Source organism: Alexandromys fortis, unplaced genomic scaffold (genome assembly GCF_014885135.2).
Source record: "Alexandromys fortis isolate MF-2015 unplaced genomic scaffold, M_Fortis_MF-2015_v1.1 scaffold_137, whole genome shotgun sequence".
In the NCBI taxonomy this organism is placed as follows: Eukaryota; Metazoa; Chordata; class Mammalia; order Rodentia; family Cricetidae; genus Alexandromys; species Alexandromys fortis.
This window is the reverse complement of record NW_026068009.1, coordinates 4620224-4736268: the sequence shown is the minus strand read 5'-3', so window position 1 is coordinate 4736268 and position 116045 is coordinate 4620224. Positions and strand designations below refer to the sequence as shown.

At 36.5% G+C, this 116045-nt stretch overlaps 2 protein-coding genes across 6 annotated transcripts in view; one reads left to right on the top strand and one right to left on the bottom strand.

Moving 5' to 3' along the window:
- The first annotated feature begins 35659 nt into the window (after positions 1-35659).
- Positions 35660-92912, top strand: Anxa10 (annexin A10). Its single transcript, XM_050161837.1, has 12 exons — positions 35660-35802; positions 55873-55954; positions 60082-60176; positions 71966-72079; positions 74538-74628; positions 76307-76386; positions 82921-82974; positions 83068-83161; positions 84272-84367; positions 86438-86496; positions 90282-90404; positions 92670-92912. Exons 1-12 carry the CDS (start codon positions 35785-35787, stop codon positions 92736-92738), a joined length of 975 nt encoding a protein of 324 aa, XP_050017794.1. The 5' UTR covers positions 35660-35784; the 3' UTR covers positions 92739-92912.
- Positions 92913-102414: 9502 nt separating this feature from the next.
- The window catches only part of LOC126513430 (probable ATP-dependent RNA helicase DDX60), a 479040-nt gene continuing 465409 nt past the window's right edge, over positions 102415-116045 (bottom strand). For 2 of the 5 annotated variants that reach the window (XM_050161794.1, XM_050161793.1), the window contains exons 33-38: positions 115102-115223; positions 113570-113717; positions 112597-112739; positions 108758-108909; positions 107134-107196; positions 102415-105422 (exon numbers count right to left, since the gene is read on the bottom strand). In XM_050161794.1, coding sequence (XP_050017751.1) covers positions 105323-105422; positions 107134-107196; positions 108758-108909; positions 112597-112739; positions 113570-113717; positions 115102-115223 — 728 coding nt within the window. In that variant the 3' untranslated portion in view covers positions 102415-105322. The remainder of the gene's footprint in view (positions 105423-107133; positions 107197-108757; positions 108910-112596; positions 112740-113569; positions 113718-115101; positions 115224-116045) is intronic. The other 3 variants (XM_050161797.1, XM_050161798.1, XM_050161796.1) reach the window with 2 other exon arrangements.

The following is a 116045-nucleotide window of genomic DNA, read 5'->3' as shown; positions in this document are numbered from 1 at the left end:
GAGGGAGGGGGAGAGGAGCGGGGGGGGAGGGGGAGAGGAGAGGGAGGAGGGGGGAAAGGAAGACGGGGAGGGAAATGGGAGGCAGGGGAGGAGGCGGAAATCTTTTTTTTTCAATAAAAAATTATATTTAAAAAAAAAGTGATGTCACCCACCAGTGAACCCTGCAAGCTAAAATAATGACTGGTCTGACGAGATAAGCCCACCAGTGCAATAATGGCATTAATTTTTTTGCAGTACCAACCACCTTCCAATTGTTTCTTACAACCTATTCCATAAGGTAAAACCCATAAATGATACTGTTAATGTGGCCAAGAACCTGTGGCTAGGTGGGTCATGGGCTCTAGAAGAGAATTTTCTACCTTTATTCTGTCAAATGGACATAGCATTAAAATAATTACTGATATCTTGTGACTATATCCATAAATCAGGCCTTCTTTCCACCCTCTTCAGAGAAGCTTCTTTTAGAAAGAACTGAGTGTTGAGACTCCTATCTTGACAACATGCAGTAAACAAGTGGCAGTGAGATGTTGAGTCTGAAATGAGAAATCCATACCATATCCACCACCATCCCTTGGGGTTTAGAAGTCTTCAGAGAAAAGTGTAGAAGAATTTAAAATCCAGAGATGGTAGATGACTTCAAAAAAAAAAAAACAGTATCTTCTAGATTCAGCAGGGCAGTTGCACTTATTAACTCACAGCAATTGCAAGAGCATGCTCAAGATCTGCATAATCTCTATCAAGACTAAATCCCAACGTGGAGGTAGCAGTAAATTCCACTATTAGATAAAGAGATAGTGGTATCTGATAGTGTCTGGGAAAGGGAGAGTCAGGTTTCTCTAATGGTGTCAGCCCAGATAGGTCAACTACAGCCAGTGGACAGGCCTCACACCCAAGAGTAACTGAACAACAGAAATTGGACTTTATGGGTGGAAGAAGAGGAGGAAGAACCAGGAAGAAGAGGAGACAGAAGTATTTCAAGCACAGTATTTTGCATGGGTAAGGAATTGAGAGTTGCATGGGTTAGAAAGTGAGGGTAGATCTGGGAGGAGTTGGCGGAAGGGAGCAAATGTGATCAAAACACATATGAAATTAGCAAAGAAATAATATAATAAAGGCACCCAGATGCTAAATCTAGTGCAACTTCAGATCCCATCTTTTTCAGAGATGAGAAATCTGTTGCAACTGCAGAAGCCATCGTATTCAGAGATGAGAAATCTGGTGCAACTTCAGAACTCATATTATTCAGGTCTTTTCAGAGTTAAAAACAGAAGCTTCCTATATTTTTACCTACTTGTAAACATCTGTGATTTCCTCACCAGAAATATTCATAAGTTGGAAGGAAAATGCCAATAACACAAAAGGTACCTGGGAAGAAAAAATTACATTAGACATGACAATTCTAATTTTGTCAACAACAACTTCTGACTCCCAGGAGGAGAACTTTTGAGGCTGAAGCTTTGTTGGTAAGCAGGTTTATATCCAACAGAAGGCTTAGGAGGCTCCTCAGAAAGAACATATCTGCAGTGCTGGCAACAGAGTTAGCTTGCCATGCATAATCTATTGACGGAAAAGAGGCTGTTGGAATCTGAACAGTACTGTTTTTCTTAGGCTGAATATGTATGTTTTAAATGAGAATACTTTGAAACTATTCAAATTTTGAAGGTTGTCTTCATTAGCAAACATTTATGACAATTGCTGAAATATTTTCCCTTCAGTTGTACATCTCCATAAGGATTCTCATTCTGGCAGTAATTTCATTTGTCAGTTTTGCATGAAGCTAGGAAAGAAAATCTGCTTTCTTAACAGCTAAAATGTGTGTTCAAGCACCTAATTTGTGGTAATATTAAGAAAAGAAACTTAAATGTGAGTTACAGCATTCAGAGTAAAGACAGAAAGGAGCATGAGTTGAAATTCTTTTCCAAACAAATGTCTACTTCATCCCTGTCTCAGTGATCCATCAATACATACAGTAGGTGGGCATAAGTTCTCAGCTTCCAATGGAGTAAAAATCCCCAGTTAGAGGAACAAAGTTTGTGGTAAACACTAACTATGAAAAAAAAAAGTGCTTAACTAAACAAAAGCCATCTTAAAAACTGTAGCTTAAATGGTTGACAGTTACATTTAATAAAAAGAATGATAAAATCAAATTTCCTTGGAAAGTTTGAACAATTAAATTAATGCATGTGGGCATGGGTGATTTAGATAACAAGTTTCAGGAGGGCTCAGGAAGAGGAATCTAGAGGTGAAGTGAGAATAGGAAATGTAGCTGACTGGCAGGTTCACTGATGTGTAAGGCCACCCAAGTGGAGATCAGAGGATTCCATGCTTCAGAATCAGAGTGGAAGACCAAGGATAAAGAAGCATCTTTTCCTAAAAAGAAACACAACTTGCTTCCTTCAGTAGAGAATTTAGAGTTTTCTCTATCTACATCAAATGATACTTGTATGTGTCCAAATCTTCAATCAGTTACCGTTTCATTTTAAGTAAATTTGAAGATGATAAGCTAACTTTAGAACTCGTAATGGTGGTAGTTGGGATCCCAAAGAGTTGATAGTTATCAACATTTCCTTTAACATATGAAAGTAACTTGTGTGTGCTACTAGATGAAACTGATTGTCAATTTTCATTAAAATAATAAATTGTGGCAAAGGAAGTTTACTGCGCACATTGCTGTAAACTTGTCTTTTTAAAACCATACTAATAAAAAGACAGCACAGGCTCATCTGGCATCCTGTGGTCCTGCACTGCCACCCAGAGCCATAGCGATGTCTGGACAGGAGCTTCAGCCAAGGGTCATTCTGGGCCACCACCTGGGTCACAGTGGTGTCCAAGCACTTTTGCAGGCACCATACCTATCTGAGTGGCCTGCACTAACACCCAAGACCCTATGACACCCAGAGCGTGAACTGCAATTGAGGGCTGTATCTGGCTGGGTCCATGGTCCTACTACAGAGTCTGTGTTGATGTTCATGGCCCACGTTACCACATGGGGCCATGGGAGAGCTGACCCTCATGGCCTGAGCATCAGACAGCTGGTCTCACTCCTAACCAGCCACCTCAGGGGGAGAGCTGCTCCCATCCCTGGAGTGCTGGACCTTCATGTGAGGAAGAGCTGGACATACCCCTCAGCAGTTTCGAAAGAGATCTGGCCCAGCCTCTTGCTTGAGTAGGTGGTCCCAGTGGAGGCCTGGACTGACCAACTCAGTTACCACCATGTCCACTTCCAAGGTTTTCAGGTGGCCAACACCAACATATATACGACCTATGACTTCTAGAAAGCATGAAAGGACTATGGACTCTTCCTGACAAACCATGGCCACAGAATCTACATAACTTAGGGAAAGAGAAGGATATTCAAGAGAAATTTCAGTGAGGCTTCAGTATTGAGAAATTTCAGTGAGGCTTCTGGTTCCAAAAACCAGAAGCTTTGAACCAGACCAAGAGTTCACTGCAATGAACATCTCCAAGTGAAGCTGTTTCAACAAAAGGGTATACTTTTGTACAGCACAGCTCCCAAGGCCACTGTGCCAAATAGATATATGAAGGAGGGGTAGGAGTAAAGATGGAGGAGTGAAGTGAGTTTGTTGTTGCTACTGTTGCTGTGTGGGATCTTGTTGCTGTTGTTTTAATTATTTTTTTTATTTTATTATGGGGGACTACAATGGCTGAGGGCAGACATGGAAGGACTGAGACATGAGTGGGATGGGTATGTATGATGTGAAATTCTAAAGATTCAATAAAAATACATTGAAACTTCTTTTAAAATCATTTTATCTCAAAATAATTACATTGAACTTAGCAAAAAGAGTAAGCTCATTTAGGTTTGAAGACAGTTTGAACATAAACCTAAGGTCAAATATGTTGACCACTTTGCTTCCAAATCAACTTGAAGAGAGACATCCTAACTTTAATAGATGGAGAAATTTACAAAACAAAAATTGGCATAGTTTTTAAACCTTTTCCTGTAGTATTTCCATCTGTACTACTGTAACCACCATATTGCTGAGGGTTCCCTCAAGAAACAGCCAGTAGGGCATTATGTTCCAAATAGACAGCATGCAGCCTCGGTGTGAGTCTTAAGACCTTAAGTTCAGGAAATCTGATAGCATAAACTCCAGTCTGGAAGGCAACAAGTTCTAGGCCACCAAAGCAGTGCACTTTATGTGAGTCTAAAGCCAGATAAAACCAGTGTTAGACTGTTTCACACCAAGTGTTGCTTCTTCCTCAATTTTACACACAGCAGATTGCAATGAAAATAAGACCAGCCACTAGAGAAAGTAAAAGAGAGCTTCCTCCCAGAAATAAACATAGACCTATCATGTGACCCAAACACTCCACTTCAGTTATTAACTTAAGGACTTGAGGTCAATATATCATAGAGGTCCTGGTATAGTAATGTTAACTTCAGCATTAGTCACAATAACTAAATAACAAAATTAACATACATGTCTATCAACAGAGGAGCAGGCAAAGAAATTCTGTTTTATGTACACAATCAGCTAACAAGATAAGTAAAATTATATTATCTATAAGAAAAGTAGATATAACTGGAGAATAACTTGTTAAGTAAAGTAAGACTCAGAGAGACATATATCATGTTTCCCTTTGTTTTGGACCCTACACTTTATATAGACACATAAAACCATGCATGTATACATGCCATGAAAACAGAAACAAAACTCTAGGGGGAAGGGAAACTAAAGGGAAGGTCGATGGGAGATTGAGGAGAGATGGGAACAAGGCGGGGCATGTGGTCAAAGTACCTCACATGTTTGTATAAATAGCCGTGTGCTATTTGTCCTGAAATATACAACCACTTACAAAAGGAGGGGGAGATAATCTTTGATCAGTATTACAGGTGGTTAGAGAAGGCTCTCATAGTAAGGGGGATCATTGATATTTCTCAACTCCTCAATTCAAATGTTGCTCTTACCCAGAGTATCTTCACAGATAAGCCTAGAAAGCACTTGACTGCCTGCCTGGCACTCCATAGGGCAAAAGAGTTGACTAACAAAATTATCAAATTTATTTGGCCAAATATTTTTATAATACAACTCATATTTTTAGAGACAAACGTTATTGTCTAAGGCTATTTTATTCATTCTGTTTAATTGATTTGGGGAAATAGTAAATGGATCAATATTGAGATAATTTGATGAAGAAAATCTGAAGTGTATGACTAGATTTATGAACATGTACAGAGCCTGTCTGTGATAAACCTGTGCAAGTCCAAGACTGTCCTGAACAATCTGGAAAGTGTGATCACTGCTATAAGTGTCTCAAGTCTCCTAAATTTATTTATCCACTTCATATAATCCTAACACAGTTGGAATCTGTATATGTATAGACACCATTGACATCACACACACGCGCACACACTGAACTGATACACATAATCATTTTAGCTAAGTTGGAATTGACTATCTTTGTAAAGTTCCTCTTTGCATGTGGTTCAAGGTTAGAGTATCTCACACGTAATATTGGGAATGTCAAACTGGAATAACAGATATTTTCATGTGAACGTCAAAACTCTGGGACCAGAATTGCTGGAATTCTAATTCCAAATGGGTTTGATGACCTGAGACGGATGTGTAAAGTCGGGGCAGTGAAGTAACTATGACCACCTGTTTCAAACAAGTGCCCACGGATAACCTGGACTGTTTTTGTATATACAGTTTTAATAGTTTTGCCTGAGTAGTTTTACAATCAAATTTGTTTCCTTGTTTATCTAATAATGGTTACAGTCATTGTCAGTTTGATTTTGCCTCATTTCCCTTACGTCCTCCATGTTTCCCACCAGTAACCATTAACTACTTGATTCATAACTCTAATGGAAGAAGCATAAGTAGTGTTACAAGTAACAAAGGAAGCTTTTCTAACTGGTCATACCTATAGATAGAATGGTATGCCCAGCTGGCAGCATTTGCAGTTACAGAGACATGCAAAGAAAAGGAGTTTTGCCTCTAATGGTTAATGTTTACTCTTGGCAGGGTCTGAGTCCTCACAGGCAACTCACCTCACAGTCAAAGCTGGATCAATTCATTCTACAGTCAGCACTAGTCTATCTCCTATGGGGATATACCAGGCTTTTCCCCACCATCTTGTAAGCAACATAGCTTAAATGCTTACTCTTAATAGTTTGTCCCCTGTTCTCCTATCGCCTTTCTCTTAACTTCCTACAGTATTGTCACAACTCTTAGAAATGACAATGATTCTGCTTCATTCTCTGCTCCTGGACTGTTCCTATTAACTCCTGATAACATCTATTTATTAGCATTTCACCTAGACACTTGTGGTTAAAAACATTCTCTCCAGAACAGTTATATAAATATATAATATCATGAACTACTAAGACTCTTTCAGGCTAGTCACAGGGTGCATAGAAAAGCAAAATCTTGTTCTTAAGAAGACTGAATTCGCTGGTTGTGGTGGCACACGCCAGTAGGATTTACTGAAGGAGGCAGAGGCAGGAGGATCATGACTTTGAGGCCAGGATGGGCTATACATTTTTTAAAAGAAGAAGAAGCCTGAATTCATGGTGGCCACACTTGAAACATCAAAGGCTTTAGGGAATGAATTAGATCCACTGTATCCCTTCTAGCTGAACCAAAGGAGAGTCATCAGGTAGAAAGTTTCCATTTGTAATAGCTATTTCATCCATAGCTCTGAGAAATTAAAATGAGAGGCGACCAGCAATATGATTTGTATAAAGAAGGCAAGGAGAGCAGGTAGCACAAATGCCCCTGAGGTCATGCCCAGAGTTATACAGTGAACTATCCACTGGCCTTGCCAAAATGGGTCAGTCAGGGTCTTGCGACAAAGAGAACTTGCTTGTTCCTTTCTCAGGTCTTGTCCCCTTAAGAAGTCTCATGGCTCTTGGCAAAGGATGTCTTGTCAACAATCTGTCCATGGGAGGTGTTTCAGTGTGGGTATGGATCATCTCACTTCCACTATTCCCTCATTTAAAGAACGACATCATCTGAAGCTTCCTGAAGATGCAGTGTGATGCCACGGGGAGCCTAACAACCCAGAAACTCAGCTGTGACAGAGAAGATGGAGACAGAAAGTGATGCCCTGCTCCAGTTTGTCAGCGTGGATGTTATTTGACCCGGGTGTTCTTTTCAGTTTTTAATTTCAGTACATGAGAGTTACTGCAGCTCTTTCTTACCTGTGACTTACTTGGGTCAGAGGCACAAAGAAAATGCTCCCAAATCCCACATGGCACTTCACAAAGTGTGGTTATTTGTCGAATGAAGTCCTCATTTCGTGTTGTTCATAGTCTCACATGGTAGCTTGATAGTCAGATGCCAAGTATCACCATAACAACAACTAAAGTCTGTGATTGTATGATATGCTATATGGAAAATTCATCATACATTTCTGGCAAAAAAAAGTGTCTAACCTTGGTATAACACGAACCAACTCTCAGACAAACATACGTTAAAATATTCATGAATTAATAGGTCCATGTTACCAAAATGTCAAGGTCATACAGCAAAGGAATCTTAAGAAGTTTTTCAACTTAATGGAGAATTAAAAACACTGCAGCAGAAAGCAATTCAGGCTTCTTGATTAGATCTTAAGGAGAGAACAAAAATAGACATAAATGGCATTAATGGAACAACTGGGGAGATGAAGCATGGGATAAGGATCAGGTAAGAGCAAGGTGTGTTACATTTAATCATCCATAGTGCTGCACTAAGAGTCACAAAAATCTTGGTCCTTTGATAAATACAAAAGAAAATATCTGTGACTAAAGGTACCTACTTGTGCTCAATTTCTATGCATTAAATTGATACCAAATCCAGGTGTGTGCACTTGTGACAGTATGTGTACAGAAAAAATTTTTTAAAAAAAATATGAGAAATGGACAAGGAAAGAGACTTTTGAAGTGAGCATGTTACAACAAAGTCCCCAATAGAAAGGAAGTTGGTAAGTGATATAAGCAAACATGTATGGATATTCTTTTTATTTGTCTTCTTCATATAATTTTTCTGTAAGTTTGTAGTTATGGGAAATAATTTTTCCACACCAAAATTGCTTAAAATTATTTAAGAAACAGCTTGATATGTTCTAGTCTTTTCAGATGAGTGAACTATAAATGTGTGAGAGTGGATCATGTTGACAGGCATATAGATATTATAGGAAGCTAACCTTCCTCTGTACAGTTAAACTATGGTAATTACAAGCATACACATTCTTGACAGTTGTTTCATAGTGGACTTTTATAGTCGTTCTAAAAGCAAGCATTCAAGCTTAAAGTACAGTGCTTTGTTTAAAGATATTCAACCTAACCTTATGCCTTAAATTAATAAGATAGCCATCCCTATGTTACAAAGGTAAATTGTAAAATGAAAATATGCTGTTAGAATGCTAAATTCTAATTCATGAAATACAAGCTTCATGCAATTTTTTTTTAAATTCAGAATGATTCTTCTATAATAATATAAGAGCCCTCAGCAGATGTTATGTGTTTAATTATCTTAATCACTTTGAAATATAAGGTGAAGTGCTGAAATTACTGATTAAATATTGCATCATTCAGAAAGAGAAGCTTTTGATAATTATAGAATATAACTGTAGCAGTATTATTTGAGGAAAATTCACCAAATTTTTCCATCACTTTCCATCATGTCAGCTTTATGATATATTTAATATTTTATTCCACTCATATGCTTTTAACATTTAATGCAAAATACCTCCCCCAGAAGCTCTTGAGTTTAAACCCGTCGACCTAAACTAGTGAGGTTGCTTGGAAAGTAATGGAACCTTTAGGTGGTGGAGCCTCCCTAAAGGAAGGGGTAGGCCTTCCTGCCTTAGAGCCTGGCACTGCTTTCCATTCAGTCTGCTTCCTGAGTATGGATGCAATGTGTCCAGCCATCACCCTGGCTCCATGCCTTCTCTGTCAACTACATGATTTCTTAGTAGGTTTGCAATGATGTAAAGAACTCCTTTTACTGTAAACCAGTAAAATGTGTCTTGTCATATATTTGGTTATAGCAATAATAAAAGTACAATGATTTTTGATAGAATTCTAAAATAGTTGTTAAATATATATAAATGTGTATATAAATTGTTATATGTGTGTGTGTGTATAAAATTTAAAATCTCTTCTTATTGGGGCCAGCAAGATAGTTATGGACCTGAATTGGATCCCAGGACTTGATGATGGAAGGAGAGAACTCATTTCCTTGAATCGTCATTTGACCTACATGCACCATAGTATGTGTGCGGGTACAAATATTTTATACGAATTAATAATAAATAAAATGTAAATGTAAAAATGATCTTTTTCCTCATTGATGTCCAATCCGTTCCAAAGGAATAAATGTGTTAGTAAATCTTAAAGAATTAGCAGTGTTTTGTAGAAGAGAGAGAGAGAGAGAGAGAGAGAGAGAGAGAGAGAGAGAGAGAGAGAAAGACGGGGACTCACTTGTGGCTTATGGATATAGTTCTGAAGGACCTATTCCATGGACATGAGGATTGACTGACTGACTGACTCCAACATGGCCTAAAGGTAAGGAAGAGAGGAGAGCTTGTTTATAGCCATCAGACAAGTTTAAAACAGTGGCACAACACTAGATTATAAATGGTTTTCTTTCGTTTCTATCCCAAGGTCAAAAAATATGTTAACTGTTTTAAAGAAACTGAAGATGGAAGAAAGGTGTTATCTCAGATGAAGAGCCTTGTCATTGGATCTCTTGGGAAATTGCTATAAAAGATCAAGAAAGGGATGTCAGTACCTTTGGGTAAATTTTGTTTATGTGTGAGTGTACATGTGAGTTCATGTGCGCAAAGGTAAATGATAGATGTCCCTTTAAAATAGGATCTCTCACTGAACCTGGAACTCTATGCTTCAACCAGGCAAGCTGGCTCATCACCAAGTCCTACCATCCTATGTCCTCTCCCCAGTGCTACAATTACATGGAAACACTACAGTGTCTGATTTCATTCTGTGTCCACCTCCCCAGGGCTGTGATTATATGTACACACTACAGTTTCTGACTTCAGCTTTTGTGACTATATTGGATATTGTCTACATCTATCAAATTTTATGTTTGAAATACAAGTAAATAGAGGAGGCTACAATCTGACTTACGTGAAAAACCTGTAGCATGCATGGTTATGATGGTGGTTAAATACAGTAGATAATTAGAAATATTTAACACTCCTTAATCCTTTCTCTGGCAGAAGGCAAACCTGAAAATGTAATAGCTCATTTAGCTCAGTGTAGCCCACATGAACAAATTCAGTCAGACAAGGCTTTAGCTTATGATTGTGTTGAGGCCACATGCATACAATTCTACAAGGCTATTGAAGGGAGCTGAAAAATGTGGGGTGCTCCCTTCTGGACCCTAGAATAGGTACAGCCCACACCCAAATGCCAATTTCCAAGCACAAACCAATCACAAGAGATCCTCTATTAAGCAAGGCAGAGGCAAGGAGGCAGAATCTGAGTTGTGTAGAAACATCAGCAAATAGCCTTGCAGGTGTTAATTTTAAGAGGAAAGAGGAGAATGAGCTAGAATATGTTGGTAAGTTCTGATTGGGTATGTTAATTAGAGCCAATTGGGATTTATGATTGCTGTACCATGATGTTTTGAAAGGTTGACGTGGGTCGTCAGTCTTAGGAATGAGTCAGACATAAGAAAGTGGCCAAATAAGGAAATAAACCTTGGTAACTGACTTGAAGGATGTTATAATAATGCTGTCTTTTATTATTTGTGCAACTGGATGTAACAAATGGTTTAACAAGGAAGAAGGCAAAGGGAAAAACACAACCTGATGGCACCATCTTTGCCATGCTCCTGTCGGCTAAAGCCCTTCAGATGCATAGCATGCTTTGAAAACAGGACTTCTCACACAAAACTATACAGCAAGTTGCATCCAGAAACTTCAGTCTCTCTGAAAGTCAAGCCAACTTCGTCAAGGTAGAAATGACTTCTGATAAAACAGAATACAAAAAAAAAGCATTTTTAATTGCTCATAGGGAATTAAAGTTCAACTTTCATCATTATTTTGGGGAAAGAAACATGATTTTCTTTAATGCAATTAGACTGAGAAAGGAAAGCATAGACATGCCCTAGTTATTTTTAATTCAATGATCAAAACTTTTCTTTGAAATATATAGACAATATAGAGTGTCTAAATCAAGTTAATTAGCAAACATCTGTAAGTATTCCACATTCTTTGGTGTTTGTTTTGGTAACAGTTAACATCTACTATTGACTGACAGAATGGCTCAGTCCTTAAAGGTCCCAACTGCCAAGCATGAAACCTGAGATAGATTCCCAGATGCCACATAATTGAAGGAAATAACCAGTTCCTGCAAAGTTGTCATCTGACCTCTACACTGATGCCCCAACCCTCCCCCCAGTCTCTCTGTCACTAGATCTGTCTGTCTATCTCTGTCTGTCTCTGTCTCTCCTTGTCATTCTGTCTCTCACCCATTCTCCCTCTCTCTCTCTCCCTCCCTCTCTCTGGCTCTCTCTTTTCCACACACAGAATAAATATTAAATAAAAGTTAAATAGAAATAAAATCTATATTGAGCCATTTTCAGTTAACTAATCCCAGCAGAGACTGGCAAATCACTGAACTAGAGGCCAGCCTGATCTAACTGTCAGTTCCAGGCCAGCCCAGGCTACACAGTGAGACCAGATATCACAAAACAAACAAACAAAGGAAAACAGATTTTAACCAATATTATAGGTACATCAATAACTTTCTATTTATTCAGCAACTACTATCACCTTATTTCTATATAGTAAATCATTTGCATCAAATCCACACCAAATACGTTTCTGAAGCTCAGTGTTAATCCCTATGAATCAGTTCTATTTAAGAAAAATCTATAAATTATAGTGTGTGTGTGTGTTAAAATTAAATAAAAGAAGATTCCCTAGAGAATCTCTTTTATTTAACTATTCCAGATGTAATCTTCCTATTTGTCCTTTGGAAATTAATGAGTAACCTTGAGTTAGTGTGTAAGACTAGAACAAAAATAAACACTGCCTGCTCCCTCATTTACATGGAGAAGCAGCTATATGTTCTGTGTGTTGTTAAATCAAATGCTAGAATATTTTTTGAATCTCCCTACATTACTTGTGCAAGTAAAATGGCTTTGGTTTGTGAAGGTAAAAACAAAACACTTTTCTGTGTACTAAAATTATAATGGCTATCCATAAAACTCAAATTTAAATAAAAATTTTCAGTAGGGTTTCATTGCTCTTAAAGCACCAAGGAATTGTTATGTACATTAGTTATATACAATTTGACTTTTGTTATAAATAAAAACAAGATTAATATTCAAGTTACTTAAGATGAATCACTTATAGAGATCTACTTCCTAGTGTTATGACAACGGAAGTTTATTGAAAACTTCAAAGTTCTTTGAGAAGGCAGCTAGTGTGTTTGCATCTGCCTAAAATCCCAGCACTCAAAAGGCTGAACTGGAAGAATTTTGACTTTGAAGCTAGCCTGAGACTCACAGTGAGGTCATGTCTCAAAAAATTAAATGTTGAGGTTGGATCTCTTCTTAATTTATCTTATCTTTACTTCAGACAGACAAACAGACATGGAAGCATACACAGAAACACACACTTTAGTAAAGTTCAAATATACATATATACATAACCAAAAACTTAGAAAACAAATATACAAATTATAGAATTTAAAATGAAAACACAGGGTTAAATTAATGTTTGATATATCGCCAAAAACTCAGCACAAGAATACCCAGCATAAAACAACTACGTAGTATTACTTTGATTTGTGAAATATTTATGCTACTTAATTTTACAAATACACTTGGTTCTAGAAACCAATATAAAGTTTTAGAATCTTTGTGGGCACAAGCACTCTTTTTATTTAAAAAAAAAAAGTACATTAACTGTAACTAAATTGAGTTAATATTATCACTAGAACAAAATATGTTTAGAAAGAGATAAAATTGCTCTGTGCAGACAGTAAGGAACATCAGAAGATCACACAAAATATACATTTATACAATAAAAATCTGTTGTCCTGCATTCAGTGAGATGGCTTAGCTGGTACAAGCTTTTGCCATTCCACAAAGCCTGATGAACTCCATAGCACATCATGGCACACATGACCCCCAAATAAATAAATGCATACATATATGAATGCATACATGAATACATACTAAAGTACCATCATGTTAGTGCATTTAATGAAGTTATGTATTATATGCAACACAAAAAAATAACACAAATATAAATAGTATACATTCAGTCTTACATTTTTTTATCATCAATGAATGCATAATGTAAGGTGAAAAGTTACCGTGTTTACAGCTTTAAAAGGAAAAAACATCATATTTAAAGTTAAATATACATGGCCCAAAGAAATTGAACAATGTGCTAATGCAAGCTGTAAGCGCTGATCAATCTCTTTAACAATTACCTACATTTTTGTTTCAACTTATGAAGAATTTTTATCAGAGAAATCCCGTTAATCAAAGAGAAATTTCAGAAGGCTTTTTGTTTTGTTTTGGTTTGGTTTGGGTTTTGGTTTTAGAACAATCTATTTGCACAATCCTGGCTGTCCTGGAACTCCCTATGAAGAACAGGTTGGCTTCAAACTCAGAGAGATCTGCCTGCCTCTGACATTCAGACTGTTGTTAGCATGCCCAATTACAGAAGCATTTTTGAAAGTTTCTGCATAATGAGTGTGATTTTGTGTTTTCTGTGTGAATTTTTCTCACACTGAGTTTATGGTACTCATATAGGCAACAATCAAGAAAACCAATGAAAGAAAATGTACCAAAGCCTACATTTTAGGTGATTTTTCTCAAGAGGAGTAGTATGCTGGATTATTTATTTATTTAGTGAGATTATGGTCTGATTTTCACTTTTGCTACAAGCCATGACATTATACAGCAATTGCTCAGCCATCATTTGCACAGGTGATTTATCAAAACCAGGGGATCTGATACAGATTAAATCAAAAGGCAAGGCTTTTGGGGGGTGGTTATTGCTTTGTGAATAAGTGGCTATCCTTTGCTGTAGACTTTCATTGTAGTTAACTCCCTTTCTGTTACATATTTGGGAATTAATTGTCACAGTTCAGAACTGTTTTTCTCCTAGCTACATGTTAAAACAGTTTCACACTGCCAGATATTTATACCTTCCTTCTAAGTAAATACAGAGGTCTGCTTTCCTACAATTGTCTTTATCAGTGTCTTGTTTATTGTTTAGGGTTCAGGCTACAACATCCCATTTAAGATATTCACAGATATCCAAGGACTCTGAATCACTACTTGCCTAAAGCGGTTGAATCACAGTTGCTCAGATTCTTAGAAATATAAGCACGCCCTGGTGTTTCCTAGCTCAAAAGATTCCTAACACCTTAGTTCAGTTTACTGATGGTTTTAGTTCAGAAAATTTACGGCTTGTGTTTTATTCTCAAGTACAGCAGAAGAGATTATGAGTTACAACCCAGAGAAAGACCTACAACGCCCACAATCAGAACGACTGAAAACAGCATACCCGGAACTGATAATTTAGAGGCCTTAGTCTCCTCTTTGATTCTTAAACTCTAGACCTAGGCCCGGTAGAAATTGCTAATCAGATCAGGGGTCAACAGCTTTCCCCTGACTGTTTGTATAGGTTGCCTGGTTACCTGGTACCCTCTATGCATGCTGGGAGAAAAGAAGCAACTCGCTGATTTAAGCAATCTGTGCACTATTCATAATTTTACTGAAAATAAAGCTTTTAGCTCTTTTATCTTTCACCTAAATGTAGTGGAGTGCATTAACCTTCCCCCTATAGAATGGCCTGATGATTTAACTCCTTGGACTTGTGTGTGTGTGTGTGTGTGTGTGTGTGTGTGTGTGTAAGGAGAGAGATGGGGGAGGGAGAGAGAAAACTCTTATCTGATTTTTAAAGGGCAAAAGAAATCGACCCCTGGAAGCTCCTAAGGCTGGGCAATTGCTGGTGTTAGGGATATACATGACTGGTAATGCTTGTTACAGGGAGAACTGATAGAAATGAGAAAGAAGAAGAATAAAGAAATATGGATAGACCGAAGCTGCTGTGAGAAGACTTCTTAACCCTCGGATTTTTAACCCTCTTTTCGCTTATTGTGGATTATTTTCTTGAGCCCTGGGAGGGACCCCTAGAAGCTGGACTTTTAGATGCCCTAAAACACTTGGCCACAAACCCCTCCTTCCCCCACGGCAGTCATACACAACATGCACATGCACCACAGAGAGAATGATTGGATATTTCTTGTCAAGGGGATCCGTTAATGTCTAAGTCTGGCAATTTTTGTTAAACTTACTGTTGTATTTTAGCTCGTCATGTCAGTGGCTCATGTTATTTTATTGCTGTTCACTTCATAATGTATAAAACAATTGACTTTTTCACATAATCTTTATGTCCTGTGAACTTGCTAGACCTAGTGGTTTTAGAAGAAGTTGCAAATTGTCTAGATCATTCTACATGCTGTCATGCCATCTAAGAATAAAACACTGACTTCTCCTCTACCGTCTAGATAGCATTGGTACTATTTTTTTTTTTTTTTTTTTTTTTTTGGTTTTTCGAGACAGGGTTTCTCTGTGGCTTTGGAGCCTGTCCTGGAACTAGCTTTGTAGACGAGGCTGGTCTCGAACTCACAGAGATCCACCTACCTAGCATTGGCACTATTAACTTCCCTAATTAGGTAGTAAAAATCTTCAACTCAATGTTGAATCAGAGCAATGACAACAAGGGGCTCTTTTTTATCTCCATATGATATTAGGTATCATTAGATATAGCATTCTGATGGAGTGAAAATTCTCTTTCTATATTTTGTTTATTATCTTTTAACACAAATATGTGTCAGGTATTGACAAATAATGGTCATTTAACTAGTTTGCTAATGTAGCACATCAATTAATGCTTGTTTTCTAAGCCAGTCTTGAATGTTTATAACAAATCCTGCTTGATGGTAATATATAAGCTTTATAATGTATTTCTGGAATGATTCTCTTACATTTTCTTAAGAAAATCTGTATTCCATGGCCCTACTGTAGCCAGGGTTTGTGCTTATATCCAATGCTTCTGTTATCATCGAAGGCCAAACAGATACCCATGATCAAGGGCCAAGTTAGAGTCTCCGGGCCACACTGCCAGTAGGAACAGTGGTGACATCCAAACCCAATGGCAGCTAAGAACCATGTTGGAGTCCATAGTCCTACTGCTGCTGGGGGTCTGACCTAAAGTCCAGGTCCTGCACGACCACTAATGGTTACATAGAGGCCCAAGGTTAGGACCACAAGCTGAGGCCTTGGTGGTGTCCAACTGCCATACAACTGCAGGAACCATTCCCACCTGAGTGGCCATTCCCTCCACCCAGAGCCATAATTGCTATTCTTAACTAGTCACTGACATCTCAAAGTCCCAAATAACTAGTCTATGCAGGTTAAACAAAAGCCACCTAGTTGCATATAGAATCCGGGACCCACCAACAGCTTCTGTGTTTGCCACATAACTAATACCCCATATCTTATAACTCCAAAATATCTCTGCATCCTCATTCTATCTTCTCCTATGACAAAATCACTAGTTCACACTTGTGTTAAATTATTTGTTCAGTGGGGAATTTCGTTCTTGATTTCAAACCAATTTCAACTGTTTGAACCCAGAAAAGTAATATTCATAATCATTCATAATATTAGAGGTGACAATGTGAAGTGAAATCTTTCTTCGCTAGAGAACAGGGATCATCCACTGTCACTAATGCTCACAGCTGCATTCCAGGCAGAGTCATAGCATCAGTGACTCTAATAGTGTCTTTGTTTTCTTTTGTTTTTCTGACCTCGTGATAAAATAAAAGTTCTCTGCAGGGTTGGCACTGTCCTTTTCTCCAGTAATCTCATCTGGAGCTTGGGGATATAGCTCAAAAATGCAGGACTTGCCTAGATGCATAAAGACCTGTATTTAGTCCTGAGCACTGAAAATAAATACATCATTTCCTTAATTGTTTCCAAAAAAGAAGTTTACAGGGTTTAACTGTCCTTCAATAAAAGCAAAATACCATATCTACATTGATGTTAGATGCATCAACTACAAACCATATTTTATGATATAACTTTCCTGTTGAGTTTTTTAAAAAAAAATCTCAGTTTTTACTTGTTTCTATGTGTATGAATATTTTGCCTTCATGTATGCTGTGCACCACATACATGTTTGGTGCCTAAGGAGGCCAGAAGATGGAATCATATCCCCTGGGACTGGAATTACAGACAATTATTAGTTGCCATGTTCATATAAATGTGTGTGTGTGTGTTGTATAAAAATCAATGATAAAAATCAAGGAAAAAGAAGCAAGAAAAGTTAAAAGAATGGAAACTGCTTTTATATTCCCTTTCCTCAGAACATTAAGAGGATTACATTTGGTGATGAATGAATATTCAGTTAACATCATAAAAATCAATTACAATGCATTTTTCAGCCATCTGCATGTGCAGAACCCATTGTGCTGAGATGGTCACAGTTATACATTTAAACTAAGTGCTGTTAACAAAAGCGCCTGCTTAAAAAGAAAATCAGTTCACTTTACAAATGAAACTCGGGTTAATACCAATTACCAGTTGTCAAGGCAACAGCTGAATGCAGAAAGGTGGGCATTTTGCTCTTTCAGCTTATTCAGTCAGCTACCTACATGGGGCACAGGATATGAAGTTAAACATCTATAGAATTATAATGCTGGGGTCAGATCTTTCCCCCGTGGCCTTTGTACATTACCATTAAAGTTATCTTGCAACACTATTGATTAGGCTTGATTGTCTCCTTGTCTAGCTTTGAAAGCAAATGATTATAGAGTATTTATAGTCTACAACTTCCTGATATTGCTAGTTAGAAAATTATTCCAATATTGTGAGATTGTATTTTCAAGAAAAGTCAATCTATCCAGTGTTAAATCAAGGTTCATGCAGCCATTTGCCTTTCACATAAACTATATACAAAACTTAAAAACCCAAATTAATGTCATATAGGACACCTTCAAAGAATCTCTGTATTGTAACTTCATTGTTTTCTGATTTTTTGAACTTTAAAAACACACATAACAATTTACCAGAAAGCTATTTTTTTCATGCAATTATGCTTGCATAGTCTTAAATATTAATTTATAAATGCTAGATTTATATCTCTAGTGTAGCAAAAGATTTTTTCTTCACTTTTTTATATTAACTAAATATACTATGTAAAATGGCTGTTTAAGTCACTGTTTTAAAAATGTTTATTTTTGATTGTGAATCTTAGCCTTTTTAATAGCTGGCTTAGCTCTCCAGCCTTAAAAATGTTTAGTAGGTGTCAACTGGCAATTGTAGTATGCTTTTTATTTTATCTGTGTCAATCTTTCATAAAAATTTTAAGTGTTTCTCGCCCACTTGCTTGGAAATAATGTTGGAAGAATAAGCACACTCATGTGGAGGATATTTATGGTAAGGGTATTAGAAACTAGACTGGGTGTTTATTGAAGTATAGACCTGAAAAACATGCAAACAAATCTCCACCCCAGTCATAACTAAAGTATCAGATTACTAATTTTTAGGAAGTATCTAACAGTCTGATTGGATAAGTACTACTTGCTATGCAAATGTGTGTTAAGTTTGAGAATGAAAGACTTCTGCTTTCCCAACACCTGATTATACATGCATGCTGACTTAGGCAAATCATTTACTATTAAACTGGTGGGAATTGAAACTACAAGTGTTTTATGAGAAAATATTATACTTTAAGAAGAAGTTTTATCAGAATTTCTGGTATTAGTTTGTCTTCTTATAAATGATGGTAAATAATTCTTCCTCTGATTTATAACTCATTTGTACTCTTAATACTTTTTGCACCTGCCACACAGTACTAGTCCATGTAAACCTGCTGTAGAAATTTGTCACTCCTATTGGTTTAATAAAATGATGATTGGACAGAAGCCAGGTAGGAAGTATAGGCAGGGTAAATATCTAAGAGAATTCTGGAAAGAGGAAAGGCAGAGTGTCAGTCACCAGTCAGTTGCAGAGCAAATAAGATGAGAATGCCTCACTGAGAAAAGGTACCATGCCACACGACTAAACAGGCAAGAATTATGGGTTATTTAAGTTGTAAGAGCTAGTTAATAATAAGCCTTAGATGACAGGACAAACAGTTTATAGTTAAATATAAGCCTCTATGTGTTTCTTTGGGACTGAACAGCTGCAAGACCAGGCAGAACAGAAACTTTCCTCTACATAAATCCCTTTGTTCATTAGCAGAAACCCAACCAACTAGGTAGAAGAAGCTTCTCTAAGCCAAATAATTGTCTGTAGAGATCAACAAAAACCCAAATCTCTTTGTCTTGGAAGCCAGTGCTGTTTGAACATACTGCATCGTCTCTGAAGAAGGAGCAGATTGTATCTTAAGACCTGTGGGTTGACAGCAGCAGGAAGCACCAAGTATCTGAATGCAAAGAAAAGTGAAGGAAGATCATTTAATAGATTCACATGATTTCTCTTGCTCATACTTCTCATTCCTGTCCTATGAAATCATTGTACATGTAGCTAACTACAGGAGTTGTGTTTTACCCAATCACTTGCTAGTAAAAGGGTATGTACTGTCCATAAGAAATCTGTATTATATAGAACTCAAGGAACTAAGAGGATGACGTACAGACCTAAGTATGTTTGCTTTTGTTTCCAATAGGCAACGGAATGACAATTACTAGGGGTGATATTTACTTGTTAGTGGTTTGTATGCCTATGATACATATCTTTTAGCAAAATTTAAGTAAAAATTTAGGAAAATATACTAGACTAGAAAAAATATATTATTTATTTGTTTTTGCTTGGTTACTAAATGTTTTTCCTACATTCTCTTAAGAAACATGTTGAAAGCCGGAAATCATTAGGAAATTTTTCAGAAAAGCAATGTCATTGCAATGTGTGTATTTTATCATTTTAAAATTCCATAATGTCTGGACACGGAAGACTTTGTTTTAAAAATGTAAAAGATCCTTCCACCAAAATGAAACTCCTTTATATTTGGAAAATCTTTCAAACATTAATCATTTGTAATGACTAATAATAATCATATGCATCCATCTTCGTGTCATTGTACTGGGTGCGTGAGAAGATAATATTTTTGAGGAATAGTTGGCACCATTATACCACACAGGAAGAATATATACTTGCCTTACATTTTTCACAATGTTCAAAATTCTGCAATGACATACTCTATAGCTGAAAGCCAGGAATACCTTTCCTTCACAGAGCCCACCCACGCAGTGAAGCATTCTCACAGGATCCTATTAACAACTAGCTCCACCTTCCAAAAGGAATCGTTTCACTGGAATTCTTCACGGCTCACCTGGAATGCTGAGAATAGAACAGACCCCAGGGCCTAAATTGTTTGTCTGCCTCTTTGTTTATCCCCAATCAGTGAAAACCGACTGAAGCTCTCAAAGGTGTTCATAATAGAAAGTGGAAAGATAAGGTAGTAGACTTTGTTTATATTTCAATTAATTACAAAAACATGAGTTACTTATAATAGCCCAGACACTGCACTACTTTGGCATCTAAAGAAGATTAAGTTGTAGCTCTTGTTCACTATAAGTCTTGCTAATAGGTATGTACAGGCAATTCAAGTGATAGATTATTTCCTTTGGTATAACTAAGTGGCACTAGTTCATTTCATAAGGAAACGGTACTTTAGCAAATAAAAATGGCTGTGAGCAAGCACCAGGTGGTGTTTGTGCAAAAGAAATCTGCCAATTCAGCGATTTTGGTGTTGTGGAGATTATAAGTCTTTGAAAGTGACTGCAGGTTTTACAGAGAGGCTTGCAGAGACCTGGGGTCCACAGCAGGCTGAAAGTAGGACCTTTGCATTCAAACCTCTCCTCTCCCCCCTATGAACTATATAAAGCTCTGAGCGTCAGAGAAGACTCTGTTTACCCTTAGGACAAACTTTCTCCATTATTCATTTCAAGGGCCAACTGAAAGACCACACTCTTGGATAAAGCAAAGTAACATGGACATGAGCACTATCATTTATAATGTGTGTAGTGGTTAAAAAAAATGGATCTTAAAAGGAGTGGTTCTATGGGGAGATGTGGTCTTGTTGGAGGATGTGTGACACTTTGGGAGCAGTCTTTGAGGTTTCTTTTACTCAAGCTTCACCCAGTGTGACCATCAGTAGACTTCCTGTTGCCTGCAAGATGTAACATTCTCAGTTACTCCAGGACATGTCCGCCTGCATACCGAACATGGATTGAACCTCTAAAACTGTAAGTGAGCCACCCCAATTAAATGTTTTCTTAACAAGAATTGCCATGGTCAGTGTCTCTTCATAGTAACAAAAACCCTATCAAAGACAATGTGCTATTTAAAATTCTGATGGCTAACTTTTAGCATGTCTACATATTCTTAATTTATTAGATGTTTAGAAATAAAGGAGCCACAATTAGAACTCTAGAGAGGCCTAATAAATATCATGCTTTAGCACACAAGTCTTAATTTCTTTCCATCATAAAAATCTGTGCCATCAGCACAGTAAATGATCACTTTTGCAACAGTGAAGTCTTCACAGGGACTATTGAAGACAAAGAGAAGAGAAGCAACAATCATTACCAGAATGACTTCTTGTCCCTCTCTGGCACAAAGTGGCACAAATCCATTAGGTCATCAGCAGTGTTGGGAGGAAATGAGAACCAGGGGTTTCAGAGAGGTTAACATGCAGCTTGTGCAGGAAGTTAAAGTGATTACAAATGAAATTCCTGGAGCCTTTCTCTTCTAGGAAATAAATGGTAGTAACAGCTTGTCAGGTAAGATATACCCGACTGATGCCATAGTGCCTGTACTGAGGGCAACCAACTACTTTCTGATTTGATTTGAGGCCAGCTCCAACTAGAGAATACAAACCTGGCTTACCTTGTCAAAAACTCTATAGCTACAGAGGTCATAGGCCCTAGCAGCAGCGAATCTACTACAATTCTTTAGGTAAATGGATATGCTGCCAAACTTCCTTCTAAATGGTAAAGTTTATATCCATATACTAGTGTTGCTCAGGAAGTTCAGCAAACTCTTTTTTCCAGAGGACAATGTATGATGAAGGATCACTCAGTGCAGCATCACCAAGACAGGATTAATAAATTACTGAAATACAAGGATACTCTGAGAAATGGGTCACCTTGCTTGTAAACCACCACAAACTCATTTCCAAATCCCTACAGAAATCAATGCTGTGCATGAGCAATCAATTCACCATTTCCCTCAGGTCTGATTTGGTCAAAGAGGTAACTCCATTAGTGCTCTCTCAGGACTCTCACTGAGTGTGGCCTTTTCAGAGATGTGAACAAATCTGATAAGTTCTATAAAGGTATAAAGATATGAACAACCTATCTTTCCATGGTCTAAATTTGCCCTTTGTCTTAAATGGGTTACTCAATAGACAGCTAAATATAGAGGAAAAATGAGATTTTATAAATTGCAGTAATTCTAAAGATCAACTTGACGTCACACTTACGCTCAACACATGGTAGATATTACTCTGTCCATTATCAGACTTTGTCCGTGAATTTTCTGCAGTGGCAGTCACTGGTACAGTGAACTACTAGGACGCAACCCTGATTGTCTACTGAAAATCATACATCACGAGGATAAACTGTTTGAATTACCTAAAAGAGAGGAAAATTGTAGGGCCCGGGTCTACCCTTGTTCCTGGGGTGCATCTTGAGGACAGTTTCTGGTCAGCCAGCTAACTAAAGCATTCTGTTTGTTCCTGTGCTCCCCCTGCCCCTGACTGGTGATCAGCTGTAGGGCATTGTTGACTCCATCTTTGGCATGGTAATATTCCACCTGCCTGGGCGGAAATCCTTGTGCAGCAGCTAGGTATATAAGGATTTCCCCAAGGTTGAATAAACGGCATTCGGCTGATCTCCTTTCAAATGACCCAGGTCTCTTTGTGTGTTTTTTCAGTCTCCAGGCCCTTGCCCAACTTGCGTACGGTACAGTGGTGCGCGAACTGTACCGAGGGTGTAACACAAATCGGGTGTTACAGAAAATGGTATTTAAAAGTTAGGAAAATCAGAAAAGTATAACTTAATGTAACTTTTCAGAAGGTGGTTTTAATAGCACTTACAAAGAAGAAATAGATGGGATACATACTGCCATGAATCACCATATAAAAATTGGGTCGCCTATCTGCCTTGCCACTTCACTAACCTGTTGAGAACTGTGGTAGAGCTTCTGAACCTGCCTAGCCTTAATAAACTCTTTAAAAATGTCACTATTGTAGAAAAAGAATTTGCAATTCTATCAAAGTTGGAACCAATCGTAATGATTTATTAAGTAGCGAGGAATGTGAATCTCTGACTGACAAAGGGCCTTGGTCACCTAGTTCATTTCCCAGCACAAGGTCCTAGGCTACTTACTCTATTTTAGGTAATATGATACAAGAGTGTGAAGAAACCATAGTCAGAATGGTGGACTCTGGCCCCAACGTCATATGATCCCAGACTAATCAGTAAATGATGGCAGGCAATCTAGTTAAAGTGGATGAACAGCTGCATAGGACATCAGGTAGGAGGACTTTATTAGTGAAATTGTACACCGTTGTACTCGCCCTGCTGGAATAAACTATGGGTATAGGACTCTTCGCTTGGAGAGACGAAACTTACCAAAAGCGATTGAGAAAAGCAATGCATACCCTGCGTATCTGTTCTTCATCATCCTTTAATGGAGCATGGCAAATGGGCAGGTTTAGAATGATGTAAGCTCACTCAAGTGGCTAATTTAAAACAATTAAAGAACAGTACGGAATGGGCTAGGGTTGAATTCCTGAGCTGCATAAAGAACTTTGGGTTCAATTAGCCATCTTTTAGATGTGGGTATATCAGTATTCACAAACCCCGTTCTTAATGACCTGTGAGCAAAGCTGATGAATCCTCGAGACTGACTTTACGCTGTAGAGATATTAATAAATAACACCATGCGACAAGCAGGACGCTTATTGTATTAACTACTCAAGCTGTGAAGAAGCAAAAAGAGCCTAATATTCTGTAACCAATTTGGCTAATGCCTTTCTTTTCATCTCTCCTCATGAAGAAATTAAAAGTAAATTTGCATTTACCTGAAATGGATGAAAGCAGACCCATTTCCTACGTTCCCTGCTTTTTGTTGTGCCTGATGAGACATGTCAAATCATGATGCAATGGTAAAAACTGCTACTCATTGCATTAATGAGATAATATTTGTAGACTGATCTGAACACAAAGTCAGGACTGAATTATCAGTGGTTATGAATCATATTATCCCACAGAATGGTTAATCTAACTGTAGTCCCAAACAGAAAAAAAAAAAAAAAGATAAAATTGTTAGATAGTCCGTGGATCCTTCGACAACCAAAAGTAAAGCAGTTTTTGATTTTTATCAAAATCAGTCACACAGAACATATGGGACATGTACTAGCCTCTACTCAAAAGTACCCAGGGGAAACAAGAGCAAAGATATCCTGAATTTTAGTGGAATGTAGTGAAACAGAGAAAAAAGAAAACAATTTTCTTTCTTAATGTTTCAAAGAAACAAATCAGAATGGCAGGTTTTGTGACTTGGCTGTCCCTGTGTTTAACTCCCCTACCCTCATACACTCAATGCTCAAGTAAATTTGATACTGTCTCATAAACTCCAGCAGGGCTATCTGGAGCATTTGACAAAAGTCCGTTACTGACACCCAGAGGTAACTGCAGGTATTTTCAACTGGGAAGCAATATTTGCAGAATTAAAGAAAGCACTATTTGACAATAAACACTGTTCTACATGGGACATTAATGTCACACCACCCTCCAAGGCCCAGTGTGTTGAAATAAGGAGCGGCGGGGTTGTGTCCCCAACACCCCGGCCGCTTGGCTAGCTCATGCCCGAAATAACAACACACAAACTGTATTCATTTAACTGCTTGACCCATTTCTATCTAGCCTCTTCTAGGCTAATTCTCACATATTAATTTAGCCCATTTCTAATCATCTGTGTAAGCACCCCAAGGTGCGCTTACCGGGAAGATTTTAGCCTATGTCCATCCTGGGTCTGAGGAACTTCATTGCGTGCATCTGCCAGGGAGAGCAGAGCATGGCGTCTCTCCAGGAGCAGAGCAGAGTCTGACCTCACTTCCTCTTCCGCCCAGAATTCTATTCTGTTTATTCCGCCCACCTATCTTTTAACCTATCAGGGCCAGCAGTTTCTTTATTGCTCAGCCAATGAAATCAACAGATTGATATGACACTCCCACATCACCAGTGGACATCTCCAAAGAGCAGAGAGAAATAATATAAACTAGGAGACAAGGAGGAGAGCCATGAAACACCAGTCCTAATAAAAAAATAGCAATCGTGACCATGCAGGCAGCTTTGCCACCTGCACAAGATTGGGCCAAAAGGTTCTACTGCTCCCTGAGGGACCTGTTAGCAATTAATGCTTGCTGGGTGTCATTTTTTCATGATGCTGCCACTGATAAGTAGGAGTGGGTTTAGTGGAGAAGGAGCTTAGCACTAGAGGAAGGTGTCAGAGAGGGATATATGATAAAACTACATAGTATATATCTGAAATTAGCAAAAAATTAATGAAAACACTGGTTTGCTACTGTTACTTGAATTTTTGTTGAAAGTGCTTCTATTATAGACATCTATAAACCTTTTCTGGACCTGATCTATTTAATTGTCATGTGTGTGTAAGATCATGTGGTACATGTCTTTGTGCACTGGCTTATCACTTAACATAGCATCTATGCCGTTAGTGTTGTCTCAACTTTCAGAACTTTATTCATATGTACTGTCTTTTTTAATCCCTTCATGCCTTCCTAGATTCCTCTTTTGTTTTCATATCTTGCCCACTTTAAGGCATCCACTTACTCTTTTAATGTTCTATTTAGTCATTTTTTTTGAGAATTCCATACAATGTATTTGGATTATATTCACACTACACACCCTACAAATATCCACCCTGCTAAGACTTATCTCCCAATAAACCCAACTTTGAATTTTCTTCCCCCATCTGACTGGCACATCAAGTCCAGTTTGTGTGGACAAACTATTCTTGAAGTGGAAGATGTCATGAAGTATATTCAGCCTGCCTGGGGTCAGGTCAATTAAGAAATCTTCCCCCTTGCTAGCGGCTATGAAATGCCAATGTCTCCTCAGCTAGGGGTGAGATTTCGTTTGCCTTGACCTTTCTTGTGACACTGGCAGAATTGTGTGAGGTCATGTGTAGAATTGACATGCTGGGTCTGGAAAAATTTTTCTGAAAGTCATCCTCAACCCTTCTTCATACTGTTCCCTGACCTTTGGGGGAAGATGTTTGATATTTATGTCTAATGTATGAATGAGTATTTCATAGTCTCCTAATCTCTGAAAGCTGGCCAGTTGCAAATCTCTGTGTTAACTGCCATCTACTACAAGAACCTTCACAGATGAGGCTTGAGAGGTACGTTCTTCATGGGTATGCTATAAAAGGCTTTATCTGTTCTATGTCCAGTTACAATAGTATTGGTAGTACCAGTCTCTTGTAGAGTACCCTATCTAGTCACATAGTCTTTAGGTATATCTCTAATAATAGGGTAGCTGGACTGTGGAGTAATTATATTTTTAATTTTCAGAATGCCACATACTATCTTTAGATATATCTCCAATAACAGGATAACTGGAACATAGCATAGTTCTACTTTTAATTTTCTCAAATGCAACTGACTATTTTCCACAACAGCTAAACTAATTTCTATCTCTACCTTCTTCTGCACAGCCTCACCAGAACTAGCCTGCCTTTTGGGATTTGGCAATTCTAACCAGAGCAACATGGTGTTTTGTTGTTCTTTCGTTGTAATGGTTAGTGATCTCAGGCACTGACTTGATGATTAGAGATGCTGGACACTTTTTCATGGGCTTATTGACTATTTCTGTAACTTTTCAGAAATGTAAATGTAGGACTATTACCCACTTTAAAATCAGAATACAGGGCAGAATATTGAAGTTTTTAGTATCTTTTGTCTTCTAAATAATAAGTCAATGTTAGAAATAGTTTACAACATCTAGTCCCATTTTCATCTCTGTTCATCCCCCTGACTGTCTCCGTTCATGATTATAAGCTTTTAAGTCTGATGAAATCCCCTTGGTCTATTTTTTCTTTACTTTCTATGCTTGGGTATTGGGTCAAAAAAATCTTTTTCCACATTTATGTCCTGGCATGGTTCCCCTGTTTTCTTCATAATGGAAGACATAGCATGACACTCCCTTATTTTAAGTTGATTCTTGTGAGTGGTGAGAGATATTGGTTTTGTTTTGTTCTTTTGTATATGAATACCCAGTTCACCAGTTTATCACAATAATTAGGATTTATTCTTATTTAATTCTAGTGTTATTAGACTATAGTCATTCACTTTGTTGAAGTGACAAATCAAGTTTGTTAGTTTACTCATGGAAACCCACCTTTGATTCTATAATATAAACCCTGATTGGTAATGGAAAGTGGCATTTTAAGTTCTGTTGGATTTCACTTCATATTATTCTGTTAAGAATTTCTGTGCTTATGATCATGAGGATATTGGCCCGTAGCTTCTTTCCCTTTTGTCTTTGGTTTTAGTATCCAGATAATGTTAGCCTGTAGGATCCATTTTGAAATATTTTTGCTCTGAAATTTTGTAAAATAATTTCAGGATTGCTCTTTGATGTTCTTTAAATGTTTACTAAAAGTGAGAAAACCACTAGATTCCAGTCTTTCTTTTATGAAAACTCTTTTTCACTGATTCTACCTCAGTTTCTAAGTTTGTTAGAAGGTAGTTATTCCAAAAAACATTTTGACCTTTTGTTTGTGACATCAGGTGTGAGGTCCCAATTTTTTGTCTCTGATTTATTGGTTGTTGTTCTTTTTGTTCATATGTGTATGCCTGTTATTTCCTTGCCTGGATTCCATTTGCATGGAATATCCTTTTCTACCTCTTCTTGTCTGGCCTATGGATCTGCTAATAGTTGAGCTGGGATTATTGTTAGCAGCATGTCCCATTCATTCTTGACTTTTAATTACATAACGAAAGGTATTTCCAATAAGGTAGTTATTGATAGTTAAAGTTTTATGCTACTAATTTGTTACTTTCTTTACTTTCATTGTGGTTTCTTTTTACTTCTCCTTGTCTTGAAGTCCTCCTCTGTGGTTAATTGGTTTTCTCCAGTTGTATATTTTGATACTAGCTTATTGTTTTTGCTTTATATATAAATATAAATTTATATTTTGTGGTAACCATGAGGCTTACAAAAGAAGTTGATTATAATAAACTATTTTGAGAAGACAACAATAGCAGAAATAAAGAATAAAGAAAACAGACACATTCAAAACTTCATGTATAATTCATTCCTCCATAAAATGAAATTTTGAGGTTCCATTTTAAATCTTTTCACATTTCCCATCTTATATGAATGCAGTTATTTTAATTAGTATTAATATTAAACATACCATGTTTATAATATTAGATTCTAAATTCATCTGTGGTTGCTTTATATTGAATAGTTCACGTTCTAATGTTTTGTTCTTGTCAGCCTGGCTTTCATTTTAAAGATCTCTTTTTAGTATTTCTTGTAGGAAATGGGATCTCTCAGCTTTTGTTTGTGTGAGATTGTCTTCTTTCCATTTCTGAAGTATAGCTTTGCTGCAAGCAATATCTCTATTGGCAGTTTCTGTACAGCAATACTGTGAAAAACATTTCATCCCACTCCCTTCTGGTCTGGAAGATTTCTGCTGAGGAGCCTGCTCTCATGAAAATTTCAAAACCCTGGCATATTATATCTTTTCCCTTGCTGCTTCAAGAATCTACTTTTCGTCTTTAAATTTGAATTCAGGATCATAGCTGAGCAAGGTATACATCCAAAGAGAATAGAATCCCCAAAAGCCAGTACATGCAGTAGGGATAAATCCTAGTGCCACTGCCAGTGGCCCCTCTGTCTGCCCCAGCCATACAACTGTCAACCACATTCAGAGGGACTAGTTTGGTCCTATGCTTGTCCCTTCTCAGTACAGCTGGAGTTGATGAGCTCCAATTAACTCAGGTAGACTGATTCAGTGGGTGAACACATCATGGTCTTGACAACTTTGCTCATATTCTTAGTCCTTTCACTTAGCCTAGATATAGTAGGGAGGGTCTTGGACCTTCCACAAAGCAATAGCCTTACATTCTTTGAGGACTGGAGAGTGGTAGGGTGGGAGGGTGTGTAGAGGGAATGGGAGGAGGGGAGAAAGTGGGAAAAGGGATTGATATTTTTTAAAAATCTAATAAATAAAAAAGACTCACATTCTGAAAAAGTGCATAAAAATGACATCATAAAGACTAAACAAGTTATATTTCGTAATATATATGTATGTAAAAATACATATATACATGCAATAATAGCTAGCAAAATAGAGGATATGAATTTGAAACATAGTGGATAGTGGTATATAGGAGGATTTGGAGAGAGAGAAAAGAAGGGAAATACAATTATAATCCCAAAACTTAGTAAATAAATAGCCTGATGCAAGCTTGTTTTGTGCAGCAGTTATTTCTTGGAATTCACATGTAGTGAAATATTTTTGTATATTAGGATAATAAATAGTCCTGCTTCCTGGTTGTTTTGGGTAATAAATGAAATTACTTAAGATATTTAGATCAGGACTAGGAATTCATTGCTTAAAATAGTGTCATTTATCACTGGCACCACAGTATCATTGCAGTAGCTCACATAAGATCTTTGAATGCAAATTATAAAACATACTTAGAAATACAAATTTTAATCCATTTATTATTAACTTACAGACATACGTCATAATGAAGCTTTGAATTGTATTTTAAAGTATTACTAATGAAAAGTTATAGTATGTAAATATTGAAAACAGATTATTTTCATATTATAAGAGGAGTTATTTCATCTAATTACAGGGAAACTCTGACAAATGTGAGATTCTTCCACGTTAGAGCCCTGAGAGCATATTCTTCCTTATGACTAGATGATTGACCCCAAGACAAAGGAGTCATGAGATATAGCTTGTTGCAAAATAAAAGCAAAAGCATGCATAAATCCTAAAGGAAATTAGACGAAGAAACCTTAGTTGCTCCTTTATAATATGCTTTGATTTTAAAAATAACATCTCAACAGTAGTAAAATTCAACTGAACAATTTATCACAAGTATTTCTTAGCCCTTGGTAACAATTCTCTGACTTCTGATGTCTATGAAAGAGAAAAAAAATTACTGTCGTTTTTAAGTGAAAATGGTCAATGTAAATTTAGAGTGAGAATGAGTCACAAATGAACTTTAGAATATCACAATATGTACAAATTTCATGAATGTGTATTTTAAAAACATATTTGGTTCATTTGCTTAAACTGTAGATATTTATTATGTCTTATATATAGATTTAGCCGACAAACTGCTTGACATTTGACACCAATTATTTTTGCCAGTTGATAAAAATAATAGTGACACATTTTGCTATATGAAATAAAATTTGTTATTATAAATGACAGAAGTCAGAAGAGATTATCTTTGCCATTTTGTTTCTGAAAGAACTGGAAATATAGAAATACTGAGATTAAAGTGATTACCAGGCTAAGATGATAATATTAACATTTTAAAGTTCTTTAAAGAAAGAATTAATAGATTGTAGTGACCTAGCATTGGCCCATAAGCTCACAGGTACACTGTTATGCTTATCACTGGTCGAGAGTACTACAAGAAAATATGTTCACCAGTAGAAGGCTAATGAAGTTACAACCTAGGATGGAAGTACATCCTACTTCCATCTTCAAGGTCAAGCAAACAAAAACTAGTTACTGAATGCTCTTTAAAACAATGTAATACTGTTTTGATTATAGTTGTCAATAGGACCGATAAATTTTCTGTTCTTTTATATTTTATTTTAGTGGTAGATACACATTAAAAATAACAAAACTACAGATCCAAAACAGCAGGATCTCCATGACAAAAGAAAATTATAGGATGACTAAGAGAATTCCCAGTAAGAACCCATTATCAGTAGTGAGGCAGAAACCTGAGGCCTAGAGCCAGATCAATGACTTGTGTCAATGAACACTTGCAAGTAAAGATAAATGGACTAAAACTGGCCACATGAGAGCCTCCACGACAAGAGTCTTCTTTCTTTTCTTTCCTTGTTTTGTTTCCTTTCTTTGTGTTCAGCATTTGTTTGGGGGCAGAGAAGGCTGGAAAGCAGATTTGAGGTGACAGGGACATAAGCGAGATCAGAAGGTAGGATGTGAAATCCACAAAGGATCAAAGTTTAAAAAGAAGTATAATTTCTATTAGTGAAAATACTAAAGAAAACAGAATAAGGTAGATGTAAAAATGGAATTTAAGTGGAATTTATAGTAAAGAGGAAGGAGAAGATAAAAAAAATAAAGTCATAGTAAACCTAAGAAGCTGTGGTACTGAGGGAAAATTTGTATCAAGAAGGATTGTACATTGTCACTTGATGTGGAAGTCCCCTCTATATGCTATGAATAAAGAAACTGCCTTTGCCTGTTGACAGGGCAGAACTTCGGTAGGTAGGGACAACTGGACTGAATGCTGGGGAAAAAAGAAGAGCAGAGTCAGAGAGATGTCATGAAGCCACCAGAGTCAGACATGCCAAATCTTTGCTGGTAAGCCACTGTCACGTGGTAATATACAGATTCATAGAAATGGGTTAAATTAATAGAGGAGTTAGCCAATAAGAAGCTAGAGCTAATGGGACAAACAGTGTTTTATTTAATATAGTTTCTGTGTGGTTATTTCAGTTTTGGGTGGCTGGGATGAACAAGAAACTCTCTCCCAACAAATTGGCACCCACGTGGCCAGCTAAATCCACTGAAAACCTGAGAGAGTTTGAAAAAGAATTTGAGACACAAAAGTACAGAGTTTAACACAGGTTCTTGCTGTTTGCTGATGGCATGGAACAGCTTCTTTAAGAGAGGTTTTCCTGACTCAACAGCAGCAGCATAAAAAGAGCCATGCCATTTTGAAATGTAGACTTTCTGGGATATGCTGCCACCAATGACCATTGGCTCTTTCGGGAGACCACATATTTGAATGGGGTTTGTGAGCAGACTGCTGCAGCTTACTCAATGGCAACATGAACTGGCTGTGTGCCTGAGATTGGGGATGCAGGCTTGGTTCTCAGCTGCAGTAAACAGGTCCACCATGCTGGACTGTGTAAAGCAAGCAGACATACCATATATATCATAATAATGGTACAGCTTGAGTTTTAGAGTGGGAGGGCAAGAAGAAAGTACCATATATACCCTACTACTGGCACAGCTTGAGTTTTAAAAAGTGCTCAGCATTTTGAAAAGTTCTCCTGGACAGTTAAAAATTATAGATATGCAATAAAGACAAATCCAGATGAGTCATAGTGTTGGATAAATGTACATAGATTTGGAATAGAGAAGAAAAAATATAAAGAGTCATAAAATAAAGTTAATGCTATAATGAAAAGGGTCTTTAAAGCAACAGAGTAAAGATAGTCATAGATTAAAAATAAATCAATATAAAAATAAATTTAAAAATTCATAAAAAGATTAAAAATTGAAAATTTGATAAACAAAGAAAAGGAAAATAGAAATATAATTTATAAGTATATAATGTAAACTCCCCAAAAATGCATTCACAATTTAACTAAATTTATTAACATAAATTAATTCATTAAGATTATTTAATTTCTTAACATAAATTGATAGCATACATAAGCATATTATTTGATAAGTTTTAATAAATAATATGGAGATAAATGTTCAAAGAGAAGAAAGATGAAATATTCAAATATTAAATAAGAGGGCAAGCTAATCTTTTGGTAGTTTGTTTCAATTTTATTGATAAAATATTAGATATTGTTTTTTTAATTATTTAAATATAGTATCTTTAGAAACTTTCAAAACCAGAAATTAGTTTCAAGTAAAAATTATTCTTTTTTCTTCTTTTTTATTTTTAGAATAGTATATAAAAATTATGAAGGTAGACAGCTCCTAATACACTCTTTGTTTTGTAGAACTTGGAACACTTATTTCCTCCTGATTTAATAAAGCATGCAAATAATATACTTTACAAAAAACATGAAAAATAATGGCAACTGTATTTCTTGAAATATTTCTATTACCAGACAATCACTTTGGTCCTAAATACAGTATGCTTTAACAAAGACCAGATGTAAAGTAACTATTACTCAGCTAAATGGGCATAGTATTAAAAAGACTCCTAAGAATTTATTGTGATTCTCAGCGATCAGAACATCCCTCAACGCAAATCAGAGAAGTATTTTGTTAGATGGCAATTAGCAAAGAGTCCCCCAACTAGTCAACAGACAAAAATTAAACTATCTTGAAGTTCTCAGTCATAAGTGGGACATTCATATAACATCCCCACCCCAGGGTTTGAGGATCTTCATGGAAGAATGAAGAAAAAGTCAGTAAAAGCCAGATGTGGAAGATCACTTTAAGAAGGCAGTGTTCGTCAAACACAAGGCACATATGCACTTACAGCATGTGCAGGACATGAAAAGCTCCAAACAGACAAAATTCTCACACAGAGAAGGGAAGGTAGACAGGAAACCTCACCATTAGCTGCAGAGTTATTGTCATCTGATACATCTCTTCAATAACACAACTTTGAGTAGGTCAAGCACTCACCAGAACATGCTCTACTCCAAGCAGTTGGGCAACACAAATTGGACTCAATGGATAAAGGAAGAAAACAAAAAATAAATGAAGACTAAATTTCAAAGCTGGGTTAGAAGGAAAGGAAATAAAATGGTAAGTAATAGCAGTGTATAATAGCCGTGAATATGTTCAAAATGCATAGTATGAAATTTTTAAATGACTAATAGAACACTTTAAAAATATTTTTCTTGAGAAAGTCTTAATAAAATCACAGCCTAGATGATATGCAAGATATTCATCAGTATGGCTATAAGAAAGGGTCATTTCAGGTTCCCTATCCTCAGCTGCCCAAGGAACTAACTGGGGACATTGCCCTGGGCACCTGGGAGCCACTCTAGGTTCATGACTCTTACCAACCCTAAGGTGGTTCCCTTAATTAAGTTATGTGATTCCCTTCTCCTCTATCCAACCTTGTTTTATCCCCAATCATCCCGTTTCCCCAAGTTCCCCCAATCCTCCCCTTCTCACTTTTCTCTACCCATCTCCCCTTACCCCCATCCCGCCCCACCCCAGATCCCAGTTTTCTGCCCAGCAATCTTGTCTATTTCCCATAGCAGGGATAATAACTATATGTTTTTATTTGGGTTCACCTTCTTATTTAGCTTCTTTAGGATCACAAATTATAGACTCAGTGACCTATATTTATGGCTAGAAACCAATTATGAGTGAGTACATCCCATGATCCTCTTTGTGGGTCTGGGTTACCTCACTCAGGATAGTGTTTTCTATTTCCATCCATTTGCATGCAAAATTCGAGAAGTCATTGTTTTTTATGGCAGAGTAGTATTCTAATGTGTATATATTCCACACTTTCTTTATCCATTCTTCCATTGAAGGACATCTAGGTTGTTTCCAGGTTCTGGCTATTACAAATAATGCTGCTATGAACATAGTTGAACAAATGCTTTTGTCATATGATAGGGCATCTCTTGGGTATATTCCCAAGAGTGGTATTGCTGGGTCCAGGGATAGGTTGATCCCAAATATCCTGAGAAACCGCCACACTGCTTTCCAAAGTGGTTGCACAAGTTTGCATTCCCACCAGCAATGGATGAGGGTACCCCTTTCTCCACAGCCTCTCCAGCAAAGGATATCATTGGTGTTTTGGAGATAGAGACAGAGACCCATACTGGAGCATCGGACTAAGCTCCCAAAGTCCCAATGAGGAGCAGAAGGAGGGAGAACATGAGCATAGAAGTCAGGACCACGAGAGGTACACCGATCCACTGAGACAGTGGGGCTGATCTATTGGGAGCTCACCAAGGCCAGATGGACTGTGACTGAAAAAGCATGGAATAAAACTGGACTCTCTAAACATGGCGGACAAGGAGGGCTGATGAGAAGTTAAAGACAATGGCACGGGGTTTTGATTCTACTTCATGTTCTGGCTTTGTGGGAGCCTAGCCAGTTTGCATGTTCACCTTCCTAGACCTGGATGGAGGGGCAAGGACCTTGGACTTTCCACAGGGCAGGGAACTCTGACTGCTCTTCAGACTGGAGAGGGAGGGGGAGAAGAATGGGGGGAGGAGGAGAAGAGTGGGAGGAGGGAGAGGGAAAAGGGAGACAGGGGGGGAAATGGGAGGCGGGGAGGAGGCGGAAATTTTTTTTCAATAAAAAAAAAATCACAGCCTAGAATGGAGCTAGGGCTAGAGAACCCCAGAGAGTCTGGGTGTTAATAATAATTAATCAGAACATAAATCATTAACCTTGCCCCTAATTGGGTTGCCTTTCCATGAGTCATCAGGTTTACAAAAGGTTACACTTTTTCATTATTTAGCTAATGTAGATTCCTTAAATCAACACGTAAAAAAAAGGCTGGACTAGTGCTTCTATTTATTTTGTGTAACAATTCTATCTCTGTAATCTATTTACATATGATTGATAGCCAAGTATAAATACTGTGCCTTGAGTCACACTGTTCCAGATTTGCCTCAAAATTTTCTTGTCTGAGATACTGGGTTGATCAGGTGCACATATTTAAATTTGGCAGTACAGTGAACATCAGCCATTCTGACCACAAAGGGAACAAACTTACATTTGGTTTCTTTACTGAAATTCTTGTGATCTACACTGGTTGCTCACTCTCTTCAAAATGTTCTGCGGGGACTATGTGAGTACATTAATTACTTCTATATAAATTTTTATTCTTTTAATATTTCAGTATCTTTGCATTTTTAAGAGGAAATATAGGTTTTAATTTGCTTCATTAAAATTTTGATTAGTTATTGTCCAACATAACTATTAAACAGACTTAATATTATTAAACATTAAATCCATGCTAATATATTATTCTATTAAAACTAAATTGCCTCTATTTTAATAAGTAGTTTGACTCAGAATAATGACTGGATATAACAAAAATTGGTCATTATGTTTATTTCTTATTATGTGAAATTAAAATAATTTTGATACAAATCAATATCTATTAAACTTAGTGTAATTTTAACTTAGTTCCATTTTTTATATGTTTTATTTTAACTGCTAGTTCACTATCTTTGGCAGAACCAACAGTGTGCCAGCTGCATATGCATACACTTCAAAGTATCCATTTCACATGATAATTTTATATAAGTATGTATGTATACTGACAATGATTGTCTTAAATCGATATTATAAATGCACTGTCCAGGAAAGTTTTATGCAATAAACTCATGAATTCAATTGAATAAAACTAGAAACTGTAATGAGCACTTCAAATGTGGCTACTTCCTATCACCCTTGGCTTAGCAATTTACATCTGTAACTTTCAGGTCTCATATACAGTTGGAAGCTCCCATCACTTTTATTAGTTAAGACATAGGTATATTTCACTACATAGAAATTAAAAGTGTTATGTAGCTGAAGGCCAAAACATAAATGATTTTACAATTTTTTTTTATTTTTCTGACTTGTTTATTTGAGTAAAATTACTTGAGAGTATTGAATGTTACATCTATGAACTGTACATTTTATACTATTATTTATGCCATTTAACAAATGTTTTCAAAGAAACTTTTACAAAATAATCTTTATAATTTAGAAATTAAAAGGAATCATTATGCAAAATTTAAGTTATCCAGTTTACTTTGCTTTCAGAACTATTAAAAGTAATGATTAAGGTGCTATATTTAAGCTCATCTAAAATTTACTTTAAATATTTTTATTAGATGTATTGTATCTATTTTGAATGTTTGATATTTTTATTATGAACACACCATGAATGGAAAGTAAGATAACCTTAAGTTTTACATCACTGATGTCATTATAATATGAACCAGTTTTCTGTCTGAAGATATATGGTCCAAGTGTCTTGGGTTTAACATTAAGGCAATAAATATTTAAGGACAATTTAATTATTCTGTATCCATTCTGTGTGGAGCTCCTTCAAACAAGCAATAAGCTCTCCAACAAGCAAGAGGATTATCATTTTAATATAGATAATAAATAACTAGGTTGCCAGTTAGATGTAGACTTCTAAGCCCTCTATTTAGCAGTTCTGATTTATAATCTCATATAAAAAATTTAAATAAATTTGAAAATACATGCTTGATAAACATACAATAACATTCCTAAGTACAGTATTACTTTAGCACTGCCATACCTATATGAACCCGAGAAGGAAAAACATATTTTCCTTTGAAAATCAGTGTGTATTAATTGTTTTATTATTTCTAGAGGTATGGAGTTAGGTGTCTCCCAGTGATAAAGGCAATTATAGTATGTTTCTTATGACCAGAAATTACACTTACCATTGACATAATGAATGTGTTTTATATGTAAGACATCTATTGTGCATAAGATGAAATTGGCTACTGTGAAGCTGAAATCATTTGACTTATATGTTCAATGTAAGTCATGTTTCAGGAGGAATAAAGGAAATCACACAGCAGGCTATTGAATCATGCTCAATACAGGATTCAATCCCAGGCATTCCAACTTCCACAGAACTCAATCTCTTTAAATTAAGATGGCCTTTTTAGAATACATTACATTGATTATTCTAGGAAAATGTTTTCTAATTTTGTCTTGCTTTGTCTTCAACCAGTCCCAGGTGTTTTGTTAGCATAAGATTTTTTTATAGATTCATTGATAGGATGATAATTCAAATTTAATTCTACCCATTTTATATTCCTTTTAAGACTTTTACATGTTTCTACATATTCACTTTTACACATTTACTGATTGACAAAAAAGCATTAAACATAGTAATATTAAAAACAGAGAACATATTGAAACTTGGATCAAATACACATATGTCCAATACCTGAAATAACACTATTAGTATGCAGAAACTTGAGAAATCAGTCTAATTTCTTGAGTAACTATTGTAGTATCTAACATTTTACAATTAGAGTTTTGTCTAATTTGATAGCCACACTCAACTATTTCATAAGAATAGCAATTAATGAGGACCTTGGGAGAGGGCTGAAGGGGAGTGGAGAGGCAGGGAGGGGAGAAGAGAAAAATGTAGAGCTCAATAAAAATCAATAGCAATTAATATATTCAGGATTTTTAAAGTTCTTCTTAGCATTACTGGACATTCCTCTCAGTGATTCAGTTATGAGATTTCAGGCTTTCTATCTTCACTGAAACTACCTACCTCCTTATATCAGAGATTAAAATACTGAAACTCAATGACAATGACTTAAGAGCCTGGAAGTGACAGACACAGGATCATGTCTAATTCCAAAATAATTTGTATAAGAAAGAAGAGGAGAGGGAGGGACAGAAGGAGGGAAAATGGAAGAGAGAGAAAGATGAAGAAATAGGAAAAAAGAAAAGCTAGTATGATGATCAAAATAATTTCTAGTATTTTTTAAGGAAAAGTAGACCAACTGTTCTACATATTTATTGATGTATTTATTAATTTTCTGTGGTAAGTAAACTCATGATTACTAAGCCACATTCCCAACCCTTATTATATTTTATTTCAAGACAGGGTTTCATTAGATTTCCAAGTTTGGTCTCAAAATATGTGATCTTCTTGAAAAGGTCTCTGTCTGTTGAAATAGGTTCTGCCTCCCAAATAGTTGGAATGACATATGTACACATATCAGCCAATGAAAAGATTCCTTGTGAATCCAATTAAGAAACAGAAAAATAACAGTAATAGTTTTACAACCATGTCCCTATTTCTAAAAAAGCTACAAAATGACTTTGACGATTAATATAAAGTGACTAAAAGTGAATCAGTGTCTACATAGATAATGAGATGCTCAATATTTTGACCCAATGAGGATGAAATAAGTGAGCAATTGGCAATGAACTCTATAAACCAGAAAAAAAATTCAAGGTGCATTATCCAGAAGTAAGTGCGTGCGTACTTAGGGGCAGTCAGATGGGAGTAGAGGTTGGTGAAATGGCAAGATTAGTTTCAAAGCAGAAGTGGAAGGGTTATTCCGGAGAGAAACTGCACTCCAAGATATCTAACTTGAATTGTTTATCTGCAATATGACTTACTGAGCAAATACTATTAAAAGGTTATTCATACTTTAGATTGCTTTTCGCTATCACAAGACCACGTTGTGTGAACTTTACACATATGAATCAACAGAAGTTGGAAGTTGCGCTTGGTTATGACTCCAACCTTTACTAAAGCTTTGGTGGAATTAATGAGTACTGGAATGAAAAAGTTAAGTGAAATAACACTTTCCTTGGAGTAAAATGTAGGAATTGTGTTATATTTTTGAAAGAAAAGCAAACCTTGTTTTATCAGCTGTTGACTGTCTTTAATTTAAAGGCTGAACAAACGTGAGAATGGTAACTATGCACTCATGCAGTCAGAAGCAGTCTTGTCATGTGGGATCCAAGTGGCTCGGGACAATTTCTTTTTGTCCTTTGTAACTAGCTTCAATTCCTCTAACTATTTAGGGGATATGATCTCATGGTGGTGTTGCATGCTGGCAATATCAGACCTTAGAGTATCAAGAGTCCCACTTAATTTTGGACTACACAATGAGTCTCATTCAACCTGGGCTACCTGAAGACACCATCTCTCTATAGCACCTGCCACTCTCTCTTGAGAATTAATTAATAAGTAAAGCTTAAGAAGAGTAGAGAGTGGATAGAAAGCATCTTACAAAGTGCGTTACTTTGATTTTAATTAAATATAAGTATCAAACTCTCCTAAAACAACTACTCTGGATTTTCAGCATCACAAAATCTTGCATATAAAGAAGAGATTAAACTTGTATCTATTACTAATGATTATATACATGTGTGACAATTATTGTTTCCCAGATTTTATAAGAAAATCCCCATGAGTAGAAGTATATTTTTCTTATATTAAGCATAATGTTTATTTGTCTCTAAATCAACTCTCATTAAATTTTACCCAAAAGGCATGTCACCTGCTTTTTTTGAGAAAAGTAGTGACCTCCACCAGTCTGCACACTGTGTCCAGATCTTAATCCTATCTTAACTTAAGGCGTTAGCTTGTTGGCGGTATGCCAAAGCTAAGTTCTTAAAACTCTTCCCTTTCCTTCTTCATAACCAGAGTGTTAAAGTAAAAGATGATTTTTTCTATCTGTTCAAAAGTTCCTTCTTCAGTTTACAAATTGACCTAGCATCTATGCTTGAGTCCCTAACAAATAACCATGTATCTACTTGGTGATTTGGCTCCTCTCTCTTGTTATTGCAAGCAAGAATAAATGAATATAAGAGAGAAGACCTTGAAGTCAGGGTTAGCATTTGTCTCTCTTTTATGACCTACTCTCAAATGATTCCTTACAAGTGTTATGCATAACTACCTACCAGGTCTTTAATGAATAAGATTGCCAAAGTCTGCCTTCTGTAAGCATTTAGTTAAGGAATGCAATTCTTTAGAACACCTGCGCAAATAAGAAAAAATAAGAGTTAAATATATATACTTATTTTCCTAGGTGCTGGTTACTTGGGATCTCTTCAGATCTCTTTAGAAAATTGGTACTCACATCTCAAAATTCATTTTGTCTCCTGAAATCCTAGTATTTTCAAATGAACCAGGTACACCATATTTTGTTTAAGAATGTTGAAGTTTCCAAATGAAACCATTTGTTGATTTGGTTTCTTTTTGAGGTAGATTCTTACTAGGCAGTAGATTACTAGTGATTTCCCTTTGTCTTGGAAATTATTATATAGCTCAGAAAGGTCTCACACTCAGAGACTGGCTAGCCTCTGACTCCCAACTGCTGGGGTTAAAGTTATGGGCCACCATGTTGAACCAGAAATTTATATGTTCGCTATTAGGATTAATATATTTAATGTCAGTTTTAGTTCTCAATTTGAATGAAGAAAGTACATGTAAACACATTTCTATTTCTTTCTTCTTAATTGATCTACCCAGTTAACAAACAGTACAGGAAAGAAATAATTGGGTTATCACAAATCACAAACTTTAAAAACTCTTAAATTGTAAGATAAAAGTCTTGAAAAAAAATGTGTTTGGCCAGTAAGAGTCATGGTTACTTTAATGAGTCATGCATTTCTGCAATTAGGTCAAGTAGTAACGCCAGAAAGAATCTGTTACAGGACATTGCTCATTGATTTTTTTCACTTTGTAGCTTAATCTCAGAGATCAACACCCAACCTCCTATGTACTATAGAATTATATCGGAAGACGTGGCTTATAATTAGGAACAACTCAGGCTGACTCACCAAAAAGAAAGCGATGACAGGAATTAAAAAAAAAAAAAAAGCTAATTTGGAGTCCATGCTGTCAATCTCAAAATCTAGTTTCCTTAGAGCTCAATAACTCAGGAACATTTGTTTACCGTTTGCAAACAGGCACCTTATCTGAAGAGGAATAAATGTTTGGAAATTCTAGGGTCCATTTTCTTGGTCCAATGTCACATGTATTACTATCCACACATCTTCCTAAGTTATGACTTCACTCTAGCACTTCAGACATTCTTGTTAATGATGCTAGAAGGGAATAAAAATTCTTAGACCATGACATGCATCATGTACAAAATATAAATGTAATTTGTACACATGATTGTGTTTACTGTACTGCTCTATGAATAAAGTGAGAAACAGTTTTATTCATGAGCTGCTTCTGATCTCCATTTCATCCTTATGTCAATCTGACAAGAAGTAACAGGGTATTGCAGTGCATTTTATCATGCTCCTTCTTCACTCAACATTGGTGCTATTTTAGTTAAAAGAAGCTGGAAAGATAGCCTATGATTAGATTTTGCAGGTTGTGAAAAAGGAAAGCATTTTAACCCCAGGAGACTCCCTGTCCCATACTGGGTGCTGCTAGAGTTTTCGATAAATAAACAAATCATACTGTATTTTAAAACTGGGTCATTCCTTTTCTTACTGTCATCATTACAAAAACAATCTTCCCAAATCATTGTTCAAATCTTTGGAGATATTAAAAAAATATGTGTAAATTATGTACAGTATATTAAATGAATTCCGGGTATTCATTTAACTGCCAGTCTCAAAATGTGGCTGTTTTAAAGGAAGCAAGAAAAGTGACAAAGGTGGGGGGAAGACAGAGGCACTCATACCTGGGCACAGGGTCCCTCTGAGCATCTTTCAGTTGCTGCTGTGCTGGCTTCTGGTTGTTTAATGAGGCAAGCAACTGGAATATAGGAAAGCAAATATTTACCGTGTATACATTGGTCCATTTATAACAGCCGGGCTCAGATTCATGAACCATCAGCGTTAGAGGAACTAGGTGGTTGGACGTGTGATATTGTGAATGTGTAACAAAAGTCACAACAGAACCTCTCTCAGCAAACAGGGCTCCTCACTCGTCTACTCCACTAAAATGCCGATTCTTTTTCCTCCCATTGCAAATTCTAGAATTAATATCTGTGGGTACTCCAGATCTTTCTTCAGTGATTTCCTAATTTGAGGTTAGTGAGCAGTATGACATATCACCTGTCTGTCAGTAATAAAGAAACAGGTAGGATTGCCCCTTCTTAGCTGTTAGGCAGTATTCCTTTCTCATAACAGATACAGGAACACAAATTTAGGACTCATTTTTTCTTCTTTCTTTATGTTGATGTGTGTGTGTGTACATGCACACATACAAACATGTACACGTATGTGCAGAAGCCAAAGGCCAACCTCTGTGATTATTCCTCAGATATTATCCATCTTGTTTTTTACACAGGCTTTCTCTTTGGCCTGGAGCTCACCTGGTATATTGTGCTGGCTGGCCAAGCCCTGTCTATACACTCTCCAAAACTCTTACGATATTCTAAGATTAGAAGTTCAAGTCGCCTGCCATCCCCTAATTTTCAGATAGGGTCTGAGGAAAGAATTTGGGTCCTCATGCTTGCAATTGTTTTTGTTTATTTAGCTTTATTTTTTAAATATATTTATTTATTAAAAATTTCCACCTCCTCCCCTTCTCCCATTTCCCTCCCACTCTCCCACTCCCCCCCTCTCCAGTCCTAAGAGAAGTCAGGGTGCTCTGCCCTATAGGAAGTCCAAGGCCCTCCCCACTCCATCCAGGTCTAGAAAGGTGTGCATCCAAACAGACTAGGCTCCCAAAAAGCCAGTACATGCAGTAGAATCAAAACCCAGTGTCATTATCATTGGCTTCTCAGTTAGCCCTCATTGTCAGCCACATCCAGAGAGTCCGGTTTGATCACAGGCTCGTTCAGTCCCAGTCCTGCTGGCCTTGGTGAGCTCCCATTAGATCAGTCCCACCGTTTCTGTGGGTGGACGCACCCCTTGCGATCCTGACTTCCTTGCTCATGTTCTCCCTTTTTCTGCTCTTCATCTGGACCTTGGGAGCTCAGTCCAGTGCTGCCCAATTATACTACAAAAGCATTTGTTCAACTATGTTCATAGCAGCACTATTTGTAATAGCCAGAACCTGGAAATGTAGGCGCCTCTCAATAGACGAATGGATAAAGGTGTGGCACATATACACTTTAGAGTTCTACTCAGTGGTAAAAATCAATAACATCTTGAATTTTGCGTGCAAATGGATGGAAATAGAAAACACTTTACTGAGTGAGATAAGCCAGACCCAAAAAGAGGAATATGGTATGTACTCACTCATAAGTGGATTCTAGCAATAAACAAAGAACATTGAGCCTATAGTTTGTGTTCCTAGAGAAGCTAAATCAGAAAGTGAACCCAAAGAAAAGCATATATTTATCCTCCTAGATATTGGAAGTAGACAAGATTACCGGGAAAAAGTTGGGAGCATGGTGGTGAGGGTAAGGGGGGGATGGGGAGAGAGAAGGGAGAAGGGGAGGATTGGAGAGAAATTGGGGGAATGGGATGGTTGAGATGGAGGAAGGGTAGATATGGGAGCAGGGAAGAAGATATCTTAATTAAGGAAGCCATATTAGGGTTGGCAAGAGACTTGAACCTAGAGGGGCTCGCAGGTGTCCAAGGCAATGTGCCCAGTTAGTTCCTTGGGCAGCAGAGGAGAGGGTGCCTGAACTGGCCTTCTCCCATAGCTACACTGATGAATATCTTGCATATCACCATAGAACCTTCATCTGGTGATGGATGAAAGATAGAGAAAAGTAAGACTTAATGAGAATTCTACAGTTAAGTCTTCTAGCAATATATTTTACTGTACATTGACAATAACATTGTAACATTTTCATAGCAAAAAAAAGTCATTTCTCACCTTGTCTCCATCTTACAAAGCTAGTCATATTTATGACTTATTCAGATAATCTGAGGACACTGTTCTATCTAAAGACAATTTTATAGTATTAGAAACATCCACTTTGGGTAAAGAAACAGTCACAAGTTCCAGACATTAGAAAGTAAGTATCAGGTGCTTTTAAAAGTAAGCGACATTTAAAGTTTCCTATTTCACTATAATTAGCTTAAGTTTAGTAGTCTTCTACTGAGGTCACATTATTTGCAATTACATCTTCCAGAAAATTGTTTCCTATAAATTAGCTAAGATATTTTGCATGTTATCTGTAAAGAGGCTGTGTAGATTAGTTTTATGAACATATAAAGGTTAACTTACAAAGACTTTATATCCACTAATTTATTAATGGGATCTTGTTTATGAAGTTTGGAAAAATAACATGAATATCCCATTGTAGTACCACTATCAGTGTACTAATTAACTAAGCATCTCTTGATCAAATTTTATTTTTGTTAGAAATATATATATATATATTCTTTGCAAGATATAAACTGAAGTCATGTTGTCTTTTTAGTCAGAACTTAGATTCATAAAAATTACATCTTAGTGACCATTTTGCTATGAAGAAAATAAGGTTAATTGTTCTCTCACTTCAAGTTGTGTTTCTGCTTCCTGAGATTAATTAGTTTAGGGAATATTCAATCAGCATAGACATGTTTTACTTTTTTGTTTTGCCCTTGAAGCAGAGCTGGAGTTTACTAAGAGGATTTAATATAGATTTTAACCTCAAGGGTTGAGAGAAAGAAAAGTAGTCAGGAAAAAACTAAGGCACAGTTAGAACACTGGCATGTCCTCCTCAAAGGAAAGAACCATGCATGCCATGCCTCCTTAATGCCAGCTGATCCCTGCTATGGAGCAGTCTTCATTCATTCCAATGCCATCATCAGAAAGCATCTGCAACCAATCTACTGGGGAACTCATTATTATTATTTTGCTGACCTTCCCTGTGACCTAGGTACCCTTTAAGAGACAAGCTCTGCCCACTCCCTTCTGCTGAGGCAAGTGGATCTCCTTCCTCCTCTCCAGCCTGCTCTTGCTCTTCCTGTCCCTCTTTTTGAAAAGGTAGCTCCGCTCCTTTCTTGACCCCTTCTCTCCTTTCCCTCCTTCTCTCCTTTCTCCCCTTCTCCCATAATACGCTAAATAAACTCTATACCCAAACTCCCTCTCTGGTTGGCCACTGACCCTTGTGAGACTGCTGCCCCTTGTGGGACTGGTCCCCTCTCACCATATGTTTGTAAACAGTAACACTCATGATAACAGATAAGTTCACATTGGGATTCTATAGATTACTTAAAATTAAATATTAGGTATTTTAAAATGTTGAGAACCCAACTATTGGAAATTTACTTTTGTTTACCTTTTTTTTCAGTCTTCTCTCTAAAACGCACGCGCACACACACACACACACACACAGAGGTATGCACACACACAGAGATTCACACAGATACATATAACACACATTATTGTCTTCTTCCACTTTAACTGACTTAACAATATGAGATAACATAAACATAATAATTTGCTTATGTAATTTTGTTTTATCCCTGTAGGGACCTTTAGGAAGAGAATATATTTTCTCTACCTAGATGAGAAAGACTCCGCATTTTTATTTATTTCATTTTACAACAATTACTGCTGAATAGATATAATACTAACTATGGAGTCAAATTTGAATTGGAGTATTTTACTCGTGACACACTATCAGTCTGCTCTTAATTTAGCATCATAAACTCCTCATATATGAAAACAATGAGTAGAGTCAGTCCCCTAAGACTGCTCAGTGGAATGCAGGTGAAAACACATAAAATAAAGTTTGTTTATATAAGGAACTAATTTTAGAAGCGACTGCTGGGTAACCTGAAGAACTCTGTCCTGGTTAGATGTTTTTGTCAGTGTGATATAAGCCACAAACATCTGAGAAGAGGGAACTTCAATTGAAAAAGTGCCTCTATTACATTGGCCCATGGGCAAGTCTGTGGGTATTTTCTTGATTAATGAATGACTGATGTGGGTAGTATCACATGTAGGGAGGTAGTCCTGGCTTATATAAAAAACAGGCTGGCTATCCCTGAGGAGCAAGGCAGTGAGTAGCTTTCCTCCATGCACTGTGCTTCAGGTTCTCCCTCCAGTTGCTGCCTGGAGCTCCTGCCTGACTTCCCTTCATGATGGACTGTGATAAAATAAACCGTTTCCTTCCCAAATTACTTTTGGTCATGGTGTTTAGCGCATCAATCAAAACTTAATGTCCTTCTTGAACTCAGGAATTCTTATGATGTATAAAAATTCTTTGAGATCACATAACATTTCATGTACTACATTAGCAGCTTCAGAGGCAAAACAGGAAGGCATTTGCCCACTGGGAGTTTAGAATTTGAAGATAAAGAAATGCAGCAAAAAGAGTCATATGTAATAGAGGTGCAGATGGAAACACTGTATGATAAAATCTAAAAGGTTCCTTGTAATTGGTGGAGCTCGAACTGAGTTTTGAGTTTGGGAACAATATAATCCGCATAGATGGGACAAGTACCAAAAAGAAAAGATACTTTTCAAAACTATGTCTGAGGGGTCACTGTTAAGTGGCCTCTTGACAAGCATGAATAAAGTTTAAAGACTGAAAAGTAGATCAGGATCTATGCTTCTTGCATAGAAAAAAGCAATTTACAGTTTCTTTCCTAGCTAATTAGACTACACAAGGCACAAACACTAAACACACAACCTTTGCTACATCTTCCTCATCACCACAATAATAGGAAGGAAATTGATGTCTCTAGATCTTTCTTTTAAAAATCACCCATTTTCCAAAGTACCCACACTGCTAAATAATTCATGTATGAAACTTTTTCTTAACCTTATCAAAAGGTACAACTTTAGCATATATGTATTTATGCTATAGAGGAAATTCTGTGATATGTAACTATCGGATGTTCTAAAAAGATAATAAATAAATTCCCAGTGATTTGCAGAGTATATTAAAGTCAGGACCATCCTCCATAAAAATAACTTACTCAGAGCTCAAAGAAGCACATGATTTTCCCAAAATAGAGTAGATGAAAACAAATAGATTTACATTTACAAATCTATATTCTTCCTAAAGGTTGGTTGTTTGAATCCACTGGATAATAAAACATGCAGTTTATTATCAAATTAAAAATTGCTTCCAAGTACACTAACATCATAATGTACTTTTAACACATGAATTAAAAGGTGTTAAATAGGCTTCTAGATGGATGGATAGATAGATAGATAGATAGATAGATAGATAGATAGATAGATAGATAGATAGATAGATAGAACAAAGATTCAAGCTTTGGGTAATTGTAAATAACCAATCCATTGTTAACACATATTCAAGTGCCTCTAAAGTGAATTGAAATATATATCCTAGAATATTGAACAATTGGAATCCTGTATCTTCTAAAATAACCACATTTAAAATACATTTATAATTAAATACATAAATATGTATTAGGGTCTTTTCATTTTAGCAGAAATAAATCACATAATTTCATGGTTTTATGTTACTCACTTGCTATTATTCAGATACATATCAGACTTCCAATGCATCTATGTAGCTATCCCATGGTACAAGGATGAGAGACTCTGGTGTAGCTATGGGGGGAAGGAAAGCAATGTGTTCTGAGCCTTATTAATATGGAACACTCTTAGCTACCCACATAAGCTCATGTATTTGAACAGCCGGTCCCCAATTGGTGGCACACTTCAGGAGGTAGCGCCTTGCTGAGGGATGTATAAGCATCCCTGGGGACAGGTTTTGAGGGTTTAATCTATCCCGACTTCCTATTCCTTCTACTTCCAATTTGCAGAGGAAAAGGCAACTAGCCACTTTCCTGTTCCTGCATCCTGTTGTCATGCTTTCCTCACCATGAAGGACTCTGTCCCTTTAGGAGCACAATCAAAAGTGAATTCTTCCTTTTGTAAATTCATTGTTTATGGTACTTTATCGTAGCAACAGCAAAGAAGAGAGTACAGATATTACACAGAAAGATTTCATGAAGATTAAATAAAAGCATAAGCCTCCCCTCCCTTTCAGCTGAAGTGAGCGTGTAGAATGTCTTATTTCATTCTCACGGGGCGCGTGTTTTCCATACTGGGGCAGAAGCTATTGTAACTCTTCAGGTTCTCCATCACCTTTATTTATACTGAGATTTTAGCTCCTGAAAACCCCCTTAGGGCCAATCTGCAGGAGACATGATTGTAATGTGATTGCTCTCCAGGAACAGGGAGACTCTACAATTTGACTAGTGTCCTGTCTGCTCTAATAACTCATACTAAGAACAGTTTTCCAACAATTCCGACATTACTAAGAATCTGGCTTGTATTTTACCCAAAGGAGAGCTTTGAAACCTTGCAGAATATATTTAGTACTGGAGACAATTTCTCCTTGCTAGCCATTTAATTATGTCAGAGATTTCTAAAGAATGTAATTATGCATATATTTTTAATGAAAATTTAAAATGTGTCTGGATATGCTGAAGTATGTAAGAATATCTTTGTTTTTTCTTTGGTGATTTTTCAAAAATTTTAATTAAGCTTTCAAAGCAAAGCAGTTTATTGCCTTTGCTCTTGTTTGCCTACCAAAACTGATAAGACTCTATGGGTGAAGATGCTACACATATTTGACACAGGACGTAAAGAAATCAAATGGGTACTGACCCGAAAACTTCTTCTAAGCTGGTTAGATTGTCTAGTACCAGAAGGTCTTGTTTAGAATGCTGGTAGGTGGGAATAGTCATTAACACTCAGCTATGAACCCTAGGAACTACATCCAGGATATGTCCACTGTTGGAGACAAGAGTGGCATGGATGTTCTGAGAATAATCAAGTACTTTCTAATTGGATTTAAGGTCTATTCCATGTGAGGAAATCCATGCAAATATGACTGAGAATCTATGGCTAAGGGGTTTGGAGTTCCTGAGTGTGAACACACAACTGTTACTCTGCAGATAGGCATAATATCAGAATGCCTTCTAAATTCGTAACACTGGACCTACAGATGAGTGTGAACTTCAGACTAATCAGAGAAATTTTATATGAGTGGACAGTGACTAATACAGGAAGTCACAACTAACAAAGTTCAGAAAACAGCTGTCTGTGGATACTAGGATAATAGACTAGGGAAAGCAAGTTGATGACCAATGCTCTTCTTTGTTTTCTGCATCAAACTCCCACCTTGAGCATTTGCCTTGCTTATTCAACAATGGATTATAACCTGTAAATCAAAAAAAAAAAACCTTCTTTCCCCAAGTTAGATTAATCACTGCTTTTTATAGAATCTCAGTCAAGCTAAGACATATAGAGTAATAAATTCATAAAGAATTAGTAAAAGTACTATATAGTCTTTTTTTTGGTTTTACAGGAGAGGATTTCTCTGTGTATATCTGGCTGTCCTTGATCTTGCTTTATAGACGAGGCTGTCCTCCAACTCATGGAGATCCGCCTGCCTCTGCCTCCCTGAGTGCTGGGATTAAAGGTGTGCACCACCACCTACCACCAATCAATTTATATTCTTTAATTTTACTTAATTAGTTTGTTCTTCGACCTTCATATCTTGATTCCCCTGTGAATTTTGTATATTAAAATTTGCAGTTCATAAATGAAAAAAATATTGTTTAAATAAAGATAGATAGATGATAGATAGATAGATAGATAGATAGATAGATAGATAGATAGATAGATAGATGTACACTCCAGTGTCCCAACCAAACCTGGTCTTCTATATGCATTTTCTGATCATCATACTGAAAACCTTCTCATGTTTATGGCATGCCCCAACTTCCCTGTCGCCTTAACTCTTTTTGATTGCAAGGAAATGCTTTGAGATTTTTTTCCAATTTCATACAAAAGCAACTGTAGATTTTTTTTGAGTGTATATAGTCTTTATTGTGTTGAGATGTGTTCCTTCAATGCAGAGTTTCATTTGGACCCTTAATATGAAGAGATATTGATTAGTGGTTATTCTATATATGAAAAATAGATAATATCCTGGAGTAAAAATTGCTATTCCAATTTTCTATCTTGAGTATTTTATAACATAATATTCAATATCTGAGTAATAAGAATGTATCTGTATAAAAATTAAAATGGTAGAATTTGTAACATTTGAACACATTTCATACTTTTGATGCTTGTTTGCATATTTTATTATTAGTAGAATACTTTTACTGAACTTTTTTCTTTGGAGACATTTTTCCACAAAGTGTTTGTCTGTCTCACAGTTCTTTTGTTGTTCTCACTTCTAAGTACATTTTCATTTTCCCATGGATTTCTGTAATTCCTGTGATAACTGCCATTTCAGATTGTTAAGCACCTCCCCAAGTTCTACTGCACAATTTCATATTTCTTTGCTATAGTACTCTTTGATATTAAGGCCATATTATCCATATTTGTAACTGAATAAAAAATGAAACACACTGAATTTAAGGAACTTCTTTCTATGTCTGTACAATTGTGTACTGACACAGAAGTAATTTAAATCCAAATCTCTTTGGTTTCTAAGAAAAAATATCTACACACTCTCCTAATAGCTTGCAGTGATTATTTTGATTTGAATAAGTTTTACTGTAGCCACCTTTTACCAAGTAAGAAATTTGTTATGGGACATGACAAACACAGTATGCTTACCTTATTAGAAATCATGCTTTGTATGCCACAGGGAATTTTTGACATCTGTAATGTTTTCAAACTTTAGCTCATTCCTTATCCAAAGTGCTAGCAGACCTTCAGAACAAGACATGTAATACTCATTTCAAAACAAAGTATAAAGTTTACCTTTGAACCTAGATACTTGCAGATGTTGTACTCTGTGAAGTACAAATGTGTTTAGAACTATTAAATCTCCAGAAAATTCTGTAATTCTGCAATCCCATGACAACTACTTCACTACAGCTGTATGTCAGAACCCACTACATGGGAAATAATGCTAAAGGAAACTTCATACTGGTTCACTCTAGTAGCCAGCTTGCAATTACGTCAATGTGTGGTGCATATTTTTAAACTCTTTTTCCAGTTCCTGGTGAAAGACCACCTTATTTCCTGAGGTAGGGCTGATGCTATAAACTCCTTCACCCCAGTACAATATCCTTTCCAGCAGTATTTTCTCATCAGAAATAGAAATAAGGACCAAAATAAATCTGTAATAAAACTTGAAATCTGAAGTAAAGCAGCTCCAGCAGCTCTATTATTATCATTGTCATTGTTGTTGTTATTCAAGATTGTTTTGTCTATGATGTGTCTTTGTGATTCCAAATGAAACTGAATATCATGCTTTTCAATTTCTGTAACAATTATATTGGGAGAGTGATGGGGATCAGACCGAATCTGCAGATTTGTATTTGTCTGCTTGCTTGGGCATTAGTTTGTTTTGTTTTTTCAAGACAGAGTTTCTCTGCGTAGCTTTGGAGTCTGTCCTGGAACTTGCTTTGTAGACCAGGCTGGCTTCTAACACAAAGACATCTGCCTGCCTCTGCCTCTAGGATGCTGGGATTAAAGGTGCATGCCACCACCACTCTGTCAGATTGTTTTTTGTAGGATAAGCACTTTCATATATGATTCCTACCAATCCATGTTCATGGGAGGGGCTTCTATCTTTTGATATTTTCTTTAGTCTCTTTCCTTGTTGTTTTAAAATTTCCGGTATGCAAGTCTTTCATTTCCTTAGACACTTTTTTTTTAACTATTAGTGGTAGTGTTTGTGGTAGTTTGAATTAAAATAGATTTATTCATATATTTGAATGTTTGGTCCCCAGCTATGAAGCAATTTAGGAAGGATTAGGAGATAGGAGCTGGTTGGAAAAGGTTTGTTGCTGGGCATAAGTTTTGATACTCCAAAAGAAAGTGCTACTCCCAGCGAACTCTCTCTGCTAGCAGTGGTTATGTCAAAATATGAGCTTTCAGTTACTGCCCCAGCGCCTTGCCTGTCTTCCTGCTATCATGTTCCCCAGCATGATAAGTCGTGAACTTACCCCTGAAACCATAAGCCTCTGAAAGCTCTTTCTTCTATAAGTTGCTTTGGTCACGATGTCTCCACAGCAAAAGAAAAATAAATAAGCCAGCATTGTTTGCCTGATTTCTTTCTTGATATATTACCAGTGTACTGAAAAAAAAATACACACACACACACACACATATATATATATATATATATATATATATATATATATATATATAAATTTCTCATCTTGTTCTTTTATTGAGTGTGTTTATCAACTATAGAAGCTTTATGGTGCAAGATTAAGGGTGTTTAATGTATAAAACCATGCTATCTGCAAATAAGACTACTTTGACTTCTCGCTCTCATATTTATACTCCTTTATAGCCTTCACTTGTCATATTTTTCCAGCTAAGACTTGACTTTACTGACTATAAAAGAATACACTTGAAATTCTTTGTGTCTGATTTTTTAAAATGATTTGAGTTTTTCACTTTTTAAATCTTAAAAGAAGTTTTCAGTTGGCTGATTACACTTAACAAGATTAAGGCCATTAAGTTTCAAGTAGTAATGTTGTGGTGGTAAATTCACTTCTAATTTCTATGATAGTAGAAAATAAGAATCCTCTTACTCCTCAAAATTCTTTTAATATGGCAATTTGAAGATGTAGAAGACTCTTAGAACACTGAAACATCTGTGTGGTATTATAAGCATCTGTGTGGGTTTATAATGATAAGCACATGCCCCTATAAATTTGTTTCAGTTCAAATAAGGTATACTACCAAAAGTGACCATAATATAAAATATTGACTGAAGATTATTATTATCAGGTCCATGTAGCAAATATGCCACTCTGATAGATGTTGATAATGAAAGAGGATGTGCATATGAGGAGGGGCAGGGGGCATTATGGGAAGTCAATATTAATCTTGCTAAATACATTCTGAAGTTCATATTACTCTGAAACAATTGTTGCTAAAAATTCATTTCTTGGTAAAAGAAGTATATATGTGTGTGTGTGTGTGTGTGTGTTACAAAATACAATGATAGTAACATAATTTCACAGTTAAAGATAAGTGATTATTACTTCCAATATTTATATTTTTATTTTTTTGGATTTTCGAGACAGGGTTTCTCTGTAGCTTTTTTTGATTCCTGTCCTGGAACTAGCTCTTCTAGACCAGGCTGGCCTCGAACTCACAGAGATCTGCCTACCCAGCCTCCCGAGTGCTGGGATTAAAGGCATACACCATCACCGCCCAGCTTACATCTAGTATTTAAATCTTAAACTCATAATTGAAACATTAAAAAAAAATTGGGGGGGTTAGAGAGATGGATCAGCAAATAATAAAAAAAACTTACTGATCTTGCAAAGAACTTGATTTCTCTTCCTAGCACGCATTTTAGGTATCTCACAACTCCCAGCCCTCCAGCTTCAGGGTACAATATCCTTTTCTAACCTTTGAAGTCACCTATACACACATGGTGCACATCCATACATTCAAATCACATACACATACAAGTAAAATAAATAAGACAAAAATGTTTGAGATATGTAGATCTAAGCATTTACATTAAAATCTGATGCCCAAACTTAGTTTAATAATTGGAAGACATGTTTGACTGTCTCTTTACAGAACTCCACCCTATGACAGTTTGGTGGACAAATGTGTTAAAATTTTGTTTTCACCTACTAAACACCCTCAATATGTGGCACTAACTCAAGAGAATGTTCTTGAGTTCATGTGCAACAAACGAAACTTTGGATGCTAACTGGAAATTCATTTGTAATTAAATACACTGGAGCAATGAAGATGAAGAATGGGTTTGTAGTGGTAGATGTTTTGTTTCTTCAGAGTTTCACTCTGCAACTTAACCCAGGCTATATGCAATTTCCTGTTTAGATAAGCCTGGCCTTGAACTCACATATTCCTCTTGCCTCAGCTTCCCAAGTGGTAGAATTACAAACACAAAAACTCTGACAGTTCTCTTTAATGACATCGACCTGTCCATGTAAATGTTGAAGGAGGACAGCCTACCATCACTGATGTACTTCCAAGCATAAAACCTGACTGCATTTCACACTGCAGTTACTATATGGTGGTCTCCTTCAAATTAATAGCTACACATGTATCAATAGCATTTAAAATTAAATCTATTTGTAATTCAAAAAAACAGAGCCTTTATTTTTTTCCAAAATTAATCATTTAACAAATACTTTGGTATCAATAGATTGTTACTTATCTACCAATTAACTAGGTCAGCCTTGTTCTGTTTAACTGATTAACCTTGCATTAGACAATGAGTACTACAATGCTGTAGTTAATTCGTCTAACTAATTTTATTCCCAAAGTACTAGCTCATTCAAATTCTGCAACCCTCAAAGGCTCATTCACTATGAGATTGCATTTATTTAAATTTCATATTTTTTATTTAAAAAAAAGCTTTTGATTTTACATACTAGGCCCAGTTCAACATCCCTCTCCTCCTCCCACTTTCTCACCTCCCTCCATCCCACCTCCATCCACTTCTCAGAGGGAGTAAGGCCTCCCTTGAGTAGTCAACAAGGAATGGCATACCAACTTGAGGTGTAACCAAGTCCCTCCATCCTGTATCAAGGCTAAGCAAGGTATCCCACCATAAGGAATGGGCTCAAAAAAATTGGTATATGCACCCAGGATAAGTTCTGGTCCCACTGCCAGCACCTTCCCCCAACAGATCAACTCACATTACTGTCTCCCACATTCAGAGGGTTTAATGAGGTACCATGCAGGATTCCAGCTCTCAGTCCAGAGTCTGTAAGCTCCCACTAGCTCTGGTCAGTTGCATCTGTGGTTTTCCAAATCATGATCTTGACTTCCCCACCCTGTTCATATGATCCCTCCTCCCTCTCTTCAACTAAGTTCCAAAAGCTCAGCCCAGTGCCAGATAGCATTTTTATTTTCCAAAGTTCTAGACACACTGACAACAAATCTAGAAATCTGATTCTTGTTCTTGATAATATCTGATTTACAGCTCTCTCGTGTTGAGGGTGAACACAGGATACAGAGCCTGAAATCAGAAATTTTTCCTAAATATTCTGCTATTTTATCATAAAGAGAGAAAAGGGTCATTTTTTTTCTTTGCACCCAAGTACTTCAATTTTATCTAGGTTCTTCAAATTTTTTTGTAATACCATAATCTACATTCAAGTATTTTAATTTTTCTCATATGAATTTAGCTTCTCTTTTGTTCCCAAAAAACATTATAATAGTGAATTATATTTATAATTCAGATGAATGGCCTAAATCTTTTCATATGGTTTTCTTTTCAGCTTCTATAAAGTAGTCATCAGTTCCTAAGAAAATACATATTGTAAATTTTGTACTTATGTCTTTTTATTGGTGGGTCTAAAATCTCAATGTCTTATTTGGATTATGGATACCAACATAGTATAAGTCACTAAATAAAACACACTGAACCAAAATAGCTTTCTATATTTGACACACAAATATGATAAAAAATAAATGTTAGTGTAGTATAGTAATCTAAACTTGTAGAAGGAATTTCTGCAGATGTTTTACGGAAAATTTTGTTGAAACTTTTCATTAAATTAATACAGTCTCTTATGTTTTGACTTTTGCCACCAGGTTCAAGGAACCATCTTCCCAGCTCCAAATTTCAATCCTGTGATGGATGCCCAAATTCTAGGGGGAGCACTCCAAGGATTTGGTAAGTCTGGGACTTTCGTGCTTTGTTTTTTAAATTGCCCTTCTTTACCGTGTGGTAACATTATAGCATAAGTGTAGAATAATTAGAAGACAGACACAATACCATAGAAGTAGAAGAAAATAATAGAAGACCGTGATACTGAAGAGAAATTGCAGTTTGCATGCTAAAGTGAATTCCTCATGCCCTCAAATATCTCACTGTGAACTCTCGGGTAAAATTCCAAAGCAAATAACATAATCAGAAGTAATGCATCTTCCTGGCCTCTGCACTTGTTATTTTAGCTTGTTTCTGTTGCTACTTACTCTTGCAGCCAAATCTAGCATCTTACTCTCCCAGATGGCTCTATTTATTCACACCTCATAAACTGGCCCAATATACTGCTGGCCTGGGATGCGTTTCTTTCTCTGGACTGTTTTTAACCTAAATGTCCTCTTTGCATTCCTTCTCTGAGCACCGGGGCTCTACCAGCTGTGCCACCCAAGGCAACTTTCTTCCTAGCCCCTTCCTCCTTGATAATCATTTGCTTTGTCCCAGTCCATTGCACCTGCAGACTTGTCTGTGAGTTCCTAGAATGTGGTATTTGGCTGAACAAATTGATGTTCATCAGATAAGATCAGAGTTTAGAAAAGAAAGGTACAAAAAAGGAGGCAGTACAGTTAGCTTGTTTTTAATTCTTTATTCTTAAAAGCTCAATGTAAAACTGTTAAATATTTATTTTTTTAACAAAACCCATTTTTAAAAGACTTATAAATGGGCAGGAATATAAACATAGACAATATAAAAGAGGTGATTAAAGAAGAAAATTAAACCCATGCATAAAAAAGAAAACTCTTAACTTCAGGACGTGGTTACTTGCTTTACAGAATCTCTCCATCTCTTTCTCCCTCTATCTCTCTCTGTCTCTCTTCTCACTATCTCCATTTCTGTCTCTCTTGCTTTCTCTTTCTCTCTGTCTTTCTTTTTCCTGTACATGAATGTACACTACATACCTACATACCTTTGTGTTTCAACCATGAATAGCATACCACGCATAGGAAAATAACATAGTATTAAATATATTTTCCGACTTTGGCTTTAGGACTTAACAATCATTTCATGCCTTCTAAAGTATCAATAGTCACTAGAAAAACTACAGAGAATAAATTTTTTTTTCAGAAATATGACTGCAATATTTTTCTTTAAAATTGAAGTACAGAACAATTTGGTCACATACACACACAAATAATAATAAATAAATAAATTCTTTTCTCCAATCTCAACTTTCCTGCCATTATAAGTGGAGTGAAAGTATGGATTTATTTTGAATGTCGTGATGTTTTGCTTATGTGGTTTAAGCTGACATATTTCAGTTGTTTGGAGTTTGAAGGCATGGTATCTGGGGAAGCATTCAAGGGTAAGAATATAGTTTCATATGTACTAATAGTCTGCAATTTTAATGACTTTGGTCAACTTCAATTGGAAAAGATAAATATCAATATTTTGCCCAGAAATTCTTAATTATATAACTTTGAAGATATAGGAAAATGGATTCTGAAGAATATGAAAACAAGAAAGCTTAGAAAAAATTGTAGAAGTATGCTCAAATAGGTATTTATTCACCCTAAAATGAAACACTTCTTAGACATGCATCTCCTAATAATACCCTCACATTCTCAACTCACCCCCATTAGTAGCTGCTTACATACATTTGCAGAAAAGCTTTTTAGTTATTGTCATTGTTGTTTATTTTTTGGTTTTTGTATTTATCATCTGTAAGCATGTATTTTTTGAAATCTCCATGTGACACTGGAAAACTGAATCCATTCTTAACGTTTATCCTTAAATCTTCACAACAGGATACACAAGTCAAAAGTAATCTTTTTTTTAAATACTCCCATTCTGATAAATGTGGCCACCTTTACCATGTGAAGGACCTTTCTTGCTGTGATAATAATCACGAGACTTGGCAGAGGTATTTTATCAAACTGAAGACATTCCTTTTGATTACTACTTTGGTTAGAACTTTTGTCTTGAACAAACGTTACATTGAAGCATTTATCTAACTATTATTTTATCAATAAAAATTCGGGAGTCAGATATTGGATGATGATGATGGACCAGAGAAGAGGCAGAGTAGTGACTAACTCTCTCTTGCCCTCCACAATCCCAAAGGTCGGAGAATCTCCTAAGCCTCTCTCTACTACTTCATATGCCTCTACATATGTCCTTGATCCTCCAAAGCCTTTATGACTAATTTGGTTAGCTAGTAACCAGCTCCACCCTCTGATTCTAAGTAAATTTTATCATCAGTCCAGGCACTGTGGAAGTGCAATCAAAATATCTCACAATATTGCATTTTATCAAATGTCCTTTCTACATCTTTCCTTATCTTCACATGAATTTGCTTCTTTAAATTGTCAATTACATAGGTTACACTGATTGTCTGATGTTAGACCTATGTATAATTTTTCATACACACTGTTGTATTCAATTCAATTTCTGGGTTTTGTTTTGGAGGGAGGATTACATCGTTGTTTATGAAAGATTTGGGTCCATAGTTTACCTTGTAATGTCTGTCTCTGGTGTAGATGTTCAAGTAATGCTGGAGGACATCAGAACATTTCAGGAGTGTGGAAGAGATGGAAGACAACTGTTAGTTCTTTTAAAATCTGTTGGATTAATTAAAAAAAATATCTAATATCAACAAGTTTATTTTGACAGGCTATTAATTACTTATTCAATTCTTTTATAGTTATATATCTATTAAAATTGTCAATGTTCCGTGTATAAGTTTGACTACATACTATTTTTGAAGAAACTGATCCCTTTATCTAGACAATTAAAATTCGTAACATAGAGTTATTTGTAATGTCTTTTTATTGTCCTCTTAATGAAATCAATGAGTAATGGGTTCTCTTCCATTTCTTTATTAGTATTTAGTTTCTGTATTTTAATTAGCACACTATAATAAAATTTTTGAGATCCATTTAAAATTATTATGCAATATCTCCTAAAGAGTAACTGAACAAAAACTACTATGAAAACTAATAAGCACAAAATAAGTCAGAGAGAAAGTTTGTATATAATCTCAACAGAGCAACAAAAACAGATGAGAACAGTAACTCAATAAATGTTATGATTATAAGAATAATCTATTCATCATTTATAAGTATCTTACAGTCTCCTTTCTTTAAATTATTTATCTGTCTATTCTCTTGTGTAAAATATGGATGGATGGATAGATAGATAGATAGATGATAGATAGATAGATAGATAGATAGATAGATAGATAGATAGATAGATAGATAGATGACAGATGAAAGATAGATAGATAGATCAACGATGGGTAACAAAGAAGGCATTTACACACCTGAGGTTTTTAAGATAAATACTCTAAGAAAAAGGAGGTCATTAGGCTTTACATAAAAAAATTAATCTGTTTATATTGTAGTCAAGCTAATGCAGAAGTTAAAGTTATCTTGGTCACTCTACTCTAAAATACAACACATAAAAAAGCAATTATGATATATTACTGCTATGAATATTGTGATAATATAATACTTTCGTATGAATAAGTATATACAACACAGAAAAAAACCTTGATAATGGGTAAAGGACCAGGTTCAACCCAAGGTTTGAGAGCCTCATTTCACCCAACTAAAGTATGCAGACACCTTGCGATTCCACTATTTCCTTCTGGGTCATTCCCCTTTCTTTGGTGGATATGATGAAGGCAGCCCAATTTTTAGAATACATGTTCATTATGGGTCATGTATGTAACTGTGCTGTAAGAAGGATGTGGTGCTCAATTACTACCCATGAGTTTGAAAGTTGGGGGGTACGGGGCAGCTCTCTTTTAGGAGGGTTGACCAGATAGCTGAAGAAAAGCTATGTTTTCCTACCTTCCTATGTTTCTTGTGGAATTTTAGGTGGAAGGAATACAATGTGTATTAATAACACTAATGGCATAGGTGGGGGAGCATCTAGGATTCATCAAGCATTGCTATTGTGATATCCAATTGTATTTAAAAGTAAGATGCTAACAGGAATAACACCTGCCCATTGGCTAGATATGATTAGTCCATAAAGGATGGATGCTAGAAACTGAGCAAGAACTTCCTTAATTTTCTGTTACAATTCCTTCCTAGAATGTAACAAAGACTTGCTGATTGACATCTTAACACAACGCAGCAATGCACAGCGGCAGATGATAGCTGGGGCCTACCAGAGCATGTATGGCAGGGTAAGACTTCTGTACCTCGACCTGTTTCCTTGGCGAGTGCCTAAGCATCAACACCCTTCTCGGAGAAATGAACCTATAGCTTCCCTCACTCTCAATGAACACATTTCTGAACTCTGTATTAGTTAAAAATGATCTGTCTTGTTCTTACATGTTTTAAGAAATAAGAGCATATTACGAAATGTATATATGCATGAGGTATATTCACACTCACTGTGTCTACCTGTGCTTTTCCATTTCATACACCTTCTTTCAAATGAAAGGCTAGGTAACCTTTTATGCCACTTGGTCCAATTAGGCTCTGAAAGTGTTGAGCTGGGAACAGCTATATGGAGCTTTAGGGGAAGCACAGAGAGAACTAATGATTACTAGGGTCAGAAAATAACATATTTTCCCCCAGTTCTCTGCAGGTCCACACCTAGCTCTGAGCCAATACTTATTTTCTTCTCCCTTTTCTTCTCCACAGCATGCAGTGATGGAGACCATTAAAAACTGAATGGCAGTTTAAAAATAGTTTAAGGCAATAAAACTATCCATGTTTTAAAGTAATCACATTCTAATTTCAAAGCAAGTACCATTAAGGAGTCTTTGCTTTTGTTATGCATTTAAACCACAGATTCAGAACAAAAACTCTGTAGGCCAAAAGGGCCTGAAATAGCAATTACTTTGTCAACTGAACATTATCGATAAAACACTCTCATAAAACTTTCTCAGCAGAGTTAGTCCATATAAATTGACTTTACAGCTCAGCCTTTGAACAACCATAACACATCCAACACACCGTAGCCCTTAGATTTAGAATGGTTAACGATCTAGAGCTCTGCAAGTAGAGAGATAAGTTGAATTAAGCCAAAGGAGGAGACAGTATACCTTTTGTCCACATAAAAACATTACCTCAACTTAGGCTCCCAGGAATAACATTCTTGCAAACAAAATAAAATAAAATAACTGTAATAAAAATAACACACGTGCTAATCTAATGTTATATAAATGGGCACAGAACTATAAGTGATGTCACTTCCTGTGAACATTTTTTTTAAGTCCAAAGGAGTACCTATATCCTAGCTTTTCATATGGCAAGTTAATTTAGGTCAAAGAACTTCTGATTATCAAACACTGCAAAATCATCACAAAGCAGGTTAAAATGCAACACTGAGTTCCTTAGATTCAAGGAATTTAAAACCCATTAAAAAATAACTTGTGCTGGAGTGAAACCCTTTTCACTAAGGTCTTAGAGTTGATTACTCTGTGCTCTTGCTGGACAATTGGCATTACTGAAGAAGCAGGACAACACAGAACCGGGCTTGTCCATCACTTCAGAACCACTGCCATTCAGGCAGCTGTTGTCACGCCCTGCCATTTGTCTCCCCCTCACATTCTTTTCTTTCCCTACGTTACATATTCTTGATTTAGATCACCGTGGATTTCTGTCCATACTAATCCTAAATGGCTTCTACTAAAACTCTCCCCCACCTCCCTTCTTTGCCTAGACCAGTCCACTATTCAATCTAAATCCAAAATAATGCATAATATAAATTTTTTTAGTATTTATTCTATTACTCCATCATAAATACCTATGTGTGCATAGCACAAACCTGATTCCTTTCTCATGGTATGGGAACACTTTTACTTCACTTTTATTTTGCATCTGCATTATTCACTTCCTCTCTTTCCCTCTTCCTGTCTTTATCCTTCCTGTCTTTATCCTTCACCTTCTCTCCCTCTTTTCCTCCCTTTCCCTCTCTTTTTCTTACTCTTGGTCTCTCTTACATACCATTGATGTATCCTCCACGAAGCATCTGTACTTTCCCATAACTCTTCCACCGGCTTCCCCATTTTCTGTCCTTGGGAGTCTGTTTTCTTTACATTGGCTGTACCCATAAAACTACCAGACACTGGAACCCACCACTGAAATCCAGTAGAACTTAACTCATGAGTTTGTTTGTGTCTGTTCCTCATTACCAGTGGGCAAACTTGGAATAACTTTTGTTCTGCCAGAGCTTAGTATAGCATTTGCCTAATACCAAGACTGTTTGCTTGATGTCTGTTGGATGACAGTGGCCTCATACCTAAGTGAAACTCCTCCAGTAAGGTGTAATCAGGGTGCTCCTGAAAAGCTACCCAGCTTGCCATGTGCTCTCTGCTCTTAACTAAGTGCTTTGTGTTTATATCTTATCAAGTTGACTGTAACACCTAAAAAAAAAAATATAAGGACTGGGTTATTTTGTACCTTCTCTCTAGAACTCAGTCCAAGGTCTAATATGGAGGATGTTCTTCAGTTAAAGTATAAGCCAACCTGGTGAATAGATTTGGCATAGTTGTCAGTATAAATTTGTAAGTGATTAGATTACCCACTGGTCTTTCCTACCACAGCAAGTACTGTGCTGTTGACAATGCAATAGGACCAAGCAAATGGGAGAAGGTTGCCCACGCATGACAAACTTGACAACCAGACAATCACTCCTTAAGGGCTTCAACTGAAGCATTAAGCAAGACATGTTCCCATTATTCAACTATAACAGGAGTGGTCAACTCTGAAATATATTGATTTCTAGCAATCATTTAATCACAACATTGGCTGTGTAATTTCGTGCATGGCCAGAATAAAATCATGTGACTAAATTGTACCTTCCATAGCCTCTCCTTAATGTTATTTCTTCTCAAATTAGAATGCACCAGAGTTGTCAAAGACAGTGACTACCCATACATTCTTCAAAGTTTCATTCAATGTCAACTATTCCAGAGAATTTAATATATTTGACAGTATCACTCACTCCCAAGACATATACTAATACCTGTAACTCCTTCTCCTGTTACTGTGTCTGTCCACAGCATTTGTCATCTTAATACATCAACCTATTCTTCTCATGTTGCATCACCTCCCTCTGAAATATAAGCTCCAGAGAGGAATGAATAGTTCTTCTGTTCACCAGTCTGTCCAGAGCACTGACCACAGTCCCATTGAGATGGCTGACACTATTGACTGAGTCGTGATGCCTAAAATGTACATGCCAGAGCCACACCTTCCAGTGTGATTATGTCTGGAAATAGACTTCTAAGGATATAGAGGAGGAACGGGTAGATCCTTAATCCAGTAGGATGTCTTTCAAAATTGGGGTGGGGGAGAGAAACCAAGGGCATGTGTATGACGAAAAGGAGGTAGCTGTGTATATGCCAAGGAAATGGACTTCAGTAGAACCCAAACCTTCATACCAAGACTTTGGACTTTTTGTGCTCTATACCCTGAAACAAAAACTTAGAAATTTAGGCCTTTGGTACCCTGCTATGTCACATCAAGTTGTCTAATCCCGTTAAGACTGCATAGGTAGATGTGAATCATGAAGAGTTCATTCTTCAAACTCACCTTGTGCTCAGATACACTTTGCCTTCTTGTCTCTGAGCTTCATGGTTAAAAAATCAATACCTAAAGAAAACTATAACTAGGAAGCAGTTTTCTAGAAATTATCTGATCTACTTTATAGATGGCCCTCCTTCCTATAAGAAGAGTTCTTTCTCCTTCAGCCTTTACTTCTAGTTTGATGGGGGCAATAGATATAGTTTTAGCCCAAAGACTAAACTTCATTATATAATTTATTACAGGTAAATATTTTATAAATAACTAATATTAATTAAGATGAGTTAAACAAACCTTCTGATAAAACTAGAAAGTTAACAGATAAGAAAAATAATTTCTGATTTCTAAAAAGTTTTTAAAGAATTAAAATCAGAAAATCACCTCTGCAGTTTTCTATTGAAATACCGCTCTTTGGGATGATACACACTGTATGTGCTAAGGCAGGAAGAAGGAACAAGAGGAGAGGGGCTGGAGAAATGGACAACTGACTGTTGTAATTCCTGCATTAAAAGTGGCCCCCTCTGGGTTTAATATTGCTCTATACATAAGCCATTCTCTAAATTCACACTTGTACCCCCTTGCATTATGATTCCTGATCCTCGTGAGTCATTAGCAACACCCAAGATATGAAGCCTCTTCAGTATAACCAGTTCATCATACGGGCACATGTGAAATCTCACTGCAGCTTTAACCATTCTATAACACAGGCATAACTGAAATCTCACTGTATCTATAATTGAAATCTCACTGCAGCTGTAACCATTCTATAACACAGGTGTAACTGAATCTCACTGCATCTATAACTAAAATCCCACTGCATACATAATCATTCTATAACGCAGGTGTAACTGGAGTCTCACTGCATCTATAACCATTCTATAGCATAGGTGTAACTGAAATCTCACTGCAGTTTTACCTTACCTTATTCTCCTGATCATGCCTAATGGTGGTTATCTTTCCATGTTTATTTCATAGACAAGATGCTGCTTGTTTAGTTAGCACACTCTCCTTTATGTGTTTTTCTTTCAATATTTTGCACTTTCGTATTTATATGATGTAAGTATTTAAATATTTATATGTTATTTCTTGATATATAAATTGAAAATGCTTTATTTAAATACAGTTCTATTTTATGTAAGGCATATTAAATTATGTATCTATATATTATATAGATATGCAGTAAGCACTATGAAAGGTGTAAGATTTTAACTTGTTTACAAGATAGCAAATTTGTCAATCACGATGACATAGATGTTGGTACAGAAGATTCTTGAGTGAGAGACAAAAGAAATTTGAGTCATCTCATTAGTTCAAACAGATCTGACCTTTATGAAGTCGTTCGCCGAACTATGTGAAGATGCTCTTATACAGGGGGTTGCCTTGTAACCAAGGAACTAAGAAATTCCAAAAACCAAAGCCTTTAAAATAGGCAGAATGCAGGCCTACCTTCACTCTTCAGGGAGACCTTACCTCAGTCTTCATAAAATTATGCAAATATCCCGAGAGAAGCAAGATGAAAGGAAGGGCTGTCAGTGTCTCACTGTGCGTACTACTTATTAATATGAGACCCTGAGAGGACTCACCTGCCTGACTTAACCCCGACTTCTACACAACTGTGTGAACAACTGGCACACGTGACAACTGTACCAACTGTACAACTGTTATCCACTCTAACTACTCCAAACAGGAAAATCTGCCAGGTCATCTCCATTAAAACTCCCATCAACTGGACGAAGATGGCATATTATACCTAACAGTGCCTTCACTGAATTCTAGATCCAGTGAGCTAAACAGTACTACATGTCATCAGGAATAAATCCGAAAATCCCAAATGTCCTTCTTTTCAAATTCAATACTGACTCGCCATGTGGCCTGAGATTTTAATCTGGGTCACTCAGAGGCGTGTATTAGATATGAAATTGTTTTCACCTTGGCCATAAGAAGAAAGTCTAAGGTGGGCCTATCATTTGTAATAATCACAGCTGTTGCCACCATGAATGCTTTCCAAGGTCAAGATCATGTGATTGAGGAGTTCAAGCCTGCACCAAGTGGCAAGGCTCTTGTTCTTGCTTTACCAACAGAAACCTGTCAGCTTCCATTTCCATAGCTCTAACTTTAGCTTTTGTTGGATTATATCCAACACATAAAAAGGACTAATGTTTGGAATTGTTAAGTGTGGGAAGAACAAGGTCATTTTAGCAGATTCCAGGAAGTATTATGTCCTACATACTGAAACAGTATATTCAACAGCATAGGAATTATTCTTACACAGTCCAGAACTGCAAGAATCTTGAGGCAGTGCAAATAGGTAAAGCAGAATCACATTAGAACCCCTATGTCCACTTTTAGTTAGGCTATTGATAAAAATAAGAGTATAGACCAAACATTGTACCCAGAAGTCAGTCAGGAGGAAAAAAAAGTAACATCAGGCTTCGGAACCATACTGTTAGAATATCAAACATTAATCATGTATCTGTATAACCTTGGTACCCCTCACTATGAGCATTGTCTAGGAGGAAGCTGAAGGCAGATGGCACTTTTACCTTACAGTGCCATAGCTGGGAACCAAATGCCCTACTGAGCTGAACACAGCAAAAGAAAGGAGAGGAAACAGGCAGAACTCTTACTAGGTTGATCAATTAAGAGATACTGCTGGTGGAGAACCCTGGGGGGTCTATGAAATGACTGGATTCTCCTCTATTTTTGGGACAAGCTTTTGTATAAACAAAAAAAAATCCTATAAATAAACATGTAACATGGTCATTCCAGAAAACCTAAAATATAGCATCAATTAGTCACAAGGACCAGGGTCAGGTGTGACTAGAAAGAAACCTGAAATAACAACTCTGTGATTTGGAAATGTTCAGCTGTGGGTTTGCCAGGAGTGCAGGACAATGCTCTGTGACATGACTTCCTTCCTGGATAAAAGAAAATCATTCTAAATGTAACAGAAGTCACAAGATTGATTGGCAAGCACTGAAAACCTTGGCATCTAAGCCACTGAGGATCTCTCTACATACCTGGTTTGTGATGAGGTTGTGTTTTATGACTTCCAGTTTGCTGACAGACCTCGGGGGCATTGGTCTAATGTGTGAAATACAGATGCCAGATGGTTTCATCAAAGAATACACCTCCCTATGACTGCAAGAATGACATCAAAGGTATTAGCAGAAGTCACAATATGTCCAAAGAAATACGCAATTTAAAATTTCCAAGCATTAAGGCAAATCACTCAGACCAACATCCCAAATGTAAACAATAAGGTTAAATTCATCCAGGGAGGGATCCAGTCACCAGAGCTTTGAGAACAGTCTTGGTTATGCCCTTGGGTAATGATTTAAACAGCTGTATCAAATGATGCAATAAATACTTTCTTATCTTCATATACTCTACAATATTTCACATTAATAATAAAACACAAATAATTTTCCTGGTTTCCCCAGACATTTTCAAGGTCACCTTGAAAGCCAACCTATTTCCTTATAGCCTACTTCCCATTTACCCCCTAGGTTTTTGTTTTTGTTTTTTATTTCGAGAGTTTCTATCTCCATTGCTGACAAATGTTTTCTAAAGAATGTCTGTTATCGTTTAAATTTGTATTGAGATGGGCACCTTTTGGATTAGTCAGGTTTCTGTCACAAGACAAGGTTTCTGAGACAATCAATTTATAAAGAGAAAGTACTGACAGTGACTCACACTTTTGGAAGTTCTAATCTAATAGCAAGTGACCCTGTGGTTTTGGACCTTTGGTGAGCTGCCACATCTTCATGATGACAGAATGTGACAAAGCAGAACCCCTCATCTCATACCTGAGAAGGAAAGAGGGGGAGAAAGGAGGATGGGAGGAAGGAAAGGAAGAGAAGGAAAGGAACTGATATCTCACCACTCTCGAGCCCCCATGATTTAAGAAACTCCCACAGGTCCCACCTCTCAAAAGTTCCATCACCTCCAAATATAGGTACCCTAAGGACCAAGCATTTAATGTGTAAGCCTTCAAAGAACATTCAAGATCCAACCCGTTCCAATTTCTATATGCTGTACTTCTCTAGAAGACCAAGTAGTCATCATTCTCATAAGACAAAAATCAACAACCCATGTATCCACTAGAAATGATGCAATAAATAAAATGCGACAGTGCCCGTGCAGAGTAGCTGTGTGAAGGAGCATTCTCTTCCTGCAGCAAAGTAGCACCAGTCTCACAAATGTCTTTGTAATGAAACACAATTGTGTGTTTGCACAGGGGTCACACACTGAGTAGAATTAAGAGAGATTCTAACCTTCCATCTATGAGCTTGCCTTTTGAGTATGTCAGTAATGGGCCTTATTTTGTGATTAATTAGGAAACAGAATCTAAGTTAAAAACACATGAAAGTGTTCTTCCAAGTCTATCCAAACAAAGAAGATGTCACACTCCCACCTTTGACCCCACTGGACCCATTTGAAGATGCAAATAAAAGAAACCGTGGATGAGAAAGCATTGTTTTATTTTTAATTTAATCAGAGTGGTCAGAAAGGGTTTGGTGGTGGCACAGAACATCTCAATTTGAAAAGCAAGTACTTATTAGCTTAATGGAAGGCCAAGCTGTGATTCCAATGGAGCCTGCTTCAGGCCAAGGTTTCAGTAAAGAGGAAATCAGAAGCAATGAGGCTGGGGAAAGTCACACTCCAAAGGTTGCACCTGAGAAGTTATTTCTGTAGCTCCAAGTGAGAATTTAAGGCTCTAATTAGGAAGCCGATTTGAGTGTTCCTTTCAAAGTATACTTATTTAAACATACAGTTCAATATTTATCTTCCCAGCTGAAGGCACAGTCTCCTTCCTGGTGCCCTGATAATAGCATGCTATTCCTATCTTAATAGGCCTCGCCCTGGTGTACACTGTGCCCCGGTTATTACCCTGATTTCTGCACCCTTCAATAATGGGAGGCTGCTGGGAGCAGAGCTTGCTTTCCTTGTTTGTTTTCAAACTGCCGAGAATAACTACAAACAAACAATGGTTGAATTACATGCTGCCTTATCCATTCACTTGCTCACTTTGTTCTTATTTTGTACTTAGCAGTTAGCAGGCACAGCTACAGGGGCTAATGAAAGAGCTATGGAGAAAGGGAGTCAAATCTCTGCCATGGTGGAGCCACTCCATGCCTTAGTGAGAAGGAGCATTACTAGTAAAACATGTCAGTTTGAAGACAATACCTACTGTGGAGTACAGAGAAAGCCAGATGAGAAATGTGAGGTCTGCTGGACTAAGTGGCTATATGAGTTTTTCAGAGAAGGCTGCAGGGGTGAGGGTACACAGGGGAAGAACATAAAAGGTGGAGTGAAGTCCAAAGTCAGACAGCAGAGCAGATCTGCTGTTCCAGAAGCAGAGGAATGACTACCACAGCTAGAGTTGGCCAATCAGGAGCAAGGACAAGAGCGATGAGGGCCAAGAGGTGATTAGAATGTATCATGAATCATGTCGACCCTGGTAAGAATGTGCATGTATAGTTACATGCAATGGCATATCCTGTGTCTGCTTTCTTCAGAGATAAACCACAAACAATATAGAAGGATGATGGTGTTTATTTTGGTGTGGGGGAACATTTAAGGCAGAAGAATGATTTTTTCTGATTTGTGTTTCTACAGATTATTATCATCAGATTTTTAAAGAGAAGGTAGGGAATAAGCACAGAAGGAAAATTTCCTAGATGCCTGCTCTGTTATTGTAGAAGAAAGAAGATGGCCTGGCCAGGGTTTCCAGAAGTGGAAACAGCAACAGTTGCTTATCAACATGCTGCTTAACAAGCACAGGGGTTGAGCAAAGCATTGGGTGACGTCATCGCATGAACCTCACAGACTTCTCAAATAATGAAACCAAGAGTCACTAAGTGATGAAAACCATCTCATCCCCGCTGTGTTCTTACAGAATCACCATATGTGCAAACCACAGAATACGACTGTGTTTCCCAGTTAGAGACAACAGACTGTGCTGACAATGGGACTTGGTGAAAATAAAAGAGAGGAAAGATAACAGACAACTCTGAACTGTGGAGATAGAAAGAGACAGAAACTAGGAAGACAGGGAGATGGAAACTATACTGTAGTGTGACCGTTTATAGTTAAAGACTGCTTATTTGTAAGCATTGTTTAATAGTTTGGAGGGAATGACATACTGAAAGTATATTTTGAAGTGTTGAAATATTATTAAACAATTTCATTCAAGTCTTGTAATGCTTAAACCAATCCTGTGAGAAGGGCTGCTGTTTTCTTTACTCAGTAATGAAAATAAAAAAAAAAAAACAACTTAGTAATATTCTTTCAATCTCATGACAATAATTTAAACAAGATTAATAGTTATAACAGTGACAGTAAAGGGTGTCTAATATATACGGCTTCTTTCATAAAACTGTTATTTAACTGAATTTTTAAAAATGAACTTGCTCTAGCTCTTTCTCTCACACACACCACTACAAACTATAGATATATATCGCCATCTAGTGGCAATCCTAACATCGGTTTGCATACGCGATATTTGTCTAGAAAATAAAAATGCTGTTATTTCTTATGGATTGAGATAAGTGATCAAACAAATGTGCTTCAAAACTAAACCAAAGACTTGGTGTGCTAACACTACCTTTAGCTTAAATAGTACGTTTATTCTCTGCACATAACCCAAAACTATTTTTTCTACATTATTTATTCATGTGTTTGTTTATTCTTTTAATTTTATGTATTCATTTACATATTACGTATGTTCTATCTATGTTTTGTACACAACCCTGTTGTACAGAAAAATGCTGACTTTAAAAGGTTTTGAGACAATTTGTGTGTTAATAGACACTGAAAAAAATATATATGTATATGAAGCTTTATTACATATCTAGATCATTATAATAAAATAAATTTAAAATTATATGGGTTTCAAATGAGGAATCAGCTTAGGGTTAAAGGAAGGCTGGTAGGCCAGGAGCCAATACATGTGTCTCACGGTTGCATCCACTGCCTGAACATGCTTATCTTTTCCGAATGGCATAGTGAATCTGACCATGTGTATTCACATTTTCAATGCACTACTCTACACCTCATTGAACACAAATTCCACATTCACAAAATATAAGCTGTACTCACTCTCTAGGCTCCTGGTACCCTACATTCCAGTACAAAACGGACTGCCAGGCCTTGGTGGCACACGCCTGTAATCACAGCATTAAGGAGGCTGAGGCAGGAGGATAGAGAATTCAAAGCCAACCTAGCTAACCAGTAAGACTTTTTTTTAAAACTACAAATAGACCACATCAAGGAACTGTCTCTTATTTCTCTCCTGAATAGTGCACTACTTATATTTAATTATAGATTTGATACAGAGAATCATAGCAGCAATAAATCGTGGTTATTTAAACCCTCACACTCTCTCCCATCTACTTTGATCAGATCCCCATTTTTCAGGAGCATTTCTCTGTGTCTTGAAAACAAGTTGGAATAAACAATGTCTGAGTCTCCTGAAACATTTAGATTTCAAACCAACTTGATACTGACTTAAAGTTAGTTTGAGAACTCCACACAGACATCCTATTTTACCTGGCCAATGTCTTCTCTGTCTTTCAAGTTTATCTCTTCTGATATTGACTTAGCCTTGTAAATAAAGTCTGAAACGTTTGAATTTATTTTAATAGAGTTTGTTATGACTCAGTAATAGTGTAAAATACTAAATACTGTTGCACACTTTTAAGTAGATCTAGATACACTCTACAGGTTTTAGCAAAACCGAATAAAAGCTAAACATCTCTCAATTGTCCTGATCAACATTCAGAAATATAATTTAGCAGTTTTTAATTTCTTCACATACCAGAAAAATAGAAAGGAAAAGCTAAAGTATTGGTTTAATATTTTGTACCTGTATTCCAAGAGCTAAAATCTAGCATGCTCTTGAAGTATTTAATATTTAATATTTGAGATCTTAAATAAGGTGATTTTTGTTGGAGAAATTTGTATGATTAACCAATTTCTGTAAGGTTTTAGTCCAAAAAATAACCAAGTACACCCTACTAAAAATATTTACATATTGAGAAACTAAAGTAAAACACATATTTAAGGATTGGTGATTCATTCATTCTATCCAGGAGACTAAAGACCCCAAACCGTAAAGCTTGCAGGTTCAATGTTTATTTTTACAAGGAAACCAAAAGAGGCATGAGAGTTGGGGAGTATAGAAAGAAATAGCTCCTGTGATGATGTGACTAAAAGCTCCACATGCTCTGTCATTCACAGATGGGATTAAAGTAGTCATTTCATTTTCAACCCTCCAGTCCACTGTCCGGCATAACCCAAGGGCATGTGTCAAAACCAAACCACACTTATCTTCTAATACTAGAGAAAGGACATTATCATAGAAGACTGCTCACAGTTATATTTCTCTTGTTAACTGGGGTTATAAATTTTATGTTTCCTTCTTCCTCCATAGGACCTGATTGCAGATCTGAAGGAGCAACTTTCATCTCACTTCAAAGAAGTGATGGTGGGCCTGATGTACTCCCCACCAGCTTACGATGCTCATGAACTCTGGCACGCCATGAAGGTAGTGATTGACCCAATAGTACACCTGCGTCAGGCACGGACTGATCCAATAATACATCTATGACAGGGACAGGCTCAGATTTCAACAGAGACTTCCTCAGGATGGTCCTGTAGTTTATGAACGGGAAGACAAAAGAGAATATCTAATATGTACCCATGACAACTGTGGTAAAGAGAAGCTTTCTGGGAAAATGGCATCTCTGAGACAACAGGCTGGGGCCAGCCTTTTCCTTGGTAGTAGTGACTCAAACATAGTCATCTCGAAGCTTAGCTTCAACAGATATGAATGAGTTACTCCTCAGAGCTGCTCACTTTTGTCTTTCTTCCATGTGTGTTCTCAAGTTGAGGAAAATGTGCTTAAAATCACGAGAATCATTTAAATTTACTCATAAACATTGACCTAGGAATCAAAATTTACGAGTGAATCAGAAACAAAGTGTCAAGGATATTGTTATTTTTATGTCCTTAAATTAAATACATATGGGAAATACTGCTGAGGTGCATTAAAATTTTACTTCTAAGGAATTATGACCTTACAGAAAAGTCGTTTTCATGAAATGAATTACAGATTTTTTTTTCTTTTCGTTTCTTTTTTTTTTTTTCGAGACAGGGTTTCTCTGTTGCTTTGGAGCCTTGTTGTGTTAGGAGCAGCGGGGTACGTTCCCTGGCACCCGGCCGCCCACACAGCCAGCTTTACCCAAAATAATTACACGGAAACTGTATTCTTTTAAACACTGCTTGGACCATTAGTTCCAGCCTCTTATTGGCTAGCTCTTACATATTGACCTAACCCATTTCTAATATTCTGTGTAGCTCCATGAGCTGGCTTACCAGGGAAGATATTAACCTGCGTCTGTCTAGAGTGGGAGAATCATGGTGACTCCCTGACTCAGCTTCTTTCTTCCAGCATTCTGTTCTGTCTACTCCGCCTACCTAATTTTCTGTCCTATGAGGGCCAAGGCACTTTCTTTATTAGTTAACCAATGAAAGCAACAGATAAGATACAAGACCCACCTCCATCAGAGCCTCTCCTGGAACTAGCTCTTGTAGACCAGGCTGGGCTCGAGCTCACAGAAATCCGCCTGCCTCTGCCTCCCAAGTGCTGGGATTAAAGGCGTGTGCCACCACCGCCCGGTGAATTACAGATTTGTTACAGATTTTATTGTGTGAGGATATAAGAGAAAGGGGGCCTTGACTTCTTTCAAATGTTGGCATTAGACTCATGGAGACAGTTAAAATTCTTCATTGTGTGCTTTCTTATTTTATTTTATTTTATTGATTTTTATTGAGCTCTACATTTCTCTCTGGCCCCTTCCCCTTCAACCCTCCCCCAAGGTCCCCATGCTCCCAACCCAGGAGATCTTGTCTTTTTTTACTTCCCATGTAGATTAGATTTATGTATGTCTCTCTTAGTGTCCTCATTGTTGTCGGAGTTCTCTGGGACTGTGATTTGTATACTGATTTTCTTTGTTTTATGATTAAAAACCATTTATGAGTGAGTACTTGTGATAATTGTCTTTCTAGGTCTGGGTTACCTCACTCAAAATGATGTTTTCTAGCTACATCCATTTTTCCTGCAAAATTCAAGATGTTGTTATTTTTCTTTGCTGTGTAGTACTCCATAGTCTGTTTTCTAAACACCAGATCGCTACAATATGTGACAGAGATGAGGTTTAAGCAAGAGACAAAAAAATTAAAGACACATTAATTTTAATTATAATATTCACTGATCAGGACAGTGATTTTATAAAATTCCAGTCAATTCCAGCTAAATCACATTTTTTTCAAATTTTACATGCCAATCCTATTTCTTGTGAAACTATATGCTAGGAAACTGTAAGAATGAGATCATATGTGACTGTTTGGAGGGAATTAGCAAGATTTCTCAACACTTCACAAAATGGTAAGGTGTCCCAAGGACTTTCTGCAAGAGATGTGGCACCTTTAAGACCATGATCTCAGATTGGAACCTTGTATGTTCTAAGATATGCTCTTGTATGCAGAACACAGCCAGTTTCAGTGCTGTGGCAATCTGAGCACAGTTCCCCAGCCAGAGGGATGCAAGCATAGGTCACCAAAATATACTCAATAAATTATTAGACCTGTGTTTTCTAACTTCAAAATACTTAAGAGCTGGTATTCCAGCAACACATGGAGTTTCAAATTCCACTCCAGAGGAAAGCTGAAGCACTTAGTGGCTTTTACTGTGTTGATTGGGAGTGCCCATGCTGTTGTTTTAGGTCAAGGAAGGAAATTCCAGCAGACAGACAACATCATCTTTCCAGGGACATCAAACAATGGACAGTTGACACAGACCTGAGAGTGAGCGGAGTTTTATCCTGAACGCTCTTTCTTTCTTCTCGGCCACCTCTAAGAACACCATGAATGCTTTGTTCTTGTATAGAAAGTAATCTATTGCTCCAAATAAAAGTGTCTTCATATTTCTCTCTGACTTTCAGGGTGCAGGCACTGATGAGAACTGCCTCATTGAAATATTAGCTTCAAGAACAAATGGAGAGATTTTCCAGATGCGAGAAGCATACCTTTTACGTAAGAAAATACATGAATAAGTATATATTATGTACATGTGCAATTACACTTTTCAAGCAACACATAAAAGTATTTAATTTTATATATTTTACATCCTTTTAAGTCACCACTCTGGTTTATTTTTTTTTTTACTGTGATAAAACACTGACCAAAAGTAGACAGGGGCAGATTATTTGACCTTCAGGTCCAAGTCCATTTTGATAAAAGTCAGTGCAGTAACTCAAACAGGAATCTGAAGGAAGGAAATGAAGCAGAGATTGTAAAGGAGCACTCCCTACTGACTTGCTTCTCCTGACTTGCTCAGTAACTTATCTTGTATAGCCCTGACCCATCTGTGCAGAGATGGCACCATCCACAATAGGCTGTGCCCTCCTACCTTGAGTAGCAATTGAAAAAATTCCACTACAGACGTACCGACACACGAGTCTGAAATCATTTCTTTAAATGAAGGTCCCTCCTCCCAGATGAGTCAAGATGACAACCAAGATTAGGCAAGACAGGTTCTCTGACAATTGAATCATGACTCACTGGAATAGAATGGGTTTTTGGAAGCCCTGGAGTAGGTGGGAGGAAGGATGGGGAGGTTGATCCCCAGGTATATTGTCACATACTGGAGGAATAAGTTCTGACAGACTATTGAACAGGACAGTGAAGAACAATAATAATAATGTATTTTATACCTCAAGGTAACCAACTGAGAGGAGTGGTTGCATCAAATAATAATAACTGATGGACAGCATTACACAATGTACTCATGGGTTTTACCATTATATTGTACGATATAAATATATACAACAATTACGTATCAATCAAAAGACTAAAATATGGAAGCCAGTAAATATAATGAATGCTAATCACTCAAAACCAATGTGTTCATTAATTAAAAATAATTATTATTATGCTGAAAATGGAATAATTCCCTAGGAAATCAAGCAAATTTTCCTTAAGTGTGATTAAAAATATCTATGAGGTAGATGCTTTAGTATGACAGGAAGTGCCCCGCACCTTGATTCAGATGTGTGTTATCCTTTACCCAATAGACATCTTGAGTATAAACAAAATACAGCAAGCAATAACCATTGCTCAACAAATACACTTTCTTACTTAATATCACCATCCCTACAAATTACCTCAAAATTAAACATCTTCACATTTTAAACTAAAAAGGCAATAATTTTCATATTAAAAATATGTAATGCCTTGATTTCTGCACCATGGTATATTGTGAACATTGAGAATTCCTTACAGTCAACCATCATACTTCAAAAAAAAAAAAAAGAAAAGAAAAAAAGAAAAGAAACCCAAGACTTTCTTAAGGGGAATGAAATAACTTTCACTTGAAACATTGAGATGAGATGGAGCACTTAGGGAAAATGGTTAGCCCAGCCAACAGTCTACAACATGATAAAAAAAAAATCTACAGAATGAGAGACTGACAAGTGATTTCCAATCTTCCTTTTCAATGTTGGCTCAAAATTAGCTCTTCAGTAAAACAGGTGTAGGCTAATATTACCATTAGAATACAAGTGTTTTTGACATAGTTTATGACACAAAAAAAAAAAAACGGAAAACTGACTAATGGCGCCCTCATCTTTAATATTCAGTAGCATTAACTATATAAAGCCCAATGATATGAGGTTCTGTAATAACCTTTTAACATGGATATTTTATTACTCAGAATACAGCAATAACCTTCAAGAGGACATTTATTCAGAGACCTCGGGACACTTCAGAGATACTCTCATGAACTTGGTTCAGGTATGACATTGCAAAATCATAACATTTTATACTCTTTAAAATGAGCACATTTCATCCTCACTAAATATGACAGAAAACCAGTTTATTACAGTTCATTCATACATTCTATGTAACAGCATTTACTATCAGCAAAGTTCGAATCACTTATTTTAAAACTTGACTCACACATTTCATACATATGAGTGTCAATTCTGTCTTAAAACATTGTAAATCTACTATGTTCCAAATTATTACAAACACATATATATGAATAAATGATTATTTAGAAAACTTAAAATTTTACTTTTTATTTATAACTTGAATTAGAAATCAAGTCCAGATTTTTTTGCAACTAAAATATTTTATGTGTACGGGTGTTTTATCTACATGTATATCTACGCACCACATGCATGCCTGGTGCCCACAGGTGCCAGAAGAACTCATAAGATTCCCAGAAGTTGGGGTTACAATGGATGTGAGCCAACATGTAGCTGCTGAGAATTGAACCCAAGTCCTCAAGAAGAACAGCTAGTGCTCTTAACCTCTGTACTATCTCTGTCCAATCCTCTATCCAAAAAAATTCTTAGAAATATTTTGTAAATAAAAAATCAAAGAGACATATATATAGTTTAGCAACAAAATGCTTTCCTAACCAGCACAAGCACCTACGTTTAAGGTCCAGCAGCACAAAAGTGTGTGTGCATGAGTGTATATGTGTGTGAGCATGTTTGTGTGTGTGCATGTGTGAGCATGTATGTATGTATATATGTGCACCAATTATCCAAGAAGCCAGTACAATGAAATGCAGAATTGAATTTGCTCTTATTGTATTTTACTGCCAGCAAAAGATCTCAATATACCCTTTACAAATTCTATTATACTATACATTACCAAAGAGGAACCGTAGTTCAAATTAAAATTATATCTTGCTATTTAGCTTCTTTACTATAATGAATAAATGGTATGCAATTATTTCTATCCAATTAACAATTCTCTGCAACATTCCACAAATTAATTGTAATAACAGTAATATTTTAAAGTAATCTTTAAATCTTTTAGTTTTATATCTGCCTTTGAATGTTCATGTCATCCTGTCGAGTAGATATGTGTTCAGTAACTTAAGTAGAGTTAGTTTTTAGTACTTAAACAGTAATAAAAAAGTACAAAACCTTTCAGGTTCAGAAGACATCTTGAAGGCCATGGACTTTTCTTTCATTTTAGGAAATGCGTGTTATGGTGTGGATGCTTTGGTATGTATGTTATACTGATTGTGTTTTGGTGGGTGTATCTGTTATAGTGTGCCTAAAGTAAAACAACAAATTATGAATCTGCAAGCTTTTCCTTTATAAATCAAAAATATCAGCCCAGTAATTAGCAAAGCAGATTTATTAGCCATGGAAACAGAAAAGGCACTAAAAGTTATAGAATTCCATTCACAATAGTGTGCATTGGAGAAAAGAATCCACTGCCTTTGAAGAAGAGAGCATAAATAAATGTCCTTTACAATAAAGTAAGAAGAGAAGTACCCAGGACATACATTCTTTTTCTTTAATTATTATTTTTATATTTTTAGATTAATATAATTACAATGTTTCCACTTTCCCTTTATTCTCTCCAAATCCTTCAATATATCCTCCTTCTGTATATTAAAAAATATGACCTCTTTTTTATTCATTGTTGGTGTGTGGGCGTGTGTGTGTGTGTTCCTAATGTATGACCTGCTCAGACTGGAACTGGAGGAATTGACAAGAGTACACCTGATGGCTACCAAGACGCACATCCTTTCTGGAGAATCACCAGATGGAAATTCAATAGTCCGTGGAGTCTACCCTCCTTGAAGGCTCAATTTTGACAAATTTACAAAATCAGGTCATCAGGTTCAACAAGACTTTTCCCCATGAAGACATTTCACCAGCTCTCTGAATTGCTTAACCTATACATTTCTGTGGCTTTTTCCTCTCGTCCTTTATTACTCTTGGCTTTTTGTGATCTTCCATGGAGTCTACCCTCCTTGTAAATTTTGACAAATTTACAAGGGCCAATAGCTTACTCATAAACTAAATAGCCAGTTTTTTTTTAAAAAAAATATAAGTTCCTTAAGTCTTTGAAAATTAACAATCCTGAAAACTTTGAAGAATCATGACCTACCCAGTCACAGTTAGACTCATGCTCAATTACCCACACTCCGAACTTTTTGAGATGTATGTTTTAGATTATTTATTTTTGCATTCTTGCATCCCCATTATGTCTCTTTATTTCATAACTGTAAGTCTCTTAGCAATAAAACGAGCCAATTATTACTGTAAGGTCAAGTTATATCACGTTCTTCCCTTTCAAGTACTCTGCAACTCTACAGTCACATAGTTTGGCATTTACAAGGATTTCCGCCTTCTAGCTCTTAAAAGAATCAGATTTTTAAACTTCCTCTCTCTTCTTTAACTTCAGTTTGCAAGACAACTCATTCCTTACTGTGTTCAGCTCCTGTTTTTAATGCCTGCTTAACAGCATAGGAGAAATAAATTCCATTTCTCAAGGTCACGTGAAGACCTGAACAGTCTCTTCTGATGAGAGCGTCTCCCCCACAAGTTCTGGCCCCTTTGCTCATTTTATCTACACATTCTTTAAGTCACTTCACCCTCCAGGATCAACAACATAGTGGAGGGTTCTGCATGGAACATTTGGAATTTTGTTATATTGGATAGAGTTTTTCCCCTTAATTTTAATTAAAACATTCTCTAAATTTAGAACGAAGATCACTTTTTTTTTTTTTACTGTAAGGTAATGATGCTATGTAATATAAATTAAAACAACAGTTTCCAGGGATTCTTCTATATAGCTGAATTATAACTGAGCAAGAGGAAAAGATAATTGATCTATTTATCTGTCTATATATCTATGTTGTGGGTGTGGGTGTCTGTGTGTGTGTTTGTGTCTGTGTGTGTATATATATGGATTTATCACTTGACTTAAATTTTGAGACTTAGATTGCTGTTTACCAAATTCATGAATATGAGTTAATTCTTCTTTCAGTTCTTGCACAGTACAAATATTTTTACCTTTCTTCAGTGGTGGCAATCACAACATCACATCCCGTGTGCACCCTCATTTTCAGAATTAATGGAAAGGTTGTTCGCAGATTTACTTCTTCAAACATTAAAACTCAGATATACGTTTTCAGCATATGAATGGAGATATAGACTTAGAACATAAGAACTTGAAGGTATTTGTGAGCTGCAAAGGGTGAAAACCACTGCTATGGTTTCTGGGAGGAAAATCTTGTACTTTGTCTACACAGGGTTTTCTGCCAAGAAACAAGTGAAGGGAAACACACTCATCTTGAAAAAACTGATGCCAGTGATTAAGCTGTCCCACACACTTCCTGCAAGCTTTTAGTACTCTTTATTTATGGAAGGTCTAATTATCTGTCAAATAAAGAAGGATTAGTCTCTTGGGGATTAATTAATCAACATGTGCAAATTACATTGTGGAGAAGTATTTTCTCATAGAGATGGGAAGCACCCTGATTAAATACTCCAGGCTTACTCCTCATCTTGACTCACAGGATTCTCAGGAGGGCCCTTTCTGGAATCTGTACACTGATGCATCCATGGCACTAATGCTATTCTCCTTCTGTTATCAAGTGTAGTCAGGTTTCTGCTTCTAATTTCTCTCTCTTTTTATCTTTCCCTTTACTCAAACACTATTCTCATATACAGATGGTTACCACTGCAAGTTAGATATTCAAGATGATCACCTTTCTAAGCAAAAGCCCATATAATTAGAACTGCAGAAAATCTCTAGCTAGTTCTCCCATTATTTGTAAATGAAGGAGTTTAGCTGCATAGTTAAAGATTACACTTCAAAGATCCAGAAAGCAAACATAAAAGTCTGCCATCCAAAAGCATTCTTTGACTTACCTAGGACGATTTCCTTGTTACTTACAATGTGACAAATATGATTTCTGACAATTCAGAATCATCAGAAAACAAAGGAGACAAAGTCTTTAGGTCTTGTGAAATTCACATTTATCTAAGCAAATTAAACTATTAGACAATAATGAATAAGGACTTTATAAAGGACTTTGAAAGAGATGAAAAATGTATCCAATCAGGAAGTAGAAGACAGAAATTGTAGGGCTGGGCAGAGTGGGTAAGCTGAATTGTTGTATAGGCTAAACTGAATAATTTTTAATGAAGCCAAGGCAAAGAAACAAAGACTACATGACGCCCAGTAATGAAAGCACTGAGGGGAAAAAAGACAAAATTACACAAAAGCCTGTCAAAACTCAAATAAGATAAAAACTAACAGTTACTGTGATAACATTGTCAAATAAATAGTATACATTATAAATAGTAAAACAAATAATGTTTTAATTGTTTCCACTTTTTTGTAAATTAAAATTTTTAGAGGAAATTTGAAATAGAGCCCAAGGATATTGGTTGTTTGGAATGAATATCCATATGATACACTAGAAACCAGAGCAAACAATGCCATTGATATTTAATGATTGTCCTTCTCTAACTCTTAGGCCAGAGACAATTGATTTAATAATTCTAAATTTATTTATTTTTATCTCCAAAATAAGGTAGAAATGTAAGACTGCTAGGGATCTTTCATTGCCATATATTTATAACTTACAGATAAAATGATACCCATAATCCCACTGGCTAGTAAAATCACTTTCATTCTTTAGATGCTGTCTCCTGTTCCTGAATTTTCAGGACTACAAATTTAGTCATTAAAAAAATGTAAGATTTATTTATTTGTGAATAATTATGCTTTTCTAGATGTGTCTAGATATGTGTTCGCAAAAAATAGAAGAATGCTTAATATTTAATTTAATACGGCAAATTTAATCCATCCAATACTTTGAGCAGTCAAACTGTATGGATACATATTCAATCTCTTTGATAATTGAGTTGGCTACTCAATTCCATGTTCTCTCTCTATCACTTCTTCTTTCCAAGAAGCTACTAGGTAGAAAGGTGTGTATATGTGATTTAAGGATAAGACGTCTTGGCAAAGGATGGTTTCTCAAATAGCACTGATATTTTCTGCATCCTTTATTATCTTGATTTTGAAATTACAGGTCTGAAAAACCCTGAAGAGATGATGTAAGGTTTTACTGTCCATGAACTATGTGGAGGTTTCTTAGTACTAACTCTACAAACATACAGATAGTTAGCTAAGGATGCTTTCTCTGTTTGTTAGGTCAAAGCTAATTTAGCCTCATCTATACCTTCTTAGCATCTGAGGAGTCCTGGCTAATGTCCAGCCTTGTCTCCTATGCAATTCTAGTCAATGTTTTCTCAGTACAGCCTTTGAATTACTGTCCTTGTAATGATCATAACCAACACCATTATTCAGGCTTCGCCACCAGTTTCTTAACCGAAGTGTAAGTTCATCTAACAAGAAGCATATAAGAAAATTGAGGTACTATTCATGTTATTTATAAGTTGAGACTAATTCAGAACTAATTCCAATGTTATCCACTTTAGAGAGACACACGCACATGTGCACAGTCGCATGTGTACATGCGCGCGCACACACACACAAACACCTTCCATTCTCACTGACTTCACTGGCATGAGCGCTTACATGGCAGGGAAAGGCATTGTATCCTTAGTTTTCTCTCATACTTAGTCATTTCCCTCTCCATACTTTAACTCAAAAAAATGAAATTAACACTGATCACAAACTTCTCCCCTCTCTCTGCTGTCTTGCTTGACCCTGATGATGACTGGGTCTTACATTGTTTAGTCCTTCTTCCTTCTGTTTGGAAGGGCAAATGGACTCTATTTTTTATATGATAGAGTGGGGGTTAAAAGATTTTACAGAAAATTCTCATTTGCAAAGCCTATACTTCATTACTATTTGGTTGTTATATAAATCCTGTTTACAAGCCAGATACTACTATATCTACACCATTGCATTAACAGTCTTAAACTCCATCACTACCTCCTCTGCCAAAGGGATAGATGCTCATCATGATGAAGCAAAATAACTCATGGAGATAGGAAAGGGAAAAATCACTTCAATGTTTTTCACCAAGTTCTTCTGTTGCAAAGAAAAGCTCAAAAAGGAACTCCTTACAAAATTACACACTAATTCCTCACGTGTTGAAGTATCCAAATCAATAACAGAGATTGCAAAGGAGTCACCATTGATTGCAAGTTCTGGGATTTTTGCCCCAAGAGTTCTATATTGTTGTTTGCCATTTTGATTGCATTCTGATTCCCTGAAGACTGAAAATAAAGTTTGTTTTGAGTAAGAGAGCAGAGATAACTGTCCAAAATTGATTATAGAGGTTTGAAAAAAAAAACAAACAGGGGACAGGTAGAGAGAGAGGAAGTAGTTTGGTGGGGCTTAGAGAGGGTCTTGGACCTTTTGGTTTGAGGAGGTGAAGTGATGATAGATTCCTGATGATTTCTCTCTCACTTCTTACCACAATATCTGACTCCCAATTTTTTACTAATAAAGAATAATTAGATAAATGCTTCACTATATGTTCTGTATATTGAGACCATCTAAAAGACCATCTCGCTTATTTCCCAGGGAAACAGAGAGGAAGGATATGCAGATCCTGCCATGGCTGCTCAGGATGCAATGGTAACTAAGTCTGGCTGTCCCCCTGACTAATAGAGCTTTTGATAGAGCGAATGGGGCTGGTTTTGACTCCTTCCTAACTGTGCGATGTTGCAGGTCCTGTGGGAAGCTTGCCAGCAGAAGACTGGGGAGCATAAAACTATAATGCAGATGATCCTATGCAACAAGAGCTCCCCACAGCTCTGGCTGGGTAACTAGAAACAGGCTCTTTACAGCTCTTTAACCAATTGAATGACATACAAGTAACTAGCATGAAAGAGGGACTGTCACTCAGCAATAGAGAATTATGTCTCTACAGTATGCCTCATTTAATGGAATTGCTAAAGAATAAAACTTTACCACTAAATTTTCTTCCAATAAATAAATCTCACAGCTTTCACATACAGGCTCTTAAAAATTGCCTATACCAGGTAGTTTATATTGTGTCTTGAATAATCTCCAGTGAGCTTACTGTGGCCAGCCCCTCTGTCAAAGTTGTTGTTTTATGAAATATCTATACTGCCTCCTGGTCTTTGAGATTTGGTCACATTAAGCCACACTTGACTTTCTCCAAACTCTGCACCTTTCTTTTCCATTATTATAAAACTGATTAAATACGTTTAAATGAAAAGTAAAGTCCTATCAATTTTAGCAATGGCCTACTCTAATTAAAATATGCCTCTTTTACTTTATGTGAGTTAAAAATTAATACTAACAATAACAATACTTCTTCACATCTAAGTTGAAATGACTGAGGACTGAACATTGCCAAAGATAGGGCCAACTGAGTAAACTCTTTAAAAAAGGGAATTCATTGAATGTTATTTTATGTTAGTTAATGAAGCTGCGAATGGTAATCTTCTGTTCCTCAAAATCACTCTTCCAAACACTATTCCTAAACATGACTCAGAGGACTTTTGTGTTTAGCTTTTGTATTTAAGCTCTAAAAGAAAGTTTCCTGTTGGCAAATGAATTTAGACTGTTGTTATATATGTCTTATGGAAATTCATCATAGACAATAGCTCACTCTGTGCCTTCCCTCCGTCTAAATCAGTTTTTGAGTCATTGAGTCCCAGTAGGGGTAACCATTGTTCCTCAGCTCAGCAATAGCAGGTCCTTAGAGTCCGTGGTTCATGGAAGTTTTTGCATCTCATAAGATCTATACTTATTGCAAAGAGTAGATTCTTTGCCACAGTGGGTAGCAGCACTAGGAAATGCTTTAGTTCTAAACCATTATATGTATAGTAAAATAGCCATGGTTTAAGGTTTAAGTTTATGATATTTATAAAAATCTGTTTTGAATTGCATAAATTTCTTGTAGTTTTCCAGGAATTTCAAAATATTTCTGGCCAAAGCCTGGTGGATGCCATCAATGACTATTACGATGGCTACTTCCAAGAGCTGCTGGTTGCAATTGGTAAGCTATATTTGTTTTATAATGAACAACTGACCTTTCATTCCACAGTCAATACTGACGAGTTCTGACTGGATTAACTGTGCATGAGTAGGATTTATGAAGCATTTTTCTCCATGAAATTATTTGGAAAGTTCTATAAACTCCAGGAAAGTTCATGAGCTAGGGGTTTGATGCAATGAGATAGTAAGCTGGAGACATTAATGAACTACCATAATTCCCTAAAATAGGCTCAAATTTTGTATGACAGAAGAGAATCTTCAAATACCCTGTCCCAGGAAGCAAATTGTCACAGGTTTAAATCTATGTTAGGATCATTGACATCCACCCCCTTGTCAGGAACAGATGAATGCTAACAGTGTGACTCTTGTCTCCGAGAAGAAAAGATATTTTCAAATTTTACTTTTGATTTTATTATTTTATTATCTTTAATAAATTTTATTTTAGGAACAAATCATATTATCAAAAACCCTAAATAGTTAATTAGCAGTAAGTTCCACAGGCATTCTTCCTGAATGTTATTGAAAATGATATGCGCACTGTAGAAAAGGTCATTGCTCTTATTATCATAGTGACTATTCCAGTGTTCATGTTTTACCATGTAGTCTGTGGCTTTGCCGCCCACACTTCAGGAAAGGTACATAAGGAGTCATTGTGAAATGCTCCTTAATAGGTTCAAAAAATGAACACTTTGATTGGTGTTGAATAAACCATTGTTGTGAGTTTTCCATACCAAGAATGTCTTGCCATAGAGCGGAGAGGTCAAAACATTTTTATGAATTAACCAGTAAGCAAATATCGTATGAAAATGATTTGGTGGGTTTTGTGAAACCCCTAAAGATGAGTGATGGAGTTGGTTATTAGTATGAATGTGTCTGAGAAAGAAATACATTTATATTCCATCATATTCCCAATAGATTTAATAGGCATTCATCACGTGTCAGCTAATTAGCAACAAAGTTAGAATAGAACTCAAATTGTTGAAATCTCAAAGCAGCCCAAACAGTGAGTCTGACAGGGACAGAGTGGACATCAGGAACACCAGGAAAGATTTAGCTGGTTCATTCCATCAATTAATATTGAATGATTGCTTACTCTGTCTCTAATTGGGTACTTGAGATAGAATATCAAAGCAACAAAATAAAAATAACAACAGATGCCCAAGCCCCCTAGGAACTTGCCTTCTAGAAGTGACTTAAGATTAGTTATTAGGTCTACTTCTTTCTGTAATGAAAGTTAGACAAAAATGAAGATCTCATGATCAAAACTATTACTTAAACTAAAGAAAAGTTAATAAGATTTTATTTTGAAGAAACAATATAGCTCCTCATTTATTACTTATGTATGCGATGAATCTATGTACTTTTTCAAACATGACTATTTGATGGTTTACAGTCTCAACGGATACCACAAGGACAACTGATGGGAAGGCTCCAGGCTGTTTAAAGCCATGGCAAGCTTAGTCAAATAATATCTAACACTGGAGAAGAACACTTTACATTTGTTACAGCTTCTCCTTAAAGGACCTCTCATCTGGTTACAAATCTATAAGGAATCTGATGCCACTCCAAGAGCTCCTAGTTTATATCAGTTTTAAAGACTATATGAATAGGCAACATTTGGGAACATAAATAGATTGTATGTGTGAGTGTTTTAATATTTAACACAATATTTTTTGTTTGTTTTTCGAGACAGCATTTTTCTGCAGATTTGGAGCCTGTCCTGAAACTGCAGGCTGGCTTCGAACTTGCAGAGATCTGCCTGTCTCTGCCTCCCAAGTGCTGGCCTTAGTGGCATGTGCCACCACCAACTGGTTTAGCACCACATTTTTTAAAAAAATAGTAATAATGGTCATAAGTTTAGTTAAGATCATTTGTCATTTTAAAATACAGTGTTGACAGTGTATATTTTTTTTACTAAAGTACGGCTCATGCTAACATTATTCTAAGTATTAAAATTGTAATGTGGTGCCATGAATCTGGAAGATTATAAAAGTGTTCTATTTATTCTTTTTCTCAACTTCTGAAGAATTACATCTTATTGAAATATCTTCCTTGCTCTCTACCTCTCTAGTTCGCTGTGTCCAGGACAAAGCAAGCTATTTTGCATATAAATTATACAGAGCAATCCATGTAAGTAAAACATATCTTAAAATTCATCTAAAATTAATATATATTATTTTTATTTCAAAGAAATTGTTTTTAAGTAAAAAGAAGTGAGTTAAACACCAAAGCAAAATTTATCAAATACAGATGAGTCACATAAGACATATGTGAGATGAGTCATACAGCATAGGCACTTAAAACATAGGGATTTCAGAGTATATTTCCTTCAAGTAGTTTAGAGTCTGAACATTTATATAAACCAATAATTCATATGCATTCGGACATATTCAAAGACCCTACATCATGTATATGTAAACACAGAATATATGGCAGAAAATTCCAAATATTGTAAACTCACAGCCCAAAAAAAAGACCAGTTATAATTTTTGAAGTTTGAAAACAAAATATTGGTACTTGTTTTTAGTGTACAAGTACTTTATGTCAAAAATACTATAAAATATCATTAAATAACAATAAAGCCTAGAGCTATTTTTTTGTAAATAACTGATAGTGTTATCCATGTCAATAGCACACACTGTAGTTGTTCATGCTCTGGTGTGGAATTTAGCTGCACACCCTGTACCAGTCCAGTTTAAAGACACAAACACTTAAGCTCATCAGATAATTGACCCCTTCTCCATCATGTTCTGACATTGTCTTAAAGAGGAAAAAGGATGGACTAGTGAGATGGGTCCGTACCTCCATCTGAGATGGCTTCCAAGCCTGACAACTTGAGTTCAATCCCTGACACCCACATGGTGCAAGGAACAACTCCAAGTTGACCTCTAACCTCCAAAGGTGTACTGTGGTATACACACACACATTCGCGTACACACATGCACACCAATGCACACATGTACACACACCCAAACACAGAACACATGTACACACACAAACCAACACACCTGCACATACAATACATATAAACACACATATACCTACACACACATACTCATAAAACACATACACACACAAACCAACACATATACACACAGAAACCTAAGCACATACACATACATAACATATATGAACACATGCACACACAATATATAAACACACATGTAAACATGTACAAACATGCACACAGAGACACACATAATGAAACATGCACACACAAGAACACACAAATAATGTAATAAAAGTCTAAAGAAAATATCTTACATACATACATCACATACCCTTGAAGTAAAAAAACTTTTAGTAAAGGTAATAGTATAGTGATTTGAAAAAAGTATATAAAATTTTAATGATCAAAATGTGTTGTTCATAAAGCAATTTATTTCTCTGTAGTATATATTATTTGTACAAAAGAACAGGTTTCATTATGACATTTTCATGCATGTAAGTAAAGAATTACCAAAAATATTTTACAAGCCAACTTCTTGATATTTTCCAGCATGTTGGATCATTATGCTAAAAGTTAACAACATTTTTATTATGTGTCTTGAACATAGTAGTTAACTTATGCATAAGAATCTACATAGCCTCAGAACGCAAGAGAAAAATGATTGTAGCTTTTTTGCATTGTGCAAAATAGCATCGTGAGCAATGCTGTAAGATAATTCAATAATTCCTCTCCAATGAGCCATGACTGTGCCTCCAGACTAAAGCTTCCCCTGTGAATTACCGTGGGCAAATAATCAGGGTTTTTTTTTTATTCCAGCTATGCCCTGATTAGGTAAAATTTATTTTAATGACTTATAAATTAAATCATAAGCCTATATGTTTTAGGTAGAAAAAATCTTATATTGATAAATAGTTTGCTGTTAAAGTCAATTACATATAAGTAACCCAAAATGTTTTTTTTTCAAAATTAAATCACTGCCTGGTTCATTAGGTCTAGCTTCTTATTTGCTAACTCTTACATCTTAATTTAACCCATTTCTATTGAACTGTGTATCACCACAAGGCTGTGGCTTACTAGGTAAAATTTCTGCATGTCTTACTCTGATGGAAGATCTATGGCATCTCACTGACGCCACTTCCTTCCAAAATTCAGTTCCATCATCCCCACCTACCTAAGTTCTGCTCTATCAACAGGCCATAGCAATTTCTTTATTAACCAATGAAAGCAACACATAGACAGAGGATCTCCTATACGATTTCCCTTTTTCTGTTTAAACAAAAAGCAAGGCTTTAATTTTAACATAGCAAAACTATATATAACAAAACAGGTATCAAACAAGAACTACTGTTACAGTATTTATATCTACTTTATCTTTATCATAACTAAGGAAAACTATTACTATAACAATAACTTCTTCAACTCTATCAAAGACTCCAGAAAAATATAATATTACCTAAGTTAACAGGAGGTGCATTGTAAGTAACTTCCAAAACTCTAGAATTGACAGAGATATTTCGCTGCCTGGACAGTCACCCAAAGATTTTCTGTATCATTGGGGCAGTCATCTTCATGCCTATCAGGCCCACGGTATCCAACAAACTTTCTCATGAAGAAGGACATTTCAAAGAGAGTTCAGTCACTTTCTTATGTATGCTATAGAATATCTTGCAGACTCTTTCGTGAAGCAGGAACCCTTAAGGATTATCTCACCTTTACACAACTTCAGCAGTCATTTTTCTGTGGGTCCTGCATGTCCAGTTTCTTGCCCAAATGGCTAACCAACTCCACAAGGAGCCTCTTTGATACCCATTTTCCTCTTGAAGTAGATTGATTGGTGCTGCCAAGAGCAGATGTGTATCACTATCATGAAAAGTCCTAAGTTCTTAAACATTTTAAAATGCCATATTCTGAAGGTCTCTGAAATATTTGAAGAATACCTAACTGAAACTGAAACATATCTTTATAACATCTAGAAAATCTAACTAACATGACTTCAAGCTTGACTATTATAGATGATTATCTATTAACCTATATTTTTTAATTATACATTACATTTTTAAATGAGCTACACAAACACAATACCTTAACCAAAATCAGAAATACATATACATATAATGAAATTGACCTTAAATTTGTATCAATAAAATAAGATTCATATCAATGCAAATTATTCATATCTATATCATATCCCCCTTTAAATTGTGAGATGGAGCATTTGAGTGGAGTTTGTGAGCAGACTGCTACAGCTTGCTTGATGGTGGCATGGATTGGCTGTGTGCCAAGATGTAGGGCGGTGCACATGGCTCAGAGGTGCAATCAGCTCTGACATGCTGGACTGGGCAAGGCAAGCAGACAATGCCATATTACCCCTAGCAATGATGCAGCTTAAGTTGCAAGTAAGTATTAGCAATCTGTTTTTATTTTCCAAAAATTTTTTTCATAAAAAAACTCTAAATGACTGACATTTTAAAAATAAAAACTTGTTCAGATAATTTATTTTAATCACTTCAAATCATTGATTCTTTTTTGTTTTTTTTTTTTCATCAGCACTCAAAACATTCTTGAATAAAAGCTAGATTATTTTTAAAAAAAAAAAAAACAGCCTACAAACTACAATCCCAGAAAGACAAGATCTCCGGAGTAATTTGGAAACATGGGTACCTTGTGGAAGGATTCAATGGAGGGAGGGGAGAGGCAGGGAGGAGAACATAGAATAATGTAGAGCTCAATAAAAAATCAATTTTAAAAATGAAAAAAGCTAGATTATGCTGACTGACCACCAGATGTCAGCATTATTCCATTTCAGATATTTGAACCATCCGTGCAGCTAGGCCTCAGACATCCCCAAGCTGTGGTTTGGGAGGCATATAGACCTGCGAGTGTATTGCTACTGAAAAGAAAGTCTTAGATGTTGAACAGGCCTTTAAAGTACTGTTTTCTCTACCCACCTTTCTTCACCTTTTAGGACTTTGGCTTCCATAATAAAACTGTCATCAGGATTCTAATCGCCAGAAGTGAAATAGACCTAATGACCATAAGGAAACGTTACAAAGAGAGATTTGGGAAATCCTTGTTTCATGATATCAGAGTAAGCCTTCTCTCCATGTTTGACTTAAACTCACATTTTGTTCTTTCTGAACTATAAATAAAAGCTTTAATTTAATCAGCTTGATGTTGGGATCTAGAAAACTACATATCTGTCAAGGATGGTTGACTCTAAGAGTCAAGTCACAGTTTTAAATGCTTTAACAAATAAATCTTAACCTGTGAAGTCATTGCACCTTGAAAGTAAAACCTTTCCTTCTTTGCTTTTAATAGTCACTCCCTATGACTGTTCTTCAAGGGTTCAGTTCTCACATGAATACACAGGACCACCTGGGTGTGGCCCTTCCCCTGTATTTATAGCTGCAACCTTCACAATAGAATTACTATGTCGCACTCCTAATAGCATCATAGAAGGGGCCAGAGAGTCAGTAAATACCATCAGCTGCTATAATAAAGAATTTTATTAATGAATGTGTTAAGCTGTACATGACCAACCACTTCACCAATCGGAGGGCAGGAAAATAAAAGTTCAAAACTAAGCAAATCAATGTCTTATTCTGATATTTCAAAACTTTCATTAAATGTTTTGTAAAACTTGCCAAAAAAATGGAAAGATATGGGTTATCTAGGTAATCTGAGTGCTCAGTATGAAAATAAAAATGCTTAGTTTTTCCTCCAAAAAAAATCAGAAAGATTTCCAGGAAGGAGAGAATGGAGCATCAGAATGCACACAGTACCTGACTATGTCTTAATTTATACTTTGTACATTCACGTTGCTTTCTAATGTAATTTGAAAGTCACAAGAAAGAACATTTTAGCTCCTTGAATTATGCAAGATATGATTCAGCATCTCAAATATTATAGCCACAAAAGCCAGAAGGTTTTCTAGGACTTTGTACGAGCCAAAGTAATTCTAAGAAATTGACAAATCAGTTAAAATCAAGCTTATTCTTTTTTAATTTTTGATAAAATATTCCTTTGTCTACCTTGGAAATCCAGAGCTACGAGGGACGATGAACACGTACCATTGAGAAATAGTCAGGACTAGATTAGTGAATAAGCAAATGCACATTCATACTTGTCATTATTCCCAGCTGTCTCAATGACAAGTTGGAATAATACAATGCTACTTTGTACTTGTGAACCTTAGTTACACAGAATCATGTAAAATTGCACAGCACTGTGTAAAAGATCAGTAATATGCTAAGTGATTTTTATGAAGGTGACTTCTATAATGACATTCACTCAACCATCTGTACGAGAATATTTAGAGATGGTGAAAGAACATAAGAAGAGAACAAAATTGCCCTAATTCTCTATGGTAGATATCCAGTAATGAAATTTTTTGTAAGCCCTGCTATGACTGGAACATATGTGCGTCCCCAGATCTCTACATTGAAACTCTAATCCTACAGAGAAGGTGTTAAGAGTGTGACCTTTGAGAGTTAAGTCATGAAGGTGGAACCCACGAGCAGTTATTTTCCTTACTGGAAGAAGAAAGCTCCAGGATGTTACTTTGTCCCTTTTGCCATGTCTATGAAAAATATGCTCTCAGTGACAAAAAAAAAAAGTGCTGTCACTTAGATTTTCTATTGGACATAGATTTACAACATCTTAAGCCACCTCATTTATGGAAGCCCTAGGGGACTAAGATACCCACTGTTGATTTCTCTCCAAAGTGCATAAAGAATAACATTTTGCTGTCAAACAAATGATTTTACTAAACCAGGACAACTCCTTGTATAAAACATACTATGAAGTAGAAAAACTATCTTGCATGATTACCCATTGCTTTTCAAGTTCTCATTGATATGAATAATGTTTCATTGATATGTAACACTATGGTGCATATATGTTTATAGATCTCTGTGCTCATCCATAGTTGACAAGAGTTTTAAAATGCATTTCTTTATATGGGATTTTCTGAATTAAAGAGTATAAATATTTTTATATCTTTTGAAACACATTGTCAATGTCCAGAAACCATCAATTAATGTATTAATATTAGGGTGCCAAATCCTAAAACAGAAGAGAAGATTCATTTTTACCATGTTATTGTGCTCACAAATAAACATTAAAGTTCCATCAGTTTTACATAAATCATATTGTACTGAATATAAACACAACATTATTTGTTAATGAATTTCTTCTTGAATTGGGCTCAGAAAATCTTTAGACAAAACCACAAAGCATTTTGTGAAAAATAACAGTCCACAAATTTAACATATGACAATTAGAAGAATTGCAGCTGATATTTGTAAGGATGTAGAGATTTTATTTCAAGTGCCTGTATTTTTTTTCTTTTCAGAATTTTGCTTCAGGGCACTATGAGAAAGCACTGCTCGCCATATGTGCTGGTGATGTGGAAGACTACTAAAATAAGTAAAAAATGGGAGAACTCACAGGTCTTGTAACCCTCCTTACAGTCGCCTCAGATACAGACTGTGGAACCTGCGCTGTTATTGACACTGAAATGCAACTATAGAATCATATTTCTCTTCTATCTCTAAAATTATTCTGAGAAAAAACTACTGTTGAAAATGTAATCCTGTATTTGTACTCCTCCCTCAATTGGTAATTAATTAAATTGTGTGTGGTAGAATAAGAAAAGCATTGCATTGGAGTAGATTTCTTTTAGTCGTGAATCAGTTCCTACCACAGGAAAGTCTGCCCATGACTGTCCTTAGTATCAGTCTGAAAACTATAAAACTGAAGTGTGTGACCACTGTCAGCATGTGACCACCCTCAGCATGTGCCCACCCTTAACACGTACCCACTCTCATGGGAATTGCCCGGACACTTGAACAAACCCAGTAAAGCTGAGGTAAGGCCCCAAAACAGCCTTTAAATGAAAATACCCAAAAGTAAAGTGTACCAACAGGTATACTTACTTGATTAATTAGTTGTGCAGAGATTAGATAGAAAAACAAGGGTTCATGTGCATCTCTGTGTTTACCCTGATTGTGCTAAAGATACTCCAGTAAGACAAATAAAATACTTCTAAAAAGTTCTTTCTTTAATTTTCGAAGGAAGCATAGATGGGCACATGTACCATGGCATATGTGCTCACCAGACTGTCTCTCAACTCATGGCCTCTTTTTCTTTAATTGCTGTTGTATGTGTCCAAAATACATGATACAATCTACTCAGTCTATACAATGTTACTTGCAGATATATGAGATGGAGTCTAACCACTTGGCATTGGATGGCCAGCTGGGAAACTCTTTCCAGGAGAAGCCTATTTCTACTGTTCTCAACATTAATTCATTGCCAACAGTCTTTTTTCCTAGGGCTGTGCCCTCATGAGGTTTTTCCCTTTCATATTTGCATGTTCAGATTTTTTTGGGGCAGGCATGTTTGACAGGACTTCATGTATGTATATTCTTACATTTCTAAGAGACACAATAGCACAGCAAACTTCTTGACCTTCTGGGACTTACAATCTTTCTGTTCATCATCTGTAATTATCTCAAAATCTCAGATCAGGAAATGTGTTGTAGAAAATAGCTAGCCACTAAGGATCATCTGGAAAATGGAATGTGGTCTATGAATGTAAGTATGGGTCACACTTATATTTACACACACATACACACACACGTTAATATATTCAGCTAGTTTTGGAGTTGGACAATTGTTCTGTACTTCTCTAAATACAATCTTAGTGGCTAGCTATTTTTCCTACTGTTAACATTCAAATATCCCAGAGTCTTTGAATTTTTAGTGATGTGTATTTTCCTGTAAAGATAAGAGCAGAACCCTACCCTAACTCTTATGAGCTTTTCTTACCACCTGTATGATTGTCACCATTGTGGATGAGCTGTCATTCCTCTTTTTCAAAATTGCTATAATTTTTATTCTTTTTTATTGTTTTATAAATATTACCATTCAAAATTCCCACTTCTTCCCCTCCTCCCTTTTCCCTCCTGCTTCACCACTCATTCTCCTCCCTCCCCCCTCCAGTCCTACAAGAGAGCAAGGTACCCTGCCCTGTGGAAAATCCAAGGCCCTCGCAACCCCATCCAGGCCTAGAAAGGTGTGCATACAAACAGACTAGGATCCCAAAAAGCCAGTACATGCAGAAGAAACAAATCCCAGTGCCATTATCAATGGCTTCTCAGTTAGCTCCTATTGTCAACCATATTCAGAGAGTCCAGTTTGATCACATGCTCATTTAGACTTAGTCCAGCTGGCTTTGGAGAGATCTCATTAGATCAGGCACATTGTCTCAGTGGGTGGATCAACCTCTCATGATCCTGACTTCCTTGCTCATTATCTCCCTCCTTCTGCTCTTCAACTTGACCTTGGGAGCTCAGTCTAGTGCTTAGACCGATGTGGATCACTGTCTCTATCTCTATCCATCACTGGAATAAGGTTCTATGGTGTTATTTGAGACATTATTCATCAGTGTGACTATGGGAAAAGGTGAGTTCAGGCACCTTCTCCTCTGCTGCCTAAGAACCTAGCTGGTGACATACCTGTGGACACCTGTTATCCCCTCAAGAGACAAGTCTCCTGTCAACCCTAAAATGGCTTCCTTAATTAAGATATCTTCTTCCCTGTTCCTATATCCACCCTTCCTCCATCTCAACCATCCCACACCCCCAAGCTCTCCCCAATCCTTCCCTCCTCCCTTCTCTCTCCCATTCTCCCTTTCCCCACCCCTCTACCTCCACCCACATGCTCCCAACATATGCCTGATGATCCTGTCTGCTTCCAATTTCCAGGGGGATCTATATTTTTTTCTTGGGGTTCATCTTATTATTTGGATTCTCTAGGATTACGAACTATAGGCTCAATGTCCTTTGTTTATGGCTAGAATACACTAATGAGTGAGGACATACCATATTCATGTTTTGGGGTCTGGGTTATCTCACTCAGGATAGTGTTTTCATCCCTTTACATGCAAAATTCAAGACATCATTGTTTTCTACCTCTGAGTAGCACTCTAATGTGTATATGCGCCACATTTTCTTTATCCATTCTTCCATTGAGGGGCACCTAGGTTGTTTCTAGGTTCTAGCTATTACAAATAACGCTGCTATGAACATTGTTGAACAAATACCTTTGCAGTATGATTGGGCATCTCTTGCATATATTCCCAAGAGTGGTATTGCTGGATCTTGAGGTAGGTTGACTCCCAGTTTCCTGAGAAACCACCACACTGATTTCCAAAGTGGTTGCACAAGTTTGCATTCCCACCAAGAATGGATGAGTGTTCCCCTTACTCTATATCCTCTCCAGCACAGGCTATCATTGGTGTTTTTTAATTTAGCCATTCTGATAGGTGTAATATAATATCTCAAACTTGTTTTGATTTGCACTTCCCTGATCACTAAGGAAGTTGAACATGACCTTAAGTAACTTTTGGACATTTGAACTTTTTCTGTTGAGAATTCTCTGTTCGGTTCAGTATCCCATTTTTTAAATTGGGTTATTTAAAATTTTAAAGTCTAGATTCTTGAGTTCTTTATATATGTTGGAGATCAGATCTTTGTCTGATGTGGGGTTGAAGATCTTCTCCCATTCAGTAGGTTGCCCTTTTTGTCTTAATGAAAGTGTCTTATGCTTTACAGAAGCTTCTCAGTTTTAGGAGGTCCCATGTATTCATTGTTGCTCTCATTGTCTGTGCTACTGGGGTTATATGTAGGAGGTGATCTCCTGTGCCAGTGTATTGCAGTCTACTTCCAACTTTCTCTTCTATCAGGTTCAGTGTGGCCAGATTTATATTGAGGTCTTTAATCCATTTGGACTTGAGTTTTGTGCATGGTGGTAGATATGGATCTATTTTCATTCTTCTACAGGTTGACATCCAGTTATGCCAGCACCATTTGTTAAAGATGTTTTCTTTCTTCCATTGTATAATTTTAGCTCCTTTGTTGAAAATCGGGTGTTTATAAGTTTGTGGATTAATATCTGGGTCTTTGATTCGATTCCATTGTTCAACATCTCTGTTTTTATGCCAATACCAAGCTGTTTTCATTACTGTAGCTATGTAATAGAGTTTGAAGTCCAGGATGGTAATGTCTTTGGAAGTACATTTGTTGTGTAGAATTGTTTTGGCTATCCTGGGTTTTCTGTTTTTCCATATAAAGTTGATTATTGTTCTCTCAAGGTTTGTGAAGATTTTTTGGGGGATTTTGATGGTGATTGCATTGAATCTATAGATTGCTTTTGGTAGAATTGCCATTTTTACTATGTTGATCCTACCAGTCCAAGAACATGGGAGATCCTTCCATTTTCTGGTGTCCTCTTCAATTTCTTTCTTCAAAGGCTTAAAGTTCCTGTCAAATAGATCTTTCACATCTTGGTTAATGTTACCCCAAGATACCTTATGCTTATGCTATTTGTGGCTATCATGATAGGTGAAATTTCTCTGATTTCCGTCTCTGCTTCTTTATTATTATGTATAGGAGGGCTACATAATTTTTTTGAGTTGCTCTTGTATCCTGCCACATCACTGAAGGTATTTATCAGCTGTAGGAGTTCTTTGGTAGAGTTTTTGGGGTCACTTATGTACATCTTCATATCATCTGCAAATAACGAAAGTTTGACTTTTTTCCAATTTGAATCCTTTTGATCTCCTTATGTTGTCTTATTGCTTTTGCCAGAACTTCAAGCACTATGTTGAAGAGATATGGAGAGAGTGGACAGCCTTGACTTGTTGCTGATTTTAGTGGAATGGCTTTGAGTTTCTCTCCATTTAATTTGATATTAGCTGTCGGCTGCTGTATATTGCTTTTATGATATTTAGGTATGATCCTTGTGTCCCTAATCTCTCTAAGACCTTTCTTGTAAAGGGGTGTTGAATTTTCCAAATGCTTTTTCAGCATCTAATGAGATGATCATATGGTTGTTTCTTTTAGTTTATTTATATGATGGATTACATTGCTAGATTTTCGTATGTTGAACCAGCCCTGCATCTCTGGGATGAAGCCTACTTGATCATAATAAATAATTTTTGATGTGTTCTTGGATTGGTTTGCCAGTATTTTATTGAGAATTTTTGCATCGATGTTCATGAGTGAGATTTGTTTGTAATTCTTTATCTTGGTTGAGTCTTTGTGTGGTTTTGGTATCAGGGTAACTGTAGCTTTATAAAAAGAGTTTGGCAATGACTCTTCTGTTTCTATTTTGTGGAACACATTAAAGGTTATAGGTATTAGCTCTTCTTGGAAGTTCTGGTAGAATTATGCACTAAAACTATCTTTCCCTGGGATTTTTTTGGTTGGGAGGTTTCCGATGAGAGCTTCTATTTCCTTGCAACTTATAGGTCTATTTAAATTGTTCACCTGGTCTTGATTTAATTTTGGTATATGGTACTTATCCAAAAAAATCAATTTCTTTTACATTTTCCAGTTTTTTGGCATACAGGCTTTTGTAGTAAGACCTAATGATTCTCTGAATTTCCTCAGTGTCTGTTATTATGTCCCCCTTTTCATTTATGATCTTGTTAATTTGCCTCTTCTCTCTGCCTTTTTTTGGATAGATGTTTGTCAATCTTGTTGATTTTCTCAAAGAACCAGTTCTTTGTTTCATTGATTCTTTGGGTTGTTTTCTGTGTTTCTATCATGTTGATTTCAGTCCTCATTTTGATTATTTTCAATCTTCCACTCCTCCTGGGTGAGTCTTCTTCTTCTTCTTCTTCTTCTTCTTCTTCTTCTTCTTCTTCTTCTTCTTCTTCTTCTTCTTCTTCTTCTTCTTCTTCTTTTTTTCTAGAGCTTTTACATGTGCTGTTAACTCTCTAATGTAAGCTTTCCCCATTTTCTTTATATGGGCACTTAGTGCTATGAACTTTCCTCTTAGCTCTGCTTTCATAGTGTCCCCTAGGTTTGGGTATGTTGTTTCTTTATTTTCATTGAATACAAGGAAGATTTTAATTTCTTTATTTCTTCCTTGACAAAGGGGTGGTTTAGTAGTTGACTGTTCAGTTTCCATGAGTTTGTAGGCTTTCTGGGGTAGAATTGTTGTTAAATTTTAACTTTATTCCATGTGATTTTGATAGAACACAGGTGGTTACTACAACTTTTTGGATCTGTTGATGTTTGCTTTGTTACTGCGTATGAGATCAATTTTTGAGAAGGTTCCATGAGATGCTGAGAAGAAGGTATATTCTTTTTTTGTTTGGGTGGAATGTTCTAAAGATGTCTGCTAAATCCATTTGATTCATTACCTCTGTTAATTCTCTTATTTCTCTGTGAAGTTTCTGTCTGGTTGACCTGTCCATTGGTGAGAGAGGAGTGTTGAAATTTCCTACTGTTAGTTTGTGGAGTTTGATGTGTGCTTTGAGTTCTAGTAATGTTTCTTTTACATATGTGCATGCTTTTATATTAGGGGTATAGATATTTAGAATTGAGACTTCATCCTGATGAGTTGTTGCTGTTATGAGTATAAAATGTCCATCTCCATCTCTTCTGATTGATTTTAGTTTGAAGCCAATTTTTTTAGATATTAGTATAGCCACACTCACTTGTTTCTTAGGTCCATTTGATTGAAAAACTTTTACTCAACACTTTACTCTATGGTAATATCTGTCTTTGTGGTTGAAGTATGTTTCTTGTAAACATCAGAATGCTGGATCCTGTTTTCATATCCATTCTCTTAGCCTGTGCCTTTTTATAGGTGAATTGACTCCATTGATATTAAGTGATATTAATGACCAGTGGTTGTTAACTCTGGTTATTTTTTTTTTTGGTGGTAGAGTTTGTGTGTTGTCCTTCTTTGAGATGTGCTGGTGGATGGTTGTCAGATGTCTGTGCTATTATGGTTGTTTCTGGCTTCCTTGGGTTGTGGTTTTCCTTCTAGTACTTTCTGAAAGGCTGGGTTTGTATCTATGCACTATTTAAATTTGTTTTTGTCCTGGAATATCCTGTTTTCTCCATCCATGCTGAAAGAAAGCTTTGCTGGGTATAGTAGTGTGGACTTGCATCCATGGTCTCTTAATGTCTTCAGCACATCTATCTAAGACCTTCTGGCTTTCATGGTTTCCATTGAGAAGTCAGGTGTAATTCTGATAGGTTAGCCTTTATATGTTACTTGACCTTTTTCCTTTGCAGCTTTTAATATTCTTTCTTTATTTTGCATGTTTTGTGTTTTGATTATTATACAGCGAAGGGAATATTTTTTTTTGATCCAGTCTATTTGGTGTTCTGTATGCTTCTTGTACCTTTATAGGAATATTCTTCTTTAAGTTGGGAAAGGTTTCTTCTATAATTTTGTTTAATATATTTCCTGGGCCTTTGAGCTATAATTCTTATTTTTCTTCTACCCCTATTATTTTTAGGTTTGGTCTTCTCATGGTGTCCCAGATTTTCTGGTTGTTTTGTGTTAAGAATTTGTTGGATTTGCTCTTTTCTTTTTTCAATGAGTTTATTTCCTCTATAGCATCTTCAGTGTCTGAGATTTTCTTCTATCTCTTGTATTTTGTTGGTTATATTTGTCTCTGTAGTTCCTGTTCATTTACCCAGATTTTCCATATCCAGACATCCCTCAGTTTGTGTTTTCTTCATTACCTCCATTTCAGTTTTCAAGTCTTGAACTGTTTCCTTTACCTGTTTGATTGCTTTTTCTTGTTTTTTTTTTTTTTGATGTCTTTGAGGAATTTATTAATTTCTTCTAACTTTTTGTTTGTCTTCTTTTCCATTTCTTTAAGGGAGTTTTTCACATCCTTTTTAAGGGTCTCTATCACTTTCATAATGTTACATTTAAAGTCGATTTCTTCTACTTCTTCTGGTTTAGGGTGTTCAAGTCTTCTTGTTGAATGTTCACTGGATTTTGGTATTATGGTGTTGTTTTTCAGGTTGTTGGAGGAGTTCTTGCATTGGCGCCTGCCCATCTCTTCCTTCAAATATGGTCCAAGATGTGGCTGACTGTGTACTTGTTTTTTTTTGTTGTTGTTGTTGTTGTTTTGTTTGTTTGTTTGTTTTCCCTCTCTTAGGTTCCCTTAGCTCTGGAGTTGGCTTTCAGATCCCCTCTACCCTGAAGTAGACTGTGGTGGTGGATCTAAGGACCCTGTAGATGAGAAAGAATGCTTGGTGGCAAGATGGGATGGGGTAAATAGAGAAAGGCAGTAACTGGGGAGACACCTGGATGAATGGCCAGAAACATTTAGGGAATTGGAAGGGGCTTGTACTTCATTCCTGGGGTGACCAGCCGGCCAGGCAGGCACATCCTTACCACTCTGGATGGATTCCCTCAGTACAGGAGAAGGTCCTCTTGCTGGCCAAGGACCTACCAGACAAAAGGGCGGGCTTGGCAGAGGCAGGGTCGTGCGGAACAAAGAAACCCCTTTGGCACTCAACACTGGGTCTCCAGACCCTCAGGCCCGAAGCAGGCTGGGTCGGGAGATCCTAGGACCCCACAGATGGAAAGGGGTACTTGGGGGCAAGCTGGGATGGGATAAATAGAGAAAGCCAGTAGCCAGGGAGACGCCCCTCTGAATGGCCAGAAACATTTAGGGGCCGGGCGATGGTGGCGCACGCCTTTAATCCCAGCACTCGGGAGGCAGAGGCAGGCGGATCTCTGTGAGTTCGAGACCAGCCTGGTCTACAGAGCTAGTTCCAGGACAGGCTCCAAAGCCACAGAGAAACCCTGTCTCGAAAAACAAAAAAAAAAAAAAAAAAAAAAATTTAGGGAATTGGAGAGGGCCTGTACCCTGTTCCCAGGGTCCCTGGCCAGCCAGGCAGGCACAACCTACCCTCCAGATGGATCCCCTCAGGCAAGGACTCATTTTTTAAATATTGGTAAAAGTTTACAGGTTTAAACATAGCCAAGTGTTCTTATTTCCTTTTTTTTTAATTAAAATTTTGCTTAGGATACAAAGTGATGGGTTTCCTCTGAACATCTTCATAGATACAGGTCATAATACTTTGTCTTCACTAATACCTACTCTCTTTATTTGTGATGTTACCTAATCGCATGTGGCTTCAAGTGGAATTTCTATGATGATTATTGACTTCTTAGGTTCATGTTTTAACCCATATTGAGTTGCGCTTTGACTTTGCAAGAAACACCTGCACAATTTCAAGTTTTTGCATGTGAGTTCTGTTTCCCCAGTATGTTATAATGAAGCCAGCTTGTGTGGCAAGCAGTATACCAACTGAACCTGAATACCTTTACCAACTGAGCTTGATACAAACTGAATCTCCCGACCTAGGCTTTTCTCTTTAAGGTTAAAATTGAGTTGGTTAGTTAACATTTTGGATTTCCACATAAATTTTGAGGTTAATTTTTAGAATTTTGATTGATAAGTATTACATGTAATCTCTAGATCAATTTGTGTATCTTTAATATCATCTGATACCTTTCCACTCATTTGTATCTATTTCTATCTCTTTTATAGTTCATGTTTTCTGCATAGAGATTTACTCCTTCCTTCATCGAATTTATTGCTCATTATTTTAGTTTTATGGCTAATGTGAATAGAGCTTTGTAGATTATTTTTTAAAAGTGTATCCTTAACATGAAGAAATGCCCTTGAATGGGGAAGGAGCCATAGCTCAGTGGTTAAAATGACTTGCTACACTACCAGACAAACTGGATCTGGGTCCCAAAACCTTTGTGGTGGCTCAAAACTGTAACTCTAGTCATGTGGACTCACCCTTTCCTAGGCTCTGATAGCACTAGACATACATGTGACACACATATAAACTATCAGACAGATAATCATATACATAAAATAAAAATAAATATATTTTTCCTTCCTTTCCTTCCTTCCTTCTTTCTTTCCTTCCTTCCTTCCTTCCTTCCTTCCTTCCTTCCTTCCTTCCTTCCTTTCTTTCTTTCTTTCTTTCTTTCTTTCTTTCTTTCTTTCTTTCTTTCTTTCTTTCTTTCCTTTTGTTCCAAGACAGGGTTTCTCTGTAGCTTTGGAGCCTGTCCTGGAACTAGCTTTTGTAGACCAGGTTGGCCTCAAACTCACAGAGATCCGCCTGCCTCAGACCCCCAAGTACTGGGATTAAAGGCCACCACCTCTCAGTAAAATAAATATACTTTCAGAAAAAAAAAGTCACAGATATTTCAGATGTAGTTTTTTTTTTAATAATTTCTTTAACGGACACATGGAGATATACAAGGAATACACTGTAATATTTCACTGCAATGTATCATGATCATATTGGGGCAACTGGTACATCCATCATAAAACATTTACCATTTCCTTTCAGTAGAGAGATTTAACGTTCTACTTGCTATTTTGAAATGTGTAATTAATTGGCATCCCTCAATTATCTCGTTGTCTTATAGAGCAAGAGAAGATATTTCTCCAAACAAGTGCTCCTTCTACTTGTCCCATCCTTTTTTTTCACTTAACTTTCTAGACTCTTCCCAGCCTCTAATAACCACCATTTTACTGTTACTTTATTTCCATAACTCTTCCTACTTCTGTGTGCATTGTCTTTCTGTGTGTGTCTTATTTCATTTCACACACTGTACACCAGTTTAGTCATATTTCTACTGTTGACATAATTTCACATTTTGATCACTGGTTAGCACTCTATTATGGACACACACACACACACACACTTCTGTAACCACTCATTTACCCAACACTTAATTTTACTCTACATTTGGCTTATTGTTAGGAATGTTACAAACAGCCTACAGGTACAGATGTCTCTAACTTTTCTAAAGTGGAATCTGGAAATGATGTAAGTCTCAATATATTTGTTGAGAAACATCCATGTTGTTTTTCAAAATACCTGCATTAATTAACTTTCACACCTAAAATGCACAAGTTCCTTTTTCTATGAGATGTCCATAATATTTCATATTATTTCTGCCATTTTTGGCATAGTCAACTGGGATGGTGTATTTTAATATAATTCTTTCTAGTTTTCGTTTCCTTAGTTATTACTGGAGTTGAGTAATTTTTCTTGAAAACTGCCTATTGATGTCATTTGTTCATTGTTTGTGATTGCTTGAGGTTTTTCTCTGTCTGGGATTTTTTTAATTCCTTGCATATTCTTCTTTTTACCCCCCATTTCTGGTGTTTTCTCTGGTCCTGTTGGTTGTTTACTACTCAGAAATTTAAAGTTTGATAAAGCTTGATCTTGTCAACTTCGTGTCTTGTTTCTTTTAGACTCATACCCAAACTTTATTTGCCTAGAACAATGCAGACCCATACTCTGCTTCTGTGGACAGTGGTAGGTTTGAACACAACACAAGAGACCCAAGAGACAGGTTAAAGCATGTCTACCTTGAACTCACTTTCTCCAATGTAGAACTCACTTAAGTCTGGAACATTTTTCCATGTGTGAAACCAGCTAACTTTGAGGGATGAGTATCATGGCCCAGGATACCCATTCCTCTCATTGCCTGGTTTTTCTCTTTTCTGGGTCCAGGGGATCATCATAAGCTCTACCTTGTTCTAAAGTATTCTAGGAAAATATCTTACCAGTTTATAGTTTTTTGTAGGTTTTCTAAGCGCCATCTTTTTGCCGATGTGTTTCTCCTAAATTCACTTTTGTGAAACTGTTCCTGCTTTCTCTTTAGATTCCTCTAAAGACTAAAGAAGCAGTCCACTCCCACTCCCAGGGGACGCACTTCAAAGATGTTACATATAATCGTGCACATTTAAAAAGACTCCAGATGACAAAAATGAGCTCACTCCTCTAAAACTCTATAAGCCAGGTTAGATTTTGCATATAGAGGTGAAGGACATCTTTTCCCATCTGGACTAAATAGAAGCATTAAGTTACAACTAACAAGACAATAAATTTCACATTGTGTAACGTTCCAGTGGATAGCAATTAGGAGGTGCTAGGCAGATTCTAAATGCCTTGGTTTACAGCACTGCTGTAACGTTTAAAGAATGAAAACAGTTTAGACTGCATCCCACACCACCAACACCAAGGTAGAGATTTCTAACATTGCTCATGAAATGCACCATCATTTTTAGTAATTAGATTTTTTTGCTTCAAAATAAATGAACCGGGGGCTGGAGAGATGGCTCAGTGGTTAAGGGCATTGCCTGCTCTTCCAAAGATCCTGAGTTCAATTCCCGGCAACCACATGGTGGCTCACAACCATCTGGAATGAGGTCTGGTGCCCTCTTCTGGCCTGCAGACATACACACAGACAGAATATTGTATACATAATAAGTAAACACATATTTAAAAAATAAATAAATAAATGAACCATAGCAGTTTTTATTTTTTTTAATCAGTACCGTCTACCTATGGTGACACCAAAAAGAACATTGTTCAATGAGTAACAGAAAAGATTCATCTTTTGAGGATTCAGTGTTGTAAATTTGAGTTGAGGGTTTCAAATAGATTCTAGAATTGAAAATTCAGGCTAAGGCCTCAATTACAGAATGATCTTATGTAAATAATTCGACAGAATTAATGGTACCATGCAAGTGAATTATATTTCCACACAAATGAAATCAATGAGGTTATTATTCCAAAAATCTGTATATACAATTAAAATGAAGCTAAACATTAGTTATATGTTTCTTTAAAGCTTCACAAAATCAATAAAAACAATTTTTTTACAAGTAGCTTATTCTGTAAGATGTACTATTTCAACAGTTAGCTCTCTAAGCAGTATAATCCTTTTATGTTGGTTTGGAAGAATGTATTACATTTTCAGGATACTGCCATTATTTTTTTCTAGTTTTAATAATTTTTTACATATATTAACAGAAAAAAATATTTAAAAACTATATGTGTTTGTGTCTCACAGAGTATAAAATAAAATCTTCAAGCATATATATGCAAATCATACATTTTCTCATTTAATCCTCAATAATTTAGAGACATAAGCATTTTTAGTCAATCATTTAAAGAAACTAAGTTTTAGTCACACCAAGTGGGATGGCCAAGAATGCTTAGAGCCAAGCACAGCAAGTTGCTTGCTCATTCCATTTCATTGTGTATGATTTTCTGATTATCAATGAGAATAAAACATATATAACTTCCAAAGCTTATATGGTGATATTTTAGGTGATTTACAAAGTTTTCCTTTTCACACTTTTTCAAACTTCTCACGAAAAGACTCAGACAATTGTTCAAATGCTAAAACAACGTTGTCTTCTTCATTTTCACATAGTTCACGTAAGGAGACACTGCAAATAGAATACACATATATACATACTATTAGTCAACTAAGGGTCATGAGTATTATTTTTAAAAAAGGCTGTCCTGTAAAGAGATGAAATATTATTAGCAAATTATAAGGAATACTTATAAGAAACAAATTCATTAACCAAATAATGCATGTACAAACAAATATGAAAGAAAAAGAAAAATAAGACAAGGAGCTTTGTGCAGTGCCTTTATTACCAAAGGGTAATTGAAAGGCTACCAAATTCTATGCCCTTGGATCCTTGCTCCCTTAAATAGTACAACAAAATTTCTTTTCTTTTCTCTGTATATCTTGTGGACATACTTTGTGGGGGTTTGTTGTTATTTTCTTGTTTTGTTTTTGTTTTGTTTTGCTGCTATTGCATTCATAAAATATAGTAATTCACAATAGAGAAGAAAAGGTTTCTTTATTTTCCCAGGTAGGTGAGAAAAAATGAAAGTGGGATGCGGCCAGTAGAATAGTGGTCCTCATCTAATTCAGATGTCCTCACCTAAATCCCCAGAAACCTGTAACCACGTTAGGCTCCATGTCAATACAGAATTACATCACAGATGTAGCCACAAGTAATAGTTAATCTTGAATGCAGGGGGTTATTCTGGTCCTCTAGGTGGAGCCAATGGACTTCTCCAGAGTGCTCATGGTGTGAGGAAAGTGAGTACTGATGTCAGAGGGGTAGAATGTGGACACTTGATACACAGTCTCAGCTCTCTCCACTGAACATCCCTGACCTCAAAGCCATAAGGAAATAGTGAGCAGGGAACCCCTAAAATGATGCAGACAAGCCCTAAAGGTTGGGAAAGAGCCAACGTTTTCCACCAGAGTGTCCAGAATCCCAGTTTTACCCAGTGGAACACACTTTTGACTTTTGACCTCCAAAACGGTAAGATGATGCATTTCAATAGATTTATATCATTAGGTGACAATTACATTATGACTCATAATAGTAGCAAAATTACATTTATGAAGTAGCAATGACATAATTGTGTGGTTGGGGTTCACCACAACATGAGAAATTGTAATACAGGGTCACAGCATTAGGAAGGTTGAGAACCACTGCCATAGATGAACAAAGCTATTCCCTCTGCTCTTGTGAGCCTCAAATTCACACTGTGTGTGTATATGTGTTTAATTCAGCTCTTATCAAGGAAATAAAACAAATAACTGCTTATTAAGGATATAATAATGATAATATTTATGATCACTTTTAATATATCTTTGATAAAATAAAGAACCCCTCTTAAAGTGTTGAAATACACTTAGACATATGGGACTGGGATGATGATCATTTAACCAGGTGACATTGTATGACCAAACAGAGCCTAAGGATGGAATGCTCATATAAAGTTTAAAATTGCTTGTGATTGACTGGGCTTTGTTGCAGATCAAATCAGGAAGTAGCTATGCACTGACTAGGAATATCAGGATATGTTATCAGTGATGCTCTGGACTAGTTTCCTGTTAGTGTTAGTGCCTGTTCCTGAGACTTTCTCTAGATAGACCTTAATCTCCAAAGTAATATGTAATTAATTATATTACAGAACATAACCAAGAGGTTGTACATATGGGGATTTATAAGCCCTCTAAGACGTGGAAATGAATGGCATGTTACAGGCTCCATGATACTTTTCCATACTTGAATCATGAAAAAAATTACAATTAAATGTATGAAAAATAGGAAACATGTAACATACCTGATAGATTTAATGGTAAGGTAAAAATCTTTCAACAAATGGTAAGCTTCCCCTTGATGTATCCTAAACAACAGAAAAAGTGAAATTAATGACACAAAATTATTTACTGTTATTAATTATACCCCAAAATTATAGCTGTCTTAGCCATGATAACACAAGTTGTTTCCTATGTTTGTTTGTTTACTTGTTTTGCTTGGCGTTTGGGTTTTTTGTTTGTTTGTTTCTTGTTTTTTGTGTTTTTTAAATGGGTGGTTCACAATCGGTCAGAGTGCTGCAGATAAATGACTACTGAGCACTAACACCTTTTTGGAACATCTGTGTCACCTCACCAAGGCAGGGACATCACAGAAGAGGAGACAAGAAGAACAAGAGCTGGAAGTGAGCGGAGTGCTGTGAAATGCCAGCTTCAGGGCATGGCGTGACTCATGACTCCCAGCAGCTGAGGTCATCTGCACAGGGTCTGTGCAAGAGAGGGACCACTAACATCAGGCATGGATGAGAGAGGGACCACTAACATGCAGGCATGGATGGGAGAAGGACCATTAACATGCTGGCATGGATGAGAAGTAGGTAGGCTCATAGGGCCTGTGAGCTGAAGTAGGGATAATCATTTTTCTTCAGGATCGTAGTCACTGGTGGGCCGCTGTGTTCCACACTCATGCAGGCAGCCCTCATATAACTCAATGGGTCACAAAATGAAAGAAAGCAAAATTTGAAGACTCCAAAATGGGAGGATGATATGCTGGGCTTTAGGGGTACAATTGGGAAAAGATGAAAGATATGGATGAAGTGTAACCATATTGTTTTATGTACAATTATAAGATTATCAATGACTAAGTTTAAAAAACAAAAAATATTATTTGCTAACGCAAAAACTACTTTCTTGACAATAATAAATCAAGTTGAATAGACAAGAGTGTTCTAGGAGTTTTCTGAGTACTATCAAACTTTTTATATCTTAATAAGTATTGTTCAAATTTTTATATCACATATAGTATATTTAATTCATTAGTGTATTTGGCTCTAGATGTATGTGTTTCTCTAAACATAAATATCTAATATACTTGGCATAACTAATTATTTCTTAAAGTTATCAAGAGAGAAGATACCTATTTCCCAGGTCAAACCTCAGAAGGGATCCTTGCTTAGAGCAGTCAAGTGAAAATGTGTTATGTGGCAGTTTTCTTCCTTGACTGTCAAACTTTTGTGGCCACAACACAGTAATTGTATACAGAGTGACCTAAATAGTGTTTGGTTCTTCTTTAGAATTGGTTTCCCTGGCAACAAACTAAAATAACTGTCTCAGAACCAGATATGAAAATGAGATACTTTATATTCTCTCAGGTCTTAAGCAATACCAGATTGCTACTTTTCATTAAAATACCAAATGATGCTTACATAGAACTCTAATAAAAATAAAGTTATATTATATTTGAATATTCACAAATATACATTTTGAATATATATTTAGGTTAAGTCAGTTGGTATCAATGCCAAAATTTTGCTGACAAACTAGAAATAAAATAGTATAGTATTTCATCATCTTTGCCATCAGTCTGGAAGTGAAAATCTAACATACTTGGCAGGGTTAACCATTTCTTGGAATTATCAGGAAAGAACATACCTATTGTCCTGTTCCAATCCCACAAGGGATCCATGCTTATAAAAGTCAAGTGCATATGCATTAAGTGGCAATTTTCTTCCTCTATTATCGAATCTGTGTGGCCACAGCACTGGGGCTTGGGTGTGATTGATACCAATTGTGTTTAGAACAACCTAAAGAAATAGAATTTTTGAATGGTTATTCACAAGGAGAGAAGGCTTTTGACTTAGAACTTGTAGTCATTTCATCTTCATCAATGCTCTTCAAGAACACTCTGTTGGTAGAAGAGCAGTTGCCTTCTGCACACACTGAGGCAGAACATCCTAGGGCATGGATTAACTCCACCTGTGAAGAGGATTATCCCCAGAGCAAGTCAATGGCAAGTCCACCAGACTTGCTGGAATAGAACAACACTGACTAGGAAAAAAAGTTAATTAAAAATTTTTCACATCTCCTTAACAATTCAGAGATTACCTTTGCAAATGCAGTTTCACAAAGCAGGAAGCCTTCAGGTCACAAGAGAATATTTGACTGAACAAACATACTGATTTTCCAAATCAACATCCAGATTTTAAAAAAATGTAGAGAGAGGATAGAAGAAAAACAATAAAAAAGAGAAGAAAGTGAACAATCAGTTTTCTGTCTCTGTTTTATGAACTATCTGCCTCATGTAAACAACAGGAATTCTGATATATACCAAGCCATGTGACTTAACATAGAAAAAAATTACGGGTTAATTTAAGAGCTAGTTAGTAATAAGCCTGGACGAATTATAAAAGTTTATAATTAATATAAGTCTCTGTGTGTTTAGTTGGGATTGAATGACTGTGGGACCAGGCAGGGCAGAAACTTCTGTCTACAAATGGTGCCCAAAAGTTCGATAAGAATATCCACATAATGCCTGAGAATGCTTTAAAAGAAAAGGATTCTAGAAGAATAAGAACAGAATCAATGTAGCTTCTAGGTAACTATCTTTACTCCCGTTATGCTCTGTTTAATGGCAGCAAGCAGAGACTGGGCTCCTTTACAAAAGGTTCCCTGACTCAGGGTTAACATCAAAAAACCTCCCAGCTCTTTTAAGAGGCCTTCCACCAAACCCTTAAACGGTGTTTATGAACAGTGGGTGGCATGCTTCTTGAACCTAGGAACTCCACAAAGTTGTTGCAAAAAAAGTGACTTCTTCCAGTACCTCCACCATGAACCTAGATCCAGGAAGACAAGGAGTGAGGCAGATCCACCTGCCAAAGTCACTGCTTTAATCCTAACCATGCCTCTTAGCAGATTAAAGACTCAGAAGAAGTTATAGATGAACAGTAAAGACAAAGTCACACAGAAAAAGAAAACCTTCTAGTGGTTTATAGTGTGTTTAAAAATAAATATAGACTTGGAAGGAAAATAAAAGAATAAAGAAAGTCTTAAAAAAATAGATAGCCGGGTGTGTTAGTGCATGCCTTTAATCTCAGGCCTTGGGAGGCAGAGGCAGGTGGATTTCTGTGAGTTTAAGGCCAGCATGGACTACAGAGTGAGTTCCCAGACAGTAGAACACACTCAGAGAATCTCTGTCTCAAAAACTAAAACACTTTAAAATTAAAAATAAAGAATTAGAACAAGAAAAAAGTCATAGAAAGAAAGAAAAGATACTGTATGTTATTGAATTGTTTCCTGAGGATTGAGCAACAACAGCTAAAAGACATTTGCTTATTAATGATGCTGGGTTAATTCAACCTGTATATTTTGAAAATGCCTTGATTTCAAAATTCAAGTAAAAAGATATGTTATTTTGGAGAAAAAAATTGCTTTTGTTACCACAGGAAGTGAGAGGTTGTGGATTTATTCTTGGTTAAGAAAAATAAAGTTTGATTGAGGATTACCCCCTGAAAAAAATCTACAATGGGAACAAATAGATGATCCAACATTTTAGAGCACCTTTGTTGCAGTTTCTTCTGAGTTCTGCATCCAGAACAGCTTCAAGGCTGCTGGCTAAGATGATTTAGTCAAACAGAATACTCCAGGCAAGACCTGACCAAAATTTGAAAATCCTATTTTTTTTTTTTTTTTGGATTCCTGTAAGATTACCAGCACCCCCAATCATCAGGAAGTAGCCTAGGAAACTTTGCCTACATTTCCCCCAAAAAAATGGATTATGAATGTTTGTCTTTATTTAGTGTGTTGGTTACAAGTTGCTACAGACAATGGTCAAAAAAAAAAGCTAAACAAAAGAGATGAAATTAAGGGTCTCATTTTGAAAGGAAAAAGGAAGAAATGCTGTAAAGATTTGTTACTAGTACTGGTTTAATAAAATGCTGATTGGCCAGTAGTCAGGCAGGAAGTAGAGGCAGAGCAGCCAGACTAAGAGAATTCTGGGAAGAGGAAGGCAGAGGATCAGTTATCACCCAGAAGCAGAGGAAGCAAGATGAGAGTGCTGCACTGAGAAAAAGCACCAAACCACATGACTAAGACCTAAGATATGGGTTAAATTGTCAGCGTTAGTTCATAATAGCTACAAAAACATAGATGAATCTTACAAATATTAAACTAAACACAGGGAAAGATACTCCAGGAGAGTAAAACTAGCCATTCCTTCTCTTTTATATGATAAAACACAAGCATAAAAAATAGTCATTTGTAAACTGAATTATTTTCAGAAAAATTTGGAAAGTTGGGTAACTTTAGTAGAGCAGAAGGAAAGGAAATACAGAAGAGGCATGAGTCCTCAATTTATGTGTATTCCTCTCTTTATAAGTCACTAGAATATAGCATTAAACTAACAAATAATACAAGTAAGTGAAATTTTTAGAGAATACACCTTATTCTAGTAAAACAAATTTATAAAAAGTGAATTGGGTCAAGGAAAAATCAGGCTATGGTCAAGTGGCATGAGTCTAAATACTTATAACAGATGTTCAAAATGAAGGAAACAGAAGCAGAAGCTGCTTTCTAGAACTCTGTGGGCAGCGAGGGTGAGTGGGAACCCTCATGGGAGTTCAGGCACGCACCTAAGTCTCTTCTAATTGATGCTAATTAAAGTGAGAGGGAATGAGTTTATGCATGCACCTTCTAATAGATGCTGATATTGCAGCAACAAGACTCATATTTTTCTAGCTAATTCTTATTGTATAAACACACATCTGAATTTTCATGGAACTCTTACATGTAAAAAGGAAATAAAGGTGATTGTTATATTTCATAAATTAATTGCATAATAAATGGAAAGCAGAATTATTTTTGTTATTGTCTTCCTCCCCCTCTTCTCCCTCCAGTCCCTTCTCATCTTGAAACAGGAAAGCACTATAGCCCCTGCCTGGAACTCATTATGCAATAGTCAAATATGTAGCAGTCCTCCTGTCTCAGCATCCCCAGTTATGTGATAGGCATGAGCCATCACATCCATCTTGAAAAAGGAAATTATAATGTTTAAAAATTAATAGTGTTTATTCAACATTCGTAACTACCAATATCTTACATATCCAACCAGTTTTTTGCAGTGATCCATGTAAAATGAAGAAATCAAAACTTCTAAAACTTATTTTTTTGTAAAATTAGTTTTTCTTGATATGCCTGACTAACTGATAATATGGGTGGCCCACAATTTTCTGAAAAGAAAGAAGGAGTGTATGGCTGGCAGGTTGAGAAGGAAGGTTGGGGAAAAAACTAGGAGGAGAGGGAGGGAAAAGTGTTATTTTCGATCAGGCTCGGAAGATTAATAAATAAAAATATTTTTCTTACAATGGAAAGTACAATGTTTTATCATTTGTATGCGAGCATTCCACAGCCTCAATAGCAGTCTGTTACAGTACACCACTCAGACTGGAGCAAACGCCCCCATAGAGACTGATTAATGAACATCACTCTTTACTTACGTTATCTGAAACTCCTGGACGAAGCAAATCCACATCAAAGTTTCCAGAAAGACAGACAAATGGTGAAACTGCCGTCCTTCCTTCCCTGCAGCTCATCAGGTGAGACACAAGTGGAGAGTCTTCACGGTCCTTACCTGTGAATTCTGACCAGAACAGGCCTGAGATAGATCCCTTTTGTTCTTCTTCCTTTAGTTTTTGTTTCTAGACCATGTTGGGGAGACCCACAGAAACAGCAGACCTGAGCAAGTGGGAGCTCACTGACTCTGGACTAACAGCTAGGGAACCTGCACAAGACTGAACTAGACCCTCTGAAGCAGGTGACAGCTGTGGTTTGGACAGTTTGTGGGGGACAGTGGGACCAGTGCTTAATTCCTACTGCATAAACTGGCTCTTTGGAGCACATCCCCTATTGTGGGACACCTTTCTCAGCCTAGATACAGGGTGGAGGGCCTTGGTCCTGCCTCAAGTGATGTGACAGACTTTGTTGACTCCCCATGAGGGTCCCACCCTCTCTGAGGAGTGGGGGGGGGGAATAGGGGGACAGGAGAGGGAGAGGGAACTGGGATTAGTATGTAAAATAAGATTGTTTTAAAAAATAAAAATAATAAAAGAAAGAATTCCTCTGGTTTCTCTTGTCTCCTTTTTCCTTGCTCCATTTTCTAGGACTGAGCCAAAGTCAGCCCTTAATCAAAACAGTTTAAAAATGATTCGAATTGGTTTTAGCTTCATTCTCCTCTACCCTTTAAACTGCAAGTCACAACCTCCCCAACTTTCTTTTGCTTAGCTTTTTTTTTCTTAGCAGAAATAACCCAATTATTCTAAGGCAAGCTGACTTTTCTGAAGTGTCAGCCTTCTGAGACAAAAATGTTAGCGTTGAAGCACTGCCAATGACTTGCATCCCTAGCATCCATATTGCATGTCTTTTGACAAGACTATTACTAAACTGATCCACAGGGAACTGAAACACACTTACCAATTTTTGACAAGGGGAGTTGATATTCCTGTTTCATATCAGCCAAGTGAGACACAATTAGCAGAAAAGCAGCAAAGTCCTCTGTCACTTGTGTGTTGTACTCAAGCAGGGCCTCACTGAAGTCCTCAGGGAGGTCATCAAGGAACACCTAAATCCCAAAGGTTTTTCAGAGAGCAGAGAACACCTTCCTTAAAAACTGAAAACTTGAAGCATTGAAGGTAAAAGACCACACAGTATAACTTTATTGTTTTCAATAAAGCCACTTTTTCTTCTTTTCTTGATTGAAATGAGGTTGAATTTTTTTTGTTCTTACTTGCACTCGAAAGAGCAAATATTCTACTCATAACACTTGCTCTGAAGCTCCCTAATCAAAACAGCTCTTGTAAGAGCAGAAGCACATCCTCAACTTTCACTTGACTCATGAGTAATTTCAAAGGATCTAGGTTCACGTATGTAGAACAAAGAAGATAGAACCTATTTTCAGGCTCAGAATCAACTGCACCTGGTTGAGAGGTTTTGAAACTCTCACTGTCTTCATTGGGCTAACATTGTTGATCAGTTTTTCAACCTGTACACATGAAAGCTCTGTATCTCTAATTTTTTTGTAGGTTTGTGTTTGTAAACTACAACATATAAACTGTGAAGAAAAGAACTGCACGTTTGTCATCCATGCCATCACTGCTGTATCAGGAAGTTACATGGATATCGCTAAGAAAATCAATGCAAAGCACCAAGAAGAGCAGAAAGAGTGCTATGAACAATCTCATGGAAATAAATGCAACTTTTATAATTAAATAGACAAATGCACATCTTCAAAAATGACAAAACAAGATGAAAATATTAAAATTGGAAAGCTGTTCTAAGATTTAGACTCCAGAATTCAAGGGACCGTTTCCAAGGCAACTTTGTTAATGCTTTCTCAGAGATGACACTGTGACATACAGTCACATCTCCAGACACAATTCAACAATGAGGGTGGCTTTGGGGCTTAAATGTATAATTATCTGCATTTCGTGTGCGTGTGAACATGAATATGTGTGTGGGTGCTCTCCACTTTATTTTTTGAAGCAAGGTCTCTCACCATACCCAGAGCTCTCTAATTAGGCGAGCCTGCCCCAGGCAGCTCCAGGGATCCACATTTCTCTGACTTTTCAGTTCTGGAATGACAAGGCATATCACAATGTACATCTCTTCATGTGGGTACTGGGAATGCACACTCAGATCCTCATGAGTGCATCGCAAGCACTGTATCAAGTCATCTTTCCAGCCCCTGTACACCCTTTCATTAATACTGCATTTGAATGGAATCAATTAAAATCATGAATTTACTTCCTTCCTATTTATCCACAAGGTATGTAAACTTTGAACACATTCACAGAGGGACGTTTAAGTTATTGAAAAACATCACACTATTGCCAAAAGGAACAAATTAGTATATAAAACACATTAACTACCCCATATTCATAAAAACCTATTGTTGCTGAATCATTTATGGCAAAATTTATATAATTAATTTTATCAGAAGATTTTACCTTTGATTGATAAAACTTGACGTTAGCATCTTGGAACTTGGCTGGAATATATCTTCTTCCAAATAGATTTGCCAATACTAAAACCAGCTTTTCCATCACATCTTCAGAGAAATGTTTTGAGCCTGTGAAAAACAAAAGTTCCGTGTCATATATATAAAAAATGGTTACATTAATTTTTTTCATTTCTAAAATAAATGCTATGTTCATTTCATAACAACTTTAGGGGTTGGAGAGATGGCTCAGAGGCTAAGAGCTCTCTCTCCTCTTCCAGAGGTCCTGAGTTCAAATTCCAGCAACCACATGGTGGCTTTACATCTCTGTGTAATGAGACCTGGTGCCCTCTTCTGGCAGGCAGACAAAAATACTCTACACATTAAAAAAAAAAAAAAAAAAACTGTCTCATAACAACTTTAGAATAACTTCAGCTGCAGATGCTTCTCACTTGAGCTGTTTTGTTCCTGCATTTACCTTCATTATCATCTTTATCTTTCCTACTACTGGACCTTGCTCACTTTTGATGTGGGAGTGTCATATATCAATCTGTTGATTTCATTGGTTAAGTTATAATAAACCAGCTGCTTGGCCTCATGGCTTGGAACATAGATGGGAGGAGTAAACAGAATAGAATTCTAGGCGGAAGAGGAAGTGAGGTCAGACTCTGCTCTGCTTACGGAGAGACTGGACAGCTCTGCTGGAGCAGAGACGCCATGCTCAGCTCTCCCAGGCAGCTGCAACCCACGATGGAATTAGGCTAGAATCTTCCCGGTAAGCGCACCTTGGGGTGCTTACACACATCATTAGAAATGGGCTAGTCCAGATGCGAGAATTGGCCTGTAAGGGCTAGAGTTCATGGGCCAAGCAGTTCTTAAATGAATACAGTTTGTGTGTTGTTATTTCGGGCATGAGCTAGCCAAGCGGCCGGGGTGTTGGGGACGCAGCCCCGC

Excerpts from the sequence above, each read along its gene's own strand:
- Anxa10 (XM_050161837.1), top strand. Across the intron at positions 83,162-84,271 it reads CTCCCCACAGCTCTGGCTGG|TTTTCCAGGAATTTCAAAAT; the intron begins GTAACTAGAAAC and ends AATTTCTTGTAG. Across the intron at positions 84,368-86,437 it reads AGAGCTGCTGGTTGCAATTG|TTCGCTGTGTCCAGGACAAA; the intron begins GTAAGCTATATT and ends CTACCTCTCTAG.